Genomic DNA, 144,179 nt, shown 5'->3' with positions numbered 1-144,179 from the left:
CTGACTTCTAGTATCAGCCGCACGCAGTTGACATCAACAAGTGTATGGGCCTGAAGATGACGTTGTTACAACGTTGAAACTAGTTGTCAGAAGTAAGTGGACCACTGACTTCTAGTATCAGCCGCACGCAGTTGACATCAACAAGTGTATGGGCCTGAAGATGACGTTGTTACAACGTTGAAACTAGTTGTCAGAAGTAAGTGGACCACTGACTTCTAGTATCAGCCGCACGCAGTTGACATCAACAAGTGTATGAGCCTGAAGATGACGTTGTTACAACGTTGAAACTAGTTGTCAGAAGTAAGTGGACCACTGACTTCTAGTATCAGCCGCACGCGGTTGACGTCAACAAGTGTATGGGCCTGAAGATGACGTTGCTACAACGTTGAAACTAGTTGTCAGAAGTAAGTGGACCACTGACTTCTAGTATCAGCTGCACGCAGTTGACATCAACAAGTGTATGGGCCTGAAGATGACGTTGTTACAACGTTGAAACTAGTTGTCAGAAGTAAGTGGACCACTGACTTCTAGTATCAGCCGCACGCAGTTGACATCAACAAGTGTATGGGCCTGAAGATGACGTTGTTACAACGTTGAAACTAGTTGTCAGAAGTCAGTGGTCCACTGACTTCTAGTATCAGCCGCACGCGGTTGACGTCAACAAGTGTATGGGCCTGAAGATGACGTTGTTACAACGTTAAAACTAGTTGTCAGAAGTAAGTGGACCACTGACTTCTAGTATCAGCCGCACGCAGTTGACATCAACAAGTGTATGGGCCTGAAGATGACGTTGTTACAACGTTGAAACTAGTTGTCAGAAGTAAGTGGACCACTGACTTCTAGTATCAGCCGCACGCAGTTGACATCAACAAGTGTATGGGCCTGAAGATGACGTTGTTACAACGTTAAAACTAGTTGTCAGAAGTAAGTGGACCACTGACTTCTAGTATCAGCCGCACGCAGTTGACATCAACAAGTGTATGGGCCTGAAGATGACGTTGTTACAACGTTAAAACTAGTTGTCAGAAGTAAGTGGACCACTGACTTCTAGTATCAGCCGCACGCAGTTGACATCAACAAGTGTATGGGCCTGAAGATCACTTTGTTACAACGTTGAAACTAGTTGCCAAAATAAAATCGACACCTCGTAAACACCGCTGAACAAAGAGCTGCTACTCGGGACTCAACATCGTTGGCTCGCTGGTGCCCACAAGAAATACGTGTCCCACAACGAACTTGTGTTGTCACACTAGTCGGCTTGTCTGCCACACATTTCGAGAGTGCTCGGCTCCTTGCAGGAAACAACATGTAATTGAAAAGGTACCATCTAAAGGTCTTTACTTTATCATGTGCAGTGGAGAACTTGCATGCCTTTAAACATTCATTCAAGAATTACTAACTCATTTGAAATATAGATCTGATGTAATTAAATATTCCTTGGGACATGTGAGTCTCAACATTATCTACGATAATGATGGAAACTGAAGGAATGAACTGAAATCTGTGGCACAGTCAGGACTTGAACTCGGGTCTGCTGGCTTACTGGGCTTACGGGTCACACAGCTGCACAGACTACCCTAGTCCAGAGCCCTCCCTAACAGAAACGTCAATTCATAGTCCATGCAGCTGCGTTATTATACCACTGTGGCTATGTTATTGCTAGAACGCCTGCCTAGTAACCAAGGAGATCTGGGTTTAGTTCCCAGCCGTGACATAAAATTTACTTCATTTCTTCAGCTTCCATCACTAACATCTGAAGTAGTTACTCCCTCCCCGCGGGGAACGGCTGCTGGCCCTCGTGAGATCTGTAGTGTCATGTTCTGTGACGTAGCAACCAAGACCCTGGCCTTTCCGCTGGCCTCGCAGCTCTCGTTACGCCGTCATCGAGCGTTCTGCCCGCTCTCCTTCACCTTGCATTCAGGCCAAAGACTAAAGAAGTGCCACCTCGCCTTAGAAAGGCCGATGAAAATGGGAATACTATCCAAAAACATGCCGGTGGTCTCAGAGGAAGGCCACACCACAAGAAGATGATTACGTAGACTCAGTAGCGGAAAGGAATACGCAGCTCACACTTACGCTGATCATTGTAGACAATGCAAACTCTACCGGTACACGTGTCCCTGCCAGATCCATTTCGCGGCGATTAAATCAGGCTGGTTTGTATGCTCGTTAGCCTGTTAAATGCATCCTACTTCAACCATTCTATCATCGAGAAAGAATTCGTTGGTGCAAGGAGCATGGTGGTTGAGGTCAATAACAGTGATCCAGGGTGATGTCCTCTGACGAATGCCGTTTCACTGTGGCAAGTGACTCTGCCCACTAGTTATTGTGGAGGGAGAGAAGGGAAAACACGTTGATGAGCATCATCGATGTGGCTTAGACGATATGGTATTTGCAGCCATTAGCATAATCGCTCAAAATCTACACACGTCGTTCCGTTACAGCATAGAAGTGTTTCAGCCAGACTATTCTTGATCATGTCCGTATGTTTAGGTGTGCAACAGGTCCTGAGTTCCTGATTATGGACATGTATACCTGCCCTCACAAGACCGCTGAGATATCTGACACATTGGAAAGTGAAGATATTGAACGTTATGTATGGAATAACGTGAGTACTGCCCAGAACTAAGCCCTACAGACTGTGCCTACGATGTTCTGGCAGACGTGTATCTCAACGAACATTCCCTCCCCATAGCGTGTAAGAACTGAAAACTGCTTTGAAAGAGTAGTGGGAGAATATTCCTCAAGGATTACTCAATAATTTGGTAGCCAGCACGAATGAGCATTAGTGCTCAAGGACGGTATATTCCTTACTGAGAGCCGCATATCAAGTTTTATGTTGGGAGTCTGACCCGTGTCAAACATGAACGTTATTTGTGCCTGTTATCTCGCTTACCCAAGTCAAAAAATCTGTGCCATTTTTCGTTATAAATGTAGCACTCCTCATCTGTTATATGTATACATTGTTCCATGTCGTCCATCCTTGCCTGTGATTATCCATGTTTAATAATGTATCTGTTGCTTAAGCCGTCGGCACACGGACCATGCTGCCAAGCGTTAACGTTGAGCGTGCCAAGTTCAACGTGCTGCAGAACGCTCAGGAACGATGCCACTTGTGCATACGGTACGTGGGCCCCAACGTGGTATATACGATCGCAACGCACTCCAGCGGCAGTTGAGGGATGTTTCTAGTTCATAAATCACACTGTTTACTCAACGGGCGTGCGTAAAATTCCCACGGTAGCTCTATTAAAAGGCACATTTCCTCCATCGTCCACGAAAAGGAAAGTACCATGTCCAATCAATAAGGACACAGGCTTATAAAAGTTCCATTACAAACAGTGTGTTACAAATTTGGAATACTTCTCTGCATTAGATAAACATTGTTTCATCATTCCCACATTTTAGTAAAACCCCAAGGTCAGTCTTACTTAATCACTGTTCCTAACCAGTAGCAGAATCTTTGCAACATGTGAATTACGAAGCAAAATATCTTTTTACAAGTTGCGCAAGCTGTCCTGTAGATTAAGCCAATCGAACAAAGTCACCCCTCAAAAAAACGTGAACTTATATTTATATAACATCAAATATTATAGCATATACTTATATTAAACTAATAATAAAGTATCAGAACCTAATAAAAAAGCGAATGTTAGGAAAAAAATTTGGAAGTGTTAGGACGCGAACCACCGGCCCAACAAAAACTGATTGTGAGACAGAGACTCTACTCATTACGCTATACAAAAATCACATTTGCACTGCCTATCCACACTGTGTTGCCTCGAGCTGAAAACGTTAATCGTAGATAATTATGTTACTAATTGAAATTTAATTATAACAAATTGTACCAAGAACAATGCGTTTTGGGTGGATCTTCAATGTGTCGCTGCCTATAAATAGCCTACTCTCAAAATACGCAAGTTACAATAATTCTTTTGACACGAATATGATGTTTCTCATTATTTTATTGGAACGAATCACACGACTAACAACGGGTTTTCCAGTGATTCCCAATTTGGTGGTGCTCAGAAACGGCATATATACGTATAGGCTTGAAATGAACGCCAATATGGCGCCTCACAACTCTGTACGGAAGGGAGACGGCGTGCGTGTGACGTAGGTGGCGTTGTGCCATCTCATTGGTCAACGCTCAGACGCACGCTGAGAATATCTGACATGCCAGATATTGCTCTGCACGTCCGGAAAGACTCCCGAACGTGCTGTTCCACGCTATGACGTCAGAAACTCGGCACGCTCAACGCTCAACGTTCGGATGCACGGTCCGTGTGCCGACGGCTTTAGCAATTTTCAAGCAATGTATGTGGGACTGGCAGTGGATTCTACGACCAAACACCGGTTTCGTAATTACACGTTTTAAATTCAGCTCATTTTGCTGTAAGCTATCCTTTAACAAAATGCCACAATTCATGTATTAATTTATTTATTACTAGTTCTTCTCATCAAATGCGAAAATCTTCAGATTTCCATAGCCCTGGTGGAGACATGTTAAATGTCTAAAACTTCTATCGGCACCATTATCAACACACATTGACTGAGAATGAATTTGCACTCTGCTGTAGACTCTATGCTAACCGATCAAACCTGTATTTGCCTTCAGTGGGCAGCCGCTCTACCTACTGAGCTAGCCAAGCACGTCTCACGATATGCATCACAGTTCCACTTCAGCCAGTGCCTCATCTCGTGAGTCTTGATTGGATACCTCATTCAATACCGAAGTTGTCTGCGAAAGGCAAATGTCCCAGGTTCGAGTCCCACACTAGCACAAAGTTTCAGTTTACTCGGAAGTTTGAAATTGTATAGATTTATTTTGTGATACTGAGTATCTCTCCGCACAAGACACAGACTCACAGTGAAACTGGGCAGCTGTAGTATTGACAACTCGTCCTCTTGATGAAAGTGGCATAATTTTTGCTTCAGTGGCTAGACAGCCGAGCGGACTAATCATTGTTGCGTGTAATTGCTGCAGTAGCTTCGTCTGTCTGGAGTCTGTGTTCTATGACTGTTGAGACCAAGAATGGGTGGCCCAATTTGAGGTGTCATTTATCATTCCCATAAACTATTATCATTTAATGACAATTCGATCATGAGGCAACTTACAGTTACCAAGATTCTTGCAAAATATATACAAGCAATTAATACTTTTAAATTACATTCACAATATTAAAGGACATTTGCATTATACATAAAATTACCTATAGTACTCAAAATGCCACCTATGCAGCACAGTGATGGGCCGACTACAAACAGTTAATTAATTAATTAAACAAGCCTGCAGTTGACTCTGTCCCCGCAACTAGATCACAACTGTGGGCTAATGCCACAGCAAGACGTGAATATAAGTTCGACAAACATTCAATAAACAACATTAAAATGCACACATCTCCACTAATTGTTCTGAACTCATGTAGATAAGGTACGACAAGCTGCCCAAAGGCTATCCACATGTAAAACGGAACCAACAGAAGTACTGCACTGATTTGACACAAGCCTGTTCCACATAAATAACGTTAAGTCTTTAAATAAACTACCAGGTCCATAAAACATAATAAATAATAAGGACAATTAAACCCTTAATTTTTAAAGAAATCAAGAAACACAGTCTCAGTTTGCCCAAAGACTTTCATCACACACCCACAAGGGCCATACAATAATAGATATACTGAGTCAGTTACTTCCTAATCCGGCGACATCCACGCCGTGGTATCGTACCAAAAGAATAACAACAAATTACTAAAATTGAGTCTGCAACGGGAGATCCGCAGAACTGAGTGCGACTTGCCAAGATTTAGACCTCGTGCGATGACGAGAAGGCCGCCAAATCAGAAGGAAAAGGCGTCCCTGTCCGGGACCAGCAGAACAGCAACGCGTCAACTATTGCCAACACAAGGCTGTCAACATATACCAAACAAGAAGCAGCAATACTAGTTTGATAAAAATTAACATACACAGTAGTACTTAAAAGGAGAATTGAAAATTCAACTATTAAAACTTCGGTATGGAAGCGACCTGCTCATAACATTGCAAATTAACTTTCCCAGCAGTAACAAGAAGCAATGTACAAGTTTATCTAAAAGAACAATTAGATAATGGTTCAAACAAGATTAAAAAAATAGACACCGTAATTGGGATACCTATCAAATGGCAGATGGCCGGTTAAAATATATACCTACAACCCGAATGGGTCCTCAACCAGGAGTAAGAGCCGGCCAGTGCGGCCACGCGGTTAAAGGCGCTTCAGTCTGGAACCGCGCGACCGCTACGGTCGCAGGTTCGAATCCTGCCTCGGGCATGGATGTGTGTGATGTCCTTAGGTTAGTTAGGTTTAAGTAGTTCTAAGTTCTAGGGGACTGATGACCTCAGATGTTAAGTCCCATAGTGCTCAGAGCCATTTGAACCATTTTTGAACCGGAGTAAGAGAGTGTACAAATGCAAGCACGCACACACGACTCACACGACTTAGGCTGAGTGCACACAACTTTAGTTACAGACCAAAAACAATAACTCGCCCCAGGAAGGGCCATGAAGTCTACAACAAACAGAAATTACTATCAATCCTCAACAATAACATATCATGATTTTAGTACAAGATTAACATTCCAAAATATTAACTTGTAGTATACAGAAACCTCCAGATTCAGACACACAGCGCCAAAGGGGTAACCGACAGGCATAAATAAACTGAATTCCTGGCCAGCTGACACCGGGTAGAATTCACAGTCTTTATGTGCATTAGTTACTCAACAGTCTTCATAGATAATGTCAAACAAATGCCAAGGAGGGCAATAGCTTCAGCACCCCAGGTCGGCAATACATAATACGGTCCTGCTGCTCAGGGCTGCTAACAAGTTGCTCAATACATCTCGGCGTATTTAGCACACCAGAAATGACTGAGACACGTCGTAACCATGTTTCAAGCAATGAGAGCTGCTCTTTGTCCACTAACCTCACCGGTAGCAACGATCAGCGCTGCAGGAAAAGACCGGCACCCATAGTCCAACGGTCAACGGTTTCAACTCGTTGCAATCGTCAGGGCGTCGAGTAGCCAGCCCACACGTCCAGCTCCGTATCCGACCCATCACTCACCACCACACAGTTTCAGAGGGAACACGTAGCACAGCAAAGATGATACGACTAGGGTCAAAGTCAATGGAACGATCGCACAAGCGGTGCCAGTAGGATCACGTGCTTACCCTCACAGAAGACGTCTAGACTGAACTGTAATGGCAGATACGTCTTCTTGGGTGCAACTTCATTGACTGGAATACATCTATCTTTAGTGATGAGTCCTGCCTTGAACTGAGCTCCACTGACCAAGATGTGTCCAGAAATGCCCCGGATAATGGTGGGACACCAACTTGACCCTCATCGACCTTATGGCCTGACAACCAGGAGTTTTGATCTGGGGAGCCATTTCACATCACAACAACATCCCTTTCGTTGTCATCCGCGGCACCCTTACGTCACACTAGTACAGTCAGCTTTGTGGCCGTTGATGGAAATCTTTCCTTGGCTTGCGTTTCAGCAAAATAATGGCTGCCGCACAGGGCAAGAGTTTCTACTGCTTGTCTTCGTCCATAGCAAATCGCACCTTGGCCAGCAAGTTCGCTGGTTTTCTCCCCAATTGAGAGCGTTTGGAGCATTATGGGCAGAGCCCTCCAAACAGGGTTTGATGATCTAAAGCGCGAATTGGACAGAATTTGGCACAAAATTCCTCAGGAGGACATCCAACAACTGTACCAGTGGGAAGCCGAATAACTGTTTGTACAAGAACCAGAGGAGAACCAACGCGAAATTGGCTTGCTCAATTTGTGAAGATCTTTCGCTTAAAAATATCATGCAGTTTTTCTGAAACTATGATCACTTGTTTATCTGTACCCATACATCGCATCTACTCATTTTCCTACCACCCGTATAATTCCTTCATGGTCGATCGATTCTTTTCTTTTATGTGCTAAATGTGCCTTCATGGCATAGGACATAGAATCTCGGAAAATAATCTTCTTCAGCTGCCCATGATGCTTGTAAGGTATCACCGGAAAGGACGCCATAGAATGAGAAAGTGTCACGACAGGTTGGTCTCGTCCTTGATGAAGTCGATGTGATTTCCCACTATTTTGGCAACTCCATGACGCTTCAGAATTAAAGCCGGACAGCGTTGACATCTTTACACGATATTTCGGCTGACAGCCAGTGAATCATATTCAGCCTGAAGTTGGATGAATGCTTACCATAATTCGAAGGCACCGTATACTATCTCAAACGCCTCGAACCTCTTCTTTCCAATTTGCCCAAAGTCCATGATTCGCTTCCGTACGAGGCCGTGCTCTAATCGTATATTCTCAGTAACGTCCTCCCCTAATGAATACCTCTGTTTGATACAAGGAGGCTTCTTTTGGATGGGAACGTTGCCTTTGACTGTGTTGCTCTGTTTTTTATGTCCTTGCATCGCCCATCATGGGTAATTTTGCTTTCAAGGTGGCAGCACTCCAATTCACCTACGCCGTGGTTACAAATTTTGATATTACGTTTATCTCTAGTCTCATTTCTGCTCCTCCTCATTACTTGCCATGCAATGCATTTAAACTGCTTCATATTGATTAATTATTGGCACAGAAAATTATCCAGTGTTAGTCACGGTTTGTGAGTCTCGTCTTTCATTTTCAATTAAGAAATGATTGGCTGAATTCAGAAAGCGATACCTCTCTTGAAAGTGATCCACGTGCATGACCTAACAAAACTACAACCACAACCTATATCATCGGCAAAGTGCACAACATGGTACTGGATGACGTGCGAAACAGCTGACGGCGTTGAGAGGTCGGAAAAAGGATGTACATGAAGAACTTTTGTAAACCAATTTTCTGCATAGGGGTTGCCACATTTGTCGAATGATGACGAAAAGTTAACTTCTCAACACATTTACAATAAACAGGCGAAGTCGGCGTCATTACGTTGATAATATTATACGGAAGAAACAAAGTCGTGGGATAACGATATGCACATATATACGAGGGTGAGTAAAATGAAAACCTTAAATTTGTAATAACAACTCGAAATTTCTCGCCGTTATCCTATAAGTTGGTAAGCGTGCTACAAACAGCATGCAGAATGGCATGTAGGTGGCATCATAGTGCAGATGCACACATACCGTCGCATTATCAATATAAAGATGGCCGCCCCACTTGAAACTTGCACCAGGGAAAAACAGCGTTCTTTTATTCGGTTGTTGCGTAGTGAAGGAGTGAAACATATTGAATTTCATCGACGGATGTACGTTCAGTACGGTGACGCATGTTTGTCACAGCAGCAAGTCTACGAATGGAGTAGGAAGTTCACAAATGGTGTGACTTCAGTGGAAGATGCTCCTCGTCCAGGTCAGGCACAACGAGTTGTGATTCCACAGAACATTGCAGCAGTTGAAGCCATAGTGAAGGAAAACCGCCGAGGACAATGAATGACATTGCAGCATGTTTGCAGATTAGTGTGTGTGTGAAATCTTATGGGACTTAACTGCTAAGGTCATCAGTCCCTAAGCTTACACACTACTTAACCTAAATTATGACGATTAGTCATGGATCAGCACACCACATGGTGCATGATGTGCTCCAGTTTCACGGCAGCTGACTCCTGAAATGAGAGAATGACGTGTTGATGCGTGTGAACAACTTCTTAGGCGCATTGAACGAGAAGGTGATGGCTTCCGTGCAAGACTCGTTTCTGGGGACGAAACCTGGGTTCAGTTCCACCAACCGGAAACGAAGAGAGCGAGCAAGGAATGGCGCCATTCCTCAACACCAAAACCGAAGAAGTTTCGAACAGAACCATCAGCAGGGAAGGTTCTGCTGACTCTCTTTTGGAACGAAAAAGGCAACATTTTGGAGCATTACATGCCTAGAGGGACCACTGTCACCAGTGCATCATACACAGATCTCCTAAAAAATCATCTGCGGCCTGCAATCAAATCAAAGCGACGTGCATTGCTGTCAGCAGGTGTCGATTTGCAACGTGACAATGCAAGGCTCCACACTGCGCCTACAACAGTTGCAACAATCACAGACCTGCATTTTGAGTATTTTCCACATCCACCATAATCACCAGACCTTGCCTGAAGTGATTTCCATATGTTTGGACCACTCAAAGACACGTGGGAGTAAAGAAGTTCCGTTCTGATGAAGAGGTTCGCCACGCGGTACATGAGTGGTTGCGCGGACTACCAAAAATTTTTTTTCTAAAGGAATTTATGCACTTCATAAGCGCTGGACGACTTGCATTTAGCGTGGGGGAGATTATGTTAAAAAGTGATACAACTTTGTACCACTTCAGCACAATAAATAATATTTTAAAAAATATTTAATGTTTTCATTTGACTCACCCCCGTAGATGGCGGTAGTCTCGCTTCCACAAGGTATAAAAGGGCAGTGCATCAGAGGAGCTGTCATTTGTACTCAGCTAATTCATATGAAAAGGTTTTCGACGTGATTGTGGCCTCACGGCGGGAATTAAGAGACTTTGAACTCGGAATGGAAGTTGAAGCTAGAAACATAGGACATTCCATTTCGGAAATCGTTAGGGAATTGAGTATACCGCTATCCAAAGTGCCAAGAGTGTGCCAAGAATACCAAATTTCAGCCATTATCTCTCACCACCGTCAACGCAGTGGCCTTCACTTAACTACCTGTAGTAGCGGCGTTTACTTAGAGACGTCAGTGCTAACAGACCAGCAACACTGCATGAAATAACCGCAGGAATTGTTATGGGTGACCATGAACTGTGTCAGCGGCACAGAGTTGTTTACGACTGGTAGGAAGAACGTTCTGGCTACCCCCATCGCCCGTCGTGAATCCCATCGAACATATACGTGACACAGTCGAGAGGTCAGTATGTGCAAAAAAGGCTGTCCCGTCAACACTTTCGCAATTATGGATGGCTGAAGAGGTGTCATGGATCGATATTTCTGCATGGGACTTCAAACGACTCGTTGAGTCCATGTTATGTCGAGTTGCTGCACTACGACGGTCGAAAGGAGGTCCGACACGTTAGTAGGAGGTGCAACATGATTTTTGTCACCAGTTATATCAATAATTTTGCTACAACGTCTGTGTAAAATTTAGAACTGCATTTTCTGTTTTGTCATACGCCTTAGCTTCAATGTACTAAGAAGCATCTTCAGTGGAAATATGAGTTGATGTGGGATCACTTACGTGCTTTGTGACGGTTTTACTCCGTCAGCGAGGCTAGCAGATTTGAACGCCCTTCCCACATCGCGATCGCGGCCAGCGCGGGTCGCTAAAGAAGTGTCCATATCGGTTACACCTGTCGGGAGGGGGGGGGGGGGGGCGCTCTCGTGTGCCCCCAGTTCCTGCGGGGTGATCAGCAAGTGAACACGGCAGAGACCATTTTGTCTGTATGGGCACGTCTTGCTGGATGTGCGAACCTGACGCGAAATGGGAATCGTTAACCGATACTCCAACCAGGGTATGATTTCGGGACCGGTTCCCTTGGATGTATGAAATGTTTGGCCTGCTGGAAAGTTGTACAGTGGCAAGTTGCACTGGGTGATGCTGGTGTTTAATCACATGATGAAAATGTGTACAATATAAACTTTGCCCATCTACAGGGTTGGGTTGATTTGGGGGAAGAGACCAAACTGCGAGGTCATCGGTCTCATCGGATTAGGGAAGGAAGTCGGCCGCGCCCTTTCAAAGGAACCATCTCGGCATTTGCCTGAAGCGATTTAGGGAAATCACGGAAAACGTAAATCAGGATGACCGGACGCGGGATTGAACTGGCGTCCTCCCGAGTGCGAGTCCAGTGTGCTAACCACTGTGCCCCGTCGCCTATCTATCGGCAGTTGTCGTTCAGAGACTAGCGTTATCTTGCTTTAGTTCTAGAACAATCAGCAGTGGCACTTGCTCCTAACATTAATTTATATCTGTGTTGCTTAAACTGAAGTTCTGTCACATTTAACATGGTGGCCGACTGAAATAATTGGTGGAAGTCTTAACTTGATATTTAAACTGTATGAGAGTGTTAGGTACTGTTACTGTTTTTCACGCAACTTCCTAAGTAATGGCATTTTTTACTGTTTAAATCATTATACTTTCGTAGGTCATTACGTACGGTCATTATAAAAGTGCTAAAGGTGCTATTTCTATTGTCTTAAATGATTGTGCTTTTTGGGGGTCATTGTATATGCTCATTGCGAAACTATGATTCTATAGCTCACTTGGTGATTGGGTATTGACTTTGATGCTTGGGTTTTCGAGTTATTCAATAAAAATTGGTTACTTGCGGAATGTTGTTACGCACACCTTTACAACCTGGCACCACGTCTCCCTCTACATAAATGTTATGTTGAATTAGCCCGATGCGAGCCTTTTAGCACAGGACACCAACTCGAAGAACAGTTTTTTACCGCGTAAGTATATTAATAGGAAAAATATAAATTTCATTTATTGAGTTCCGTTTAGGCATAATTTAAAAATCAGTACTATAAAATTACTAGTACCAAAGATTGATTCATTTTGTGATCAATATGCTGTTTCTAATTTTTATTTTTTAATTTCAGAGTTCATCGGAATTAAGGATTCAGTTCATGATCTAGCTGATTCCTTAGGTTTTTTCAGTTAGTATTCTGGGATTAAGGCAGATGTACCACATCTGAGCAAATCAGAGCGGCTGTCACTGATGGCGGAAGTACAGCATTGTTAAAAACGTTTTTAATAGTGACCTGGAGTTGGCTCAAACCATATTTAAAGATGCTGTGTTGTTATAGTCTCCAGTCAGGAGACTTCCGTGGCACAGCACGCTACACTAGCAACCCATGAAGCCTCCTCGCCTCTGATTAACTACTGTCAACTAAATAAACTTTATCCTGAGTACTAGAGTCATGTCTTGGTCTACCTCTACAATTTTTATCCCTCATGCAACCTTCCATTAATAAACTGAAGATTCATTGATGCTTCAGGACCTATCAACCGATAATTCTTCTTTGACTGTGCCATAAATTTCTTTCTTCTCCATTTCGATTCAGTAGCTCCTCATTGGTTGTTGAATCTACTCATATATTCTTCTGCATTCTTCCGTAGCACTATATTTCAAAAACTTTAATGTGTCATGTTATCTTTCCCATTTAACTACCATACAAGATTACAGTTTAGGCAAATACTTTCAGAAAAGACACCAAAGCACCTTAGGATATATTGGATGTTAACAAATTCTTCTTTTTCCTTAATGCTTTTCTTGCTATTGCCAGTCTGCGCCCTGTCATCTCCTCTACTTAGGACACCATCAGATACCTTTCCGTCCAAAAAGCAAATTTCATATCCTACTTTCAGAGCCTCGTTTGCTAATCTAATTTCTTAGCATCTCCTGATTTAATTTCACTACATTACATTATCTTTTTTTCACTTTTCTTGATGTTAACTTTATAATCTCCTTTCAAAAAACTATACTTTTCCTTCAACTACCCTTACAAGTTCGTTACCATCTTTTAAAGAATTACAACGTCTGAGGCAAAGTTCAGAGTTTTTTATGTTTTACGAAATCGTGGCTTGGCACTTATACGTCTTTCTTTTAATAATATACACGCAGTGTAACTGCAAGTGACTACGTTAATGTGTACACTATAGTTGGGGTAACAATGTGAGTTTATTGCACATGACGCCCAACTACTGAGCAGGCAGCATGCTCAGGGGTTACCATCGATGGCTGGTGTGCTGCGGATCACCATTTCAAACCCGACAACCAACGATTACTTGTTATTTAGTAACCATCATTTCGCGAAGTTTCTTGAAATATATTATGTTCTTAATGTTTGTAGATACATTCTACGGAATATGAGGCCTTTTTTTCTTTTTTCGGTTTTTCTTTTATTCATCAGTCTCCTGACTGCTTTAATGAGGTTCTTCACGAATTCCTCGCCTGCTACTTCTCATTACCTTCGTCTTTATTCGATTTACGCTCAATCCGTATTCTGTACTCTTTAGACTGCTCATTTCAGTCAACAGAGAACCTGCAAGTCTTCTGTTTCATTGAGGATAGCTGTGTCATCAGCGAATCTTATCAGTGTTGTACTTTCACTCTAAATTTTAATCCCACTCATGAGCCATTCTTTTATTTCCCTCATTGCTTCTTCGACGTACAGATTTAAGGGTAGGAGCGAAAGACTGCACCTCTACATTACATATGCATACCGCATGCGAAATATTTTGCGATTAGGGTTAGTTGGAAAGAACTAATAAATTACAACGTCATGTATGAAGTCGCTGTTTTTCACGCGTCTCATTGTTAATGACGTAATTTCTTCTGAACTCTGATAGGTGGGTGGTTCTTACCTCAACAGCGATTGTTGCCTAACAGTAAGGTATATGCGTATCAAGTTTGGTGGTCGAAATCGGCCCAGTGGTTTATGAAGAAATCTGGAAAATACACACATATACATATACATACATTCATTTTTATAATACGAGGGTTGAATGAAAAGCAAAGCATTCAGCTTCGTTAATTGGGGTTGGATGGGAATATTTTAATGAATCAAACGCAGAAATAATCCTTAGAATGTGATCTTTAATTACCAATATTCACTTTTTCACGTAATCACCAGCCAACTGGATACATTTCTGCAACAATGAACTAGTTTTCTGAAGCCGTTACGGAAGAAGTCGACACTCTGTTTGCGCTACAACACTCTCACAGTTCTCTCAACGTCTTCATCAGAAGCATAAAGATGTCTCCACAGATCGTCTTTTATCATCGGCAACAGAGGGAAGTCAGACGGTGCTAAATCTGGACCATATGGAGGATGCCGTACGGTGGCGAGATTCAGTCTCTGAATTTCTGCTGTGGCGGCACGTGAAGTGTGTGGTTTTGCTTTGTGATGCTGCAGGAAAACATTTCCCTTTTCCCTTCGGACCCCTGTTAGCCGTCGTTTCAGAGTTCGCAGCGTTGTGATGTAACGCTCTGAATTTACTGTTATTCCACAATCAAAGAAATCAACATGGATAACACCATCTGCGTCCCGGAACACTGTGGCCATGATTTTTCCAGATGAGGGCTGCGTCTTGAATTTCTTTTTCTGGGGCGAGACTTTGTGTTGATATTCCATAGACTGACGTTTCATCTCCTGGTCATAATGGTGTACCCACGTTTCGTCTCCTATCAGAATTGAATGGAGAAAGACGTCACCTTGATTCTCTTAACGCGAGAGGAGTTCCTGTCAAATTTCAAGTCTGAGCGCTTTCATTTCAGGAGTCAGCATCCAGGATACCCAGCGTGCACAGATCTCCCGATTTCCAAGCAAAGCAATAATGTGACCGACACGTTCTTGTGAAATGCCGATTGTGCTTGCAATTTCTCTCTGAGTGATACGACGATCGTCCTGAGTTAGTCTGTCAACATCTTGATTGTGAAATTCGCTGGTTGCTGTCACAGAACGTCCAAATCTTTGTTTGTCCTGCCGGTCAGATGTTCCCCGCCTAGACATCTTTAAACTTACTCGCTCAACGACGCACAGTACTCACATCATCACAATCACCATAAACTGCTTTCATTCTCTGATGAATCTCCTTTGGGGTGACAACTTCTGCTGTCAAGAATTCAATGACTGCACGTCGCATTGACCGACCACCTGCGCAGGGTTCCATACTTTACACTGTAACAACACAACAGTTCAGTGCTAAGGCTTTCCGCCACTGGAGCTGAAGAGAAGAGGCTACGAAACAAGCCAGTACCTGCCGCATACCAATGCTGCCAACTGTTGAAGAGTTACGAAGGTGGAGGCACTACTTTTCAGTCAACTCTCGTATGTATGGATTACGCATCAGCTGAAGCCTCATTATTTCAAATCGAACAAAATTTTGTGCATGCACAACTACCCTTGCATTGCATCAATTGAGAATTTGGAAGCCATAGAAAAGGAACTTCTTCGGTCATGTGGAGAGCATTGCAGAAATGTATTGCTTGGTAAGCTCATCAGTTTTGTAGACATAGACGGAAAAGTGCACTCAGGATATGAAATAATGACTTGCTACACTGGAGTGAAGCTAAGTATAACATTTATCGTGAAACTGAATGCATTTCACCTGTATTGGCCAAAACATGAAAGGTTGCCAGAAAAGAAGAAAAATCATCAGAGTATGATTATTAGCTATAAACTCTGTATAGACGTACAGTACAAGCCTGTTTCGTCAGCCCATTAAAAAGTCATGCGTATTGAGCAACCTCTGATTTCACGCTCACAGATTGCGAACTAGAGATAAAAAGCGACCCTGTCATGTACCATCTGTAAGCAAACAGACTCCCATAACTGCCGTATACAGAGGACCTCAAAGGCGCAGTTCCAGCAAGCAGAATACTCGAGCAAGCAAGAGAATTCCAGAGCTAGAGTTACTCTGGGCCGAGAAGCCTCGCACGACCGGTAGCCTGTAGCAGATAGCATGTGAGTGAAACTAGGATACTGATTGCAAAGCTAGCTTTTACGTGCTACTGGATTAGGATTATTGGTTTCCATCGTACATTTGTCTACTTGTACCTATGTCAGTATGTCATTTTCATTGTGACAAGTAAGTAGGGAATCGAGATGTGATGATACAGAAGAACGGTGAAAATTTGGTGGGCTGATAAGGTAAGTAAGTAATGAGGAGGTTCTCAGGAGAACCGGCGAGGAAAGTTATGGTAGGACGTCTGTTAAGACATCACGGAATAATTTCCGTAGTACTAGTCGGAAATGCAGAGGATTAAACTTGTGGAGGAAGACAGAGATTGGAATATATCCAGAAAATAATTGAGGACGTAGGTTCCAAGTATGATGTAGAGTTTGGCACAGGAGAGGGATTCGTGGTGGGCCGCATCAGTCTAGACAGAAGATTGATGACTAATAACAAAAAAGTATCAGAATCTTAAAAATGTTATAGGCTAGAGAGCCTTTTATTTTAATAACTTTTTGAAGCATCTGATAAGCTTCATGTACGTTTTACACTTACTGAGGGTATAAATCAAAGTCTTCTGGCTGTTCACTGGAAACACGTGAAGAACCAATAAAAGGGAGACCAGTAAGGCAACGCAGAGTCTCATTTCCGTATCATCACCATATCTACCTCCTTACCCTAACATCCGAGTCATTCTCTACTGCCTCAAAACACCCGATTAATCTCGACTTGACCCCGTTACCGTTTCACTCCTTTACACAGCCGCTCGTGTACCATCAAGTGAATGACCATAAGTCCCATGTCATCTCTGATCTGAGGGTGCGCTTCTAAGCATGTTGCAGCCCACGTCCTGTTACGACTCACCGGTTTTCCCTGAGCTTTCTTTTGAACTGAGCCATCATCAGAACTTTCCTACGATGTCTGACGTTAAAGACATTTACTTCAATCAATTGCTCACCGCAGGCGATAAACGCAGATCAGTCCGTATCTAGCCTTATATAGTTGAGTTTCAACGAGAATTACGGTTACTATCGTACTGTGTCTAAACTACTGGCCGTATTTCCAGTGGGAGCAGTTGTGGTATTCTTGTGCAAATGTTTTTGTCCGTTCCCTCCATTCCCTATTTCATCCCCTGCCGTCTGATATATTTGATGTGTAGTTCATAACTATGCTTTGAGGATAAATACAATTTTTTTTTACTTTTTTCTTCTTAGCAGATACAGACCTATTTCCTTGTTATTTAAAAACAGCGTTTGCTTCGGAAAATTCAATGTGATAGTTTGTTTACATGTTCAGTTTTCTTACAACTGATACGAGCTATAGTTTTTATCTTACAGTTATTAAACAGCATTATATACTATTTTTAGCAGTGCCAAAACGTCATTGCACTGGTCTCCGTATCGCTGTTTCTTAGGTGTAACACAGTGACACCTATGGTAAAGTCTTGGACATTCGTAATGTTTATGTAGATTATGATTAAACCTTAACTGATTGCCAGGAACTCAAAACACAAAAATTTATGGTCATACTCGTTCGGACTGGATGAATCTCTTTCAGCTACATCTACATCTACTTTGACTACTCTGATATTCACAATAAAGTGACTGGCAGAGGGTTCAATGAACCACCTTCAAACTGTCTCTCTACCGTTCAACTCTCGAAAGGCGCACAGGAAAAACGAGATCTTAAATTTTTCTGTGCGAGCCCTGACTTCTCTTATTTTATCGTGATGATCATTTCTCCCTATGTAGGTGGGTGCCAAAAGAATGTTTTCACAATCGGAGGAGGAAACTGGTGATTGAAATTTCATGAGAAGATCCAGTCGCAACGAAAAAGACCTTTGTTTTAATGATAGCCACTTCAATTCACATATCATGTCTGTGGCACTATCTCCCTTATTTCGTGATAATGCAAAACGAGCCGCCCTTCTTTGTACTTTTTCGATGCCATCAGTCCACCTGATGCGGATCCCACATCGCACAGCAATACTGTAGAATAGGGCGGACAAGCGTGGTGTAAGCAGTCTGTTTAGTAGACCTGTTGCACGTTCTAAGTGTTCTGCCAATGAATCGCAGTCTTTAGTTTGCTCTACCCATAACATCATCTATGTGATCGTTCCAATTTAGGTTATTTGTAATTGTAATCCCTAAGTATTTAAATGAATTTGCAACCTTCAGATTTGTGTGACTTATTGCATAATCGAAATTTAGTGGATTTCTTTTAATACTCATGTGAATCACAATTTTCTTTATTCAGGGTCAATTGCCACTTTTCGCACCAAACAGATATCCTATCTAAATCATTTTCAATTCGTTTTCGTCCTCGGATGACTTTACAAGACGGTGAATAACAGCATCATCTGCAAACAATCTAAGAGGGCTACTGAGATTTTCTCCTAAGTCGTTAATATAGCTTAGGAACAATACAGGGCCATAACACTTCCTTGGGGAACGCCGGATATTACTTCTGTTTTACTCGATGACTTTCCGTCTATTACTACTTACTGTGACCTTTCTGACAGGAAATCACGAATCCAGTCGCACAACTGAGACGATATTCCATAGGCACTCAGTTTGATTAGAAGACACTTGTGAGGAACCGTGTCGAAAGCCTACTGGAAATCTAGAAATATGGAATCTATTTGACATCCTCTGTCGATAGCACTCACTACTTCATGAGTAGTTGTGTTTCGGAAGAGCGATATTTTCTGAATCCGTGCTGACTATGAGTCAATATATCGTTTTCCTCGAGGTACTTCATAATCTTCGAATACAGTATATGTTCCAAAACCCTACTGCAAATCGACGTTAGAGATATGGGCCTGTAATTCAACGGATTACTCCTACTTTGCTTTTTGGATATTGATGTGACTTGAGCAATTTTCCATTCTTTACGTACGGATCTTTCTGTGAGCGAGGGGTTGTATATAATTGCTCAATATGGAGCTATTGTATCGGCATACTCTGAGAGGAACCTGACTGTTATACAATCTGGACGACAAGCCTTGTCTTTATTAAGTGATTTAAGCTGCTTTGCGACACAGGGGATATCTACTTCTATGTTTCTCATCGTGGCAGTTGTTCTTGATTGGAATTCAGGAATATTTACTTCGTCTTTTTTGGTGAAGGTGCTTCGGAAAACCGTGTTTAATAACTCTGTTTTAGTAGCACTGTCGTCAGTGACTTCACCGTTGTTATCTCGCAGTGAAGGTATTGATTGCGTCTTGACACTGTGTGCTTTATGTATGACCAGAATCTCTTTGGGTTTTCTGCCAGATTCGGAACTTCGGTAATAATTCACAAGTCTGGGGGATTTTGCGTTGTTTTAAATCTGGCATGCTTTTTTCGCTGCTTCTGCAACAGCGATCTGACCCGTTTTGTGTACCATGGAGGATCAGTACCATCGCTTATTAATTTATGTGGTATATGTCTCAATTTTGCTGTCGATACTATCTCTTTGAAATCATTCCACAACTTTTATACTAGTACATGACCAGATCGGAAGGAGTGAAGACTGTCTTAAAACGGCGGTAAGAGGATTTTTATCAGCTTTTTTAAGTAGATATACTTTTAGTTTCTTTTTGAAGGTTGTAGGCTAGCCCATTTACTGCATGTGTACCCATTATATTTTTGTTACTGACGATAACCACGGCTCTGTACAAGGATTATGCACGAGGAGTTCGCACTGGAACCTAGGCTACGTAATTACGTGTTATTCTTCATGTTTTGCGTTTAGTGTAACTATCACTAGTTACAAACTACACCATTAAGTTTCTCACAAAATATTGTCCACCAATATTAGTTTCATGGAGAATCACTTCCTTAAAGCCTCTAATGATTAAATATAAAGGGATTTCATGAAGAACAAGTCAGTTTTCTTAGCGTGAAAATGTGTAATCAGAGCAGGTGTCTTTCAGTGAGCGTAGAAAGTGTGACTTTTATATTATTTTGTAAGCATTTTGTTTGTTCAATATCTACTATTTAAAATGTGTACGAGATGTAAGTTTCACACTTAGGAGACTATTTTAGTTATATTTGGCATGTGGTTTCAATTTTACTAAGCTAATTTCACATTTAACTTTACGTTATATATTCGACATTACCATGATATTTTCTTCAACACAGTATTTGGCGACAGAGCTGAGTACCGGGGTTTGGGGTTATTTTGCTTTAGTTGATATTAGAAAGATTTCTGTCACTCGAGTGCATTGTTCAGTTGTACTGTCATTTTACTGTCAATGTTACTGTTTGTGCTCCTTGGTGAACATAGGAACGTCCACTGTATCAGTAACATTGTACTACAAATTTCTTGTTACCTACTAGGAACTTACTTGCTTTGAAGGATTTCATCAACTGTTACTTAAAAACATTAAATTCTACGTTCTAAAGCTGCCACTTACGTTTGCTTGTTATAAAAAGCTCAGAGGTTTCCTAGTAATTATATTTTTGGTGTAGTGAAACTCTATTAAGACCTATTGTACAAGAGTAGGAAATAACTAGGTTCATGCTGCTCGTCACGTGAACGATGAGAACTTGTACGTTTCCCTCTCACTTTAAATCTCCATTGCAACTCCACCCGGCCACTGTACAGAGCAGTGGAACGACAAAACTAGTAAAGGTAGCATTCCACGCAAATATAGTACTTCATTTGCCAAGTTAGCCCTAGCTGTAATCCAACTCTAGTCTACGCCCCACCATACGTAGGCCTTACGAAAATGCGGGGAATGGCGGAGGGGGGCAGAGAGGGACGGGAGGGGAAGGGAGGACTACAAATTGCTGAGCAAGTCTAAATTTTATATAGTGCCATCTACAAGTAACTTTTATAACTAGGTTAAGAAGTTGCACCGTAGAGGTTGCCTATTCTCACGATATGCTTGCAAAGAACTTCTTTCAGACATGCTAGAAGTATGCACACCATACGGAACTGAGGGGATGAAGCATGTGGTGGTTACCGGAAGTTGCAGAAGAACTTTTGTCCGGACTGCATGCTCTCCACAATGCCAGCACACTACTGAATACTAGATGCTGAATGTCAAAGAGGCAACTAGTAGGTAGACCCATTTCCGAAACTTCCTAGAAAAGCAGAGTTCTAAGAAGAAAAGGTAAGGTACGTAATAATTGCACTCACTCGTCAAGCTCATTTTAGAAAATCAGAGTTTGACAAGAACCGCAGAAAGACGCTAAATTATGAAGAAGTAAATTTGTGTTATTTAGGACTCAGTGCAAATATTTGCAAATGGTTCAAGTGGCTCTGAGCACTATGGGACTTAACATCTGAGGTCATCAGTCCCCTAGAACTTAGAACTACTTAAACCTAACTAACATAAGGACATCACACACATCCATGCCAGAGGCAGGATTCGAACCTGCGACCGTAGGAGCCGAAATCTTTGCAGCTCAAACAAAAGAATAACAAGTGTCTGCTATTTTACGAAGGACCATATATCATCATTCGCATTCCACAACCAGGTTAATATGTGCTCATAAATCTAGAACCAATAAAATTCAAGATTTGTACCCACATAAATCTTTGAAAAAGTTTCAACTTACACAAAACCAGTAAATGAACATTATGGACGGTAAGTACGAGAATATTCGTCACACTGATGGCCCAATGAACTAAAACGTGTGAAACACCACGTATCCTGACTTTATTTGGAATGAGCATTATATTTACAACACGTGTATGTATTAGTGATAAGGATCTAAACTAGGTGGAATTGTATTTATTCGTTCACATATGAACACACGTATTAATTTGAGTCCGCAGCTCGTGGTCGTGCGGTAGCGTTCTCGCTTACCGCGCCCAGGTTCCCGGGTTCGATTCCCGGCGGGATCAGGGATTTTCTCTGTCTCGTGATGACTGGGTGTTGTGTGATGTCCTTATGTTAGGTAGGTTTAAGTAGTTCTAAGTTCTAGGGGACTGATGACCATAGATGTTATGTCCCATAGTGCTCAGAGCCATTCGAACCATTTTTTTATTAATCTGATTTTCTATGTTTATTGTGATAAGTATTTTCAAACGTCGTTTTCTCTGAGTGCAAAGGTGTATCTGATATACACATCGCTGAATACCGCAACGCAATATGAAATTTACGTCGTGGAGAGATTAAAATATGGGCATAAACTTACAAAACAGTTTGAAGAGTAAAATGCCAAAGAAATGTCTCGAAGTAATAAGCGGAAATATTTATACAGATACACTGCACTGCGTGCCATGCATCAGCTAAACACAACACGATGAGACACATATATGGAACGTGTTATCCTGTTCATGAAGGAAAGTCAGTAGTACACTCACACAAAAGACTACTAAGCGACAAGAATGGTAGTGCACTGCTGACACGAAACTTATAACTAGAAGCTTTTTGCCATCTGTTTCTTTTATGCTTGAATCGTTTCTAATATTCGGTACTTCTTTATTTTGCACTCACGTACCTTAAGTGTAGACGTCCTGTAGTGACTTTCCTCTGACTTGTCTTTTCTGTGTATGTAAGTAAATGAAAAATTAACTTCATGATATATGAATTCTACACACAGATTGTATAAGCATATTTTATATAAGGCTAACTGAAACGTGTAAAAATATGTGACAGGTAAAATAATTATTTGGACAGACTCTGTAAATCTAAAAGCCTATCGTAAATAAGCCTATCTATTCTAGAGAAACCAAACTAATGATGTGTATGTAATAAAAGGTGAACAATCGTGTTGTGTAGTCCCAGTCCCTGGCGGGATGCCACTGCACTGGAGATTAGGACAACGAAGCAGCACATCTGCTGGATACGAAGGTGTGGGGAAACTGGGGAAGCTGTTTCCTTCAACACGTGTGTGCCACCGATGGAGTGTTGGTGGATTACACTGCTCAGGATCTCAAAACTCGTCTCCAACGTCAACGCTTCCTGAGAGAACTTCGCGTCACATAAGCACGATTTGCTGCGTCCAATGTGCGTCTGAACTAAGGCGCGGGCGCATCTTCAGTAAAATGTGATTTTGGCCATAAGGTTGTGCGATGCACATTATCGAACATTCAACGTACACACTAAAACATGTATACGTAAACAAAACATGAACATGATAATCTTCATGTGAAGTTATCAACTTTTTATCTTTGTAGGTTTGCAATGTATAATGATGGAAAGAAAGGATGGAAACGAACTTTTAGCTTTGCCTGACTTGGGCAGTATTCAAGTCTATACAGTTACCTAAAACCTAGTGAAAAGGAATAATTTCTGTTATATACAGTGTGAACGATCTGAGCTCATGTTACTATTTGTCAGTATCAAAGAAATTTAAACTTTATCTATTGCATATTTATTTGTGAATGTATTTAATCTATGCAAGCAGTAGTGAATGTTTTTCAAGAGCCTGATAGCATGGCAGAAATGTTTCATTAATCCAGAGCCTCAGCGTTGTTGCGTGAACGTGAGCGGACACTGGCGTGAAGCAATAAGAGAGTGAAGTGTATATCGACCGCGGAGCGTACTGAGGAAGATCGCACTGGCTGGCTTTTCGCCGCCCGGTAACGACGTGCAACCCACATAAAACGTCACTCCTCCAATCTACCTGCGACATATTTTAGGTCACGTACACGAAGTAACATTTGTCTGATCTCTACTCTCACCCAGAAACAATAGTGTTGCTCACATGCCATGGTGACATGTACTTAGGAAAAACCAGTGCCAGGAAATTGATAACTAATCAATCATCCATTTATTAGTCCGTTCTCGTGAAACATTTAAAAATGCATATACTAATTTTCTCTTTCCTCTGTGCTGAATGACTGCTCACAGTAAAGCAACAAATTTCTTCGTATTCATTCAGGGGACATTGTAACACCACTTTCTAAAAACTATTCTTTGTGTGTAAAATTTTGTGTGATGATTCAGGAGCAAAGAGACCATAAGTTAACGTTTGCATAATCTGTACAAATAACCGAGGACACGGCCTTTATTTTCTTTGAGGGTAGCTAGGAGATGCCTGGCTGTTCGCTTTTGTCTTTTTCTATCTTGATACACTCCTGGAAATGGAAAAAAGAACACATTGACACCGGTGTGTCAGACCCACCATACTTGCTCCGGACACTGCGAGAGGGCTGTACAAGCAATGATCACACGCACGGCACAGCGGACACACCAGGAACCGCGGTGTTGGCCGTCGAATGGCGCTAGCTGCGCAGCATTTGTGCACCGCCGCCGTCAGTGTCAGCCAGTTTGCCGTGGCATACGGAGCTCCATCGCAGTCTTTAACACTGGTAGCATGCCGCGACAGCGTGGACGTGAACCGTATGTGCAGTTGACGGACTTTAAGCGAGGGCGTATAGTGGGCATGCGGGAGGCCGGGTGGACGTACCACCGAATTGCTCAACACGTGGGGCGTGAGGTCTCCACAGTACATCGATGTTGTCGCCAGTGGTCGGCGGAAGGTGCACGTGCCCGTCGACCTGGGACCGGACCGCAGCGACGCACGGATGCACGCCAAGACCGTAGGATCCTACGCAGTGCCGTAGGGGACCGCACCGCCACTTCCCAGCAAATTAGGGACACTGTTGATCCTGGGGTATCGGCGAGGACCATTCGCAACCGTCTCCATGAAGCTGGGCTACGGTCCCGCACACCGTTAGGCCGTCTTCCGCTCACGCCCCAACATCGTGCAGCCCGCCTCCAGTGGTGTCGCGACAGGCGTGAATGGAGGGACGAATGGAGACGTGTCGTCTTCAGCGATGAGAGTCGCTTCTGCCTTGGTGCCAATGATGGTCGTATGCGTGTTTGGCGCCGTGCAGGTGAGCGCCACAATCAGGACTGCATACGACCGAGGCACACAGGGCCAACACCCGGCATCATGGTGTGGGGAGCAATCTCCTACACTGGCCGTACACCACTGGTGATCGTCGAGGGGACACTGAATAGTGCACGGTACATCCAAACCGTCATCGAACCCATCGTTCTACCATTCCTAGACCGGCAAGGGAACTTGCTGTTCCAACAGGACAATGCACGTCCGCATGTATCCCGTTCCACCCAACGTGCTCTAGAAGGTGTAAGTCAACTACCCTGGCCAGCAAGATCTCCGGATCTGTCCCCCATTGAGCATGTTTGGGACTGGATGAAGCGTCGTCTCACGCGGTCTGCACGTCCAGCACGAACGCTGGTCCAACTGAGGCGCCAGGTGGAAATGGCATGGCAAGCCGTTCCACAGGACTACATCCAGCATCTCTACGATCGTCTCCATGGGAGAATAGCAGCCTGCATTGCTGCGAAAGGTGGATATACACTGTACTAGTGCCGACATTGTGCATGCTCTGTTGCCTGTGTCTATGTGCCTGTGGTTCTGTCAGTGTGATCATGTGATGTATCTGACCCCAGGAATGTGTCAATAAAGTTTCCCCTTCCTGGGACAATGAATTCACGGTGTTCTTATTTCAATTTCCAGGAGTGTATTATCTTCACTTTGTGGGATGGACACCATATTTCGACCTGGCACCGATTTTGGGTATCACTTTTTAGTTTATTGTAAAACTTAAAACCTACAATCATTCGAAGAACAATTCATAGACGTTAGACTACTTACATTGCACAGAGCGATTACCAGACTGTGAGAAGAAATTTACATTTCAAAAGTTCGATCGGTCCACGTCTTTAGCTGCTCTTGTCCCAAAACCAATACAGTACAGTTATTAAACAGCTTGAGCACTTATTTAGTGAGCGGAGGTGGAAGCCAACTCACATAGAGGAGAAGTGAGTGGCGGGGGAGAGGAAAAGGAGGGGAGGGTGGGAGGAAAGGGCATTGCGCTGGTCACTTGTTTTACGTCATAGAGCTTCGTCACAAAAGTGAACAAACTAATCCAGAGTCACCAATACAACTCACATCTACTAGATACAAGCTGTACCATTATTCAAGCGTTCTAACAAACTTAAAAAGTGACAGCTTCGAAACCGTTTATTTTCTTTTGGTACATAATCACAAACTCTTCCACAACTAAAAACTTATATACGCAACAGTGCCTTGTACACTCAGAGTGGAACGTAATACTTAAAAAGAATACAAATACTTTGAATACACTTCCATGAACGTTTTCGTTCATTACACTTATTTTTTTCAGATAGTAGAACCTGATTCACAATCGCTGAATATCGCATTTAGTGTTATGTGAACCGAAATGTTTCGTAGTTTCTTCAATAAACATTAATACATAATGCCCATTTGAACCAACGTTAGAGTTCTTCCTTGACAGGACTCGATCGTTTCGTCTCCCGGAGAGGCAGCGACCTCCAGAAATCTATCCGCTCCTGGAAGAGACCTTTCTTCGCTTCCAGCTGTTCTCCTATATCCAGGTACTCCAACCCATCATCTGAAGTTACCCGGGGCCAGTGCACAGGGTCGCTGTCCGGCGTGGGATTTCTGAAAAGTTTGAAAGAGCTTCATTGGTAAATAATGTTTTATAGTAGAGGGTGGTTCGAAGGTGTATCATATAAGTATAGTGAAATGTACAGGAACAGTTTCAGGAAACTACAGTAATGTCAAAACTATAATAAGTCAATAAAATATTGAAAAATGACTTTTTTTGTTTTCACTGTAGTACTATACGGATTCATCGTTACACAATCCAGTTACTGAGGTCGGATTCTTGATGTTTTTATCTCCAGTTCACTAAGTCCTACTTCCAAGTGCTGTGAGACAACATCGAAACATAATAACGATTTAAAGAGTGTGAAGATTTTCTCTACAAACTACACGGATTCTATCAGGTTATTTAACCAGATAAAAGAATCGTATTTAAGCAACGTATCATCAGACAAGAGGTCTTACTGCTGAAAGAAGTGCTCCTTTATCGATTATGACCCTGTTGCTCCCTTTCCGATGGAGAATCGGGCGAACGCTTCACATTACTTTGGAATACAGCATATTAATAGATAATATGGTGGCCAGTAGTGAGGTCTCCGAACATGGCGTCCTTCAATACTTGAGTACACTGCCTTCACTGCTTGCCTAGATCTTAGCATGGAGCTACCTAACGAATTTCTTTTAATGCAGCATAACGTGTAATTCGTGTTGATTATAATTGTCGTGGTTATCCACATGCACCGTTACTTTTATTTGCCTATCTCGTTGATCACAGAGTCCCCACTCACACGGCATAGAAATTGTTTCTAAATTTTTAAATGAGCGCACTGCCATTTGATGATGTCATTAACATATATTGCACGAAATCAATTTCAATTTTTTGCAATAAATTAAGAAAAATATTCGCTCCCCACGAAATTCCAGACGTAAAATCAGTAAATAGTAATGAAAGCGCGTGATGTTTAGTAAACACACGTTTACTTTGGTATATAAAAGATGAACGTATGTCCTTGAGTCGAAATTATTTCTGCTCAGAGTCATAATTGTGTCTTGAGGCACGGAAAAGAATTGTTCCACCAGCCTGCCCCCTGTCCAAACACATTCCCCTCCACCACATTTATAAAGGCACGCACCTGATCAATCAGATGTAACCCACACAATCTGTTAACCATCACGTTGTAAAAATATGACTCACTTCACTCGAAGAAGATTATCATGATACTTATTGAAAAGACTCTTCAGGGCGACACCACTGTTCAGTTAGTATCAGAGAAAAATCATCAGAATAATAATAATTTAGGAAATGTGAAAAACAAAACGAAGTGTCATATTTCAAGAATTATCTTTGCCACACATGAAATGGATCGAAGCTTACATTACAGAAAGTGTTGATCAAGAACACAAGTGTTTTCTTTACCCGCTCATTAGTAATTGCTTGTATAGCAAAAAATTCTCTACCCCCTCCCCCACACCCCCTCTCCTCTCCCAAAGGGCCACAGACCATGCCACTGTGGGATAAATAACTTGCAAACGTAAACGATACTGATAGTGGACAGACCACTTATAGTCTCTAAAAGGTATCAGCAGCCGTTACTTCCTGGCGCATTAAAACTGTGTGCAAGTTTCGCAGGAGAGCTTCTGTGAAGTCTGGAAGGTAGGCGACGAGGTACTGGTGGAAGTGAATCTGTCAGGAGTGGTCGTGAGTCGTGCTTGGGTAGCTCAGATGGTAGAGCAAAGGTCCCGAGTTCGAGTCTTGGTCCGGCACACAGTTTTAATCTTCCATGAAGTTTCACATCAGCGCACACTCAGTTGCAGAGTGAAAGCTTCATTCTGGAGAAATAAAGAAGCTTTAGAAATGAGGGATTACAGAAGATAGTTGAATAGTAATGGGTAGAGAGAATAATTAATAAAGAGTCACTGTATGGAGCTGAGGGAAAAGAAATTAACGGTACAACTTGAGTACAAGAAGGTTAGGTCGTTAGGACAGTTTCTGTGGCATAAAGGGATCGTTAATTTGATATCCGAGGTTAGTTTGGGGAGTACAAATGGTACGGAGGGAGAACAGTGACTGCTGTTGCCAGATAATCACTAATATTCAGTGCAAACTTTTTAATAGTGGAAATTATGTTTACATTCATGTGATGTCAACTACTAAAGCTATTGCTTGAGTTACTACTTGTAGTAAATGTATTCTCAACTTTGGCTTTCTCCTGCAGGTCGAATCTCATTTTAACCCATAAACTCCATGCAATATAGTTCTGTACCTGTTGGTCATCTATAGGATGTGGCTGACAAAGTTTAGGATGCAAGCTTGCAGGTTCATTATTTTATTGTGTCAACATGTAAGGATAGCTTACGAGAACACCAGCGGATTTATTGACCACTATTGGTGTGGCACTTCACAACCTAATTTGTTGACTTGACTCGTTGAGATATCTGAGGCATCGGTTGTGTATCGTCGATTTCAATCCCATACATTTAACACACAACTAATTCTTAAACACATTTGCGTAAATAAACAAGTTCTCGAAAGTATGTATAAATACGAAAAAGTATTAGAAAAATTCTGAAGGATTTATGAGGTAAGCGGAACAAGATAGTAGTAGTCTAAACGAAACAAAGGTATGTACATCAAAATTCACATTATCAGAGGGATGGACTCAGATGAATCGCGAATTTCAAATGATAAACAATTTAAATAATTTTTAATTAGGTATTAGCGCGTGTAAAACGTCGAACACGAAAACATGTGCCAGAAAAGTTTAATTAGAATGCAGTACATTACAGAGGATACTACTACGGTCTTTTTGCGAACACGCAATAAAATATTAAAATAGCATTAAATTAGTTATTAAGTAAGTTTATGCCTATATCCAGTCTTACAGCTCAAGACAGATTTACGTGAAAAGTAAACACATATCAAGAAATAAATTACAGTTACTCATCCACAAGGAAAAATTAGGTAAGGATCTGAGAAACTCATACTGTCTTCATATTACGTTCAATTGTGCGGGGTCTATACTACTCGTACATTTGGGTGTAATTTTTATAAACTCGTTTACAGTTCTTCATACACATGCCTGATTTGAAAAGTTGTTTGTTGTAATCTTTACCGATGTCTTGTTGAGTTAAGATGTACACTTAGCAGTAATATATACAATAAATACAGTCTGTGAGTTTTTTAACTGCAGAATGACAGCTACACAAGGCCAGTGGACATTTTTCATAGTTAGTCTACTGTATAAGCAAATGCAGGCATGACCTGCGCTGGAGATGTTCAGCTCATTAGTCACTACAAAACTTTTTTGAAACATTTCTTAAAACTCTGGAGACTTGCAAAATACCTATAAGAGTTCAAGAAAATATGTTTCCCTCAATAGGTTCGTGGTTGCTAGATATGAACAGCAGTGTGATGTTCAAAACTGTGTAAGTTCTTGAAGGAGTCGCAGTTCAATAAGTCGTTACACTCATCGCATTTGAACATATATGAAATAAACAATTTGTTAGGAAATCTTAGCCAGTTTGGGTTGAAGAATTTTTTCCATCACGCATTTATGACCCACCAGTGAAGCTATTTCCAGGAAATAGCAGAATAATACTTTGTGAGTGCCACTGGTGTGTGACCGCCTTACTAGGAACGACCGCAGCCAACGAGGTTCAAACTCGGACACACATTTTAATAAGTCTTATTACATTCGGTGCTACATTCTTTTATTGGATTTCATGGCCGAAGGCTGCCTTAGGCAAAGGTCATACGTCGGTATGGCATTCTGACAGCACATTGATTCACGAAAGTTAACAGCAAACGTTCAAAGTCCAAACACGCAGTTTCCCACTGTCAGTCGCGAGGTAAACCGAAGTTTGTTGTTCTGAATAACCACTGTAAGAAATATGGAGCATGTACATTACATTATGTATAGTCGCTCTGACAGCCAATTTCAAGATGAAACACACTCTGTTGGAACGATATATCCTTTTGATAAATTTTATTTATTGCGTCTGATACGTACTCACCCGGTTTTAGCGAAGTTTGTCCAGAGCTTTGTCATGGCTTTAACGACTTCATAATCTTTCTCGGGCATGTCACCAGATGTTGGATAGTAAGGGTTGTTCGAAAATAAGTAAAATAAATCGTCCGCATGGGCCACACCTGAAACATAGAAGGTCACTCTGTCACAGAATATTTATACTTCAATTTTTAAATCTGGAATTGCATTCAGACGTGCCTGCTAGTCTTTGAAGTGTTTACGATAACACGGATGAAAATGCTGCACGTTAAATAACAGTAGAGTGGAATCGATTATAATCCTATGGGAAATGCTTTTTGTGAGTGGTGTCACACCTTGTTCAACTCTGTACAGACCATCAGCTTCCCATCTAGTCATTCTTAAATGTGAAGAACTGCTGAAAAATTCGTTATATTTCGTTATTAATTTGATACTTTGGTGAAGCCATTACCTTTATTTGTACTTAGATATGAATTTGACAATTTGGTGTATCCATCACCTTTATTACTGTGTTGCTTCACTTAACAGAATTCACGTGCTGTTCTGCCACTGACTATAATGTAATGCTAACACTTTTGATTTACTCTTTAAATACTTCCGTGTTGTATAAAACTGCTGCCTAACGTTTTGTCTCCGACTGCGGGAGAAGTCTTCAGAGGTAAAACAGCTACTGCTTCTACATAGGCTTCACGGACTCTCGCATTTATAGAGCACACTTAGAGAAGCACCATAACTCACATAATGCCGACTGCATAACTAACTGTACACTCGTTTATAAAGAATCAATTGTTGGTGCAAAGTCAACATACATATTTCATCTAACTTCAAAACTTCTTATTGTCTGTTAAAGTTATTATGGTATTCACGTATCTCTGTTGTACCCGTGTTATAGCGGTAGCGTTCTTGATAAGTAATCAAAACGTCCTGGGTCCCTAGTTTCAAATCCACCACTGATTAGATTTTGATTAATAATCAGCATTGGAGGCCGAAGGCTTCTGGCACAAGAAGTCACACCGTCCTGCCAAAGGTCTTGTGAAATAAGGCGGAGGAGCAGACAGAGGTACAGGTCACTAGCTTGTCCTTGGGGTGAGAAACTGCCCCTAAAGGCAGAAGAATCAGCAATGATCAACGGCATAAGGATGTAGAAGGCAATAGAAGCCAAAAATGGCTCTGAGCATTATGGGACTTAACATCTGAGGTCATCAGTCCCCTAGAACTTAGAACTACTTAAGCCTAACTAACCTAAGGACATCACACACATCCATGCCCGAGGCAGGATTTGAACCTGCCACCGTAGCGGTCGCGCGGTTCCAGACTGAAGCGCCTAGAACCGCTCGACCACACCGGCCGGCGCAATGGAAACCACTGTGTTAAAGATACATAATGTTTATGCACACGACATGTGGTCTGCAATTGAAAAAGTGCCATGATGATGTTTCCATTGGCAGAGGATTTCGGAATAGCCTCCCCTTCGAATCTTCGGGAGGGGACTGCCAATGGGGAGGTGACCATGAGAAAAAGCATGACCAACCAACGAAAGGATAACGTTCTACGAGTCAGGTCATCGAACATCAGAAACTCGATCGTGCTAGGGAAGTTAGAAAATCTGAAAAAGGAAATGCAAAGGCTCAATCTAGATATAGTAGTGGTCAGTGAAATGGAATGGAAAGAAGACAAGTAGGAAATGCAAAGGCTCAATCTAGACATAGTAGTGGTCAGTGAAATGGAATGGAAAGAAGACAAGGATTTCTGGTCAGATGAGTATAGGGTAATACCAACAGCAACAGAAAATGGTATAACGGGAAAAGGATTCGTGACGAAATGAAAGGCAGGGCTGAGGGTGTGTTACTGTTAACAGTTCATTGAGAGGCTTCTTATCAGAATCGACAGCAAACCAGTATGGACAACGATAGTTCAGGCACACATGCTGATATCGCAAGTTGAAGATGAAGCGATGGAGAAAGTATTTGAGGATACTGAAAGCGTAATACAGTACGTAAAGGGAGATAAAAATCTAATAATCATTGGGGAATGAAATGCAATTGTAGGGGAAAGAGCATAAAAAATGGTTATAGGAGAATATGGGCTTGGGACAAGATATGAGAGAGGGGAGAGGCTAACTGAGTTCTGTAATAATTTTCAGCTAGTAGTAGAAGATACTGAGTTCAAGAAACAACAAGAGAAGGAGGTATAATTAGAAAAGACCGGATGATACGGAAGATTTCGGTTATATTATAACAGAGTCAGACAGAGATTCGGACATCAGATACTGGATTCCAAGATGTACACAAGACAGATGTAGACTCCACAATGTAATGGTGATGAGGAGTAGGCTGTAGTTTAAGAGACACAAAAAATGTTGAAATGTGTGTGACATCGTGTGGGACTTAACTGCTAAGGTCATCAGTCCCTAAGCTTACACACTACTTAACCTAAATTATCCTAAGGACAAGCACGCACATCCATGCCCGAGGGAGGACTCGAACCTCCGCAGGCACCAGCCGCACAGTCCATGAATGCAGCGCCTTAGACCGGTTTAAGAGATTAGTCGGGAAGAATCAATATGCAAAGAAGCGGGATAGGGAAGTGCCAAGCAAAGACGGGATACGCTGAAAGTTCTCTCAGGATAGATACAACAATAAAAAATTGCTCAGCAGGCAGTACAGTTCAAGAGTCATGGATATCTCGAAAAAGGTAATCACAGAAACTGGAAAGAAAAACCTATGTACAAAGAAGGTAACTGCGAAGAAACCGTGGGTAACGTAACAAATACTTCAGCTAATCGATGAGAGAAGAAGTACAAAAATATTCACGGAAATTCAGAAATTCAAAAATACACTCCTGGAAATTGAAATAAGAACACCGTGAATTCATTGTCCCAGGAAGGGGAAACTTTATTGACACATTCCTGGGGTCAGATACATCACATGATCACACTGACAGAACCACAGGCACATAGACACAGGCAACAGAGCATGCACAATGTCGGCACTAGTACAGTGTATATCCACCTTTCGCAGCAATGCAGGCTGCTATTCTCCCATGGAGACGATCGTAGAGATGCTGGATGTAGTCCTGTGGAACGGCTTGCCATGCCATTTCCACCTGGCGCCTCAGTTGGACCAGCGTTCGTGCTGGACGTGCAGACCGCGTGAGACGACGCTTCATCCAGTCCCAAACATGCTCAATGGGGGACAGATCCGGAGATCTTGCTGGCCAGGGTAGTTGACTTACACCTTCTAGAGCACGTTGGGTGGCACGGGATACATGCGGACGTGCATTGTCCTGTTGGAACAGCAAGTTCCCTTGCCGGTCTAGGAATGGTAGAACGATGGGTTCGATGACGGTTTGGATGTACCGTGCACTATTCAGTGTCCCCTCGACGATCACCAGTGATGTACGGCCAGTGTAGGAGATCGCTCCCCACACCATGATGCCGGGTGTTGGCCCTGTGTGCCTCGGTCGTATGCAGTCCTGATTGTGGCGCTCACCTGCACGGCGCCAAACACGCATACGACCATCATTGGCACCAAGGCAGAAGCGACTCTCATCGCTGAAGACGACACGTCTCCATTCGTCCCTCCATTCATGCCTGTCGCGACACCACTGGAGGCGGGCTGCACGATGTTGGGGCGTGAGCGGAAGACGGCCTAACGGTGTGCGGGACCGTAGCCCAGCTTCATGGAGACGGTTGCGAATGGTCCTCGCCGATACCCCAGGAGCAACAGTGTCCCTAATTTGCTGGGAAGTGGCGGTGCGGTCCCCTACGGCACTGCGTAGGATCCTACGGTCTTGGCGCATCCGTGCGTCGCTGCGGTCCGGTCCCAGGTCGACGGGCACGTGCACCTTCCGCCGACCACTGGCGACAACATCGATGTACTGTGGAGACCTCACGCCCCACGTGTTGAGCAATTCGGCGGTACGTCCACCCGGCCTCCCGCATGCCCACTATACGCCCTCGCTCAAAGTCCGTCAACTGCACATACGGTTCACGTCCACGCTGTCGCGGCATGCTACCAGTGTTAAAGACTGCGATGGAGCTCCGTATGCCACGGCAAACTGGCTGACACTGACGGCGGCGGTGCACAAATGCTGCGCAGCTAGCGCCATTCGACGGCCAACACCGCGGTTCCTGGTGTGTCCGCTGTGCCGTGCGTGTGATCATTGCTTGTACAGCCCTCTCGCAGTGTCCGGAGCAAGTATGGTGGGTCTGACACACCGGTGTCAATGTGTTCTTTTTTCCATTTCCAGGAGTGTACAAGTCATTGAAGAACGAAGTAAGAGGAAGTGCGGGGAAGCTGATATGAAATGGCTGCATGTAAAATGTGAAGAATTAGAAAAATAAATAATTGTCAGAAGGACTAATTCCTCAAACATAAAAAAAAAAAACAAAAAAAAACTTTTGTGAAATTAAAAGCAATCGTAACAACATTAAGAGTGCAACGACAATTCCACTGTTAAATGCAGAGGAGGGAGCGGATAGGTGGAAAGAGTACACAGAAGGCCTCTATGGAGGGGAAGATTTCCCTGGTGTGATGGAGAAGAAACAGGAATCGATTTAGAAGAGAAGGGGGATACAGCTTTAGAATCAGAATTCTATTTAACGTCAATTAAAACAGAAGGGATAGATACCATTCCATAAGGATTTCTGAAATCATTGCGAGAAGTGGCAACAAAACGACTATTACGTTAGTGTAGAATGTATGAATCTGAAGACATAGCATTTGACTTTCGGAAAAATATCATCCAGAGAATTCCGAAGACTGCAAGGGATGACAAGTGCCACAATTATAGCACAATCAGCCTAACAGCTCATAAACCCACGTTGCTCACAAGAATAATGTACAGAAGAATGGAAAAGAAAATTAAGGATGTGTTAAATGACGATCAGTTTGGATTTAGAAATGGCAAGGGCACCAGAGAGGCAATTCTGACGTTGCGCCAGATATGGACGTAAGACTAAAGAAAAATCAAGACACGTTCATAGGATTTGTTGATCTGGAAAAAGCGTTCGATAATGTAAAATGGTGCAAGATGTTCGGAATAGTGAGAAAAATAGGGTTAAGCTTTTGGGAGAGACGGATAAAATACAATATGTACAAGTGCTAAGAGGGAATAATAAGAGTGGACGACCAAGAACCAAGTGCTCGGATTTAAAAGAGTGCAAGACAGGGATGTAGCCCTTCGTCCTTACTGTTCAATCAGTATATCGAAGAAGCAATGATGGAAATAAAAGAAAGGTTCAGGAGTAGGCTTAAAATTCAAGGTGAAAAGATATCAATGATACGATTCGCTGATGACATTGCTATACTGAGTGGAAGTGAAAAAGATTTACAAGGTTTGCTGAGTTGTATGAAGATTCTAATGAGTGCAGAATATCGACTGAAAGAAAATCGAAGGTAAGCGAATATAATGAGAAGTGGCAGAAATGAGAAAAATTTAACATCAGGATTGATGTCACGAAATAGTTGAAGTTAAGGAACTCTTCTACCTAGGCAGTAAAATATCTAATGGCAGACGCAGCAAGAGGAATCAAAAGCAGAGTAGCACTGGTAAAAAGGACATTCCTGGCCAAGGTAAGTCTATTAGTATCTAACATAACCCATAATTTGAGGAAGAAGTTTCTGAAAATTTGCGGTGGTTTCCGTCTCGAAAAACATGTTCTCCTACGGCCGATCTTTCGATATGTCCCAAGCCAGCCGCGATGGCCGAGCGGTTCTAGGCGCTTCAGTCAGGAACCACCCGACTGCTACGGTCGCAGGTTCGAATCCTGCCTCGGGCATGGATGTGTGTGATGTCCTTAGGTTAGTTAGGTTTAAGTAGTTCTAAGTTTTAGGGGACTGATGACCACAGCTGTTAAGTCCCATAGTGCTCACAGCCATTTGAATCCTTTTTCGATATATCTTAAGCAGCTGTTCTTTTTATGTTTGCCTTTGGTGGTATTGACACTTCTTTTCGTACTTTCAGTATACACTTGTCGGCAACTACACGGAATTCTATATACCCCGTGTGTTGCTAGGGGATACTGTGCATCTTTTGCTGTTCTTAAGTATTCATTAATCTTCTTGGTCGGCCTAAAAATCGTTTAGACCCCATAGTCGGCCAAAAATTTACCGATGCTATCATTAATGTTATTAATGAATGGTAGAAAGACTTTTCTAGGTGCGGTCGTTATTGCTGAGAGCTTCCGGCTTCTCTTCTTTGATAGAGTGCCCGATCACTCTCCTTACTAGCGTATTCATTTTTCTTGAAGGCTGGTAATAAGTAATTCATTCATCTTGCAAATAAAATGGTTTGCAGATTTTGTTGCCTCTGTTCACCATGTTTTAATGACGCCTCTTTTTCCTCTAGATGATGGTTTGATTCCCTGTGGAAGCGTCGATCAGTGTGTGTGTCCTTTCTGTATACCTTGTGGCCCAAAGTCCCGTCCACCCGTTTGTTACAGATACATCCAGAGAAAGCTGGAAAAAGCTGAACTAAGCCAATAGCCAGCCGTCGATTTGTTCGGGTAACGCAATGTCTAAATAAAACCACTATGTCAGTCGGAAAAATATCTGCTATGCTTGAGATAGCTTCGTTTAGAGGAACCATAGTAAACAGGGACACTACATCAAAGCTGACAAGAATATCACTAGGGCTCACGTTAATCTCCATTGGTTTGAAATAAAATGCACAGAGTTTTTAATGAAACCGTCACTTCTACAAACATACTGCTGCGATAAGGAGACATGAGGCCACTTCAGGAGTGAGAGATCCTACGGCACTCACAGTCGGTCTCAGATGAACATTTGGCTTATGCGCGTTTGGTAGGCCATATATTTCGGATGGATAAGTTTCTGTTCTGCAGAACTGTTTTTCATCGTCCGAGGAGAAAGAAGAGATGATAACCATGAAATAAAATTCAGTGAGAAAAAGGTTTTAGCAAGGACATCGCATTATTATGCACACATGTAATATAGAGAAGTCATAGAGATTCATAAACACCATGATAATTTTAACAGAAAAGAAGATGGTTTTGAAGTTAGATAAAATATGGGTGTCGACTTCGCGCCAACAGAATGACAATTGATTATTTTTGGTTGATAATGACGATACCATCCCGAGATAGTCATACAATGGGCATTACGTGACTTACGGTGGTGCCCTATATGCTTTCTATAAATGCGAGAGCCTCTCGAGCAGTAACCGCTTTACCTCGGAAGATGCCTCCCGCAGTTGTAGGCGAAACATTAGGACGCAGTTTTATACGTTGATCACGGCCTCTCAGCTCATCAGAATTAATGAGAAAGACGCCAGCTGTGAAAGCCTACATTATATGATTAATATTTTTTTTTAATTTCTGACTCAATTGCGCGCACACACTCGCTACGTTTACTCCCTACGACATTCGTTACTTGCCCAACCTCAGTTAATAACTTCGATCATTATCACTATTCCTGGCGATACATCAGTTAAACGTCAACAAGAAACTGAGACACCTTACACAGTAATTCTGAAAAGTTAAGAATAATTATGAAAAGGGTAAAAGTGAATCACTTTAAACTAGCCAGAACTTGTAATTTGCCACCGGTATGAGAATAGGTGTACTACCAACCTCGAATAAATGCGTAGGTAATAAACTCTACAAAGAACAGTAAATTGGACTCACAGTGTCTCAAGTTAGGCTTAACATCGGCACAATGTTTAACAATAATGAACTTTGGCGTGTTCTAATGGTTAGTTTCTTGTTTCTGCTATTCGTATAGATTTCCATAACAGTTTCTTCTGATGGCGCCTATGTAAAAGTCAGTGTTTTGGATGGTACTAACGGCGCAAACATAGAAACTATTTCACGATTTTCAATTTAATAAAGCTATGAAGAAGAATTACGTTTATAAAGATGCCTGATGCTGAAAATTTCACTGCCACTGTCATAAATTTTAGGATTCACCTTTAGCTTTCCTCTGTAAAGCCAGCACTTATGGACTGACGATGGTTGGTACGCAGTCTTAGTGTAGAGTTAATTAATAACAGAAATAATGAATTATGCGCCTGAATGCAGCATGAATAGGACTGAACCGACAGATATTTGTGAAACTCTCCCACTTTTCACAAAGTCAGAAGTTTTCTCTTGAATTGTAATTTTTTTACCTGGTTTCTGCCTCGAAAAACATGTTCTGCTACGGTATGACTAATGGTCTGAAACAAAATAATTGCTTTTAATATATACTGAGTCGTGGCTCTCAATGCGAGAGGATGCTTTTTTCCGGAGAGAAGATCTTTGGGAGAACTTCGAGAGTTGGTGTACACAAACTAGCTGCGACTGGTCGGGGTTGCTACGCGAACTGCGAGATGCGTGCGGACGGAGGTCGCGGGAGGGAGTTTTGAGGAGTGCTGTGAGTCCACACAGAATGCAAGGACCTGCCCACAGCCGGTTGGTTGGCTGCTACTGCCTTTGTCGCCTACGATTGTGTTTCGCTGAGGTGATCGGCGGATCTGTGAAGTGGTGTCCTTGTGCCTATCGATACAATCGTATACGGTGCCTGATGAGACTAATACCGGCGACTGAAAACTATGAACCTTGCTGCGCTTCAGACGAACCTGAGTGTAACGAATGTTTGCAACCTGGCGGATTGAAATCATGAGTTGGTTCTGAATGTTTCTCATGAATCGAGCTTTATGTTTGGAACTGTGTACGCTTGTTAAAAGTGTCACAAGTGTATTCGCTCAAGCATACGTTTGCATGTGATTTTGTGGTATAGCTTGCTCAGCTGAATTACATGGGCTAGTCAATCAGTATTCACAACTGAAAACGCTACCTTGCCGTGCCGTTCTTGCTGTAATAACATATACTGACCCTTATTAGTGCAGACTGGCACTAACTTCGTACATTCAGATTTCATTCTTATCATATAACGGAGTTAAACCTTGTTTCAATGCTGATAGGCGAAGCGCCCATTTAAGCAATACAAGCTGTAGGTGTGGCCAACTGGTGCTCCCAAGTAATGTTACAGACTTAATCTGTTTAGTGCACAACTCCTCAGATCCCATAATTGGTCACCTTTCCCTCCGTCTTATTGGGCAAGCAATTCAATTTGTTTATGGCGGTCCAAATGGTGTGCACCTATCAGTTGATGGAGGAAGGAAACCCTCAATGCAATAACCATATTTGCTATATTGTTATGGCGAAGGAGAAAGCGTTGGAGCTTTGGTCTTGTAGACGATAGTTGTGTTAAGATTATTCTGTTAAGGCACCTGTCTTAATCTGCTTGACACTTGGCAAATGAACTGTATTTAAGTGTCTGGCTGGCAATATTTTCTTGTATTCTGTGCGAGTGCACGAAGTTCATTTAAACACCTTTTAATCTCTGTAAATTACTACCGGGCAGTTGTAGAATTTTGGGTTTGCGATTTTAGCTAGTTGTGTGTCTTGACAAGTGATTACTTCTGAAATGAAGTGGCTAACGGTCTTATTTGTGTTGATATTCTTGATGTTATAAAATTAATGTCATTTTCTTAGCGTCAGTATTTGTTCTTCTTAAGTTCTGGCACGAATCCAGGAAGTTGGTAGTATTTCAAGATGTTAATTGCCATAATAATTTCTAGGTACCTAAATCGAACATTTTATTTATAATACCATTGTTCTGAACATTTGTTTGAGATTTATTAAAACCATTTATTATACATGTGTTTAAGAAAAATTTACCTTCTGTAAGGAGATCATTATTTTTATCCTTGTTTAAGAGATCATTATTTTAAATATATCTGAGATTGTTCAAGCTGAGTGAGATCGGAGGAAAAACTTTTATTTTCTCTTTCTTATGATTGCACTATCACAAATACATGCAATTAGTTACGGTTGCTAGATCAAATTTAGCTCTCCAATTGTCAAATAAATTTTCTGTTAAAAAGTTTTAACTGTGAATAGTTTTGCTGTTGTCTTACCCTTGGGTTAGCCTTCCACACTACAGCCTTTGTACTGGCCTTTACCTCGCCTCTGGTAAAATCAGAGTCAATGGTAGCAGAACGTGGTTATGCTCTGGGCAGGGGGGCAGTTTTGACATCATTCACAGTTGTCTTATGATGCCAGTGTTAAGTATTTGCGTTTTTATGTTAAATGCTTGCGATTCTGTCTAGTCATTAAGTTGCAGGAAGGTTCAGGCGCTGGAATTGGTCTCATGCAATTGTTGGATGTGTTGACTTGGATTATTATTATTATTATTTCTTTACTTTCTCATATGTTAAGTCTGGTTAAAAATGGAAAGTGACGCGGACCTTGATCAAGCGTCACTTCCTTTTAACTGTACGGTATATGTTATACTGCATTTAGGAACTTTCGGGTAATTGAACATGTATCAATAATTACGGATTTCTGTAGTTGTATATATAAGTTTGGATGTAGCTGTATTGCATTGATGTACTGGTGGATATTGTGTGGTATGACTCCTGTGGTTGATAGTATAATTGGTATAATGTCAACTTTATCCTGATGCCACATGTCCTTGACTTCCTCAGCCAGTTGGATGTATTTTTCAATTTTTTCTCCTGGTTTCTTTTGTATATTTGTTGTATTGGGTATGGATATTTCGATTAGTTGTGTTAATTTCTTCTTTTTATTGGTGAGTATGATGTCAGGTTTGTTATGTGGTGTTGTTTTTTCTGTTATAATGATTCTGTTCCAGTATAATTTGTATTCATCATTCTCCAGTACATTATGTGGTGCATACTTGTATGTGGGAACGTGTTGTGTTATAAGTTTATGTTGTAAGGCAAGCTGTTGATGTATTATTTTTGCTACATTGTCATGTCTTCTGGGGTATTCTGTATTTGCTAGTATTGTACATCCACTTGTGATGTGATCTACCGTTTCTATTTGTTCTTTGCAAAGTCTGCATTTATCTGTTGTGGTATTGGGATCTTTAATAATATGCTTGCTGTAATATCTGGTGTTTATTGTTTGATCCTGTATTGCAATCATGAATCCTTCCATCTCACTGTATATATTGCCTTTTCTTAGCCATGTGTTGGATGCGTCTTGATCGATGTGTGGCTGTGTTAGATGATACGGGTGCTTGCCATGTAGTGTTTTCTTTTTCCAATTTACTTTCTTTGTATCTGTTGATGTTATGTGATCTAAAGGGTTGTAGAAGTGGTTATGAAATTGCAGTGGTGTAGCCGATGTATTTATATGAGTGACTGCTTCGTGTATTTTGCTAGTTTCTGCTCGTTCTAGAAAGAATTTTCTTAAATTGTCTACCTGTCCATAATGTAGGTTTTTTATGTCGATGAATCCCCTTCCTCCTTCCTTTATGCTTAATGTGAATCTTTCTGTTGCTGAATGTATGTGATGTATTCTATATTTGTGGCATTGTGAACGTGTAAGTGTATTGAGTGCTTCTAGGTCTGTGTTACTCCATTTCACTACTCCAAATGAGTAGGTCAATATTGGTATAACATAAGTATTTATAGCTTTTGTCACGTCTCTTGCTGTCAATTCTGTTTTCAGTATTTTTGTTAGTCTTTGTCTTTATTTTTCTTTTAGTTCTTCTTTAATATTTGTATTATCTATTCCTATTTTTTGTCTGTATCCTAGATATTTATGGGCATCTGTTTTTTCCATCGCTTCTATGGAGTCACTGTGGTTATTCAATATGTAATCTTCTTGTTTCGTGTGGTTTCCCTTGACTATGCTATTTTTCTTACATTTGTCTGTTCCAAAAGCCATATTTATATCATTGCTTAATACTTCTGTTATCTTTAGTAATTGGTTGAGTTGTTGCTGCCAGTAGTTTTAGATCATCCATGTATAGCAAATGTGTGATTTTGTGTGGGTATGTTCCAGTAATATTATATCCATAATTTGTATTATTTAGCATGTTGGATGTGGGTTCAGAGCAAGACAGAACCAGAAAGGACTTAATGAGTCTCCTTGGTATATTCCACACTTAATCTGTGTTGGCTGTGATGTGATATTATTAGAGTTTGTTTGGATATTAAGTGTGGTTTTCCAGTTTTTCATAACTATGTTTAGGAACTATATCAATTTAGGATCTACTTTGTATATTTCCAATATCTGTAGTAACACATCAAAAGCTTTTTGGTAATCAATGTATGCGTAGTGTAGTGACCTTTGTTTAGTTTTAACTTGATATGTCACCTCTGTATCTATTATCAGTTGCTCTTTACATCCTCGTGCTCCTTTGCAGCAGCCTTTTTGTTCTTCATTTATAATTTTGTTCTGTGTTGTATGTGTCATTAATTTCTGTGTAATGACTGAAGTTAATATTTTGTAGATTGTTGGTAGGCATGTTATGGGGCGATATTTAGCTGGGTTTGCTGTGTCTGCTTGATCTTTAGGTTTCTGATAGGTTATTCCATGTATAAGTGTATCAGGGAATGTGTATGGGTCTGCAATGTAACTGTTAAATAATTTAGTTAGATGTGAATGTGTTGAGGTGAACTTCTTTAGCCAGAAATTTGCTATTTTATCATTTCCAGGGGCTTTCCAATTGTGCGTAGAATTAATTGCTCAGGTGACTTCATGTTGCAAAATTATCACTTCAGGCATTTGTGGTATCACCTTGTATGAGTCTGTTTCTGCTTGTATCCACCGTGCATGCCTGTTATGTTTTACTGGGTTTGACCATATGTTGCTCCAGAAGTGTTCCATGTCTGTTATGTTTGGTGGATTGTCTATTTTAATGTGTGTGTTATCTATTGTCTGGTAAAATTTCTTTTGGTTTGTGTTGAATGTTTGGTTTTGTTTCCTTCTATATTCACTTTTTTTGTATCTTCTAAGTCGTTTGGCCAATGCTTGTAATTTCTGCTTCTTTTCATCTAATTGCTCTATTGCTTCTTGTTGTGAGATTTTACCTAACCTTTTTCGTTTTTTGTCTGATATTTCATTTCTTATAAATTGTGTTAGCTGTCCGATGTCTTTTCTCAGTTTTTCTATTCTGATCTGTAGCCTGTGTTGCCATGCTGGTTTTGTGGGTTTCTTCTGTGTGTTGGTTGGCTCTGATCTCTGCCTAGTGTGTATATTTAGTGTAGTGAGTGCTCCTACATAAACCAGTAGTTGTAACTCTTCCATACTTGTATTTTCATTTATTTTGTTGTGTATGATTGTGTTGAAAGTTGTTATTATTGTTTCGACTTGTGGGTTATTTGGTGGTCTATGCAAGAATGGTCTAATGTCTGTATTTGTGTCTTTGTATCCTATATATGTAAGCTGAAATTTTTCTTCTACATCTGACATCTGTGTCACTTCGTGTTCTATTTGTGCTTGTTCTGGTGGCTGTCTTAAGATGTCGTTTTCCTCTGATTGTTTAATTGATGCGTGTTGTTCTTTGTTTGTTTGCTCTGGGATGTTTGAGTCCATTACTGTATTTTCTTCTTCTTCTGATTGCATATTATTTTGTTCTAGTATTTGTTGTACTTGTTGTTTGATGTTTTCTAATTCTGGCTGGGGTATCCTGTTATTTTTGATTATTACACGGATCTGATCAGCTAGTCGTTGTTCTGTTAAAAATTTTAATTCTGGGTATCTGGTAATAAATGTTGTGTATACTTGTGATCTGTATCCAGTTGTGTTGGTTCCTAGGTTTGTTGCTTGGTAATAACAGAACATGAGGTGTCGATTAACTTCATCTGACCATCTCATCCTCTGTCTTTGTTTTCCTTCTAGGGTCGTTGCAGGAAGCATATCATGCAAAACACCTCTATTTGGATTTAAATCATTCTCCAGTTGGCTAGCAGTGTCGTTACCATTGTGGGCGGGCATAGGGTTCAAGCGTCGTCCCCGACCATGACGGCGCTTGTCCGAGGCTTCTTTAGTTCTGTCCTGAACCAAGTAATCACACTAAAAGGGAGGTTAGCCCTATTAGTGGTTTGTTCTTTTCGTCGCCTTTTACGAGTGGCAGAACATACCGGAGGCCTATTCTTTTCCCGGACTTCCACGGGGATTATTATTATTATTATTATTATTATTATTTTAGAAAATGAGTAGTTAATTTATGAACTGCAAATACGAGCGTAGGCGACCGGTACGGTTGGCCGGCCGTGGTGGCCAAGCGGTTAAAGGCGCTACAGTCTGGAACCGCGCGACCGCTACGGTCGCAGGTTCGAATCCTGCCTGGGGCATGGATGTGTGTGATGTCATTAGGTTAGTTAGGTTTAAGTAGTTCTAAGTTCTAGGGGACTGATGACCTTAGAAGTTAAGTCCCATAGTGCTCAGAGCCACATGAACCATTTGAACCATTTGCCCGGTACGGTTGTGGAGCTTACCGCGCGATCACGGAATATTTTGGACAGACCGTTGCAGACGGAGCGAATTGACGAGATAAGTCCTGCCTTGTCTTATTGTTCTGGGGCTCTTTCGAATGTGAGTGATACGATTGATATTTTGCAAGGTAGTCGTCCGTCGTGATAGGTGAACAGTATCCAAGCACAGATTAGTCATTTGCTAAACTGGCTCCATTATTTGAAACAATTACAGATTAGTTAGGAGGATGGCGTTGTTTTAGAAAAGCTCTTGTATCAGGTCACGGAGTTACAATTAGATCTCAATGTTCTGCAGTGGCGGTTGAACAACGTGACCACACTTGCCTACTAGGTTCTGCTAGTTCTTCCTTTAGACACAGTGGAGGTGAATATGTATCCGAACCTTTTACCGAACTGCCTAATCCTATTATTCGCCTACTACAGTGTTTGAAGGTGGTACATATTGAAGATTTAACGTGAAGCGTGGAAGTGTTGTGGCTGATAGTTCGGTTAGAAAAACAGGCCGAAGCACAGTCTTGTGATTTTGCGATTACTATATCCTCGGGCCAGGGAGCGGTTAGCATCTTATGTTGCTGAAGTCTTACGTAGACAGGAAACCCTGCAAGAAATAAGGAAGGACACCATTAGGAACAAAGTTTCTCCTCGGATTAAAAATTAGTTGGTTAATAGATATTTTCTTCGTGTTCAGGGAGAGAATGACGAGTAAACTCTCCAGGAATATGTTGATGCAATACGGACTGCTATTAGTGTCATATAGAGAGGTCACGTCTAATATCATGTGAGAAGTCAGCCACGTTTATCGAGTAGGCTAGATGGTTCTGAGCATCGGTTGTGTGTGTGTTTGCCGACTATCGACGGGAAGGCGTAACGGGTGTTTGCATTCAGTCCGACGTGCCCGCCTCCAGAAATGATAGGAGTGTTAAAATCAAAAGCTGTGTCTGTTGCGGGGATCCTGGTAATTTTGTGAACCGACGACCAGTGGCATGAAAGTAATGTCCAAACACCTGCACCAGATGGAAGTAGGCGTTTCGACGGTTAAATCGCCTATTAAAGCTTGTTACCGCAGCAGGGTATCCGTTAATGCCGTTTTGCCTTTTGTCTCCTCCGAACTCAACCGTGAACCGGTATGTGCTTTAATCGATTCCGGGAGCGGTCTTTCATTCATCAATAATGATTGGTACCTCCAGAATCATAATATTTGCAAACCTGCCGCTGTGCAATCGTTTCGGCAAGAGTGTGGTACTACCAATGGGCAAATGTTGGCTCTGGTTGGTCATTTCAAGGTGAGTATTTCCACACAGGGTTTTCCTTCACCTTTCCGCTTTGTGGGCACTAGACAATTATGTGAGAAAATTATTTTCGGGTGTGACTGCATTCAGCATACTGGTCTAATTTCGAATTATTTCAATAGACAGTTTTCCTTTATGTTTTGCCGTCAACGGCAATTTAAATTGTCAGTGATTCTCGCTAACAGGGGTTATAGCGACCATGAGCCGAGATTGTAAATTTCAGGTGGACCATCTTGTGGAATCTCAGACTCAGGTCTTGTTACGGGTTCCTGGTAAATTCCCTGATTTATCAACCGATAGACTGGGCGTCACAGATAGAATCAAATATTGGATTCGTCTTACCGATGACATTCCGGTGCGTGATTCGCCTTATCGACTGTCACCACTTAAAATGAAGATCTTGCGGCAGTTATTGATCAGATGTTCCCATTTGGTGTGATTAGCAGTTCTACTACTTCCTTTTTGGCCATCTTTTTGGTTCCCAAGCGCCAGGGATCAGTGTATCGACCGGTTATCAATACTCGGGGATTAAATAAAAAGGTTGTTCTTGAGTCAGTCCCCTTACCTGACTTGCATCGCTGTTTTACATGGTCTTCTGGTGCTCGCTGCTTCCTGTGTGGGACGTTAATCAAGTCTACCATCAAATCCCGTTGAACGAGCTTTTGAAACAGATTACAGCATTTTGAACATATTGGAATTTATTTGAATTGATCCGCATTCCATTCGGCCTTTCTAGACCTTTGGTAATGTCTTTGGGGATTTAAAGTTAAATCTATCATTATGTAGATGACGTGTTCGTCTATAGTACAACCTTCGAACAGCACTTACATCATCTTGAGGTGGTTCTCCGCCACTTTCGCGATTCCGGGCTTACCGTTAAGCCGTCAAAGATCAATTTAGCTAAAGAGCAAATTTCCTTCCTTTGATTTCCGTTCCACACCACAGCCATTGTGCTGACCTTTACCTTGCCCCTGGTAAAACCCACTACAAAGACATTAGTGACTAGAGGTAAATTTTGAAAGTGTGTTAATTCTTAGAACACCAGTTTCGGCATACCTACAGGAATTGTTCCTTTACTTCTTCCATTCATGAACTTTTCATTAATTCTCTCTCGTGAAAACCATAAATTCTTTATTCTTTAGAGAAGTGAGAAGTGAAAATAATTTCAATATGGTTTGCACAATGTTACGTTTTAAGAAGCATTTACGGCGAAATATAACTGATATGCCCATTTAGGAACAAATTTGAAACATAGTGTTACACACTACAATGAACTTAAAAGGAAGAAAATGAGACCTCTACCTCGATTCACTTTACACACTTCACTTTAGAATTTTTTTATGGAACTCTTACCTAGGTCCAGATCTACACCTCCAAAGGCTTTTGTCATCCGATATTTTCCCCTGTATGAAAGAAGATAGTAGTACACGGGCGCTGTGTCCTTGTACTTCCTGACAGCCTCATCCGCGTTCCAGATAAATAATCCGTCAGTGTACAACTACAAAGAGAAAAGAAGAAACTCCTTTTATGACAGATCATTTCACGAAATACAGAAATACAGCAGTAAAAGGAAACAAAATGACATTGTACAGAGCAATTATGGTCACTTTTATTCACATATGCATTAATATATCAATTAGATGACAACTGAGTAGAATTACACAATAAAAATGATAGGATATTTAGTCTTATAGCGACATAACTTATTGTAATATTGCATGTGTCCGATAGGATACAGATGCTTCATAAAATATAATTTAGAAAGAGATTAGTGACTTAAAAAATCAAAAATCAATAAACTGAAGTAGATTGCTATGGCATCTCAGTAGGAAACCAACTGCTTTCTTTCCTACCGACAACATGAAATAGATGTTTCTTCGGATGGTATCCATTAATTCTAGATTCTTCATGAGAAAGAGATTAATCCACGAAGTTAACAGTTAAAAAGCTGAAAATATGAATGAAACGCTGCTTATAACAGAGGTGCCTGACTACAATACATTTAATGTACTTTAAATATCTCAGCATAAGTAAAATGAATCATTGGTCCGTATTTTTGCTTCGTGGTTAGTGCTGGTGTTTTGATACTACATGGCTCGTTACTTTCTAAATTTATTTCACAATCTCACACACGGGGTAGTGTAAGCATTTAATTCAGCCGTAGTCAGCTGTCGCGATGCAGTGGGCGTTTCCACGGCCCATTGCAGGATTACAAATACGACTATACCTTCAGTCGCGCCTTCCGTTGACAGTAATGTAGCAGAAAAAACAAAAGCAAAGAAATGGAAATGGCTTGCGCCTAGGGCCTCCCGTTGGATAGACAGGTCGCCTGATGAAAGTCTTTTGAGTTGACGCAACTTCGGCGACTTGTGCGTCGATGGGGATGAGATGATGAAGACAACACAACACCCAGCCCACGAGCGGAGAAAGTCTGCGACCCAGCCGGGAATCGAACCCGGGACCCTTGGCATGACAGTCAGTCACAATGTCCCCCTCACCACCACCGAGCTACCGAGCCTGTGGAGCATAGAAAAGTGGGAGACACAGGAACGAAACGAAATGGAAGGCGTTGTTGTTGTTTATTTTTTTGCATTTTGTTTTTGTAATATTCACTGTTATTATGAAATTATGTGGAACATACACCACTCAGATATCGGGGCGGACAGTAAAAGTAAAGATCCGCCTTCCCGCTCTGATGTTCCACTCGGGGCAGGCCGTCCACCCTGTCACACTCTGCCAACGGCGGCAGGTGGATGGTGGTGTGGGGGAGCGTGGCGTCACCACACCCGCTCTCCCGGCCGTTGTCGGTTTTGTTGACCTCGGAGTCTCGACTTTTCATCCAAGTAGCTCCTCTACTGGCCTCACATAGGTAAGTGCACCTCGTACCATTCCTTCCACCAAGGAAACCTCCGTGACAATACTGGAAACCGAATCCCGGGTTTCGCAAATGGCAGGCAGACACGCTGACCACTAAGCTATAGAGGAGGTCTCATTTAGTGAGTACCATGACGTACACCTAATTCATAGTCAGAATAAGAATTCCTTAATCTTAAATTTTAATTTATTCGGAGCACGAACAGTGTTTTCAGTTTGAGAATACTTACTTCACTGAGTTTGCTGGCAGAAAGTTCACCGTTTGAGAAGTAGAATTCCTTAATCTTCTTAGTGACGAAATCTGCCTGTGGCTCTCCGTCATACGATAAAGACAGGGGAATCAGCCTCTCTCCGTCCTGTTTTAAATCTTCCAGTATCTGTTCATTTGCTATGGAAGCTGAAATGTAAACAGTAGGTGATGTCAGGTATTCAGTGAATAATATGTTTGCCAGTATTTGTACGTAATCATAAGGCTACGTTATTTCGCTAGTGACATATGAAATGTTTTCTCTTTCTACTATGTACACTACTGATTTTCAGATTTACTTCTTTGATGTACTGTAATTACGACCTCTCGATTTAGAGACAGGTATTTACAAGGGAATGGCCCAATCCAGCGTCGAATCACACCCTGAAATATTTTATGCAGAAAATAAACAAGGAAAGAAATGCGCTATAAAAAGTTTTGCTGGTAAGACGCGCGGCAAGCATTTTTTAAAAATGGTTGAAGTTATTTGTTTTTGTAGCTCGAAGAGCCCCTTATGACGGTGGTTTGTACAGCCCTCCTAGTTAGTTCGCAGGCGGCTATGACAGGAGAGCGTAGCGCAGCGTAGTTGTAATATCCAGAGTGACACAGGCGAATTTGAAGCAACGACACCATACAAAAAAGTTATGTATCAATTATGTGTTGAATATGAGGCAGTTACAATCGACAGCTAAACTGTTACATATGTGACTCTCATAAAGGTGGCTATCAGATCAATAAATTGAAGTGACATTTGAATGCTGGAAACAAATATTCTTCTTACATCAGGCACACCTGACGAAAGAAAAATTAATTTTTTCAGGCAGGTCCACGTAATTACGAGTTTTATTTAGGTAGAATAGCGGTGGAATATGAAATGGCCCTGGCTGTGGTCCTACTTCATGCACTCCACACCGAACATGCAACGTACTTAAAGCGATTCGTAAAATATGAAATGTTAAAAATTTATCTAACGGCAAGAGCCCACACACGGCTGGCGTCAGAGATAAAAGTCTTCAGTCACACGAATCCGTATTTTCTGATACTACCTGTCCTAAAAACATAACTCTCCAAATAACACTTCAACTATATAGGTAATTTGGATTACATTATTTTAGATGTAACATTACTAATATATTAGTTTAGTCTTAATGTAGCTGTCATTAGTGAATACTATGGAAATTAGTCACTCTTGTTTCCAATTCCATGTCGATCTTTGTCATCACCAGAAGTAAACAGTAAGATGTCAGCAAGCTAAGGCTCCACTAGAAGTAAACAGTGAACCGTCGTCAGCAAACTGCAAACTCGGATTGAAACGTCCGAGCAGACTGAAACCATGAGCTGGACATGCATTTGAATGCAGATATTGACAATCGAGGGTACTGATCTTACCACAGAAGCTATCCTGGCTTGATTAACTCAGTTGGTAAGATCCAAGCATCAGCTGCATAATGAAATCCAGGCCGCGACTTAAATCAGCTGCCATCGGGGTAAAACTGAGTGAAATACGCTGTTAACAAGGGAATGGCCCAATCCGGCATATAGAAATATGCCCTGAAATTTTTGTATACAGGAAGAATACATCGAAAGAAAGACCGTATCAAAATTTTAGCGACTAAGAAGTACTGGAAGTGTTTTAAAAAAAGTGTCGAAAATTGGATGGAGACGTGTACACCCTTATCGTAACTGTAGCGGACGGTGCATGTGCAAAATGGCAGATGCGTATCCTTGGTTGACAGTGCATTGCTAAACGTACAAAACGACCCGGTGAAATCATAATTTGTAAAGCAAATTTCATTTTTCGTTGATAGTTTCTCTGAAACAGTTGTCCGCAGATACTCTTCACTCAAACTCGCAAGTCATTTCATATCCATTGCCTTTGAGGCAGCATGAGTGTTAACACTGGTGAAAAAACTTAATTAATATTCACTGTGTTTAATGCTTAACGTTAAGCAGTGACAAAACCCAGTTTTGCTTCGTAAAAGCAGACCGTGAACTGCTTAAATGGAAGAAAGACTTATACGAATTATTAGATACATGCCAAAATAAAATTCGCCAAAATGTGAAAGAAAAAATAACTGAAAGGTTTACTGCACAGCGTGGCAATAAATTATCCTGATTAATAACAAACGGATGCACCTAAGCTTGAATAAGTAACATCGACAACAGTTCTTCGGAAGAGTTTTCTTGAGAGATGGACCATGCAGAAGTGCTCTTGAGACGCTACACACCTTTACTGATGGAGTTCTTAGAGACTGTACCCTCATAATCGAAACTGATATGACCATTGCTGAAAAGTCAGTTTGGAACTGGTTAAGCAAATTCAAGAAATCATACGGTGTAGGAAGCTGCAAAACAACAAAGTTTACTTCTACTAAAAGTGTAGAGGAGACGACATTAATTTGAAGCTGATGTGAAGATATAGCTTGCTGTTATCACCACATCTGCTGTGTCTAACGCAGATCAGTCATGTTTCATTAAAGAACCGTGAACAGATCACAGTTCATCATTTCGAGGGGAGCCAGACTCTGTTGTGCAGTCAATTAACGCTGTGAAACATCGATGTACAACAATTTTAGCGATGAAGGGATTACTGTTTCCACAGCTTTGTGTCTGCCTTAGCAGATATCAAGGCATAGTATGGCCAAAAATTAAACAGGAACTGTTTTCTGACAAAAATCTTATAATTGACCTATAAGGGGAGAGGAAGGAAACTTGGGGCACACTGGCGGTGGGGTGGAAAGTGTAGGAATCAATGTTATGGATGGTGTCATAGGAAGGATGTTGAGAAACGAAGGAGGCGATCAGATGGACGTAGTTAATAGGAAGGGCGAAGGTTTGGAGCTTGAAGAGGAGACTGGAATGCCATACACGGTCGTAGGCACGCTCAGGGTCGAGAGAGAGGAAGATAGCAGAGCAACAGGACTTTAGTTGTTCGGAGAGGAGGTGAGTGAGGTGAAGGAGAAGATCATTGGCAGAGTAGGATGGTCCAAAGCCACACAGGGTACAGGGAAGGAGGCGGTGCTGGTGGAGGTGTCAGGTGAGGATGGATTCCAGGACCTTGCTGAAGACTGAGGTAAGGCTTATGGGGCAGTAGGACACGACAGCAGAAGGTGATTTGTCAGGTTAGAGGAACATCAGGATCCAGGAGGCTTTCCACAGGTCGGGATAGAAGCAAGTGGATAAGACCACATTGTACAGTCCGGCCAGGGTGGAGACAAAGGAGGCAGGAGCTCCACGGAGGTGATGGTAGGTAACATGGTCATGTCCGGGAGTGGTGTTGTGTTTCGTGCTTAGTGTAGCTATGATACCTTGAGTGGTGATTGGGGTGATGACTTCAGTGTGTGGAATGTTGTCCAAGAAGCCAGGAGCGAGTGTCACGTCGATCATGGACATCAGGAACTGGGGATCATCAGGGATGGTAAAGATATGGGATAGGTAGGAAGCAAAATGGTTGGCCTTACTAAGGGTATCAGGAAAAGGGTGGTCATCATGAAGCAGAGGGTATTAGGGGGAGGTTTAGACCTGGTAAGGCAGCAGAAGGCTGACCAGTACTTGGACGAGTTAATAGGCAGGGTAGCATTAAGGCAGGTGCATGTCTGTCACCAATCCCGGTGTTTCTTGGCCATGAGCAAGTTTCGTATGTGTCATTGGAGTTCCCGGTGCATTGCAGTGTGTCCCAGTCCAGTGCGTAAAGGAATGCATGGTATGGATGGTGGGATTAATGAAGGAGGAGGACAGCCTGTGGGGTTAAGGTGGGGCGGTGCAGGGGGATGGCGACGGTAGGGATGTGTGCTTCCACTGCCTCAGACAAGGTCTGCTAGAGAAAGGAGGCAGCATGGGTAACAACATCGGTGGGGTGGTAGACTAGGGGGTGGCTATCCATCTGGTAGAGAGGATATCCCAGTAGGCATTCCAGTTGGAGCAGGAATAGTCATGGACATATTTTGGAGGAGGGTCGATGTGAGGGTCTGGGCGGGGACGACGACCATCTGATATGGTGAGGAGGACAGGGAGATGGTCATGGTCAATAGGGTTGAGGACATCCACCGTGATGTGGCCAAGGAGGTTGGGGGAGGCCAGGACAACATTGGGAGTGGTATTGGATTCGGGGCAGGTGTGTTGGGAAGGAGATCACCTTGGAGGAACCAATGTGACCACTGTATCTGGGTGGCAGAATGACTATGGATGTCGAGGTCAGCAGAAATCAAGTAGGAGGAGAAGGTACAGTTGATGTTGGAAAGGAAGGGGTTGAGGGGCAGACATAGATGGTGGCGCAGGTAATGGTAAGGCCGGGGAAGAAGAGACTTAGGATCAGGTGTTCTGTGGGGTCAGGAAGGAGGGGTTGGAGCTGAACAGGGATCTGGCAGTGGTGGCCATTGGCTACCCCACCACTCCCTATTGGTGGGGATTATCAGAGTGGTGAAGGAGATAGGGCAATGTGTGTATGGTATCTTGGGGCTAGAGAAAGGTTTTGTTCAGAAGGAAGGCATCCATGCAGTGGGTCGTGAGGGTATGCACGAGGAGGTTCTCGTTAATGGGAAGGGAGTGGATGTTGTTGAACAACATACGGTGCTGTTGCGCCACGGTGGGGTTTAAACGAGGGTGTCAAGATGGGAGAAGGTAAAGTGGGCTAGGTTATGGGAGTAGGTGGCGAAGGTGATGAGGTGATAGATGGAATGGGCAGCTAGCGAGATCTGTCGGAGGGTATGGAGGCATTGAAAGGGGTGGATATTTTGAAGGACTATGGATACGAATCTGATGATGTCCTCGGCTTTGTGGATGGGGCGAAGTGTGTTACCAAGAGGAGTGGGATCATTAATGGGGTGGACAGGGACAGTGAGTTTGGGAGAGACTGGAGGGGCTGGGCCTTACATTTTTGGGAGTAGGTGGGGTGAGGAATGCTACAGGTGTTGCAGGTTGGGGGGGGGGGGGGGTGGATTCGAGGTTAGGGCACTGCTTGAGGAAATGTACCTGTTTACAGTGAGGGCATACGAGGGCCTTGTGACACTCAGATGTGTGGTGCGCATTGTAGTGGAGGAACCTCTGGCAGTGAATGGACTGGGGAGGGGAACGAGAATGGTCGACGTTGTAGCGGAGGTTGAACGACAGGGCGCCTTCTTTGAGGAGATGGTCATTGGGGGGGGGTGGACTCAGAGAAGACCCACATGAGGAAGGTGGGGCTGGCAGAATTATGGATGCGATGGGCTGCATGGATGTCAAGGTGGGGACGGGTGTTAAGCTCTGCCAAGACCTCCTCCTCTGTGACCACCAGGCTAAGCCGAGTGATCAAGGCAGTGAGGGTTGGCAGGTGACGGAGTTAGGATTGTCGGGAGGATGAGAAGGATGGAGCAGGGGTGAGGGAGGCATTAGGGCCAAAGTGGATGCGACGTATTTTGTCCAGGGTATCAGTATGAATGGTGTGGCTGGGAGAGGAGATAAGGACAGAGTTCCTATGAGGGGTGAGGAAGGACATAAGGGCACCAGGATAGTACTTCCAGAGAAGCATGGTGAGGTTATGGGCTTCCAGGAGGGACGGGTCAGGATTGGAGAGGACGTAGCCCGACTGCTGTGGATATTAAAATTCCATAACTGAAAATATGTACAGTTGCTGAGCACAGCCTCACAGACAAAGACAAAATACTGTTAGATGAAACAAAAGTTTTGTCCCAGGCTCCTATATACTGGAGTCTTTAACTAAAGGGACTTTCGGAACCTCAAACGTGACAGAAGATATAATAGTAACGGTACATGGAAGCGAGCTCACGATGGAGAGAAGAGGCAGAGACATTCGCCGCAGTGTTTACGCTACAACGGGAGTGGTGGCGCTGGAGCGCGGATTTTGACACATCTGAGACAGCATTACGTCATTACCGACAGGTAAGAAGCCGTCTGTGGGCTATATAAACCACCACAACCGCAGTTCTGACATTCATTTGCTCCTAATGAAGACGATGGAGATACTCGTTGAAATTCGAGGTTTTATCTTGAGCTGACGTGGTAGGAAGTCCGAAAATGCTGAATTCAGGATAACTGTCTATGTTACAAAGTCAGAATTGCGATATAGTGATTTGAGGAGAGTGATACTGTGTCCATGTTCATGTATTGACCATCACCTTCACCTGGTCTCAGTGTGACAGATCTCGTCAGAGGCGCTGTCGGCACGAGTCCGTGTCCGCAAACCACCGATCCTCCATTTATTGGAATTGCTTGATCTGTACGAAGATACCCCGTACCACTTGCCTTTGAAAGCTAGCAAAGGCTTTTCAAACTCACTAAAGGCAGTACTGCTGCTTCATTTTAACACGCTATTAAGCACTTGGTTATAATGTATAGTCCGATTTAAAGTAGTTGTCACTTGACAGGCAACGGGCTACAGGTGTCCCGCCACCAATAAACCAATGGCAGCCGGGGCTGTGGGCTGCCACTGCATTGCCACTTCGCTCTGCTGATAAGAGCAGACTAAGGCATTGTGCCTGCCAGCCAGTCCTCAGCGAGCCGTTGTAGATGTGGTGATGAGAGATTTGAGTGACTTGTAGCTTCGCGTGTTAACGATGTCTGATGAAAGCAGTCGCAAGAGAGGCAGGCCGAGGCTGCACACTTCTCGCAAACCTCCAAAAAGTGGCGGAAATGGCGTCGCTATACGCAGTCAGGCGCGTGAATGCGTGTGTTCCTTAAGGGAGTATTTTGAGAGAGACAGGGATGCAGTAGGGCCTCTCGCTCTTTTGGATAAGGTGGTGGGACGAAATGCAGCTGCTCTGCAAGTTAGCGAACGATCAGTAATAAGAACCTGCAAGGAGAAATTCACGAAAGAAGGCTGAATGAATCATCTAAATTGGAGACACATGAGAAAAAGAGTCGACTAGAGAAGAGGGTCACAAAACTTGACTCTTTTCAGGAAGATGCCATTCGTCGTCAAATATACGATTTTATTCGAGGAAGGAGTATCCAACATTCAAAAAGCTACATGCTACTCTCACAACGGCTGACCTATTTCAGGGTAGTAAACAGTCTTTGTTACGAGTCGTGAAAATGTTAGGATTCCGCTATAAATCCATCTCTGGCAGAAAGTTACTAATGGAACGCAAAGATATTGCAGCCTGGCGATGCCGCTTGATGAAACGTGGGTGAATGCAGGACACAGTTTAAAAAAAGGCTGGACGGACGGTACCATCAGCGGTAGTATGGCAGCTCCGATCGGCAGTGGAAAAAGGATAATTGTAGCACATGCCGGAAATTCAAAAGGTTTCATTCCAAATTGTCTGCTGCTATTCAGTTCAAATAAGACCTCCGACTACCACGAAGAGATGAACCCAAATACTTTTGCGAAATGATTTGAAGACTGTGTGCTCCAGAACAAAAAACTCTATCATTGTTATGGATAACGCTCCTTATCAATCAGTAATACAGGATAAAGCACCCACAAAGGCAACCAGGAAAAACGACAATGTTAGCTGGTTACAGAAACATAAGGTACAGTTCAACAGAAATTTGACAAGGGCAGAATTATTAGAACTTGTATCGCAACACAAGCCAAAGAACCCGATTTACATTGTGGATGAAGCAGCAAAAAAATACTGGCATAAAGTGCTTAGATTGCCTCCTTACCATTGCCATTTCAACGTAATAGAGTTGATTTGGGCTCAGGTTAAACGGCATATTGCTGCAGAAAATATGAAATTCAGATTAACCGAAGTGGAACGTCTTTTGAAAGAGGCAGTTGAAATTGTGTCATCGGAAGACTGGCAGAAGGTAGTGCATCACGTGAAAGGAGTGATACAGGACGCAGGTATCTTACAACAATGTGTCGAAGACTTGATTATATCTGTCAATACGAGCAGCGACACGGATGGTTCCACTGACTCTGACTCTGAATTAAGCGGTGTTTTCGCATTGTCTAATTAGTGTGTAGTGTACTTACTGCCATTAAATATTGTGTTTGTGAATTTATTTCAATTAATTCTTATTCTTGTTGTGAGACTAAGAAATACTGTTTGGCCAGCTCTCGTCATCTCCTTACGGTAAGTTAGACTGAATTTTAATTCTATTTCATTTTGTGTATACACCAAGATGTTATTCAATGTGTGTAATAGTTTTCGAGATTTGCAATCTAAAGAAGAAAACTTTTCCGGACGCGAAAATTTCTCACACTTCAATAGTTAATGTAACAACGGCCCTAATTAAAATTAAGAAAAGATATTTGATATGCTGATAGATACCACTGAGACCAATACTGTACGTAAATTTCAAAATATTTACATAATATTTATAGGAGATAGAGATTTTAAACGTCATACTTGTTTCGAGTTCAGTACTGATAGGGTTGCTTAAAAACGCTGTTTTCAGAAATTTATATACAGGAAACGTAATGCACTACAAAAACTTTTAAGGATTCTTTGCCGAGTGCATTATTTTGGTAATGAATGGAAAAAAAATATTTTGCTTTGATACCAATAGTGTTTCAGTAATGACGTGATAAGTTAGAAGCGTTTTGCGAAATCTAGAATTTAAATGGTTTCAAACAAATTGTCCTAATTAAAATTAAGAATAGATATTTGACAGATTGAGAGACACTGTAGAGATATACATCTTTTGTGGGTTTGAAATTTTTTACTTACTTTTTGTGGAAGATACAGGCTTTAAAACGATTTTCTATCGCCGGGGGTAGCGATGCGCTGAGGCGGCTGCCTCCAGTCAGTGCTTGACGTGACAAGGCCGCAACTTCGCAGCGCAAACGTCAAGTGACAACTACTTTAAATCAGACTATAGTGGCACACTGATGAATAACGAAAAGCAATACATTGTCGCATCTCACTACAAAGTAGAGTACTCAATCCGAGGATTTTCTTACAAATAATACAATGTTGCACTGACGCTATACATTTGTTAACATAGGCTAGTTTTCGTGATACAGGGAATGATACGTTAAAGCATCTTCATATTTTCTGTTGCTAATTTTTCGGCCACTGACACTATGAAAGAAGAAAAATTATGTCATGGTTCGAACTGAGCAAGTAATACAGGATTTCCTTCAGTCCTCATTACTACTATTTCTTCGTATCGGTAATTCGTAGAGTCTTCTAGTCGGTTTAAGTTGAAAGGTCCCTGTTGGATTCCTTTCATGTTTAATTTCTTAAATCTATTTTCATTTACGGCATAAATTCCTCTTCTAAATTTACTGTGGCGTTTCTGACTATCTGGGAGGAGACTGAATAGTGGAACGTGTTACTTTTACACATAAACAAGAACGATCTGTCACACTACTACACTTTAAAACACAGTTTATATGTAATTCATGTCACACAGTCTCATACGGAACCTACATCCGCTTTCTTTTATACAATGTGTATGATAAGATACTGTCATCCCCCTTCCCTTCTGTGTGAGAGGATGAATGAGCAAATGTATTTGTAGTTGCATGCTTGAGGGTAGCAGACAAGCCTGTCTGCTAGAGAACAGTAGGACCAACGTCGGAACAGGTAGCTACGCTTTCTAAAAGCAAAGAGGTTTCTATCCTTAGTATGGTCCCGTCCGTCCGTTGTCATGTTGGTATAGGAAGCTGCCCCTCTGGTCACTTCCGTTTGTATTTGGGAAGCACGCTCGGTAGGAGCGCAGGTCAGTCGGCCCGTGGCGAGCGTCTGAAGTGGTAAGATCTCCGGCTAAGCGCGTGTCTGCTAAGTCCGTAGGACAATGGATTTCTTAAGTTCAGCCTAACTGAAAATTTAATCACCTTTATTTCAGGTTTAGCTCTAAAATATCTAATGTTATCTTAAATTGCAGCGCAGTGTAATTCTCGTGTGAAGTTCAGATTATTTTCTGGTAATTGCTTTGTCACTACTTTGTGAGTAAAGTGGAACCACGTGTTGATCAGTAACTCTAACTAAGATCAATCTTAAATGCGAATGTTTGTGTGATTATAACGTCTCGTCTTGACAATATTTTTCAATATAGCAACTTTTCTTTATATTCAACCCACGTGGGGTGTACTTTGCGAGACCAGTACCACGTGCTTATATAACTGTTTGACCCGTCAGGTTAACAGTAAGACGTTAGTAACCAGTTCGAGGTTTTTCTTTTGTAAATTGCTTTTCGATCTTATTTATTTTAATTATCAAAATTATTGTGGAGTTGCACTCTTAGTGTAAACCAAGTTGACCACGTGAAGCAAGTGGTGTAATCATCAAAGTAGCCCTCAGCTATTCTTTTCGCGAAGATTTCACAGAGTTAATATGAATTTAGTATACCAGTGGGTGGTAATTACATGACGGACAGGATTGTGCTACGAACGTATCTTCTTTGGTTGAAAATTTGAATCTGTTGGTAGTGGTTAACTTTCTCCTGCATACGTTTCAACGTTCTTTGTGTGTTGTTTTATGAATGCAGTGTTGTATGCAGTCTCCCGATCTTGCCGCCATATTTGAAGTGTTCCGTAAGATTGCAAACTCACATTTTCACAGTCCTAAATAAGGCACCAGTTCAGTTATAACTCACGTTTAATATGCTGACATTTCAATTATCAATGTTAAAATAAATTTCCAAATATAAACTGATTTATTTCCTTTTATTTAAATTCACTTATATATATATATATATATATATATATATATATATATATATATATATATATATATATATATATATATCACCGATTGTCGTATGACTATTAAAAGATTATAATTAATGTTAGTCTGGTGGGGAATTTGGTAAGCTAGACTGGATACCTGGTGAAACAGTTGCGCAGTAATGCAAGGTTAACTTCCCCAGACAGCTCACAGCTTTTAACCCGCTTTTATTATCTTGAGTAGCAGCACCGCTTTCATAACAAAAAAAAAAAAAAGCAACAAACTTACAAAGTAAAATAGTTTTTATGACATCAGCATCGAAGAGGGTGCTTCTATACTCATATCCACGAAATTACTAGTGTCCCATGCCATAAATGTTTCAGAATCATTGCCGAATCAACGTGTAAATATGAAACCTTACCCGCTGCAAAAAGGTACCCCTCGTCATGGGTGGCACCTGTCATCCACGGAACCGCTGTGTGAGGCTTCAGATCAAGTGGATGTTTGGGCAGAAATGAGTCTTCTCCTTCACCTTCCACAGCTGGTCGGAAAGGTATAAGCGGACTGAAGAACCACTCCTGCAACACAGAAACTATCGTTATTTAGGTTCTCGGATCTATGAGAGAAATTCGGATGCAATAATAAATTACCTGTTTCGTGAAGATATAAGTACGAAATACAACTCTTTTAAAATCATTTGGTCGGTGTTGAAAGTTAAGTACAGCCTTTCTTATAGATTTTGTACTAATCGAACTCATCATCAAACATTAAATATTTATCTCCTGACTTGAACCTTTCCGTTCCCTTGCGTCTACTAATAGTTAGTACAACGTAGACCAAGAGTAATTTCTTCACAGCGCATGGCTTAAATTGTGCAAGCAATTTCTTCGATGTCAGCAAGACAACTGTCTGCAAAATTTACAAATGCCTCAAAAAGTGTATTTCCTCAATAAAACAAACCTACAAGAAAGATAACCTAATTTTTAGACCAAATGTTCTACAGTGTGTTCCACGATCAACAGAAATGGAGAAATGGGTTCGTTTATTATGAAGTTGCCAACATCAAAGGAAGTTAAGTAAACAGATTTTGATGTTGCTGAGCAACAGTCATTACGACCCAGGTTTCTGCCTTTTATACCATCTTCAAGTGAATGAGGTTTCGTCATTAACATATATTGCATGACATCCAGCTCAGAATTGGCCATAAACTCAGTCACTTGAAATTAGTATAAAAGGCCGAAACCTGGGTCGTAATTAAAAAAAAACAACAATTCATTCAAATGGCGGAGGGTTCATTTTTTAAAAAAAAGTAAGTTCAGGGTCGATAACGACGACATCCTTAAAGACGAAGCACAAGCTCACAGTGGGGAGGGTAACGACAGAAACTGGCTGTTACCTTTCTAAGCAATCACCCCATCTTTAGCCTTATGCTATTTGGGGGATTCACTAAATACCTCACGCTGGCATTGCGGAATAATATTCCAGTACCTCAGCTTGCTCTGTGTTAACGTCGAGATTAGACCATGAATTAGTGGAGGAATGTCCTCTTGGAGGAATTCTGCTTTCTTGCAGAGGGTACGAGCCGCATTTATAGGATCCTTGTGTTAAGAGACCACTGTAGTGGATATTAGGGTAGTGCTGTGGAATAGTGGTATGCAGAAAATTTGGAATGCACATAGGGATATGAATTTGCTTTCAGAGACTGCCCCAGACGATCACTTCGCTCTTTTCCAGCTTGAGTTCAAGCATACCGTCTTGCTACCAAACAAGTATGGCTGCTGTGAATGACTATGCTCACATCAGTTTCACAATCATACGGTCGACAACATGGTTCGTAAAATTTTTTGAGGGTGTATCACTAGTTTTACAAATTCTTTAATTAATATTTTGTATGTTCTTATACGCTAAATATCTTGGGTTGTATTTTGTCCAACAACGCTCCTGATATACCGTTTTGGGAGTGCGTTAACTTTGTGATCAGTATACAATGACGGAAAAAAATCGCAGCACCAAGAAGGAGCTGTACAACATAAACAAACGTTGGTAGGCGTGTTTCTACATATGAAAGATGAAGTTTATTCTAATTTCGCGTCAGTCACATAACGAGGATGCAAACCAGGTTTGAAAAACATGTAAAATTCTGCCAACCGGTTGCATAGATTTCCTATATACCTTGACCAGGTTTCGTCACCTCTAAGGGTGACTTCATCAGAAGGTAAGGTAATTACCTAAAATGAATATGTCATATTAAATATCTTATCAAATAAAAGTTTACATTTATGTAAACGAGTGTAAAACAAATAGTACTTACATGAAGAACATATCGTCAAAGATGTACAGTGATTTAAGAGCTGAGTTGGTCAAGTCATGTATTAAAATACTATAAGACATAATGTTCTTCAAAAAGTCAAAAATTAAAACATAAGTAACACCGGTGTGATGTGAGGACACTGACTGTGTGGCAACTAGTCACGCTGCCAAGTAAACGTAATGTAGGGCACGCTACAAGTAAATCATACGTATAACGAATATAGCTTTTAACAAAAATTAATTTTACACATTATTGAGTAACATTTATAAATGAGCTTCAAACGGGATAAAATAGTACAAAGTTCGCTACGTTTTACGTAGCACAGGTACAACCAGAGTTAATTACGACTGGAATTACATACGTAATGAGATCTCCGGCGGTACACCGCAAGATTACCGCCCTTCGATTGTGCCATTCCAGCACTAATCGAAGTGCTAGGTGTTCCAGGTGCCAGCCAGCCAGCCAGCCAGCCAGCCCAGCTGAGCAGAACCGCAGCGGTCCAGCAGCAGCAGCAGCAGCAGCAGCAGCGGTCCCGGTCCCGGTCCCGGCCTGCAGCAGCGGTCCCGCCAGCAGCAGCCAGCCAGTCCTCCTGCAGCAGCAGCAGCAACAGCAGCGGTCCAGCCAACAGCAGCGGCAGCAGCAGCAGCCCCGGCCCCGGCCCCGTCCGCGGCAGCAGCAGGTGCGGCGTTGTTGCCCCCCCGCCGTCGCCGTCGCCGTCGCCGTCGCCGTCGCCGTCCGACCCTGGTCTTCGGCCGTCTTCGGCCGTCTTCGTCTTCCTCCGTCTTTGTCTTCGTCTGTCCCCAGTTTGTGTCCTTTCCTTTTCGTTCTGTGTGTTATTGTTTCTCCCTGTCGTCATGTCCGCCCCCACCACCACCGCCACCACTACCACCACCGCCATAGTTTATACTTCCCCTTCCGCCGCCTCCACCACTATAACATGGTGTGCCCAGTCCCACCCCCCTCCTTCCATCCCACCTCTTCTCACTCTCCCTTCGCCCTCGCTCTTTGTCCCCCCCTCTCCAGCTTCTTCATCTCGCTCCTCTCGATCTGATCCTTTCGCCCCACTCCCCCAGCCTGTCACTGCAGCTCCGGCTAGGGTGGTGGCCCGTCGGGCCACTGTCCATGCCCAGCTCTACCCTTCGCCTTCGCCATCACCGCCGCCACCGTCATCGTCGCCGTCGCCTTCTTCGTCACCGTCATCGTCACCATCTCCGGCGCCGACTGCTGCGTCCACGCCGGGACCTGTCCCTTCCCACCACCTCCCTATAGCTCCCGCCCCTCATATCACCACCCGCCCTTCTGCCGCCGTTAAACGCCCTAGTGGCACCACCACCTCCTCCGCTCCCAAAAAGGCCCCGCCCCGTCGTCCTTCCCCCCCCCCCCAAGGTGCCATGGATGTCTCCTCACCTGGCCCTGCTCCCTCCGCCTCTTCCTCCTCCTCCTCCTCCCCCTCCTCTTTCTACAAATACCTCCTCTCCAGTCCCGATCCTTCCCTTCTTGAGGCCCGGAATCTCTCCCTCCTCCTCCGCCAACACTTCCCTGGTGCACCCATCTCTCTCCTCACTCCCAGACGGGATTCCATTCTCATCTCCTCCCCCAGCCCCACCCTCCATACTGACATCCTCTTCCGCCTCCCCATCACCCGTTTTGGCCCCAATGCCTCCCTCACCCCTGCTCCTTCCCCATCTCCTACCCGCCAACCCCAACCCCCGCGTCGCCCACCGACCCTCACCGCCGTGATCACTCGGCTCAGTCAGTCGATCACGGAGGAGGAGGTGTTGGCGGAGCTCAAGGCGCATCCCACACTGGAGGTGCGGGCGGTCCGCCGCATTTTGAACTCGGCCGGCCCCACCCGGCTTATGCGGGTTTCCTCCGAGGACGCCCCCTCCATTGACCGTCTCCTGAAGGACGGTGCCCTCCTCTTCAACCAGCGCTACAAGGTCGACCCCTCCCGTTCCCCTCCTTAATCCCTGCGCTGCCAGAGGTGTCTGCGCTATAACGCGCACCCCACAGCTAGGTGCCGCGAGGCCCCCACCTGCCCGCATTGTAGGCAAGCGCACTTCCTCTGGCAGTGCCCTAACCTCCAATCCCCTCCTTCCTGCAATACCTGCAATCTCCCCCATCCCACCTACTCCCAAAAGTGTAAAGCCCGACCCCCTCCAACCACTCCTGAACTCACCGTCCCTGTCCGTCCTCTGGACGCCCCCACCCCTCCTGAAAATTCCCTTCGCCCCCCCCCCCACCGCTGAGGACATCATCAGGTTCCTCACCATCATCCTCCAGAATGTCCATCCCTTTCAGCTCCCCCGCACACTCCAACAGGTATCCCTCGCCGCCCGTTCCATTTTCCAACTCAAAATGTACGCCACCTACTCCAGGCCCATTTCACCTTCTCCCACCTTGACACCCTAGTCTAAATCCCTGTCATGGCGCGACAGCAACGTATCCTTTTCAACAATATCCGCTCCCTTCCTGCCAACAATAACCTCTTCCTGCACACCCTTGCCACCCACCGCATGGATGCCTTCCTCCTTAATGAAACCTTCCTCCAACCCCACCACACCATCCACACTTCGCCCTATGTCCTCCACCGCTCCGATAATCCCCTCCCAATTGCGCGTGGCGGAGTTGCCATTGGTCACCACCGCCAGATTCCCGTTTGGCTCCAACCTCTCCTTCTCGACCCCACCGAACACCTGATCCTTAGTCTCTTCTTCCCCGGCCTTACCGTTACCTGCGCCACCATTTATGTCCTCCCCAACGCCCCTATTCCCTTCGACTTCCTCTCCCACATCGTCTGTACCTTCTCCTCCTACGTGATCGCCGCCGACCTCAACATCCATAGTCGTTCCGCTGCCCAGTTATGGCAGTGGCAACGGTTCCTCTCCTCCCTTCAAGGCGACGTCATCCCCATCCCCCAGCACACCCGTCCCGAATCCAACTCCATGCCTGATGTTATCCTCTCCTCCCCCAACCTCCTTGGCCGCATAACGGTGGATGTCCTGGAGCCTATTGGTAGCGACCATCTCCCTGTCCTCCTCACCATTTCAGACGGTCGTCGCCCCCACCACGACCCTCGTAATGACCCTCCCCCTAAGTATGTCCACCCAGGTCGATAGCCACCCTTTCACCTACCACCACCCCGACGATGTCACACATGCCGCTTCCTTTCTCCAGCAGACCTTGTCTGAGGCCATGGAGGCCCACGTCCCTACTGTCGCCATCCACCCCCACCGTCCTACCTTACCCCCGCAGGCCGTCCTCCTCCTCTGTGAATCCCGCCGTCTCTACCGTGCCTTCCTCCGCACGCGTGACCTGGACACACTATGATGCCACCGGCAACTACAGCGACACATTCGAAATTTGCTCGCGGCTAAGAAACGCCGGGACTGGCGACAGACATACACCCGTTTAAATGCTACCCTCCCTATCAACTCGTCCAAATTCTGGTCAGCCTTCCGTCGCCTTACCGGAACTAAACCCTCCCCCTACTATCCTCTTCTCCATGATGATCACACCTTCCCTGACGCCCTTAGTAAGGCCAATCACTTTGCCTCCTACCTCTCCGATGTATTTTCCATCCCCGATGATCCCCAGTTCGATTACTCCCTCTTCCCGGATATCCGCGATCGAACTGACACCTCTGTCCCTCCCCTCGCTCCTGCTTTCCAGTACTTGGACAACATTGCACACACGGAACTCAATGCTCCTATCACTACACAGGATCTCCTTGCTACACTCCGCACAAAACGCAACACCGCTCCTGGTCACAATCCTGTCACCTACCGTCACCTTCGTGAAGCTCCTGTCTCTTTCCTCTCCACCGTGGCCAGGCTCTACAATTTATTCCTGTCCACCGGTTACTACCCCGACCTGTGGAAAACCTCCCGTATCCTCATGTTCCTTAAACCTGGCAAACCACTGTCCGCCGTCTCCTCCTACTGTCCCATCAGTCTTACCTTGGTCTTCAGCAAGGTCCTGGAATCTATCCTCAACCGCCGCATCCACCAGCATCTCCGCCAGCACCGCCTCCTTCCCGTTACCCAGTGTGGCTTTCGGCCGTCCTTCTCTTCCGACGACCTTCTCCTTCACCTCACTCATCTCCTTTCCGACCAGCTTAACTCCCGTCGCTCCGCCATCTTCCTCTCCCTGGACCTCGAACGTGCTTATGACCGCGTCTGGCATTCTGGTCTCCTCTTCAAGCTCCAAACCTTCGCCCTTCCCATTAACTGCGTCCGTCTGATCGGCTCCTTTCTCTCCCGCCGTCCTTCCTATGTCACCATCCATAACACAGATTCCTACACCTTTGTCCCCTCCGCCGGTGTGCCCCAAGGCTCTGTCCTCTCCCCCCTTCTGTACCTTTTGTACACAGCGGACATGCCGCCGCCGTCGCCCCCCGTCCACCTTCTCCAGTTTGCCGATGACATTGCCTTCCTTGCCCTTGCCCCCACCCTGCAGCGCTCCCAACACCTTCTCCAATCCCATCTTGACCGGTTCACCGCTTGGTGCAACCAGTGGTTGCTCAAGGTCAATCCCTCCAAAACCCAGGCGATCATTGTAGGCAAAACCACCCCTTCCTTCCGCCTCCTTGATTTCTATCTCACCATCTATGGCCGTCCTATCGCCCTCACCCCCACCCTTAAGTACCTTGGCGTCACTCTCGACCGTCGCCTCTCCTGGACTCCCCACCTCCGGACAATCCAAGCCAAGGCACGCTCCCGCCTCAGTCTCCTCAAGCTCCTCTCCGGCCGTACGTGGGGTCTGGAACCCTCCACCATCCTCCACACCTATAAATCGCTCATCCGTCCTATCCTTTGTTATGCCAATCCGGCTTGGATCTCCGACCCCCCCTACCTTTTACAAATCCCTCCAAATCCTTGAACGTCATGCTCTCCGCCTCGCCTATCGCATCCGTCTCCCCTTCCCCACGCAGATCCTGTACGATCTCATCCCCTTCCCCCACCTCCTCCTTTTCCTTGAAAGGATACGGATCCTGTACACCTCTCGTAAACTCGATCCTCCTCACCCACTCGTCTCCCCAATCCTCTCCCACCCCCGCCCGCTGCCGCGCCTGTATTCCCACGTCCCGCCCGGTCTCCATCTCTCCACCCTCCTTACCCTCTCCCAAGGTAGCTTCCGCCAGCTCCCCCTCCCTGATGATGTCCTCCTCCCCTCCATCTACCCCTCCTATCAACTTTGACCCTGCCCCATGCTCCACTTCCTGTGTCCTTTCCTTTAGGCACCCTCCTTCCCTTCTCTTCTCTTCCCTTCTCTTTCCTTTTCCCCCGTCCCCTCCTTCCACCCCTCTTCCCCCGGCCTTCCCCTCCCCCTTCCTCCCTCCCCCCTATCTCCCCTGCCCGTGGCATCTCTGCTCTCCCCTCTCGCTCTCCCACTCCCCTTCCTCCTCCTCCTCTCTTGGCAGGCCCCCGGACTCGGACTCGCACACGCATAGTGAACATTCGCGCACCGGAGATCATCGACGAGACGTGTGTGTGCTTCGTTTTGTGTTTCGCGTTCTTTCGCAGTTACAACTCCACTGTTCACATGTGCCGTCGCCGTCCTCCGTGTTCTGTGCGCCGTGTCAACAAGTGTTAGTGTTTTTATCGTCCAGCGTGAACGGCTTCATGTTTATTGTTTTTTGTCTCTACTTCTTTTACCCGCCATTTTCATTGTATTGTCTATGTCGCCTCTTTGTCATATGATTGTACCACTTAAGGCTGAAGAGCGGCGTACTATGCTGCTGACAGCCCGCCTGTATGAGGTGCTAAAAATTACAAAAAAAAAAAAAAAAAAAACCCTAATGAAGAACGTCAGTTCATTATATAACACAAAAATTTGAAAAGAAAGCTTGGATAACTAGGGCACAGAGGTTATCTGGTGTGTTAGTAATGGGCGTAAATTAACTTAACAGAGGTAAAATAGTGTTTCCGAAAAGGAGGAGAGAACCTGGATTAGTTTAATATATGACTTGAGTAACTCAGCTCTTAAATCACTGTACATCTTCGACGATATGTTCTTCATGTAAGTACTATTTGTTTTACACTCGTTTATATTCATGTAAACTTTTATTAGATAAGATATTTAATGTGACATATTCATTTTAGGTAATTACCTCACCTTCTGATGAAGTCACCTGAGGTGACGAAACCTGGTCAAGGTATATAGAAAATCTATGCAACCGGTTGGCAGATTTTTACGTATTTTTCAAATTTCTGTATACGGTTGCTGCAAACGTCAGCCATGTTCGAAGTTGTACGCATCTTACCCGCCCAAAAACCAGGTTTTCTTGAAATACACGCTGTAATGGTCGTGAGCGTTAGTTTCCTTTGAGATTTAAGGTGACAAAGACACCACTGTTAATACCTCACTGGATTCGTACGAGATCGTGTACTGAGGACTACGAGAAACTGAATGTTCCTTCTGCGATACTGCAGAAAGACTTGGCAGGAATGTAGCCACATTACATGACTGCTGGCAGCGGTTGTCAAGAGAATATACAGTCGCAAGAAGATCGGGCTCTGTAGGGCCCTCTGGCTTTATTGAGAGGGAAGATCATCGTGCTCGGGGTATGGCTGTGGCACATCGTACTGCATCTGTAGCAGCAGTTCGAGCAGTCGGCACTACATTGAGATAACGAACTGTTACTAATCGGCTACTTCAAGGCCGCGGTGGCCGTGCGGTTCTAGGCGCTCCAGTCCGGAGCCGCGCTGCTGCTACGGTCGCAGATTCGAATCCTGCCTCGGGCATGGGTGTGTGTGATGTCCTTAGGTTAGTTAGGTTTAAGTAGTTCTAAGTCTAGGGGACAGATGACCACAGCAGTTGAGTCCCATAGTGCTCAGAGCCATTTGAACCATTTTCAGGCCTGCAACCAACATGTATATGTGCTACCCACACTGGGATGCTAGTTCACATGACAGCAGGAGCACTCTCGTGGTTGTCCAAGGAACGCTGAATGTTCATTTGTACGTCAGTCATGTGATTCGACTTGTGTTGCAGCCATTCACGAACAGAATTCCAGAGAGTGTTTTCCAACAGGATAATGCTCACCCACATACCACTGTTGTCACCTAACATACTCTACTGAGTGTCGATACGTTGTCATGTTGTCTCCAATCGATCACATATGAGACATCATCTGATGACATGTCCAGCGTCATATATAAGCAGCATTAGCTGTTCCTGTGTTGACCGACCAATTGCAATAGGCACGGAACTCCATTCCACAAACCCCAGGCAGCTGGACAACCCAATTCATGCACGACTGCATGCTTTCATTCAACATTCTGATGGTTACACAGGTAATTACTGTACGCCCCCGGTAGCTGAGTGGCCAGCTAAGGGCGCGGGTTCGATTCCCAGTTGGGTCGGAGATTTTCTCCGCTCAGGGACTGGGTGTTGCGTTGTCCTGATCATCATCATTTCATCCCCATGGACGCAAAAGTCGCCGAAGTGGCGTCAAATCGAAAAACTTACACCCGGCGAACGGTTTACCCGACGGGAGAACCTGGTCACACGACATATCTCACACTTACATTAACCTGAGATCTTGCAATGTTAATCACTTAAATATGTTATCTAGACATATGTATTTCCAAAATCTCATTACTCTGCAGTAATTATTTTTGACTTACGATTTTTTCCGTCTGCATATAATGACTCCTTCAATAATAGTATACACCACACAATCACATTAAGGAGACCACCGCCTATGTTCGACGTGGACGTGCAGTAACCACGCATACGCAGCATGTGGCAGCACTAGCAATGGAGAGTATACAAACGTGTCGGTGCGGACGCGGCAAACAGTGCAGTCGTTGTCATAATGCTGAAACTGAGTGATTTATATGACTTAGAAAAGGGCATGATCACTGGAATTTTTGTCCAAGGGTTCTAGCATGGCATAATAGCGCTATCCAATATCGACGGCGATGAAACTGTGGCGCAGCACTGGCAATAGGTGACTGGCGTTAAAGGCGGCTGTGTTGATGTGTAAGGGTGAATAGACACACAACTGTTGAGCAACTGACCGCCTAGATGTACCAAGAGGCTACCAGCTGTGTCTCCTTAACAACGGTTTAGCGATCGTTGGTGCACATGTGCCTCCACAGCAGGTGCATGCTTAATGCACCCATGCTCAAGGCTCTTAGTCGTGGATGAAGGCTGGATTGCACGCCAGTACCGCTACTTGACGTCCACAGAGTGGCGACAGATGGCCACTTCACATAAACCACGTTGTATGCTGCATCGGACACATGGCAGTTATGATGACGTGAAACGTCTGAAAGCAAACACCGTGCAACAATCGTCGGAAGGGTCGAGGCCGGAGGAGGGGGCTTTATGGTCTCTCGAATGTTCTCGTGGCATTCCATGGCTGATATCGTCGTTCTGGAAGGTACAAGGCATCAACACAGGTATGCATCTAGTCTTGGAGTCCATGTTCACTGCCGGCCGCAGTGGGCGTGCGGTTCTAGGCGCTCCAGTCCGGAGCCGCGCTGCTACTACGGTCGCAGGTTCGAATCCTGCCTCTGGCATGGGTGTGTGTGATGTCCTTAGGTTAGTTAGGTTTAAGTAGTACTAAGTTCTAGGGGACTGATGACCACAGCAGTTGAGTCCCATAGTGCTCAGAGCCATTTGAACCATTTTTTCCATGTTCACTCCTAAATGCAGTTTGTTTTCCCTCGGCACGGTAGCAGTTGCCATCACGACAATGCAAAGTGTCACACTGCTCACAGTGTACGTGCGTGCTTCGAAGAGCATCAGGATGAGTTTACCGTACTCCCCTGGGCACCAAACTTCTGGATTTCAACCCAGTCGAGAACCCGTGGGACCCCCTCGGTCGCGATCTATGTGCCATGGATGCTCAGTTGAGAAACCTAGCGCAGCTGGTCAAGGAACTGGAGTCGGCATGGATCCATCCCTGTTGTACCTCCCAGAGCTTCACTGCCTCTCTTTCTGCAGATTTCGCAAAGGTCTGCACCACAAAAGGTACTTATTCGGGCTTCAGACAGGTGGTCACATTAATGTGATTGGACCTTGTAGTATTAAATGTTTATTAATTGGAAGCAAAGAATGACTCAGGTGTTGATTAACCGATTTCAGTGTCATAAAACATGAGGCGTATAATTCCACCAAAAGACTGACACGTATCTTTGTTAACGTGTTCGGTATTCTGTATTAATGTAAATTCGTTCAAGTAAATTTTACTGTAATTTATCATGTTGCAAAATGGTATGTAAGTGCGTTCCGATCTAACGAGGGTATCCGAATCCTTTTACATAGATAGAAGCAGCTACTTGCTGTGTTATATCGGGAAACGCAATTCAAGCTCTAATTCCGTAATGAGGGAGCAGAAAATTTAGTAGGTTATACATGTAGCTGCCAAAGACATTCGACAGAGCTTTGTATGGGGTGATTGAAGTGCACTTTGGCAGTCGATCCTAATCTAATGCTCTGGAGTTGTGGGTAATACTCCTAGGTGGTGGCTGACGTGCTGCAGTTCGTCTCCTTAGTGCACACGGTAGTGCATTCCGATTTGGAGATTCCGCTGGCTCATCCATATGGCGGAGATCTGTGCCTGTGAGTAATCCATCGTAGAAACTTAATGAGATGTGTATTAACATTTGTAAAGTGGTCTGCAACATTGCACCCCTGAAAATACGCACATGTGGGTTTGGTACCTCACCCTTGTAGTTACGTGTGTGAATAGTAAGAGCATAAATCGTTATTTGTAAAGTGAAGCTACTTTCTGCTGTGAAGAGTTCGTTTAACCATTTGTTTGGCGTTCAGTTTCAAAGCTGCAGATTCCATAAAAAACAGAGAGTCTTTAAATTGGTAGGTGTTTTTGCATATAACGTAATTATGCTGACCACCTGTAACACATTTCGTTGAGTAATTGCAACTTACGTTGTGCGTTAAGACCTTTTACACCTACTGATGTGATTTTGACCAACTTCTTACTGATCTAATGGGAAAACTTCCAGTGCATAAGAACAGTAGACAACGTGCACATACTTACGAAATATCTGCATTACGTTCGTACCCGAAACTAGAATTAGTTCGTTTATTTTCTACGCGGATAGTCCAACATTAATCTCGGTTATATCTGCCCACCTTCCCTCATTTTTCTCTTTTCCGGACTGTGCTTCACTTCTGATATCAGCACAGTAGTGACAGCGTCCTTGCACAAATATAAGTATTCTCCTTGATCCTGCGTTGAAATTTTAAGACTAAGGACAAAGCAAACAGTTAAAGTGAAACAATGCAAGCAGCTCTTTCTTATTAGTACCTGTAGTTTCGGAAATAGTGCATAAATACGCACATAGTTGTGTTGAGCTCCTCCATTGAAGTAAAATGCCTGTTTTTATCTTTTCGCAATGTAGGACACAGTAATTAATTCTCCTAATGGTCAACTGCTTCCAGAGTAGCGCTATAACAATGTGTTGGATGCCATTGCACTTAAGAACTAAATCGGAAATGTGGCTCTGAGGAGACATTTGGAAACTATAAGCATGGGCAGTAAGAGCACTAACGTTAAACTGGGGTGTCGTGTTGACGATCTTGTAGTCGTCCACGCTCCTCAGGCAGTCGACGAGAGCCGCGCTGGGCTCCGTGGGGCATCCCACCAAGGCTGCCACCTTCTGCGCCTTCTGCAGACCTCCAGGCCGTGGTACTCCCCAAGGCGTCACGGAAACGCCGCTTTGCGAGATCGCCCGATGGAAAAGACCTGATTGAAAAAACAGCCCACTATAAAATACACTCGTCATTACAGCAGCTTCCGGCAGTAAAGGCAGACAGACTTTCTTAGACATACCTCTCATCCATTTGTTCACTGTGAGTACATCCCAATATTCCGCAATGATCGAAATATTGTTCGATGCATTTGAATGAAATCAAAGGATCGATTTTGTTTATGGTCAACATACACGACTACGAAGTACTGAGACGCTGAAAGTGACATTTTTGTTTTGAATTCGAATGGTGGTATTCCAGAGTCTTTGAGAATAGGGATGTGAAATCTCCTTTTGGTGTTTGTAGTAACCGTTCTAAAATTGTGAAATGGTTTGCATGTCGGCCATTTCTGGATCCAATGAGCTATGTTTTACAGAGCAATGAATATGAAGCAACACAATACCATGTTTCTTAGCCATGTCAGTTATTAAATTTACCAACGGGTACATGGAAAATGCTCTGAAGAGTTAGTTCAATCACTGAAATAACAATAGAATGTTCCCAATGTCATTTAAAAACATGTATAACATACGAAGTACTGAACTTGTTTGACGAACGGGCAACATGTAAAAATACTCGTACAGCAGAAGGGAATACAGAAGTCTCAAAGGTCAGATCAACAGAAATTGCATTATCATGAAGGAATGACTAGAGGAGAAATATAAAGATGTAGGAGCACGCATGACTATGGAAAGATAGATGTAGCTTTAGGAAAATCAAACAGACCTTTGGAGAAAAGAGTCGCAGTCGTTTGAATAATAAAAAACTAATGTGGTAGACGCGTGCTACGCAAAGAAGGGAAGGCTGAAATGTAGACGGAATATATAGGGGACGAACTTGCGAGTATTTCAGAAAGAGAGTAAATGGAGATGGCAGATATCATATGAGAAGAATTTGGTGGGGGTACTGGTGGTATGCTTAGGGCGCTCAAAAGCGAATTCATCAGCGCCCGTACTCAACTAACAAAAGAAAGTGTGGTTATGATTTGCTAGAAGCATGCAACAAAATGCAAAGTAGAAAATGTAATCCGCAGCCTTCCTAGGAATCTCTCATTCACACTGTCACACAAAACAGCAAAAAACATTGCGTGAAGGGTGATAAAAGGAAATGAGCCTACACAAATAATTGGGAAATGACAGACGAAGCAACACTCTAGAAAAACCCTGAAACCTTCTGCATGAGACGCTATTGAGAAACCCAGACATCACAGAGAATGTTATAAGACGAACCACATTCGATTCACCATCAGCTAAAACAGAGGACAAGTCAACCAGTATGTGGGTTCCAGCCTTCGCGGCTTGGTACTAAACGTGTTCAATTATATGTAGCGTACAGAAACTTCCACCCCACCAGCACTGTATACCGGTGGCTCTTCTGCCGAAGGAGGAATCCACGCGTCAGAGGACAGTGTCTTATCTAGAGGCGCGTTAAAAACACTTGTTCCCGCCGGAGTGGCCGGAAGGAGGAACGCCACGTTCGTTCCGTTGGTTTCACGGGCTTCACCTTGTTGTTCTCCAACTCCAACCACTCCTCCTCCCACAAAAGCATGATGTTTGTCCCAGTGGCGAGGTAACTGCATGGACAGTGGCGCGCACATTCTGAAATTGTAACTTCCAAACAAGTATCCTTAGCTGCTGCGTCTATCACTTCATTGCCCTGAATGTCCACGTGCCCCAATACCCAGCAGTGTGACACATTCTTTCCCTTCCTCTGTAAGTAGAAAAGGGTGTCGGCTGGATACATGTGATAGATATCCTGAAGGACACTTAGGGAGTCGATGCAGTTGAGGAATTTGGTAGCATTAAGACACCACATCTTCTTCAGAACCGTCAAGGTAGCATATAATTCAAAGCCATACACTGTGAATGTACCAGGGAAATGAATCTTGATGAGACAGTCTGGAAATAACACAGCACAGCCAATGGAATTAACCTGTTTAGACCCATCAGTGTAAATGACCACACAGTTACAGTGCTCGGCTACAATTCTGTAAAATTATAAATAATGTAGCAACCAGTCGCGGAAAAGTAATTTATTTATCTTGTTGCAAATGGATTTCGACTGATATCAGTCATCATCGGTGCATTTTTCTAACCGATACATGCCATAAGTAGAAATACTGTCCTTGGCAGATTTCTATGACTTCATGACAGAAATCTGCCAAGGACACTACTTCTACTTATGGCATGTATCGGTTAGAAAAATGCACCGATGATGACTGATATCAGTCGGTATCGATTTGCAACAAGATAAATAAATTATGTTTCCGCGACTGGTTACTACATTCTTTATAATTTTATATTCCACGGTCGCTGCACAGAAAGGGAACCTTACGGAGCCCAACATTCAAAAATTCAGTAAAACATCGATTTAAAAACAGAGGTCACAGTAAAAATCTTCTTTCACACTGAGAGATCTACAATAATCTTGGGCCTTCATATTAACCTGGGCGGCGAAAGACTCCAGCCTCGATGCAGCACAGGAATATCTTCTACACCAAGAGCCACTAATCCTGACGTACACAAATACCGAATGGTTTCCTTGTTCGTGGCCTGTTTTTAAACAGTCACTCCATTAGAGGGCGGGCAATAGTATAGAACCCTGGTGACTGTGGCATGGAGAACAGGCAGCAAATATGATGCATCGTGACCCGCCACCGGATGACAAATGCTGGTTCACCAACCTCAACGCAAAAGCCAGGAATTAGACTCGTCCTACACGCTCCTGCTGCCAGTCGGATCCCCCCACGATAAACAGCATCAATTATCTTAAAATAAACTGTGCAACCAAAGTCAAGGCGGGACCGCACAAACAACTTGTAAAACTGAAGCAGACATATTCGATCTGTTCCCCATGACTTTTGGCTGGGGTATTTTAAAATAGTCAGTGCGTTTAAACCTTGGACCTTAATAGCCTTCATATGTGGTAACCACGTTAGATGTTCATCGAAAAGGAGACGAAAAACTTTACTGAATTTTTAAAATGAAGAACAGTGTCTGTCATTGTAAGATGAGTCAGGTTAAAAGGGTGACAAGAATGATAAAAATTAACGCACATTCCTCTGAGGAAAATTTAAAACCTATACTATCCGTCCAATCCTCCCTTCGCCGTGTCACAAGTGGCAGCTGACGAATGGACATCGCGAGGTTGAAGGAGGAGCAGAAGATGGCAAAGTCGTCCACTAGCATAGGACATCGACAAGAGACTTTACTGTGGACGTGATACCATTGATGGCAATAGCGAACAGAATTATACTTAAAACAGATCCTTGATAGAACTCATTTTCTTACTGGAATTACTTGGAAAGAGCATCATTGACCCTATATCGAAAAAATCGTCTGGAAGGAAGGAACAAATGAAAACTGGTAATCGTCCTCCGAAGCCCCAGTATCGAAGCTGTCCCAGGATATGACGCCTCCAGGTAGTGTCACAAGCCCCCTCCAGATAGATGAAGACATCTATGAGGCACTGTCTGCGCAGGAAAGATGAGGTTGTCAAGGGTTGAACGATTCCTCCGATACACACACTGGGAGCGACTAAGTAGGTCCCACAATTCTAAATTGTATAAAAAAGGGACAAGAGTAATTCCTTTGAGTCCTGGTGAAGGTACAGTAAAATGCTGTATGGGATATAATCCTTGTCCAGGATAGTCTCCTTGACCCAAGACAGAGCACACTCAAAGCTCCCATAAGGAAAAGGGTTAACTGTAGTCCTCGTTACTTGTAGAGTTAAAATACTCCCCCCCCCCCTCCCCCTATGCCGATACTCGATGGTGGCGAAACGCTAGATCTCAGTTTGCAGGTAGTGATCAAACCAAACTAATCTGCCATGCCATTCGCTATATCCCCACGTGTTGATTGTAGACACCCCTACCGCAGTACAGCAGTCATAAGTCCGACGCATTTGCCATATATCCTCCATATAGCTTTTTATATCGTCGAAGACCTTGTGGAATGATCGATTGAGTCAAGAAATGCTTACCAAGATCTCTACATGTCCTCTATACTGTGGTGTCACCGCCAGACACCACACTTGCTAGGTGGTAGCCTTTAAATCTGCCGCGGTCCGTTAGTATTCGTCGGACCCGCGTGTCGCCACTATCGGTGATTGCAGACCGAGCGCCGCCACACGGCAGGTCTAGAGATTCTTCCTAGCACTCGCCCCAATTGTACAGCCGACTTTGCTAGCGATGGTTCACTGACAAATTACGCTCTCATTTGCCGAGACGATAGTTAGCATAGCCTTCAGCTACGTCATTTGCTACGACCTAGCAAGGCGCCATTACCAGCCACTATTGATGCTGTAAAACATGTACCGTCAAGAGCGATTTTCACCAATTATGGATTAAAGTTAAGTATTCCAGAAGCTACTTACGTTTTTGGCTAGTCTCAATTCCTTGTCCTGTTCCAGACCTCACGCCAGCCTGCGTGAGCTTAAACGCGTGCCTTTCGGCTTCCTTATAGTGGATTGACTGTCTTGCCAATCCACAACATATACGATTTTTCGTCGTGCTAAAGGTCGCGAGGTTCGTAGCAGATGATTGACATTTAAACTGGCGCAAGGTCAGCCATTCCCCCTGATGGGAGCGACACTCATTTTACTCTGGGTCATATCGCCTCCGAAGTCGTCCTGAAGACTTGAAGAGTGACACATCAGTGTCATGGTGGACAAGATTAATAATGTGATCCACCCAGTCCTGGACACTATCTCGAGGTTCAAAAACGGCAAAAAGCTAATTGACTATACAGTGTCCTGTTCGCTCTGTGAAGCATCCACCATAGTGGTTTCTTTTCAGGGACAGCTCTTTCCGAGAAGTGGATCCAGACAGGGAAGTGGTCACTGGAATGCAAGTCATTCACCACTTCTCAGCGAGTAGCATCGACAAGGGCTGGAGAATAGAAAGCAAGGTCTATGGCTGAGAATGATCCCATGAAAGTCCTAAAGTGTATACTACTAACAGCGATAAGAAGGCATAGCTCCTCTAATACAATAAGGATTTAGACATCCCGAACCTTGGGACATCTTGATGGAGTTCCCCATAGCACAATGTGTGCATTAAAATCTCCTTAAGTAGGAAGGACGGAGGGAGTTGTGGAATCATATCGTAAAGACATGCTCTCTTCAAACATTCTTCGGAAAGCAGATACACACTACAGATGGAAACAGCGGATGGAATAGGCACTGTGACAGCAGTTATCTGAATATCTGTACCGAGGGAGACAGAAGTGGACTGGTAAATGTCGCTCACAAAGATAGCCACCTTTAGCCCTGTCTCCCCTGAGGTCATCTTTATGATGAGGGCTGTATTCCATGAGCGTAGGGATATCACTAAGTTTAAAATGCGTTTCCTGTAAATACAGACAGAGGGGTGTCTCCTGGACTCAAGGGTTTATGGAAGCATAGTTCTATGTACATGGCCAAGTCATCATCTTCTGAGTGTTCCTGGATCTGACGAGCCACATACTCTGATTCTTCTTTCTTGACCATATGCTTAATTTTAGTCTCCTCCTGGACGACATCGAGGTAGGCTGTGTCAACCTGGTGTACCACACTCGTGCAGCCAAAGTAGCATCAACAACAGAAGCAGAAGCAGTGATCACCATTGGAGTTCGAGTGGAGATAGCAACAGCAGGATTGCAAGTTGTGGTCACCATTGAGTTTGTGTGGAGACAGCAACAGTTCCATCTGAACTGTCGCTGCTGCAGAAGCACTTGCAAGAGCATTTCTTGGTACCAAGGTCCATAGTGTCCGTCTTGGTTGAAACACCTGCAGTCGTAGGTTTCTTCATGAGTACTCCAGCAAATGAAGTGAAAAAGTTTGGGGCTTGAAGGGATTTGTACATCTTCTTCGTTTCAGTGTAAGATATGCGCTTAGTCACCTTTAACTCTTAAGTTTTCTTTTCTTCCTAGTACAAGATACACTCTCTGATCCAAGCTGGATGTGAACGTGAACAATTCACTCAAAGATCATGGGAGATATACATAATTCCAACACACTTACCACTTGTAGCTCATCCATTACATTCAAGAGTCGTGCGTCCGAATTTCTGGCAGTTGAACCACTCCTAGGGTTGGGGAAGTATGGTCTGACTTTCAGTCTTAAAAAGCGGGCTTTAACATAATCCCGCAAAGGCGGCGAATCAAATGTCATCGTACATGCGTCTGGTTTTTCCACTTTTACATTCATACGGTGTTACATCTTCAATGACCCCTTCGTCAGCCCATTCCTCCCGTAGCTCTGAAGTGCCCAGATACATGAAGTCACTGCATGTGACCACTCATTGACTGTGTTTAAGGGTATGGTGCTGCTCAACTGCAAGAGGATACTAACACAAAAATTTGGACTTCATAAGGTGGTTAACTTCCTGTGATAGTGATGTTTCGAATAACAATGAGCCATTACGCAACCATTTAATAGATTTGAACGTTCCAACGAATTATCAAGTCCTTTTGGATACAGAAAAGTGATATCTTCTCAAATGTACCATGTTCTCTCCTTATCACAAAGAACTCATCTGACACCCTGGGCGTTCCCTCTTACGACATTATGCTTGAACTTTAGAGGAAAACTTCTTAGGAGGACTGTCCTCCCACGCTTGCTTTGAGAGGCGTGAGTTAGTAGTACCCAACGGACCACCGGAACCGTCAGGAGTAAGTGTATGAGAAGTCGTGGATGCCATAGGGATCCCATGTGCACGAGCAGCTAGGGAAGCAAATAGTTCACGTAGACAGAGCCCCACTTGCCTGAGTAGGTCTTACACAACTGATGAGCGACAGGTTCGCCAGAGGTTGCCTGCTAACGACTGTTCCACCTCAACAGCATGTATCTCATCAGAGTGCAGCATACTTCGAGATTGAGGATTTTTTGTAGAAGTTTTTAACATTCTCACGACCCGGGTGGTCAAGCCAAGATCCCCATTCCCCACGACACTTAACGTGGCACTCCCACACCACACGATGGTCGCTGAAGCATGTCCAGAACTTCCAGTGATAGAGGACTAGTGGCGCTTACCAATCACTATCTCAGGAACCCATGGGGTCGCCAATCCGATACCCAGCAAGCAAATTCTGAGACCCTGGGTAGGGGGTGGGGGCTGGGGGAAGAAGAATTTGACAGAGACCTGAAGTATCTAAGTCAAAGCAAAATCACCTACAAAATTACTGAGTTAATTGGAAGAGCCAACCATGACGAAACTATTCTATTAGGGCTGTGGTTATACTTAAAGTGCAGCTACCACGGAAGTCCATCGCAGCCTGTAAATATCATATGGTGGCGGAACTTGATAGATATGCCAACGCGTTCATGCAGAACAGATTTATGTTGGGAAATAAATTCGTTCCAATTGCGCCACCTGATCTGAATCCATGTGACTTTTGACTTTGGGGATCTATAAGAACTCGTTTGCCAGAGACACGTTTGGTGCCTACCTGATCTGGAGGCCAGTGTACAGGAACACGTTGCACAGATTCCACTGGAACAGTTTCGAGGAACTCTTGATCAGTCGTTTTACGGATGCAGCATTTCGTCTACTAGATCTGAGATCTGAAGGGCAGTATACTGGAACACGCTGCACAGATTCCACTGGAACAGTTGTGATCAACTCTTGATCAAGTAGTAGTACGGATGCGGCTTCTCGTCGAGTCTCTGGTGCTCATACTGAACAAATTGTGTAAGTTGCATTTAATAATAAAAAATTATGCCTTTCTCCCTTGTTTGACTTTTTCCCCCCATGTTCTGTTCCTAATCCATAAATATAGAAACATTTCTATACGTCTTTCTTGAAACCACAGAGCCAGATTTGCACCTTGTGGCCAAAATTATAACTAATTTTTCTTCCGGCGAGAATCGGTTCCACATTAAAGTACCTACCAAGTTTCGCTGCCATACGATAATTTCAAATGGTTTAAATGGCTCTGAACACTATGGGACTTAACATCTGAGGTCATCAACTCCTAGAAATTAGAATTATGTATACCTAACTTACCTAAGGACATCACACACATCTATGCCCGTGGAAGGATTCGAACCTGCGACCGTAGCGGTCGCGCAGTTCCAGACCGCTAGAACCGCTCGGCCACACCGGCCGGAACGATAATTTCAGCCCATACTGTTTCTCTGTGAGTAGCTGCACCTTAATTGTAATCACTCGGTACACGGGAAAGGCAAATAACCGCCAGACATTAAAAAAAAATTCAGAACTGCTATTCCAAAAAGGCAAGTGCTGGCAGGTGTGAATATTACCGATCCATCATTTTACCAACTCATGACTGCTGTATACTGACATGAATTATTTCTGCAATAATGGAGATACAGGTAGAAGCCGATCTGTAGGAAGATCATTTTGGGTTCTAGAGAATGGTAGGAACACGAAAGGCAGCGACAACTTTAAGAATTATCTTAGCAACGTAAACCCACATTTGTAGCTTTAGGGAAATCGTGAAACCAGACCAGGTCCAAATTAGCTCACTCTTCAAGGGCGACTATCTGTAAAGCACGCTAACTGAGTGGTAGTTTTAGACGTCCAGAAGCAATCGAGCTCACACAAGTTCGATTGGGACAATTTCCGATGAACAGGCAGGTCACTGCATTCTGGCGATAGCAGCACTAGGGAGAAACCTGTTTACGACAACAGAAAGATAAATACGTGAGTTATTGTCCGTCGAGATGACCATGTTGAAGAGGCTATTCCGGCAGCCAATGAGTCAACAGGGTGCAACCAATTGCTGAGCGTGGTGCAAGTTGGAACCAATGATGTCTGTCGTCTGCGCACTGAGGTCATACCTGGATCATTCCAGCTACTGGCAGAGAAGGTAGAGAAGTCCAGCTTTGCGCAAGGAGTTTCGAAGATGCTCTCAATCTGCAGCATTGTACCCAGAACTGATCGTGACCCCTTGGCTCTGATTAGATTCTAAGGACAGAACCAGAGACTTCGTAGGTTCTGTCACAAGATAGGGTGCGACTTCCTAGAGTTGCACTATAGTGTTGAGAACTGTAGGGACCCCCTAAATGGGTCAGATTTCCTACTCAGGTGGCTGACTGTGAGTGGGATGCACACGAGGGTCTTTCATAGATCAGGTGACTCTCTGTCCAGTCCAGATAACGATATCTGTAGGAAACTCAGAAGTATCACAGTAAGATCGAAAAAAAAATGCCTTCTGCAGATGAGATTATTAAAATCCTAAATACACTCAACAGAATGCCAGGGTTTGAAGCGCGGTGAAGTGCACATAATACTAGGTACACAAAACTGGCCGAAACTCTAAATTTACAGCAGTGAGATTTTTGGGGAAAATTTAAGTGTATATCAAAAGGATAGGTTAATGGGAAATGGAGGTGGTGCATTTGTCGCAGTAGACACGAAACTCAAATCCACCGAGGTAGAAATTTAAGTTGCATGCGGGATTGTTGGGCAGGACTCAATATCATAGGTTGGCATAAAATGGTAACTGAATCCTCCAGTGGCCCAGCAAACTCATTTCCTGACATAATCGAAATCTTTAGGGAGAACATCAGTTCGCTTATACGTAAGTTCCCCAATCACACTGAAATCGTCGATGGAGAAATTAATTATCCAACAATTGACAGAGAAAATGACAGTTTTGTAAGTGGTTGGCGTGGCGAGACATCCTGTGAAACTTCACTGAATGCCTTCTCTGAAAACCTCCTAGAACAGATAGTTAATTACCCCACGTATATTGGATCAAATGGCAACAAAGAGACCTGAACTATTTGTGGATGTCCATATCGAGATTGGTATCAGTGACGATGACGCTGTTGTGGCAACAGTGATTGCCAGAGTACAAAGGACAACTAAAGAAAACACAAGTTCAGTGAACTAGATGAAAAATCAATAGCGTCATATCTCAGTGATGAACTTGAAACTTTCAGCGCTGTGTAGGAGCATGTATGTAGAGGAAGTATTTTGTTCAAAATTGAAAGAATAGTTGACCATGCACTGGACAGATATTTACCCAATAAACAGCTGATAATAGGAGGGACCCTCCACGGTGTACAGTCATTATGAAGAAACAGTGACTACTGGCAGTAGGTGCAAAACAAAGCATAGCACTATAAATAGAGATGCTGAATGAAAGCCGTTTCGTAATGAGAGTAATGTGTGAAGTCTTCAGTACCTACCGTAGCATAGCATTGTCAAATGATCTTTCACAAAATCCAAAGAAATTCTGGTCGAACGTAAAGGCTGTTAGTGGCACCAAAGTTAGTGTCCAGTCCCTAGCGAATGAGACAGATAATGAAATTAAAGGTAACAAAGCAAAACTGAAATGCTTAATGCCTTTTTCAAATGTTGCTTTACAAAGGAAAACTCAGGAGGATTGTCCCAATTTAATCCTTGTGTCACTGAAAAGGTGAGTGGAATAGTGTCATTCGTGTTGACAAATAGCTGGAATTGTTGAAACTGAACAAAGCTCGAGGGCTCAGTGGAATCCCTATCAGTTTCTTTGCTTAATTTGCGACTTATTTATCCCGTCTTCTAATCATAATCTGTCGTACATCTATCGAACAAGAAGCGGTGTTCAGTTCTTGGAAGAAAAAGTGCTTGTAATACTCGTCTGCAAGAATGGTGGTAGTAGTTATTCACGAAACTAGCGTCCAGTACCTTTGACATCGATTTGTTGCAGAATCTTATAACATATTCTGAGCTCAAACATAATGAAGTATCTCGAACAGGATGACTTCCTCCCTGCCTTTCAGCATGGATTCCGAAAACATCAATCATGTGAAACCCAACTCTCTTTTCTCACATGACATACTGAAAGCTTTGGATCAAGGCAGTCTGATAGATGAAGTGTTTCTTGATTTCCGAAATGCATTTGACTCAGGACAGTACCTGCACTTATTGCCAAATGTTCGATCATATTGGGTATCAAGTGAGGACTTTTTGGTAGGGAGGATGCAGCATGTTATCTTGGATGGAGACTCATCGTTGATGTAGAAATTGCTTCGCGTGTGCCTCAGGGAAGTGTGTTAGGTCCCTTGCTATTCTGTTGTATATTAATATATATAATTAATGATCTTGTGGACAATATTGATAGTAACCTCAGAATTTTTGCAAATGATGTACTTATTTATAATCAAGTACTGTTTGAAAGAAGCTGGGTATATATTCAGTTGGATCTTGATACGATTTCAAAGTGGTGCAAAGGTTGACAAAATGCTTTAAAGGTCCAGAAATGTAAAACTGTGCACTTCACAAAATAGAATACTATGACTCTAATATGAATGAGTCACTATTGAAATTGGTCATCTCATACAAATACCTGAGTGTAACACTCTGTAGGGATATGAAGTGGAATGATCACGTAGTTCAGTCGTGGATAAAGCAGGTGGTAGACCTCTGTTTGTTTGTGGAATACTAGGGACGTGCCGTCAGTCTACAAAGGAGATCGCTTACAGATCAATAGCGACTCGTGTGATCCATTCTAGAACATGTCTAACGTGTGTGGGACACATATAAAATAAGATACATACAACATATTGAACGTATACATACAAGGGTAACACGATTGTTCAAATGTTTGTTTGACCCATGGGAGCATGTCACAGAAATCATGACGAAACTGAACTGGCAGACACTTGAAGATAGACGTGCACTAGCCTGAGGAAGTCTACTAACGACGTTTCAAGAACCAGCTTTAAATGATGACTCCTATAATATACTACAACCTCCTGTGTCTTGCTCACATAGGGTTCGTGAGGACAAGATTAGAATAATTACTGCATGCACAGATGATTCTTCCCGCTCTCCATACGTCAATGGAATGGGAAGAAACCCTAACAAATGGTACAGTGGGACTTACCTTCTGCCATGCACTTCACGGTGGTTTGTAGAGTACGGACGTAGATGTAGACATCGTCATCCAAATTTTGGCGCTTTGATCCCACTACTAATTGCAGAATCTTGTCCCTGTAAAGTAGATATGTCAGATTGTCCTCACCAACCACGAGAGGAGATACGGTGGCCCATGTAACGCCACTGCAGTGCACCACTCCAACCCTACCTTGTTCCACATATAGCACATAGCGTTGATGGCGTTCGATATTACTGGGTTGTCTCCAAACACGTTGTCTGCAATTGTCAGGGCACAAACGGTTCCGAGTTTCATTCTTAAACAACATGCAACGCCAATCCGGGAACGACCACTCTTTATGTCCATTTATAACGGAGTCCATGGTGATGTTGTCCACGATGCGGCGCTCGCTGCGGTTGTGGGGCATGGTGTTTCGCCTCGTGCAATCATCTGGTAACATTTTGATACGATACATGGCCTCTTATAACCCCTTCGAATAGCGAATTCCGTTCTGGAGCACTCAGCCCACAGTTTCTTAGACACAAAAGTCATAGATATCGTTCACTGTGTGCACCTATCAAAGGTGGAAGGCCACTGCGTTGCAAGACCTGAACACTACCTATCAACTGGTAGGGATTTCATGCCCGCAACGCATCACTCAGACTCCGGTACACACGTCGAGCAACTTCGCTGTTCGACAAGTCTCCTGCGTGCAATGAAATCTTACGGACCGAATCATTGTGAGATTGTCGTTCGTGGCAAGACACAGATGTACTTAATAAATCGCTACTGATGCTTTACTTTCAACTGAAATGGTGCAACCGTTCCATTCTACTCGTAGATAGTGCCCATGGCAACTGTGTTTGTAATCACAAGCAACGTTAGGAGTGACCATTCGATTGGTGCAAGTAAGTCCACAAGAGCAACTCACCTGCATAACATTGTTAAAGTGTGTACATGGAGCGAAAGGTCATCTGCAGCTGGTGCAGACACTACACTACAGTTACAAGTATTGAAGGACGGGAGACGGAAACAGCCGTTCAGAAAGGGATGAGGCTGGATTTTAAGGTATTCAATATGTATTCAATTTGTACCTTCAACAAGCACAAAATAAATGCAAGGAGAAATTTGGCAAAGTAATTCAAATTCACGAAAAATAAATAAATACTTAGAGATTCGATTTTATTTTGCTGCAGACTGCAAATGCTTTGCAAGACCGGTTTGACAGAACAGATAACTTCAAAAAAGGCTGTAAGAGAGTAACTTATAAGTAAAACACACATATTTTGTGTAGCTGGCTTTGTACAGAATAAAGGAACTTTTAAAACTGCATTATCAATTAAACACCTGTATCAGTATTTCTTATTTAAAAAAAATAGAAGATACTGAATGATTATAGTCTTTGTCATAAGTGGCAATTTTGTTGAAATTCTAAGTCTGTTTCATTTGTATTTATTGCATAGGTATATCTCATAATGTTTTTATTGATGTTACATGGTAACCTTAGAATACAGTTGGTCATAATAATTCAAAGCCTAGTGTATGTACTCAGTAGTTGGATTATGTGCAGTGTTGGTGTCTTTGATACATTGGCAGTCGGTTTAATCAATAGACATCATATTTTTGTAATGCTTTAAGGTCTTCATTGAAAGGTATTTGGCCTATTCAGTTCAGTATGTGGCAACAAGCACACACAAGCGTCGCTATGGCTGACTGACAATATGTGTAACGCACAGACACTCAGTACTAGTTATGGAACAGCCTAAACTTAGAACTACTACCCAAATTGTATAAATGCTTAGCTGAGATCCCTTATATCAATATTCGATGTGATATGTGTAGTATATTCATGTAATAGCTATTTACTGTAATGGTACACAATTATTATCTGGCCAAAGGACCGTCTGATGTTAAGCCAAAAACTATAATCGTTAACAAAAAATACAGGTACAACTCTGTATTTCATAATTCAATTCTTAACCTTCCTTAAAACTGTACATGCTTAAGGGCGAACTAAAAGCAAAATATCGTCAAGAGACCATCTTCTGTAGACATGCATACACTGCACAGCCAGTTGTATGTAAGAATATAGAGAATTGTTTACAGACATGATCACTGATGTTGTAGGTGGGTTTATTGACAATGAGCAGGAAGTGATCAAAGATAGCCATGATAAGAAAATTCATAAACTAGTAGATGATTGAAGAAACAGATATCGAATCTTGTTCCTTGCTTACTGATTTTCGAAGGAAAAGGTGTATATTCTTGAACCTGAGTGCTCCTAAACCTAGAATTCAGTCAAAAATACATAAAATTGGGGTTTATATTAGGCATTTGTTAATCACATTAACTCAAAGTTATTTATTTATTTGTTTACTCATTTAAGTAAAAACTGATTCCGAATGCAACATGTAAATATTCATGTACAAACAGCCATCCATATGCTAAAAAATTCAGCACAACTTGTCTAATTTACCCAAGATATTGTAATTCCAGGTGAGGCGAAATATCTATTATTAGATGAGTCTTATTTATACATAAACGTACCAGTTGAGGAAACAATTAACTTTATTAAAACAAGATGAATAACCATCTGATTGTGGAAATGTGTGATGGGACTTCATATAGTTTTATTTCAAAATTATTTCACATTCAGTGGGACCTTCTATAAACATCCCAATAATTTGGCAATGAGCAACTACCCGTAAGAGGAGACTAACAACCATTTTCATGGATGATAATAAGAACCAATTTTTCACTGAGCAGCTGGCAATCAGTAGTAACATCATCCATTGCAAGAGGTATGTCGATGAAACGTTTACACTATTCAGTGGAAGCATAGCATACACCAAAATTTACACAACAGATTTACAGACCCACACCATTCCATCAGTTTCGCAATTGAAGCAGAAGAGAATAACTCTGCCAGTTTTCTTGATACAGAGATACCTAGACTTAAAAGGAAGCTTACCTACAACTATTTAGAAAACCTGCTACCACAGATTCAGTTATGCATGAGTCTTCTTGTCATTGTGTGAGGTAAAAACAAGCATTTATATATGCCATGATTCATAGTACGATTAAGTTACCCATGTCTAAGGAAAACATAGACAGAAAACACAACAATGTACAGCCATGGCTATTATGAATATCTGCTATGGATAAATTATATGAGAAGGAAGGTAGGCTAAAATAAGAGATCAGTCAACAAGAACTCACAAATAGGGAAAACCCTAAATCTATAACCTTGTCATAGATTAGAAAATCTCGGATATAATAGAACAGATCTTCAGAAAAAGTATGGTGAAAGTTGCTTTTGAAGCAAGGAATGAAGTAAGGTCAATGGTGAGGCATAATATAGATAAGGAAGCTCTATATGATCAGTGGGGTGTGTATAATATAATGTGTGAGCAATGTGACCAAATATACAAAGGGCAAATCGAAAGGAGACTTTGGACAAGATCCAGGGAACGCTCTGGTCGCAGTCATAAATCTTCTTTGAATGACCACCTTAAAACTCAAGAATGTACAATAGAAGACAGAGGAATGCATATCCCTTACCACAGACAACAAGATTGGACAGAAGTTACCCCACAACAACAGCACACGAAACTCACTTCATCACAGTGGTGTGTACAAAATTGAATGTTTGGACTGTGACTGCTTCTACATAGACCAAACAGAGAGATCATTTGAGATTAGATTCAAAGAACACATGGCAGCACAAAAAAAAAAGAAAAAGAAAAAAAAGAACCACACACATCAGCAATAGCCACCCACCTGCATGAAACAAAACACCACATTAACAACACAAGTATCAGCATCCTACGTATCCAAACAAAACACAGAAAACTAGACATCCTTAAAACACTACAAATATACAAATACCAAACAAAACAACCTGAGTCCATCTTAAATGACAAAAATGATAATATTTACGTCATGTCTGTTTTCAGCAACTGCCTACATCATTCAAATTGCAATGCACACACACACTCTCTCTCTCTCTCTCTCTCTCTCTCTCTCTCTCTCTCTCTCTCTCTCTCACACACACACACACACACACACACACCACAAAGTGTACAAGAGATTGATCTCATTTATAGATCTATCATCACACCAACAGTTTATACTCCTTGTGAGCTTGATCATCATCAACTACTGGCATAAACTGTAAACCCATTCCAATATTTTAGAGCATTAACCAATGTAATACCCCAACCTTTAGGCAGTTATTACATGTAACAGATATACTCGTAAGTCCCTTTACCTCATAAAGTTTGCTCTCATACAATCACTCTTTCCATCCTCTCTCTCCCTCTCACTTTCAGTTTCTCTTCCTCTCCCTCTGCCTCCAGTCTTTCATATCTATCTATGAATTCCAACCAAAATTGTTATTTGTGTATAATTTTACCACTATAGTCAATATGAATATTGTACTTAAAATTTGTAACATTTCACCTGATTGTGTAAACGAGAATGAAGTTTAAGCTATTTTAACTGGTCAAAATCGGATTTATATACCACCTGAAGTATTTATTCCAAGGCATGTATTCGGCACCTCAAAACAAACACCTCCAAATCCTTTAAAATTTATTCTGTAACAATCTTGTTACGATGTACATTCTTGTACTTTGTGATAATGTTTTCTCTTCTGCTATAAGGTCCTTGCACCCAATAGTTTCCAGACGCCTTATTTGTTTACAAAATATGACAGTGTACATGTGATGTGTTACGACAGTGAAAGGAACTTGTGACTACTGAAAGTACTTTATTTTACTTATTTTATATTTACCGTTAGATACACGTTTAATTTTTTTCGAAAGAAACCCAAAACCATGTTCAGAAATAGTGTATTGTTTCTCCACCAGGCAGTGCCACAAGTTCCTCCAAAAAATCGTAACACAACACACACACAAATGTCACACTAACAAATGTAAATCCACCTGATTATGGAGGTTCAAATCTTTGAAACGCGTCGCTGAGATAAATGAACAGTGACTGGCAACAGTAAACTTGTTGTTTCATTTAATGTCAATAGCAGTCACGGTAAAACCTAGCCTAAAATGTTCGCATTTAAATTTATTGTCATCATTTTTTATTTGTAGAAATGTTTTTTAATTGCATTAGAAAGAATACATTGCTTCGTCAATGTATAAGAAGCACTATGCTTCAAGTTATGTATAAAGGTATTACTTAAATAAATAGGCAAATAAATGGGTAAAGATTGAATAGTAATGCTATTTTCCTTATGTATCAGTTAAATATCATTAGATATACTCTGAACTTATACTGTCATATTGTATTTTGCGAAATAAGTGGCAGTACATCCTTCTATAACTTGCATCACTTCATTATGAGGCACATTTTTGCTTGGAGTCAGTTAATGCAACAGGTAGAAATGAAAATTATTTATAAAAGCGCCACATAACCAAGCGTCATTTCTTCATAGATTAAGAGTTTCGCTACATTTTATATGATTTTAATATATAAGAATGTAAATTTAATTCAGTAGCATTATTTACTGCTTAACAACTGGATTTTATGTAGATGCACAATTTATATTAATACTTTTGCGTTTTCGTTAGTATCTCGAAATCAAGTTTTGGCGCTTGGTCAGTTGATGAAAAACACCATCTATATATCGTTCAGTAAGTGAAGTAACGAAGTAACACATCTTTTCACACAATTTCGGTTGAAAAAATGTAGAATTTGTTGTGGGCATCGTAGAGTGATCCTGCTTCACCCTCTGCAGTTTCACCCTCTGATAAGTGGCGGCACTATATGTAGCTTTCAAAGTGGTGCCTGAAACTGAGGTGCGTTCCAAGAACACAGTTGTCACTTAGTTTCTTTAGGCGGAAAATTAGAGCATCGCAGATATTCAAAGGCGTAAACCTGTCCGATCTCCTGTATGCTGGCAGGCCAAAGACAGCTGTGATTCCTACACTGCTCGAAGTGCGGACACTCCCATTCGAGGTGATCGATGGGTCATAATCAAATACCTCGCTCAATAACTGGACTCCTCTGTTGGTAGCACTGACATACTCAATCACCAGTTTGGATACTCAAAGGAGTATGCCAACTGGGTTCCTCGCCACTTAACAGAAGACCATAACAAGCAACAAGGAACCATTACTTCGAACCGGAAACAAAACAGAAATCCATGATTTTGGCGCCACACCACCTCTCCTCGTAAGAAAAATTTTCAAGCCGCATCTTCGGCTGATAAAGTAATGGCGATGGTCTTCTGCGACTCTGAAGGGGCTATTTCGTTTGAAGTCGTCCCTCATAGAGCAACGATCAACTCTGAAGTGACTTGTGCTACCCCCAGGAAACTGAAGAAACAGCTTCAGCGTCTTCGTCGTCACAAAAATGCAAACTAACTAATCTTTCTCCGTGACAACACAATGTCTCGCACAGGTCTGCCACACGAGACGAGCTCACAAAACTTCATTGGACTGTTCTTCCTCTTCCACCAGCCTGGATCATTCACCTCTTTGGCCCAATAAAGGACGCACTCCATGGGAAGTAGTATGTGGATGATGAGAAGCTTCTGATGCAGCAAGATGTTGGCTCTGACTTCGAACACTATCATGGCCATGCGGGCTTACAAACCTACCCAATAATGTGACAGAAGGTCGTCACATTGAATGGAGATCATGCTGAATACAGGACGTTTATTATTTAGAAACATCTCATAACGTTCTTCTTGCTGTGCTAAAATGACAATTAGCCTATTACTAAATTAATAATAATGTGAAGCCTAGTGTATACATTCAGTAGTTGAATTATTTGCAGTGTTGGTATCTGTGATGCACTGACAGTCGCTATAATAAGTAACCATTATACCTTTGCAATGTATTAAGTTCTTCACTGAATGGTATTCGGCCTATTCAATTCCGTACATGGTAACAAGCACACAAAAGCGTCTCTGAGGCTGACTTAAAATGCACGTTTCGCACAGAAAGCCTGCATTAGTTATGGAACAGTCTACAACTTACAACAGCTAAATGTATACCTGTGCAAATGCATAGCTGACCTGTTTTTGTCAGTACTCTTTTGAATCAATATATGACGTGGTACATGCAACACCTATTCACGCAAATGCTATGTTCTGTAATAGCAAACATGCAAGTAGGCTGTTTAGGTTCTTATATTGGTAACGCCACCGCCACGTAGCGCTCTGCATGAAAATCAGTGCCTGTGCTGTGTGCAGTCTGTGGCTGGTTTGCATTGTTGTTTGCTATTGCAGTGTTGGGCAGCGGGATGTGAACAGCGCGTAGCGTTGCGCAGTTGGAGGTGAGCCGCCGGCAGTGGTGGATGTGGGGAGAGAGATGGTGGAATTTTGAGAGCGGACGATCTGGACGTGTGTCCATCACAAAGAGTAAATTTGTAATATTGGATATCATGGACTGATATATATTATGACTTTTGAACACTGTTAAGGTAAATACATTGTTTGTTCTCTATCAAAATCTTTCTTTTGCTAACTATGCCTATCAGTAGTTTAGTGTCTTCAGTAGTTTGAATCTTTTATTTAGCTGGCAGTAGTGGCGCTCGCTGTATTGCAGTAGTTCGAGTAACGAAGATTTTTGTGAGGTAAGTGATTTGTGAAACGTATAGCTTAACTTAGTTAGGGCCATTCTCTTGTAGGGATTTTTGAAAGTCAGACTGCGTTGCGCTAAAAAATATTGTGTGTCAGTTTAAGCACAGTCATGTATAATTTTTCTAAGGGGACGTCTCAAACACTCCTTTTAGGTGTAGGGAACCCGATAGTGGTCTGATGCTACATCTAAATTGATTGTCATTAACAAAAAATAATGACACAGTTGTGTATTTCATAACGTGGTTTTTAAAAGTAAAAGAATTATGAGAGAGTTTAGTCGAATTAAATCATGTGATGCCAAGAACATCAAATTAGGAAAAGGGAAACTAAGAGTAGTAGATGAGGTTTACAATTTTAGAAACAAAATAATGAATTATGGCACAATCATAGAGGTTCTAAATGGTGAATGATTATAGCAGCAAAGGAATAAATTTCTTATCATGTAATAATAAAGTTTTAGGTGTAGGTATTTTTGTTCTATAAGTGTAAAAATTTCTGGAAAGTAACATTGTAACGGAGTGACATTACTTCCAATTGACCTACCACACACGATTTGAGTCTCCATGTTTGTTCATGTTTAATTTGCTCTGGTGATGACGTTACTGTTCTTGCTACTAGTTTCATCCTTGGAGACTCACCTTTGGAGAGCGGGGACAGCATGTGGTAGTGCACGCTGGCGCCACCCGCACTCTCCCCAAAGATGGTAACGCTGCTGGGATCGCCGCCAAACGCCTCGATGTTCTCTCTGACCCACCTGAGAGCCGCCACCTGGTCCTTGAGGCCAAAATTTCCTGGCGATGCAGCGTCTTCGGTACTCAGGAAACCTTTAAAATAAAACGAGCATTTTGCAGCTAGCGTTAGCACAACACTAATTACGATAATTAATTTACATAAGAAAAATTATGCATTCTATTGAAGACACTGTTAAGTGCAGTCCACTGCTTCCTAGTAAACACAGTTGTGTTGGATCTACCATAGTAGAACACATGAATCCATTTCCCAATAAGTTATATGTATAATGTATGATATCTTCAAATATTGCAGTTGATTGTCTTAAAATTTAATTTAGACACTATCGATAACTCTAATTATTAATGGTTCAAACAATAAAAATCAACTTGTGATTAATATTTACTTCCCCTGTTACCGTTGTTTGGTCTCAAATGCAACTGTGGAAAATCTCCAGGCGTCGAGCTAGTCCACATTTCAAGTCAATGATTTGATTTATATATCTTAGTCATCGATTTCTTTTCATACTTTTAAATTTTTATGCTTTGGTCTGCAGAGAGCGTTTTAGTTATGTTTTTGTTCCGACTGAATCGCCATCTGGCTCGTCTCAGTGGGAGATCGTAGTTATAAAGATAAATGCAGTTTTCCCATACAGTAGTTACCAGAGAGAGCCCTGTTTTTATCTACTATGTATTGAGACATGTAACAGAAATAGTAATCTTTGGAAATGGTGCAATAATTTAGTATGGTCCTCTCTGTAATGTATGAAACCAACGGAAAAGTATGTGATGCCATCTCTGAAACACAAAATTTAGTTGACACCAGTTGCAAATAAATCTGGGAAATAATTCATGAATAGTGTCGCACATTAAGACACGCCATCTTTCCTAAAACTACATCACACCATTCTGAATTAGCTGCCAGTTTTCTTTTCCATTCTTCAGTCAGATAATCTCGTGAGTGTGGAGTGCTATCATCTGCAAAACGTGTACGTTTAACATACAGTCTATGTATCTGCCAGACAGAAACAATTTTTAGGAGTGAGGTATAATAGAATTAGGTTTGTAAAATGACATCTAAACTCGTTCTTGAAGTGCAAGGGAGCTGGTTTTTGGCAAACTAGAAAAATTTTATTTGTTTTTGATGCATGGAAGGGGTTAGAGTTTATTGTGTTGTCTCAATCACTAAACTGGTTGAGTACGGGAGTAGGACATTAGCGGTTGCAGGTTTCAAACACCTCTCCAGTATTCCCTTGGCATGACGTAACACAAGCAGGGAAAATCAAAATCAGGATGGCCAGACAAGGACTGAAACGCCACTGCCACCTGAGATGAGACCTGTTCTTAAACCTCAGTGTCAACTGGTGCATTATATTCAGTTTAGCTGCCACTCCACCACGGAATACTGTGTGACTTACGTGAGTTTTGTTTGAGTGAAGTTGGTGGACTGACGAATTATCCGAGCCGATACACGACCTTCAATCCGAGTGGATCCAGGATCAGAAATTATGAGATCAGGATCTCTTCTATCATCGTCACCTGAACTCTCAAAGTCTTAACACGATGCCTTTCACCACATTTTTATCATTGCCCATAGGTATCATCTGACACTTTGACTGCAGCGTCTCCTCGAGTCACGAAAAAAATGAGTATAGGCTTACAGCTCCTCGATCAAAATAACTATCACGTAAGACGAGCTCAACATGATTGATTGTGGGGGATGATAAGATTCAAAGTCGTTCACGTCCTTTCAGAGTATCAGTTTCCCGACGAATGAAACCGAGATAAAAATTACTTTACTTAACCATGGATTATTATGTTCCTTTGTTATGCAATTGACGTCTGTTCTCCTAAGCAAGACTATATATAAATCTTCCGCAGTTTGCTTTTACTTACCCAAAGGACCAAGGCGATAGTTAATTGTGACAAGAACGACATCGTGGTTCATTAGGAAGTCTGGCCCATAAGCAGTTCCACCACCATCAACCCAGCCACCTCCGTGAATCCAGAACATGACTGGAAGCAGCTCTGTATTTTTCAGCTGAAAGAATAATGATAATGCATATGCAACATCTATATACCTCATTAGCACCATACGTAGAACTAATTCTTCGGAAAAAGTATTAATAATGGAATGGAAACAGTGCTAAATTTTCCTAAATATGGTCTACTTACTTCGATGAATGAAGAAACTATTTCGAAGAATAGTATCTATTACGAAAAGATTAAAACCAGTAACTGATTGAAAAAAAAAAAAAAAAACGCAGCATAACTTTTATTGTGTGTGTGCATCTCTGAAAGTAGTCGAATTGTCACGTAAACAAATGAGAGTATCGTTCGTATTCAAGATTTTTTGAAAAACTTTCCTTCGTTATACACTGTATGCAACTTTAAATTTACACTAATTTCTGTATCTAAAGGAAGTGTCCCGATTGACTGACTGACTGACTCACGCCGCGCGGGATTAGCCGAGTGGTCTGAGGCGCTGCAGTCATGGACTCCCAGCGGAGGTTCGAGTCCTCCCTCGGGCATGGGTGTGTGTGTTTGTCCTTAGGATAATTTAGGTTAAGTAGTGTGTAAGCTTAGGGGCTGATAACCTCAGCAGTTAAGTCCCATTAGATTTCACACACATTTGATTTTTGACTGACTCACCATGGCCCAGCCAAAACCGCTAAGGATATAAACTTGAAATTAACACAGGGTGTTGATCTTCTACTGTAGGCGTCATTTACGAAGGAATTTTTCGAAATTCGACCCTAAGGAGGTGAAATATGGGATGAAATGTTTTTTGATATAATGTCGCTGTTAAGAGAAGTTTTAAGCCGGACCTACGAAAGTTGGTGTTTGGTTACTCGGTATTAAGTAAAGAAATATGTGTTTCAGTGTTTCTGGAAATTCTTCCCCTGTGGGGGTGGAATATTGGATGAAAGTTTCTTTAAAAATATATCATTATTAAAGAACTACTGAAGTATTTCTAAAGCCAGATTATGAAATCTGGTATTTGACTTCTCAGTTACAAATAAAAAAAAAACGTGTTTCAGTATTTTTGGAAATTCAGCCCCTATGAGCATGAAGTGTTTTTTAAATATTTCATTGTGAACGGAGTTTCAAAGGTAAATGTATGAAAATTTTCGTTTGGCTTCTCGGTTAGAAATAAAAAAGAGGTGTGTCACTGTTTTTCGAAATTACGAAATTCAACCCCTTAGGGCGACAAGTAGGTGTGAAAATCATTAAGAAAATATTAAGTTGTATTGAAAAAAAATTGAAAACTAAATCTATGAAAACTGGTATTTCATTTCTCGGTTAGATATAAAGAAATGTGTGTTAAGGTATGTAAGTTCCTGTGGAAATATCATCACAAGAAGGCAAAATGCGTGATTAACAAAAACCTTTGATTGCAGCTACCAGTACAAATTCGGAAAAGACCCTGATTCTATGGGCTCAATTAGCATGAAAGTTTAGAAGGGTTTGCAGTTTGTGAACAACATAAAAATTTGATTAAAGAAAGACAAAAAATCTGTGCAGACCATATAGACTACGCAAACGATGCAGTGGGCACTGAGAAAGTTCTTTACAAAATTTCTTACCTTACATCTCAGAAAGTGTACAGAATTTAAATGACTGCCATTAGATCTCTAAACGCATTGCTCTGACGTGGAACAATAAGGAGATGCATAATACGGAAGAACGCATATTCGACTTTAACGTTCGGACTGTGACGAAGTACAGATATCGAGATCAACTAGATATACTCGTCTATGAAGTCATTTGTTGTCATCAGTTTCCGTATTTTCATTATTGGTAGCAACACTCGTACCACGTGACAACTAAGATAGGGTTTAACTTTCCGTCGACAAACAAGTCATTAACTGCGGAGCTCAGTTTCCGAGGAAGCTAGTTATTCTGCCAATAAATAATTGTCGTTTCGACAAAAAAAAGTAGTGTCACTCACAGCTGATTATCCGTTGTTTTACACCACGCAATCACAGTCTATCGTATTTTACGGACTGTAAGACGCAGTTTTTAATTCACAAAATTAGCTCCAAAATTCAGGTACGTCTTATACTTGAAATTAATATAAAAATGACCTGTGTTTGATTTAGAATTCCCGCCAGTCTTAAAAATGTCCCTTTATTCGATGCTGCGGGAAACCTGTTTCTTTCTGGTAACATTGGATTCAATTGGCAGCAGCAGTGCACCGATGTAACGAACGTGAGCTGCGGGGTTTCGAAAGCTTGCTAACACTGTCTCCATCCTCCCCGGCATTACAGACCCAGAACCCTGATTTAACTTATCAGTAACAGTTCAATGTTTTTGTTAGTATCTAGTTTCGCAACGGAAAAAATAATAGGTATTCTTATGGTGTGGGCTATAAATTGAAAGTAATGGCATATGTAGACGAAAATGTAAACAGAGCAATTGAGCGGCATTTCGGCCCTGCACCAATAGAAAAAACCATTAGCTATTGGTGGGCTAGTAAAGAAGGATTGGAAAATATGAAGAAGACTGAATGTGCAAATAGAGGACTGAATGCAAAATGGCCAAAACATGAAAATGACGTGTTGAATTGGATTCAAAGACGCTGTCAATATGGCACTGAAATTAATACAGAAATGATTCAAATACACGCTCGTCAGCCAGCGCTACTGTGGAACTTAACAGACGTTAAGAGTGGAATTGGTTGGTGCTATAGGCTTATGAAGCGTAATGGACTTAGTACATGAACCAAAACCTAAATATCTCAGAAAATGCCACAAGAGTATGAAGAGAAAATATTATCTTTCCATCGCCATATTATTAAAATATTATCTTTCAATTGCCTTATTATGCAACATCGAAAGAAAACCAGTGTGACGCTAAGCCAATAGTGAATATGAACGGAACTCTTTTGACATTTAATGTGCTCAGTAATAGAGGTGTTGACATGAAAAGTAATAATTAACTATAAAAACAAGTGGACATGAAAAATGCACTACACTGGTGTTCTTCCATGTTGTTCTGCCGGTGCTAAACTTAATACAGTGACAATTCTCAAGCGCAAGATAATGCCAGAACTTCTGATATACCGCCGGGTGTCGTTGTTCACGTACATGACAAGAGTTCAATGGACGAGGCTGGTATGAAATTATTGTTTAACAGTGTGTGGGAGAGAAGGAAAGGTGCTTTGTTGAAGAAGAGTTCTTTTCTTGTGCCCCATCACTTTAATATCCATTTGAAAATTTCTGAAAGAGAAATTGAGACAGGGAACTACAAAGTTTGCTGTTATTACGAGAGAACTTACTTCACAATTGTAAACTCTTGAAGTCTCGATAAATAAACCATTTAAAGTGTATATTAGATAGCAATGGAAAAAGCGGTTGATGGATGAAACCCATGGTGAATTCACGTCGAAGGGAGCTATAAAACGACCTACAATGGAGCAAATGTGTCAGTGAATAAAACAGTCGTGGTATAGAGTGAGAGGAGACATTATTTTTAAAATCGTCCAAGAAGTGGGGCTTAGCTAATGCTCTAAGCGGAGATGGTGCCCACAGACTCACGTTGTACGTTGCTTTGAAGCCGGTACCGCTATGTTAGATGCCCCAAAATATTAACAGACTACTGTTTACGATTGCGTTTCTGTTTTAATTTTTGTCGTGTACTAGTAACAATTGTTTTAAATAGATAGCACTACAGTAGTTTCGTGAGTAACACAGTGTCCGGACAGCATGTTCATACGTTTTTATGGTCTTCACTTAATATTTGATCCAGCAAATTTCGTATCGTTATTGGTACTTTTTTGTCGTGCGTTTTCAATAATAAAAGAGAGAAGTTTTTTACGTGAAAAATCTACTTCCGCAATCCAGTAATGTCCTCAGTACAGCCTGACGAAACTGATGTTCAGTCTATGTTCTCTTTCCGAAACCGCCGAGAATTTTGCCATGTTTCACCCGTTTCCAATCTCTCCTTCTCACAGCGTTCACCAACAGAGGCATTCTATTTAAAATGATAGGAAAGCTGAAGCCAATGACCGAAATTAAACAACTACAGTAAAAATTTTTGGATGTGAGGGCCGGCCGGAGTTGCCGAGCGGTTCTAGGCGCTACAGTCTGGAACCGCTCGACCTCTACGGTCGCAGGTTCGAATCCTGCCTCTGGCATGGATGTGTGTGATGTCCTTAGGTTAGTTAGGTTTAAGTAGTTCTAAGGTCTAGGGGACTGATGATCTCAGCTGTTAAGTCCCATAGTGCTCAGAGCCATTTGAACCATTTTCTTTTTTATGGGAGGTCCACCACTACAGTAAAAGTAAACAGGGCAAACTAAATTATTGTATATAAAAGAAAATATCGTTTGAACGAGTACACTTGCGAACGAAATATAATTCCTTTACACTTTGGACTATAACCGGAATGGTTAGTCGACCAGTAACTGAAGCAAGGTGGCATTCTTTTATCAAAGTATCTTTCACCAGAAGCTAATGTTCGGGGATGTTAACAGGGCAAACATAGGCTTCAATCCTTGCTGTGGATGTCGTTACCGTTTACAGATGGAGCGACACTATTGCTCCATGCGGCTAGAAAACAATCACATCAATCGTGAGTATAAGGTTTGTTTTTCATCCCTTCTCTATATGATTTACGAAACATTTATTGAATTTTTTGCGTCGAGGGGATTTTGTAATATCATAAGACATGGATTATTGTCAAGTGAGCGCAAACAGGGCTAAAATTCATGAATCCATTGGCAAGCTACAACGTACTCGTAAAGAAATGCATGTAATGATGGATAACACTGTAGCCTATCACGTTGATACTAAAAGCATTTCAACGCAAAGATGCACACATAAGAAGCAGAGTGGCATGTTCCTTCACGTCCAAAAGGAATCGATGTCACATTTCTCCTTCTGTTCTCTTTTTTAATCATCAGCGAGTGTTATCATAAGTACGTCCTTCATCTTTATATTATTCTATCTGGCGACAATTATTGAACTGTGTGAAATAAAATCGTCATAACTTCTGAACGGTTTGCGTTAGGACGTTCAAACTGCACTGTTGGCCGCGGGGCATGACGGCAGTTAGTATGCATATGTACGGTTTGGCGTTCAGGAGGTCGTCAACATCATCGATGCTTCGACACTTCACCGGGTCATCTTACCTAACATTAACTAACATGGCCTACCTACATTGTTACTGTGAACGGCTAAAATCCGGCGGAAACTACAGAAGTTACGTAAGAATGAACAGTCTCACAGTGGTGACACTGAATAAAAAGTTCTCGGGTCTGCAGCCGTGTCAAACGATAGAAATTAAATGAGCTTTCGGCTAAGCAATTCTTGGCCGTTGTCAAGTGGGCTGTTCGTACGAGCTGACTTACACTAGCTGCCGGCTGTAACGTCAATGGTGCACGTGGCATCGCCTTGCGTGGGCACACGTGAACTAGGCGTTCTCTGTGACCGCTTCGACCGTACTGAGCTACAGGCCACCGTCTCTATTAAGGATGTTAGTAGTAGTTTTTACACTGACGGAAAAAATTGCATCACCCAAAAATAATCTAGAGGCATGAAATTTCGAGAATACATTTGTCTAGGTAACGTATTTAAGTTATTAACGTTGCGAGATCACAGGTTAATGTAAGCGCGAGACAACAAATTACAAATGTGCAATGCTGTGTGCTGGGATAGTAATAACCGGCGTAACCTCCAGGATGTTGAATTCAAACGTGCAAACGTGCATGTATTGTGTTGCACTAGCGCCGGATGTCAGTTCGTGTGACGGAGTTCCATGCGTGTTTCAGTTGGTCAGTCAGTAAACTGACGGTTGATGCTGTTTGTGGATGACGTTGGATTTGCCGACCGATGATGTCCCATATGTGCTCGATTGTAGACTGATCTGGTGATTGAGCAGGCGGAGGGGACATGGTGACAATCCGTAGAGCATGTTGGGTTACAACAGCAGTATCATTCTTGCATGGTGCACCAATATTTGTAATACAGTGAGCATCGGTGCTGGGTGATGTGGCTGATGGCGTGCAAATGCAGACTACTGTGAGTAGGTTATCTATAGACGATGTGGCCGAGGTATCCATTTCGTCGGTGGCGGACAAGGACAACGAGAAAGGGCAGTGCATTGTTTTTGACGAAACTTTCGTCGTTTGGTCCCTTGGACGTAGGAAATTTGACGGATTCTTGGAACATCTCAACACTATTAACAGTAACCTCCAGTTCACCATGGAGGTAGAAAGAGACAATTCATTACGCTTCCTCGACGATCTCGTCTGCCGCAATCGAAATGGATGCCTTGGCCACAGCGTGTATAGAAAAATGTTCAGATGTGTGTAAATTCCTAGGGGACCAAACTGCTGTGGTCATCAGTGCCTAGACTCACACACTAGTTAAACTAAATTATACTAAGAACAACACACACACCCACGCCCGAAGGAATTCCCGTGCAAGAATTATGTCAGACGCTAATAACCCGCACCTGGAACTGAGCCAACTTCGTAGGGTCTTCAGGAACAACTGCTACAACGTCCATCTAATCTGAAGTTATTTCAAGAAATAACAAAAAAAGGCTATCGGCGGGGGCAGGAAAATAAACTTGCGTTCCTGTCGGGCAGGATAAGTCGGTTGCCGAAAAAACACAACATCAAATCGATCTTCAGGCCTCCGGCAAATAATGAGATCTGTTAAAGGTTCAGCAGGCCTCACAGCAGCTGGGGTCTGCAGGATACGTGGCTAGCGTGGCTAGTCTTACGTTGCAAAAAGTACGCAATGCAGAACAACGCAGGAAGGAGCAAGAACGGTTTTACCGCCTACGCTGCCCTGAGAAGCCTGGCTTAGATGAACATGGACAATACTGACCGGATGAAATTTGATGAACTCTCTGGCGTGGTTCGCACTAACGGCTTCTGGAACTGTAATTGAGTCGGCGTGAGTGAGGTCGAGAAGTTTTTAAGCCCAGATTATTCAATGTCATCGCTGTCACACACAGTCCTCGTCGTCACAGTGGCTGGCGGTAAGAGAGAGGGTGAGAGGTGCAGTTTATAGTTGCACCAGCCTCAGTGGCAGACACACGGGTAAAAAGGTGGCTTGTGTACGTCACACCGACCTCATTGTCGATGTCACGTTTCTGATTTGTCGGAAGGTTTATGAGATATAGCTATTTACAGTATTCTTTGATCTATTTTTAGATTTTCTATTTCTCAAGATTTCTTATGGAGAAAATGGATGTCGGCTACAGAATTATTAGAAGATGTTTTAGAAAACTGTTCAACTGTTAGTTCCTGTCACAGAGAGAGCGAAGAAGAGATTGACAACGTTTCTCAGAAAAATGGAAAAAGTAATTCGGAGCACAAGGGTATTTTCGATAGTTCGGAAGAGCCAAAATCTGCGTCGGCGGCTTCTAGTCGGTCCCCTGAGATATGTCGAGGTTTTCCTACATCCAAAGATAGTACAAAATGGATGAAGAATTCTTTCTGAGAATATTATTACTAATTCTCCATGCGTAAAACTTGCTGCGAAACTTGCCAATACAATGATTGAATGTTAGAGTCTCTTTATAACAAATAGTATGCTGAATACTGTACATACATAAACAGATAATCAAACAAGGAAAAAAAGGGGAAAAGTCTAGAAAATAAAGAGCAGTAGCACATGAAAGATGCAACGTTGGAGGATTTGAAGGCATTTATGGGACTTATATATATATATATATATATATATATATATATATATACAGCTGGCATAAACCGCTCAAATAGACAAAACTTCAACGATTTGTGGCGTGTGGTATAGGAGTTGCATTCTTTCGGATTACAATGTCACTGCAGAGGTTTGTCTTTCTCCACCAAAAGTGTTTGAGTTTCTATGTTAAGAACACCTGGGACCAAATTTAAATGGTAATGAAAGAAAACCAGAAAGGATTACTTGTTATAATACAATTAAAGGCGGTGTCGATGTTACAGCTGAAGTCACTTATGATGTTTCCCCCAACAGAAAACGTTAGAATATGACGATTTTTTTTGGAATACTCATCAAGGCTTGCAGTAAATGGCATCATAAACTATAGGGAAAACAACATAGGTGACAAAACACGCATGAAGCACCGAGATTTCATTCGTAACTTATGCTTGAGTCTGATAAATGAGAGTCTTCGCATTAGACAACAAAACGTGGATCTTCAAAGGGAAGGATAGCTGATCAACAGGGAGAACGTTATTTTTATAGTTAGAAGATAATATAGTTATGTTAATTACAGGTTTTTTATGTACTCATCTTCTTTAATAGGCCCTATTATTAATATCCCAATAAAGAAAAAAATCTTAATACACAATATCAGCATCAATAACTCGTCGTCAGTTTCCGGTATCTTCTAGCTACCTCATAGCTGGTGTAACAATTTCTCACCTCATTCACGCCGGGTTAAAGAAGCCACTGAAATGAAAAACACCGACAACGGTGTTAATGGAGACGTTGGCCTGCACGTCAGCACAGTCTGAGATCCAGAAATCGCGCAGTTTAGGCGGGCACAGCGCGTACACCCAAATATGACGACACCGCGAGCACCAGTGACGTCACAGTCGCCTGGGCGTACCAGCAGCCCACTGGCAGTCATATCGTTTGATCATGGCCAAGGAGTGCTTGCACGGAAACTCCTGTAACTTCAATCACTTGATGTAGCCGCAAACCCGAGAATTTTTATTCTAGAGCAGTTAACTTCCATGAGCGTGTACCTACTGTATGAGTTAATACCTATGTCAAACTTTCGCGTAAAATATACAACAGGACAAACAGTCCCCCTGACGGATCACCAGGTGGGGATTAAGACAACATTAGGTCTAATAACGAACAAGAATAGAGCAATGAAAGTGAGCTTCTATGACTGTTATAATAAATCCAAATACAAAGATGGTGAAGCGATTTAAGGAACCTATGATAAGATACTAGAATATAGTGATGTGTTGAGGGAGTTGAAAATGTACTTCTAATAGGCAACTGAAAATCGATAGTAGGAAAGGAAACAGAAGGAAAAAAGTTAATGGGAGGCTAAAGTGGGAAAAAGGAATGAAAGGGGAAGCCCCTATGTTACAGATTTTCACAGAGCATACATACTGATTAAAGATTTTTGGGTAAGGTTGTATTCATGGAAGAGACTTGGAGACATCATAAGATTCGAAATAGATTATATAACAGTAGGACAGGCTTATAAACCAAATTTGAAGCTGCAAAACATCCGCAGGGGAAGATGTGGACTCTGATCAGAATATGTTGGTTATGAACAGAAAATTGAATGCTGAAGGCAGTGGGTGGTCAAAGAGACAAAAAGTCATTTCTCAGCAGAAATTCTTGAAAAACACCAAATTAATCGACAAAAATAGAAAATATAAATATGCAGAAAATAATACACATACTTCAGTAGTAACACACAACAAACAACGCAGTAGAAGTTTGGTAAAGTAATGGGCGATCTCATGGTACTCTACGGAAGTTATGTGAGGGTCATTTACAAATGACAAGAAATTAACATCCAAGGTGTTTAAATTATTTTTTAGGGCGACGAAGGCTGTACCAGAGTAGAAAGACTAAGAAACAGTAACATTAGGAAGGAACCAAACATATTTAAAGTAAGAAACAAAATTTAAGACAACAGAAGAAAATGGAGTGAACCATGGCAGTTTACCTTGAAAAAGGTCATATATCAGAATCTGGTAGACCAGGGAAGTCTGGCAAGAGAAAGAAAGCGATAGATACAAAAAGAGACAATGGTCCAACACTTGAAACGCTCAAGAAGAAGAATGAGAAAGGGAAGAAGACACAGGGGCGCCTAAAGTATGAGACTCACAGGAAGTGCAGAGGCAGAATGCAGAGCTGTGGAGGTACACATCACTATGGGAAAGATAGATATTACAAACAGAGCAGTTAAAGAAACCTTTGAAGTAAAGAGAAGCAGATGTAAACTGTTCAGTCACATTAATGTGATCACCTGTAAAAATCCTGAATAACCGCCTTCTGCAGCGCGGACCGCTGCGAGACGAGCGAAGAGAATCATTGGCGTTGTGTGAGGCACCCACAAGGATGTGGAGCCGTGCTGACTCCAATGCCGTGGCTTGCCGCGCTAGGTTTCCCAGTTGATGATCCGTGGCATAAACCAGCCGGTCGAGGTGGTCCCACAGATTCTCCAAAGGATTTCAATCCGGTGATCACGGTAAACTCATCCTGGTAGTGTTCAAACAATGCGCACACAGTGTGAGCTGTGTCACACGTTGCATTGTTCTGCTGGTAAATGCTAATGTGCCAAGGAAGAACAAGCTGCATGTAGGAGTGAACGTGGCCTCCTGGGAGAGCTGCATTACTGTTTTGAGTCATTGTGTCTTCCAGAATGACGAGATCACCCAGGATCTGCCACGAAAACACTGACCAAACTGTTCCCGTCCACAAAGGTGTTTCCTTCCAGACGTTTCACGCCATAAACGAATAAAACGAGATTCACGTGAAAAGCTCACATGCCATCACTCAGTTACGGTATTGGAGTGAAAATTCCAGCTCTCGTTGCCGATGAGTAGCAGTCAGCATCGATGCATGAACCAGGTGCCTACTACAGAGGCCGATAAGCAGCAATTTTCCCTGAATGATCGGTGAGGACATGTTGTTCGTAGCCACTATGTTCGTCCTGGCAGTCAGCTGCTCAAAAGTTGCGGCTCTATTCGCCTGTTCACATCTCCACACACTCTGTCCACCCCTGTAATCTGTGGGCAGTGGTGCACTACAGTTTCCTCGGCGCCGGCTTTAGACAGCGCCATTTTGCTGCGCACTTTAATCACGCCGGCGCAAGAACACTTCACACACTTAGCCGTTTCAGAAATGTTTCCACCCTTGACCCAAAAGCCGATGATCACAACATTTTGTATATCAGACAAATTGCTCCATTTTCACTTTGTGACAATGGCTGAAATATTTCCTGTGTTCCCCCGACACGCTATATAAGCCCTCCACTGCTAATTCTGCTACTGGCTATCAGTGACTGGTTATTGCAGCTTGTCGTTTACATGTGGCGGGCATATCAATGTGAATGGACCGTGTATGAGTATCAGGAGCTCCGATAGCAAGCTTGTATTAAGAAAAGAATGGAAGTACAGGAAATGTATTCACATTTGCAAATATGAACCACCATCATCTACCGGGTGATCAAAAAGTCAGTATAAATTTGAAAACTTAATAAACCACGGAATAATGTAGATAGAGAGGTAAAACCTGACACAGATGCTTGGAATGACATGGGGTTTTATTTGGATGGCGCCCCACCCTATATTGCTAGACGTCTAAAAGATCTGTTGCGCGCGTTGTTCAGTGATGATCGTGTGCTCAGCCGCCACTTTCGTCATGCTTGGCCTCCCAGGTCCCCAGACCTCAGTCCGTGTGATTATTGACTTTGGGGTTACCTGAAGTCGCAAGTGTATCGTGATCGACCGACAACTCTAGGGATGCTGAAAGACAACATTCGACGCCAATGCCTCACCATAACTCCGGACATGCTTTAAAGTGCTGTTCACAACATTATTCCTCGACTACAGCTATTGTTGAGGAATGATGGTGGACAATTGAGGATTTCCTGTAAAGAACATCATCTTTGCTTTGTCTTACTTTGTTATTCTAATTATTGCTATTCTGATCAGATGAAGCGCCAACTGTCGGACATTTTTTGATTCTAAAAGTTTTCAAATTTATATTGACTTTTTGATCACCCGGTATTTTTCGAATGACGACAATGAAAGTATGTGCCAGGCCGGCACTCGAAAGTGGGTATTCTGCTTTACGCGAGTGGTCGCCTTAACCGCTTCGGCTATCCGTGCATGATTCACAGCCAGACCCAATGTTCATATGTCGTTGTCCATGTGTCAGAGCCTGCATCAGTACGTTACGTATATTCCTTCCGGCAAGAACATATTTATTAAAAGTCAACGGCCTTGCCGAATTAATAAGAAATAGCTATTTCGTAAAGAATGGGAAGTTGAAAGTGGAAGGAGTACATGAATATTTATAAATCTTATACGCAAAAACCTACTTGAAGACAATATTGTGGAAAGATGAGAGATGATAGGAGTAATGAAGATGTGTTGCTGTGAGAATAATGTGAGAGCAATGGAAGACCGAAGAAGAGACGACACACCTGTAATAGACAATATCCTTCATAATTATTATGATTTTTGGGAGCAGATATTATGATAAAACCATTCCACACCAAATATAAGTCGTTTGATACAAGCGAAATACCCTCCAGTGTCAAGAAGAATGTAATAATTCCAATTCAAAAACAGGATGGCAATGATAGTTGCAAATATTAACGAACGATTAGTTTAATATGTCGTGGCTGGAAGGTAATAATACGAATTATACGCAAAAGAATCAAGAAATTAGTAGACGTCGGCCTCGGGGAAGATCACTTTTGGTTCAGAAGAAATGTATGAACATGTGAGGTTATACTTATAGAATACTGATTGTAGAAATGCTATTTAAAGCATTTGTAGATTTAGAGGACGCTTCCGGAAGTGTTGACTGGAATGCACTTGCAATTCCGAAGGTAGTAGTGACAGAATACAGAGATGAGAAAGGTTATCTACAACTTGTACAGAAACCGGCCTGTAGTTATAAGAATCGTAGGACTTCAAAGACAAGCAGTTACTGCCAAGGGTGTGAGACAAAGTTTCAGTCTATTCCCTGTGTTATTAAATCCGTAAGTGAGGCGAACAGTAAAAGTGGACAGTGGAGGGATGCAGTAGCCTTGCTCGGTCGGTTAGTACTTTTAGTTTGTTGTGGGTTTTCTGTCGGATGAGGTACTTTAATGTTAGGACTCTTGAAAATTGTGAGGTGGAACTCAAGGGACAGAATCTCAGTGTGATACACTCCTGGAAATGAAAAAAAGAACACATTGACACCGGTGTGTCAGACCCACCATACTTGCTCCGGACACTGCGAGAGGGCTGTACAAGCAATGATCACACGCACGGCACAGCGTACACACCAGGAACCGCGGTGTTGGCCGTCGAATGGCGCTAGCTGCGCAGCATTTGTGAACCGCCGCCGTCAGTGTCAGCCAGTTTGACGTGGCATACGGAGCTCCATCGCAGTCTTTAACACTGGTAGCATGCCGCGACAGCGTGGACGTGAACCGTATGTGCAGTTGACGGACTTTGAGCGAGGGCGTATAGTGGGCATGCGGGAGGCCGGGTGGACGTACCGCCGAATTGCTCAACACGTGGGGCATGAGGTCTCCACAGTACATCGATGTTGTCGCCAGTGGTCGGCGGAAGGTGCACGTGCCCGTCGACCTGGGACCGGACCGCAGCGACGCACGGATGCACGCCAAGACCGTAGGATCCTACGCAGTGCCGTAGGGGACCACACCGCCACTTCCCAGCAAATTAGGGACACTGTTGCTCCTGGGGTATCGGCGAGGACCATTCGCAACCGTCTCCATGAAGCTGGGCTACGGTCCCGCACACCGTTACGCCGTCTTCCGCTCACGCCCCAACATCGTGCAGCCCGCCTCCAGTGGTGTCGCGACAGGCGTGAATGGAGGGACGAATGGAGACGTGTCGTCTTCAGCGATGAGAGTCGCTTCTGCCTTGGTGCCAATGATGGTCGTATGCGTGTTTGGCGCCGTGCAGGTGAGCGCCACAATCGGGACTGCATACGACCGAGGCACACAGGGCCAACACCCGGCATCATGGTGTGGGGAGCGATCTGCTACACTGGCCGTACACCACTGGTGATCGTCGAGGGGACACTGAATAGTGCACGGTACATCCAAACCGTCATCGAACCCATCGTTCTACCATTCCTAGACCGGCAAGGGAACTTGCTGTTCCAACAGGACAATGCACGTCCGCATGTATCCCGTGCCACCCAACGTGCTCTAGAAGGTTTAAGTCAACTACCCTGGTCAGCGAGATCTCAGGATCTGTCCCCCATTGAGCATGTTTGGGACTGGATGAAGCGTCGTCTCACGCGGTCTGCACGTCCAGCACGAACGCTTGTCCAACTGAGGGGCCAGGTGGAAATGGCATGGCAATCCGTTCCACAGGACTACATCCAGCATCTCTACGATCGTCTCCATGGGAGAATAGCAGCCTGCATTGCTGCGAAAGGTGGATATACACTGTACTAGTGCCGACATTGTGCATGCTCTGTTGCCTGTGTATGTGCCTGTTGTTCTGTCAGTGTGATCATGTGATGTATCTGACCCCAGGAATGTGTCAATAAAGTTTACCCTTCCTGGGACAATGAATTCACGGTGTTCTTATTTCAATTTCCAGGAGTATAGATGCGGCTTGAAGACAGCAGGATTTTATGACGTTATTCTACCACAAAACTGCGAGAACATGGAGGAGGTATCCTGGGATGTATCTCGGGTTCGAGAAAAATAAGATCTCTGAGGAGTACCACAGCTGAAGGCAAAATGTCTAGTCTAGGATTTTATTCTATAGGGTTCCATGATTATAGGAAGGAACTGGTGCGGAGACCGCTGGCCATCATTTTTTACCCTCGTGTTGGTTTATTTAGTACACTGCAGTGAAAACTGCAATCACTACATTGAATATGTTCAAATGTGTGGGAATTGCTAAGGGACAAAATGCTGAGGTCATCGGTCCCTAGATTTAAACACTACTGAAACTAACTTACGCTAAGGACAACACACACACCAATGCGCGAGGAGGACTCGAAGCTCCTGCGGGAGTGGCCGCGCAATTCGTGACATGGTGCCTCTAACCGCGCGGCCACACTGCGCGGCTACATTGAGTATAACAACTCCTCAGAGGAGGGATTTACTGCCCAACTACACTCAGATGCTTCTCCAGTTCCTCGACAACGGAAACCGATGTAACGGTATATGGGCCACCATTCCAGCTGGCAGTAGATGGATCGAGACACAAACTTACGGTGTGAAGGAAACTATACCGGCCATTAATACCATCTGGAGAAGATGTCACTTATTCCGAGCTGTATCGTATTTTGTCATCCAACACCTGCTTGTAGCTGCTACGATTCTCGTTCATAAGTTGGATCCATGCACGTATCGCTGCCGCAGTTAGAAAGTCACAGTAAAATAAGTCTATTTTCAGGATATCGGTTTCTGTGTCCCATCGAACCAACTCTCATGCTGATATAGCATGCTATAAGTGGCGTTTGTTTATGTCGTTCCAGCTTATACGACAACTATCCACCGAAGATGCTTGACGAAACGCTGTCCATTTATGGTCGCGGAAGGGGGAACGCTGCTATACCTGCAGTCTCTTTGCAGTCGTAATCACTCTTAGCTGGTACACTGTTTAATAAACGCTCTAAGATTGATTTGCCGCGACATTCTTTCTACGCGTTATAGATTTAATAAACTTTAATGCTGCGGTATCCTGCAAAGACATAGAGCACAAAACGAAGGGAAACTTACCTGTGGGGTGAAGACGTTAAGATATAGACAGTCCTCAGCGCCAGAGAGAGGCGGTCCCGGTACTATCAATGCGTACTGCGTGCACACTGGCCCAGGAGTCGTAGCATCGCGTATGTGTGTCCACGTATCTGGAGGCTGAGGACTCTGCAACAAAGATTGAAGAACATCGTATTACCCAGGTCACTGGTGAAAAACGTTTCTAATTAACGTAACATATTACTGTGATTTGTATTGGTGCGTAGGTTCGTAGTGTTTTTGATTTGCATGTTGGTATACTGGTCGTTCTGGGTTTATTTAACGGCTGTCATTTTTCATTTGTAGATCACTGTTGCTAACTGAGTCTACACATAATCATTTTGAGATAGTGAGTCGAACTGTGGACACTAGAAAATTGAGTGCGAAGTGGAGAAATCGGAACATTTCTGCTTTTTGAGTTCAGTAAAGAGCTGACAGCAGTGGAGACAGCCAGCAACATTTACGCCATGTATGGGGTTAGTGCCACTGGACAGAGCGCGGCAGTATAATGGACTTCGCGTCTTAAGAATCGCTTTCACATTGGTGAATCTTCATGTTAAGGAAGGCCTTCAGGGTTTAATGATGATCGTTTCTTTAAACACATTAACCACCAATGATGTACGTTAGCATACTTTAGAAATGGCAAATGTCGTGAACTGTGTTCCTTCCACCATCGTGCAACACTTGCATGCATTGAGGAAGGTTCAGAATTCGGTTGTATGGGTACCGCATGCTCTGAACCAAAATAATAAAGATCGGCGGGTGGCCATATAAGCATCTCCGCTTGCTCGTCACCAGTTGGGACGTGTGCAATATCCACCATTCCTATCCTGTATCGTTACTGGTGACGAGAAATGGTATCTTTATACTAACATAATAGAAAGAAAGGAATAGTTGAGCCCAAACGAAGCAGCAACTCCCTATACAAAGACCTGCGCACATCCAAAACAAAGATAATGTTCGGCATGTGGTGCAACAGCAGCGGTGTGGTGTACTACGAATTGCTTCCCAGAGGTGTAACCGTCGTTGCTGACATTTGTTTCCAACAACAGAGATGTTTTGCAGACAAAATCGAAGAACAGAGACCAGAAAGACTGCCTGAAGTGATAGTACTCCACGTTAAGTCCCGCCCACTTTCTGCCAGACTGACACAAGGCATTACGCTTGAATTATTTCGCACCCACCTCATTCACCTGATATTGTGAATTTAGATTTTCATCTTTTTCGTTCTCTGTCGAACAGCCTTCAAGAAATTTCCTTTCCGGATGAAGATGAGCTACGAACATGTGCATGGGTGCTTAATTAAAAAGAAATAAATGCAATAATGCAATAACTTTAGCAGCTGTGTGTCCGGTTACGAAATCTCGTAACCGGTTGGCCCTGAGTAATATTAGGACGCAGTCTGACTGCATAAAATAAAAATAAAGAATGACAAGAAATTTCCATTAACACAATTAATTAATCAAGTCCCCTGCAACTATAAAAGCTACGAAACAACAAAGCACAAGCGTAACTGTTTTGTGTGTGGTAGTGTGACTCAACGTGCATGTATCTGGCACGGTTCTTCCTCAATACGACAACATATTTTAAACACCATTTACAGTGAACTAATTGAAAAACCAGAAATACTATAATTGCACATAGAAGCCAGAATTACAGGTCTAATACATGAACACGAGCCAGATGCTTTGTTGACTGAACCTGTGACCAAGAGGCATTGTCATTAAAGAAATGTGAAATATTTTTTTTACCTCAGTATATATTGACGAAAAATACACTGTGATCATTGCAACATCTTCCATCAATACATTACACCAAACGAACATCATCTACTCTCGCGCCCAACATAACAACAACTGCACTCAACATCCTCTGAACTAGTACTGCTTTCGACATCCTCTCAACAAGTACTGCCCTCGGCAACCTCTGAACTACTACTGCACCAGTGGAGGCGGCGGAATAATAATCTTTGGCGCAATCTCTGGCGCTGTGACTCACTGTAGCAACCTTTCACATGGCTCTTGGCTCTTCACCTCAAAACCACGTAGTTTCTGCAGTCATTGGATCGAAAAGCTACTCCAGCATTGTCAAACTGTTTTACATAGAGAAGGAGATTATATTACTGATGACTAAAGTCTCTGTAACTTGTATGTGCTGTGTGAAATAACGCTACGAACATAAGCACCAACCCAATACTACGCTTAATCCTAATAAGATAAGAAGAAAACCCAATTATTCAGTACCGCTAACAGATAACATTCATAATTTAACAAACAGCCTTTTAACGATTTTAATGATACATGTTTCACTTAGAATGACTCAGGGATAGACGGCCATGACATTTTCAAATGCAAGTTTCACAACATAATACATACAAAAAGTCTGAAACTTTCCATAAGTTGTCTTTTCATTTCATAAAAAACAAAAGTCGACTTCGTTTACAAAGATATAGCTACCTAAAAGTTATTAAAAAATATATAATACGTGGCCATCTTATCCGAGAATCAGGTTTAGATGGCCAGACATATAAGGGATTGATGGGTATCGGACAAAACACTTTAAAATCAAATATAAAATTATAAAAACTTTTAACACATTAAAATCTTGTATTGAATAGCTTGATGTAAAAAATACATGTTGTAAAGATATTAATTGCACTTAAATTTTAACTTAACAGGAACCTCATTTGTAAAGAGCATTTTACAATTCTTGAATTTTGTAACATTTTTATTAACTCGTTGGAACGCAATAGTTTTGTGTAGGAAATAATGAGAAATCGTCTCAATTATGCAATTAATTGAAGCTAGAACTAAGCGTAATTTACGAAAAGCAGTGTTTACTTTAGAGACTTAGATTTATTTTTTTAAAGCTACATTACCACATGGATTGTACTCATCAACTTATGATATGCAGGATTCAGGTTACCAACGCTTACACCTGAAGCACTGAATCCCGTTACAGGTTTTGTCTGTTTTTTGCGTAGTCATCCCCACGTCCAACGCACTTGTTTTATTCTTCATGGAATTCGTCACTTGACTCTTCCTTGTGGTGTACTTCATCAGTCTGAAGTACCTTTAACCTTCCTGATCCGAGCCTTTTGAATAGTTTTTATTTCCAATAGCCCTGGTTTTTTACGTCTTTTTGCGTCAAGTTTCAATTTTAGCTCTGTAGTATTTTCCTTTGACGTCAGGGTAGTAGCTTTAATTTTTCTAGGCCTACATGTGTGTTTGAGGTTCTGGTCTAGCTGACGAAGATGAAATATTGTTCGGAATTTTTTTAGGAGTGGCTTGGTTAGTTTCATTTGAAATCACAGGTCAACCAGGCAGATCGTCTCGTCCTGTAGAATATCCTGGTACATGTGACGTTGCTTTTCTTTCGGGGGATTTTTAGCCACGTTAGTCTGCTGAAATAGACTCGATGTAGCTAGTAGTGGATTGCGGCTTGTGTAACAGAGCTTTTTTCATGGGTTTCTGCCTAGATGATTTGATGATACCTGCTGTAGCAGAGGAGTGTGGCAAGTATGACGATGTGCCTTCACGGAATGTTTCGCCAGATAGGTTGATGTTTTCATTTCCTGTAAGTCTCTCTGGATCACTTCTAAAAGCGTGATCTGAAACTGCAGCGTGATTAAACCGGTATAATCCTGTTGCTTTGAATCCAGAGGTAGCGTTCCCTGGTGTTGCAGTTTTTCCCCAACAGTCTTTTAGGTGTTCGCACAAATCGAATCTTCCTAGCTTCCGATGTGGGTAATTCCTCTGCCATTTTTCAAAGGCACTGTGACCATACAGCCTTAAAGATTTGAAGACAGATCAGACCAGCGGTTGCAGTTAATGGGTAGCATGACTGGAGAGGCATGTTAAAATGATATTATTCCTCTCGGCAAATTTCAATATCTGTACCGAGCTAGAATGTATGTACAGCCGGCCGGGGTGGTCGAGCGGTCCAAGGCGCTTCAGTCTGGAACCGCGCAACCGCTACTGTCGCAGGTTCGAATCCTGCCTTGGGCATGGATGTGTGTGATGTCCTTAGTTTAGATAGGTTTACGTAGTTCTAAGCTCTAGGGGACTGATGACCTCAGAAGTTAAGTCCCATAGAGCTCAGAGCCATTTGAACCATTTGTGATGTATGGCCATTCAAAATTAGCGTAACTGTTCCATGAAGTTAGCGAGGCCCAAAGTGATCCCTTAGCGATTCAAAAAGGATCAGAACATTATCGCAGGCAGATTTCTTTGACACGACAGCTTTACTTCCCGCTGGTACGTTGTCCTCCCACTCCTTTCTCTTTTTGTTAACTCCCTTCAAGACAACAGAAGGAGGAAGGAAAATACCTTCAACATTTCAGCGTTCAGTTACTGTAATCGTGTCTACTTTTCCAGACGAAGTAATCACAGGGTTTTTAACCCCTTTTCAGCTACAACAGCACCTGGTCTCTATTTAACGAAAGGCCTGTCTCATTTACGTTAAATATAGTTCCCGGGTAACTGAGCAAACCATTTTCTTCCATCGGGGTTGAAAACAAATTGAAATATTCCTTCACTTCATCACGATTTATTCCGTGGACTCTGGCCGAAGATATGTCTTCAGATTTTCGTATTCTTAGGTCTGGAAGTCGAGATAAGAACTGTTGTAGCCAATCTTAACTTGGTTTTCCTTTTCGTTACTAAATTTATACTTTTGGCCAAGCTGCAAAACAAAATCATAAGCTAGATTACGTACACAGTGCCTCGTTAAGGGAAAACCGTGGGTCTGCATTTTATTTTCTGTGGTGGACAAGTCGTAACTCTTTAGCTGGACGTAAACAAGAACTAGGAACCACTGCAATTTTGTAATCACAGCTCGTCTTTAATTTTCTCTCAAGAGTTTTTCTGCGAATATTAAACTACATGGAAGCTTTTCTCAGAGAATAACCAGTGTTGTGTGCTTAATTAATAGCATTTTTATAGTCTCCTTCTTTCCGTGACATCTGTAAAAAAAAACGATGCCATCAAAATTTAATTTATAACACGATTATGGGATGGTCATCCATCCCGATGTTGGTATGGCCATAGCGCGTCATCAAACATGGTGAAGGTAAACCCAAACAAAATCTACGTACCGGTGTGCAGTTTGACATAAACAATCCTGAAACTAAAGTTATGTTTCACTTGAAAGGTTATGGCATATTGAACAATTTCATGGTATACTGAAAACTAAAATAATGGAAATTACTTACTTTTACTTGAAATAAAGAGTCATCCGGTGCAGCAACAGCCACTCACGTTAGCAACTAACTACCAGCTGACCGGCAGCCTGTACAGCGGATCGTGGAAGCACTAAGGGCGTTGACCGTCTCTCCCGTATGGCCGTCTATCCCGGGTTTACTCCACTATTTCAATTAATAATATGAAGTAAACGGGATAATAGGTCACGTTGTCTTTGAGGCTTTGAGAGAAAAAAGTTTTATGAAAGAACTTTGTGGATTCAAAAATATTCTGGTACTACCTCTCGACATCAGGTTGGGCCTAATTAAAGCTAGTGAAACAGTCCGTGAAGGCTTTAACAAAAGATGGACAATGTTTCAAGTATATCTGCGAGAATTTTCCTCGTGTGTCATAAAAGAATTGGAAAGAATGCATGTCTGTTAAATTTGGCAGTAGAAAAATGGTTATTTTATTCCAACTCGGAACAAAAAATAAAAATCGGAGTGAAATGGGATTTGTAACAAAGTTCTTAAGCAGTAGTGAAAGAGAAACCACGTCATATTTCTATTTTAGCCATCATGCCGTAAAGTTTCATCTGATTGATGAGCCTCAACTTTTACTTCTAGAACTGTCACCTTGGTTTCTTCCCTGGTAATTTGAGTAATGTCGGTAAAGAATAAGATGAGCTCTTTCATAAAGACATCAAAGTGATGGTATCAGGGTCGCAGGAAACTCAGTTAGTTCCTTACCAAGACGTACATCATGAAATTCATCGTAGAAAAATCTTTAAACACGAGAGAGAAACTAAAGGTAAGCAAACGGATAGATAGCCCCTATGGAACACAGAGATGTTTCATATTTACAGTAAAACCTTTGTTCAAATTGAATAATTATTTTTCGTTCGAGTTACATGTGTTTTGGTTATTGATTGGATTGGCACAAAACTATACATGACAGAAACCAACTGAGATCAAAGATTTGTCCAGTAACTAAAAAAAAATAAGACTAAGTTATTACCTAACAAAATATTTGCAAGAATAGCTTTCAGCTTGCATGTGAGGTTGATACAAACCGACATTTCATAAAAAAAAAACGAAACAGTAAACAAATTACAGCTGGAATTGCATAGCTGAACATTCTCTAGCATGAATGTACATTGACATAGGAAATATTCTCTATGATTTCAGTATTCTCCGTTTAGATGTACGTCACGAAATGAACGCTACCTGCAGGTTGACAATATTATAAATGCCAAGGCTTCCACAGTCGATGTCAGTTTAAACAAAATCCTTTTTGTGCATTAGAACGCGTCTTTTGGAAACTATATACACTATTGAAACTGGAGTTCCGACAGTCTTTTCATTGGTCTTCTTCAGGGTGCCATGAAAAGGATTTATTTTCAAAATGACCTCGCCTAAGATTTTTTTGAGACTGAAACAGTGTAGTTACTTCTAGTCTTTCTTGTGAAAATAATTGGAATGACGAACCTAAGCTGCAATGGTTCTCCAGAGTATGACAGAAAATTAGGTGGCACTGTATTTTAAAGTATCGTGCTCGTCTTTGGTATGATCATTCCGGTTGGATTATCCTTGTTTAACAGTGTCATGTTTACACCAAGCACTTTACACAAATGTCGAGATGGGTGACCGTTCACATTTACTTCCTACTTGTTAAACTGATTTCCTGCCCTGATGTAATTGTTATTGAACTATATGGGACTCTAATTTCCCACCCACGTTCCTTTTTATAGCGTTTCATTGAGTGTCACTTGGTAAAGGTGAAAGCTTCTTTGAGATACCAGAATAGTGAAGAATAGTGCTTATGGAAACTCGGATGCCTTACTGAGAGTGAAACTGTTGCAGAAATGTTCTCGCATAGCACACGGTCGTAGCATTGTGACAGATATTTCATAGAATACATCATTAATGTTTCCAATAACTGACAAGCAAAGAGACAAGTATTTTACTATGGCGGTGATAGTCGTACATAACTAATCAGTCAACCATGCTCTTCGTATCAGGGCCGATTTGCTTCTTTATCAGACAACGATATATTTTTTTCAAAGAGTACGTTTTTGAACTGTTTGTGATGTCTATAGTTGAGGTTCATGCTAAATGTGTTGGGTAACATTACTAATTGTGACCACACAGACTACGTTTGGGAACCATGAGAGTGCAGACTAATTATTTATTTTAATCTTATCTGACCAGTTTTATTCGCTGTACGTGTAATTTAACATAACGCAATGCGTTTCGAGTACATTCTACTTATCTTCACGCGTTTATGTACACAGATAGTCTTAACTTGATAATAAGTTATCTTAAACTATATTTAAACAGATCTTCTTGTTTACTGTGCATTGGTGGAGAGGTTATTGGGGAATTTGGTGTTTGGTGAGGGGGCAGGGGCATTGTTCGACCCGAAATTGATGTCCAGTGATGTCTTCTCTTTGTGTGGCCTGTGTCTCGTTAATAACGATTGACACCACAGCCTGTGTGGGATGCAGGCAGTTCTGCACCAGTTATTATGCTGAAAGATTGTGTTGTACACTTTTTCATGTGGCACTCGTTCACTTACGATTTTGGCGTCGCAAGGCCTGGGTTTTCATCCTTGGTACACTGGTGGAGCTGCTGTACAGCATTTCACATTGTACTATTCATTTTGTCACTATTTTTCGACGCAATTCATTGCACAATTTTTTTACACTTATATATAAGCACTTTACACTTAGTATGACATAATGGCCTTGGAACCTGAATGTATTTACGAAAAACCTACTGGTATAGACACCACTACACCATACTCTTTTACACAACCTGCCTCCAATAAGAAAGCTACATGTAGATCAATGTTTTTCAGGGCCTAGGAATTTCCGCTTCAACATACAGAACTCCAACCAGAAACAGAAACCATAAAATGTGTTGCAATAAAGAATGAGTGTGATCCTTCGCTCATTAATGTAGTATCACAACAGATAAAAAAGAAACAAACTACACTCACAACTCAGAACATCCCAGAAATTAAATATGTAAAAATGCCGTGCCTTGGTATAATGCCTGACAAATTAGCAAGGCTTCTCCAAAAACACAGATGTAGAATCAACTTCAGCACTAACATTAACCAACGTATGAAGCTTTTTCACAATATGAGATCGTCAGATACAGATTTTGATGCATTTTCAAAATTACCTGCAGCCAAGTACAATTTTTATACAGGCCAAACAAAAAGAAAATGAGGACTCGTCTTGAAGAACATATAGACTGGTGCAAACTGTATAAAGGTAACGAATCAGATTAACAACACAAATTTAAAAAAAAAATACAAGCCATCTTCTGAATATGGAAGATAACCTTAAAATTTTTCACAAAATCGGGAAAAGTAAAAAAAAAATGACACTTGGGAGAAATTAAAATTTTCATTCATAAGACAAAATATAGAAATAATATTCTTAGTCAGGTAACCTATTTCAGAAACTCACAACTCTTCAGTCAGCTGTCTTAAGTTAGTTTTATGCGATAGGTATAAGATATGCCAATGTACACAAACCGTTGCTAGACTTTGAGTATTGTCACTGAACTGCAAAATTAGATAATTGATACTCATCCACGCTACAAGGTCGCCATATTGTATTAAGTGTACAGTGTTTACATGTATATGGCAAAAATTGTGCAGTGAGTTAGTCGAAAAACAGTGACAAAATAAACAGCACAAAGTGTAACATTACACAACAGCTCTGCCTTTGTACCAAGGATGGAATACGAAGTTCTGGGACGCCAGAAACGTAAACGAACAACTGTCACACGTAAACGTATATCACGAAGTTTTCGTAACATAATCAATTATGTAAAGCTATCTGCATCCCACACATGTAACATCAGTCTTAATAAAAAACCAGACATAGCTCCACGCGGACGGAAGACACCACTGAACACTGGTCTACCACTGCTACTGTCACCCTATCACCAAATACCCCAATAGTCTCTCCAGCAACGAACAGTTTAACCTAGTTTAAGACAATTTATTTTTAAGTAACAGTTATATTTATGCATAAATGGCTGAGGATAGGCAGAACACGCTCGTAACGTGTTGCGTTATGGTAAGTTAAATGTAAAACAAATAAAACAGACTAGTAGCAGAAAACACAAATAAAAATGTTATGATACGTGTCACTTGCGGAGAAAATGATTCGTTTTTTGTTCATAATGGATAGGTGAAACTCTATGAACCTTACTGAAATCAGTGGTGTAGTAGTTACGTTAGTCGTTCGTATAAAACTCCCGTCCTCTAAAAGGGGGAAATATGTTTAACACATTTAGTACCAAACAACGTTCAAATGTAATGGTGTGTACGCGACTATCCAAGTTTATAATCAGTTGACTGTGCTTTTACGCGTAACCTTTTCACTAGATATATAGAAATATACATTTAGACGAAACTTGGAGAACTTCTGGCTCCCTATCTGATCCTTAGCCTGATTTATAAAGCAAGACACGCAAGTAAAGATCTTCCTCACTGCATACTTTTGTCATGCTTGAGTTAGATTTACATAAAATAACACGATTCCAATGAAAATTAGCTTGGCATATGATTTTCCTGCAAATTGTTTTGTGATTTTTGACTTCAGGTCATGTATGACCTAATCCTTCAGGAAGAAACTGTCTTTTTGTTTGGGAAGTAATTAACATAATGCACAGTACAATTATTGGTAATATAAACGAGAGTTCTTTATTTAATAACTCCTCTATGACAGAGTGACTATAAGATATGTAAGAAAGGAGAATCAAATACTAGCTCATTACCACACCTAGAGTAGGCCACGACAACAGCAAACGCGACAGCTGTGCAAAGCTCAAACTTAATTCTCCGTCCTGGCCAGCGTAGGCAAGGAACCAGGCGGTACCATCTAGAGGGCGCCTTCTGCGACTAATGCGAGGCTCCACCACCGTTGTTGTTGTTTCCCATGAGATGGCTGGCACTTTTTCTATGTTGTTTCAATAACTGGCTTTCAGGACGTACCCATGCAGCCATTTTAATCGTGGAACGTCAATTACGATGATGCGATGCAGCACAACAGCCAGTCCCTTAACAAAGAAAATCCCCGATTGTACAGGGGCAATTGAACTCGGGCCCTTTTCGTTAGTAATGCGTCGCGGTGAGCGCGCAGCTACCAAGGCGGACGAAAGCTGACCGACGACATCTACATTTACATCTGCAAATCACTGCGAACTGCATTATACCAATGTTACGGTTTATTCCTGTCCCGTTTATCTAAAATAGTTTTGTGCGCGCTTTAAATAGTGTATTCTTATCTACACCGTGCCGACGGCAGCGATACGTCGGCAGCCATGGTAAATATCTAGATTTCTCACATAATACTTACTTACTTTGTAAGTAAGCTTTCGTGTAATATACGCCACCTATTTTCAATAGTCTGATATTTCAATATTTGATTCAGGCTCTGCCCTGAGTCAAAGAAGACTGTGATTATTCGTACTGCAGATCCTCTCATACGTACCTTCTTCCACATCAGTCCTATTTGGTATGGGTCCCACACACTTAAATAATGTTTTAGCATTGAATGCACGAGTCTTTTGTAAGCTATGTCAATTGTAGACTGATTGTATTTTCTCCATATCGTATCAATAAACAGAAGTCTGCCACATGCATTACCTGTGTCATATCCCCACAAATCGCTACATTAAGATATTTGGATGAACTGACTGAAACCAATAGTGACTTGGCTGTAGTCATACGAACACACTTTTGGGACTAGCCAGGGAAAAAGGTTATTCCAAACAGTCCAAGTCCTCAGGTGCTCACGATGGCTGTGTGGGGTAAAAAATAACTCCTGACGACTCCATAATTGTGACACCTTCAATATTCACTACTTACCTCCTCTTTTCTATTCGGTGAGGGCTCTGTTCATAATCGACGGGCTTTTCGGATTTTTTCCCTTGACTTACCTTGGGTTTGATTGCCTGTTGATTAATGTAGACACTGGTCTGTCTCTTTACAAACTTGTTTTTCAGGGATATGTGCAGTCAATCTGTGTCAGCTAATTAACACAATAATGGTAATTTCTTCTGTAAAATAAGTGGCATTTGTATAGGAAGTGGCTGAAAATGAAAAAGAACAGTAACATAACATATACGTTTTGGGAGGTTTTGCCTCTGAAATTGAATTAAAATTTTTTATCGGTGGTTCTGTCAGGTTAATCCGATGGTACTACACGAGTTTGAGCAACGAGACGTAGTTCGGGTGACATTAGATAGTAACATACTTCGTAATATATTAAAGACGCGCTGTATTTCCGAATAAGCAGACTAATACGAAAATTCGATAACACACTTAATTAGACTTTTGCTCTGAAAATCTACTAATTATAAATGTGCAGAAGAGGTGAACGTTTCCAGAACGGCGTCTAATAACCGTTACGTTGACTCCCATTTATATTTCTTACTTGTCTTAAAATTGTCAATGAGTATTCACTGATATTTACAGCAGAATTCACAAGTCTGCTCCTGCGTTTTATCCTGAATAGGCCTACGTGATGTAGAAGACGTACCAATAGATATCGTGTAAAATGGTTAGGACTGGCATCTGGATGGTTTTGTAGGCCGATTCTCTTTATAGAGGGTGTTTCACAATTCATATTTACACACTTTAGAGGATGTAAAGGGGGCTTAGTAGATCAAGTCTTAGATGGGAAGCCATGTATGGAAACATCATTCAAAGGCGCTGCAGAGCGTCAGATTTATAGGCGCCGGCGCCTGTGAAGTATGTGTCTGCAGGGTGATTCCGTGATGATGTTACAAGTTTCAAGAAGGATGGAGAAGGGTAACTGTACCAATTTGACGTAACAGTCGCTTCACCAGAAACGAACGCATTGAAAGATATAAGCGAAAACTGTTCTGATACCTCCGACAATGGAACATATGTACCTGTACTGTTGTTGCTGAGACTGTAGGGTAGGCAACTTCAGAGGTGGCAGTACGCACCAAAACAAAGGAAAACGTCCAGTATAGACGGGCTCTAAAATGCATACCTCAAGCGTTAGGAGAGCTTGTTCATTAGAAGAGATAGCGAAGATGAACAAGTGCTCATAGCTCCTTTGGTATACATTTTACAGCCCATGTTTACTAGGAAGTGTTTCTTCTCTTGGTCATCTGAATGTTGCATACTCTACATTCTTAGCAGCAACAGTGCCGGGAAGTCTGTTCCACTGAGAGGTATTGGAATGTCTTTCGCTTGTAACTTGACATTCGTTCCTTTCCGAACCAGGGAAACTTACCTCAGATTGACACATTTATCCATCTTCCTTGAAGGTTTGTAACATCATCACGGAATCACCCCGTACGTACAACATTTACATGCGGCGGCACCTATAACTTTGACGCTATGTAGCGTCGTTGAACGACGTTTCTGGACAAGGTCCTATGCAACCTATAGAAATGTGAAACACCCTGTATAAACGCCTTCAGAGAGTACTGATTATGAACTTGATTCTTTCACAAACGAAAGGAACGAGTAATTATTGACGCTGTTGTTATTTTTGTTTTTCTGGTTTGGTGCATTTCTCCAATCTAGTCTATCCTGTGCAACCCTGTTCATCTCTGTATAACTACCGCAAGCTATATCCATTTGAGCCCGCTTTTTGTATGCTTAAGCGTCAGTTTGCCTTATCAATTTTCATCTCCACGCTCCTTTCCACTATCATAGGGTGTGTCCTATCAACTGACGCTTTCTATCACTCAAGTTGTGCCAGAAGTTTCTTTTATCCTCAGTTAGATTCGTGATTAGTTATTCAATCTGTCTATATACTCTTCAGCATTCTTCTGTACCACTATATATATGGGATTATTTTTACAACTTCCGCTTCTAAACAACAACCGTAACCAAAATAGTTATTTTGACGAGTATGACCGCAAAATTCCTTAAAAACGGCACATAGCCACGCATTTCCGCAGTCTGTCCAATAAGCAGAACGTTATGTTTCGTCTGAATAATAGACCACCAGTTACATTTGATATCTTCTGTAGGTAAAGTTTATTTCGCTTTCTATTAATTTAGCGGATACGACGGCGTTATCAGATGCGTTATTTCTTTTGTTCCCTTGAAATTTCTGGAACTTAAATACGTTCTTTTTTCTTTTCAAATTTTTTGCAATATTTGAAATAATAGATTCATGTTTCAGTGTCACTTACCTAAGTAAACAATCTAGATCGATCACCCTACTAGAAGGCAATAGGCCACATTTAGGATATCTAACTCACAGATTTTCTCGCACACCCGTGGCGTATCTCGTTTAACCTGACTGCCAGTTGAAGTCCGTTTGCATCCCAGAATTAGCTAAATTTCTCATAAACTAACACGAACGTTTAACGCAACCACGTGGCGCGAGTAGTGCTAAATATAGCCTCTCTGACGTCTTGCAGATTCACTGCCATGGGTGAAGGTCAGCCAGTATCGCGCATTACGCAAGTGTTACCACGCAGCTGTGTGAGAAGACAAACAGACAGTGTATTAGCCAAGGACAAACACTGCTCTCCAACGCGCTGATAAAATAGTGTTCATGGAAGAGTGCTGAATCTGGCCATTTAACTTCACTCCATCAAACGACTTTTGTTTATGTGTTTATATTCGTTCCTGTGTGTGTGTGTGTGTGTGTGTGTGTGTGTGTGAGCGCGAAGTTGTGCGATGCATTACATCCATCCACACAGGATGCCACACATCTCGAGCTGCGACCGTATATTCTTTTGATTATTACTTGCTCGTCGCTGTCTACAACGCGCTTTATCTACTGGTTCATCACACGTATAATTAAAGTAGGAGTGTAATCTGTCCGAGGCAAAATTTCCCGGTGGAACCAACACGTTTTCTGGAGACCAGTCATATCCGTCAAACACACTCAGATGCCAAGTGGCGACTTCTAGCGTCGATGGATTACACTGTCTTTGGCTTACAAGTTTCCCCTACTCTCTACTGTCTGATGTGGATAGCAATGTTCTTTCTGGTTAAAAAGAAATGAGTGCGCTGCTAGGTCCAATTATACAGTACTTCCTTTGTTTGTAATCTTCTGGAATTTTGTTGGTGCACCGCTTTTCACATATAATACTTCGAGTTTTGAACTCATTTGGAATATTCTCCAATGGTGTTGCAATTTTCTCAATCGTTAGTGAGCATTATGTACTCCGGCCGACTTGTCGATACAGTATGATGTCTGAGAACATCACTTAAATTATTGAACGTGCCTCTGGAAACAAATGCGGCCTAGTGAGAGTTGACATAATGGTTTGTATACCTTCTTTGAAGGACGTTCATGTGATGTGGGGGTCAAACTACAGGGGAAATGGTCTGTTCAGTACTTGAGTAAAAACGCAATGTGGTGCGTAAACTCTGCAACCACATTAATGTAACCACCTGTCAAAAGCCTGAATAACCAATTTTTGCAGCATGAGACGAGCAGGAAGAGAGTCAAGGAGGGTCTGGAGAGTACCGATATAGATGTGAAGCTATTACGACTCCATTGCCGTGGTCAGCTGGGATAGGTTTCTAGGATGGGGTTCCATGGCGCCAGCAGCCCGATAGAGGTGGACCCACCGAGCATTGGGGCTAATTAGGGGAGTTTGGTGGCCAGGGGAGTACGGCAAACTCAACCTGGTGCACTTCAAACAAGGCTCGTACACTGCGAGCTGTGTGACGCGTTACATTGTCCTGCTGGAAAATACCATCGTGCAGAGGAGAAACAAAGTGAATGTAGGGGTGGACTTGGGTGCAAGTCATACATGCCAACGGCATCAGTCATCTGAGAAAGTCACATGTCACCATCCTGTGTACGTTCAGTTCCGGTACTAGTGCGCAGATTCCAGTCTGTCACCCATGAACTGCAGTCAATATGTGTGCATGAACAAGGGTCCTGCTGCAGAGGCCCATACGCAACAACGTCCGCTGAACGGTAGCTGAGGAGGAACTGTTGGTAGCTCTAGTTTCAAAAATGGCTCTGAGCACTATGGGACTTAACATCTGAGGTCATCAGTCCCCTGGAACTTAGAACTACTTAAACCTAACTAACCTAAGGACATCACACCCATCCATGCCCGAGGCAGGATTCGAACCTGCGGCCGTAGCAGTCTCGCGGATCCAGACTGTAGCGCCTAGAACCGCTCGGCCACTCCGGCCGGCGCCCTAGTTTCATCTGGGCGGTCTGTTGCTCAACAGTTACACGCCTGTACACATCTCCGCGGCCGTCGTTCACATATGCCTCTATGGCACGTGCTGCATTACGTTTCTTTCGGCGTCCGTTTTGGATAGTGTCATTTTGCCATGCAAGGTGTACTTCAACCAACGCAGCACGCGAACAATTTACACACTCATTCGTTTCTGAATTGTTTCTATCCTCGCTCCGAAAGACAATGATCAAACCCTTTTGCAAGTAACGTAAATATCTCAGTTTCTGCATTACGATAACATTTGTATTGACTGCTGCGTCCCTCCGACATGCACTATATGCCCTCCACTGCTAATGCTTCCACCTGCCGTCAGAGATCGTTATTGCACGTTGACGTCGAACATAGGCGGTGATCATATTTAAAGTTGTTGGTTCGAGTATGTGGGCAGATGGCGGATACGAGGCGAGCGGTATATAATTTGGTGCACCGAAAGTGAAATTTAATACAGGTATGTGATCGCGAGAGTCTACGTTTTATCGTCTGGAATTGGTCGAATGATTATAGATAGACCGCTATTGATCATTACTCATGAAGCTGTTTTTATAGCTGGGAGTATAACGTGATTTGTCAGTCCGCCTGGAATACTCCCAGAGGACGCTATGTTTCCAGATGATGAAAGCGACAGCTAGGGATGCAGTTTTCATCGTGTGTCACAAGACTAGTCCTTCTACATGAATGAAGACAGAAATTTTGTATGAATTTTTGGTTACGCTTAGGACTACAAAGTTTTTATTATCAACAAATCTATCCGATTTTACAAGTATATATCTTTAACATTAATGCACATACGACCTTCGGATACTTTTCCACAATAACGTTTAGAATCAAAATTTTTATATACGTTTCACAAACGCTTCGTGTGCCTTCCACTTGGCACATGACAAAGGTCCAGATGGTAATTTTGTGATCGTGACTGGAGTTGCTGCACTGATTGCTGCCGCTGTACGACGTCGCATTTTAGCTCCCTTTTTGGAAGTGGAAAACATAGACGGAGTGTATAGCAAACCTTCAGAGCGCCAAAAATCGCTGTCCATGACTTCAGATGACACTGAAGGCCAAAGGGGCACTGCGCCGTCTTCGAGACGAAAAATCACACCTCACAGTTATAGCTGAATTTCACCAATTGAAACGGAGCACGCAGAACGTCTCCTGCTTCTGTGGTGCCGCTATCTCAGCTGGGCTCAAGCTAGTACAATAACTATTGGGCGAGCGAGCTTACTCCACAAACGAGACCCCCACTGGCGACCACGTGTATCAGCCAACTTACAACGGGGCCAAGACTAAACTTTTAGTTCAAATATGTAGGTCACAATTCATTCAAATTTTCAATTTACATTCATGTAGAAGATGTAGTCTCGTTAAATGAGATGTATATTCTTCAGATACCTGTATCATTGTTGTTGCGTTATTTACAGGGTAGCGGAAACAGGCGTCAGAAAATCTTTGTCTACAGTGGTTTCATTATGTGTCGTAAATGATTCTCCTTGTAATGTAACTCTGAAATTCTATATCTCGCTCATCCATATCGCGATTCAAATTTCAGAGTGGAAGCACTAACACAGGAACAGTGCTTGCTGACCGTAACGACATTTAACGCAAATTCTGAACGTATTGTTGTGGTGAGGCGCACATTGGTCCAAGAACACCACAGCACCATCCGCAATGACAACTCCTCGGCGGGGCTACGGGAAAAAAGTGAAGTCAAATTGTGATGACAAAATTTAAGCATCCTCTGATACAGTTTTTGTGTAATATTTTCCCCGTTTTTCAACAAGTTGAGGAGTTGCTTTGAAAAGACGAGATGCCTACGGGTTTCCAGGACGACCGACCTCAGTAGTAACCTTGAAGGATGTGGAACGAGCGAGAACCCTTTTCAGCGAGGAGCCCACTACGTCAACAAGACATGCAGCACAACTCAGGATGTCACGACTGTTTCTCTAGAGGATAGTGATCGGTGCCAACCGTTGAAAGGCGGTAACGTGAAGTGGCCATATTCCTTTTGGAAATGGGATGATTCAGATTCTTTGAAAATGAAACAGTCGATACAAATCAGATTTGGTTTAGTGACGCGGAAAATTTCCATCTCCATGGGTACGTCACCAAAAAGAACGTGCATAATTGGTCTATTGAGAATCCACAAGCTCAAGCTGCTGCGCTACTTTATCAACGAAAAGTCACTGTTAGGTGCGCAATGAATGCACAGTGCAGTATTGAGCCCATTCTTATTGAATGACCTGTCACATCAGTGAAATACAGACAGGTACTGGAACTTGAATTTACATCTGCTGCACGATGCGTCTGAATGTTCAGAAACTACTCGTTCATGCAACATGGGGCCCCTCTACGCCGTACAGCGAGGAACCTCGATTTCTGTCAGGAGACGTTCGAAGATCAGATGATTGTCCTGGACACCTTAACATTCACTGGTCATGGTGTGGAACGACCCCTTTATAGTCCCGGTCTGATGTTGTTGTTGTTGTGGTCTTCAGTCCTGAGACTGGTTTGATGCAGCTCTCCATGCTACCCTATCCAGTGCAAGCTTCTTCATCTCCCAGTATCTACTGCAACCTACATCCTTCTGAATCTGCTTAGTGTATTCATCTCTTGGTCTCCCTCTACGATTTTTACCCTCCACACTGCCCTCCAATGCTAAATTTGTGATCCCTTGATGCCTCAAAACATGTCCTACCAACCGATCCCTTCTTCTAGTCAAGTTGTGCCACAAACTTCTCTTCTCCCCAATCCTATTCAATACCTCCTCATTAGTTACTTGATCTACCCACCTTATCTTCAGCATTCTTCTGTAGCACCACATTTCGAAAGCTTCTATTCTCTTCTTGTCCAAACTAGTTATCGTCCATGTTTCACTTCCATACATGGCTACACTCCATACAAATACTTTCAGAAACGACCCGGTCTGATATCGTATGATTAATTCTATTTGGATTATCTGAAGGACAGAGTGTTCGAAGATGCACCTGCAACACTGCCGGATGTTGGTACCTCAATTTCCAGAGAGATTCATGCAGTCTCAAACAATGTCTTTGCGGAATTCAATTTAGGGGTCTACACATTCATTGCTGCAGAAGGAAATAACTCTAAAAACCTTTCTGTATTAAATTTCATGTTATCTTCTATAGTATGAATATGATAATGAGAATCTATAATCCCATGTTACGCTGTGGTAGAATTAAACTTCCTAATATATGGCCGGCCGCTGTGACCGAGCGATTCTATGCGCTTCAGTCTGGAACCGCGCTGCTGCTGCGGTCGCAGGTTCGAATCCTGCCTCGGGCATGGATGTGTGTGATGTCCTTAGGTTAGCTAGGTTTAAGTAGTTCTAAGTCTAGGGGACTGATGACCTCAGATGTTAAGATCCATAGCGCTTAGAGCCTTTTGAAACATTTGTCCTTACATATATTTTGTGCCACCATTTACATTAGAAGGTAACTGTAATTCGAGGGTCGTGTTTAGGGTTCCGTACGTCAGGCGGTAAAAATGGAACCCTTATAGGACCACTATGTGGTCCGTTTGTCTCTCTATCTATCAGTCCGACTGCTGAGACCCCTTTTTCTCAAGAGCGGTACATATATCAAGCTGCAATTTATGTCACATACTAAGTACTACGATCCTATGACGGTGTAAAACATTTAAGCTTGAAAATCAGTGCAGTCAGAAAAATACTGCTATTTACGTCACGTATTATGATACTCATTCATGCAAACATATAGGCAGCTTCTCGTTCAACTAGAAGCAGGAAATTTGGCAAGCAGTAAGTTTTCACAGTAGAAGTAAGAGAGAACAATGTCCGAAAATTCTTAATTTGTAAGTATATCATACAAAAACAATTTTGTTTGTTTGTGATTTGTTATGCGATTGCCTGTCCGTTTATTAAGGCCCCTTATTCTCAGGAGTTGCAATACCAAATGGGAAATTACGAAAGAAAAATTGAAAACAGAGGTTAAAACATAGACGAAAGTCTTGGAATTCCCGGTAATGACATTTTGCCAGTATAGGCAATGGCGAACATCGTCGACATTCTCGATTCCTGGGATGGATAAACTATCTGTATACGTAATGAAGTATTTACGTAACCACCAGAGAGTGTTTCGTACTTATTGGCTCTTGCCCATTTTCTTACGTAATAGCCGATTACGGATAGCGTTCACGCATGGTGCCAGGAAACGCCTATTCAAGGACAGCTATTCTTGGCCGGTCCCCCACTATACCGCAAGTAAGTTTCAATTCTGGGTCTCTGTAGGTTGTTCAGTTGTGCTGCATTGTTCGCCGTCATGTCAGTTAATAATCTCACCGAATGTTAGATGCATTCCGTCATTCCGTTTTCAAACATTAAGAAGATCCATCTCCTGGAATGTATAGTGGTGGAGACGGTTCGAGGAAGGCAGGAAGAATGTTCAGGCTGACGATCGGTCTGCAAGGTCGCCTGTCATCGGTGAAAAGTTGTCACAAAAATTTATGAGAATATTCGTGAGAACAAATATTTTCGTCAAGTTTCAAGATAAGTAACATAATCGATTGCTACTGACAAACTTCAGTACAAAAAATGTGTTCCAGATGGGTCCCAAGAATGTTCATGGGCGAACATCGGACAAGGCTTTTGCCAAATTCTTTGTCCTTTTTAGAACGCTAACTATGGTGATTAGTTCTTCAGTGACATTGTGACTGGTGATGAAACATGGATTGCTTATTGCACTCCAGAGAAAAACGATAATCTAGTGAGTAAAATCATTCAGATTCTTTAAGAAAAGTAAGAAGATTCAAAGAACGGCCATAAAGATGGAACATCAAGGCACGCAGTTTTCTGCGACCGTAAAGACGGTCTTCTGATAGAGGTCCTGCCAAGAGGTGTGACAATAAATGCTGCGAGGTATTGCCAAAAGGTTCTAAAGCTTCGGCGTGCCTTCAAAGACCGCAACTGGATAATTTCGGTAGGAATTACGGAGCCGCCACCCCCCCTCCTCCCCCGCCCCCTACAGTGCTCATCTAGCATCCTCACACTTTCATCTTTTTCCATAACTTTCACGATGAAACAGGATTTGCGAATGTTTACATGCTAGAAGCAACTGTAAATGACAGATTAAATGGACTGACGCTGGAGTTCTGTGAAGATGGTATCCAAAAGCTGGTGCCAAAGCTCGTACCACAGCTGAGCAATTCTTTAAATTTAATGGTGACTAAGTCGAAAATAAAATAATCTTCATCATTTCATTTCCTGAAAAGTTATGTTCATAAGTAAAATACTTCTTGTTGCTCATTTAAAAAAAAAGTACCTTCATAATTCTGCTCTTACTACTTCAGCAGACGAAATATGTTACATGCAAAGATGTTCTTATTCTATCGGCACTCCTGAAGCTTGAAACTTTTTGGCCATAGGTTTTCTGGTTTTCTTCTGTGATGTTTGTAAGGGAACGAGAGGCGAACTTCCCATGTGGGAAACGCAGATAAATGCCTTGTATGAACAGGGAGTCACACTTTTGATGAGCCAGATAGAGAGATCAGTTCAGACGCGTTGGACGGACCGCGCTGCGAGGGATGGAGTTGGTAACGAAAATGTTCCTCATTCATTACATATATTGCGAATGGTCTTCTGTTTACCCTTCCTTCAATAGGAAGTTGTAAATGCTGCATTTTGTTTTTATAAGAATGCGCAGACACTAAAGACTTATGTTAGTCGTTTCACGGCAAGGACTTGGGGTTACTTAGCAAAAGTAATACGTGTTTCGTGGGCCCAGTATCTTGCTTAGCTGTCTTTATTCTTGGTGTTAATTATTGCATAAATGTAAAGCTATAAGTTGTCTTTATTATGATTGTAAGATTGTGATTAAGTGGTGTATATGAATCGTAACTTGTTTACTGGCTGTCCAGTAATTATTTTCTGGTTTTATCGAAAACGGATATCCTTGTTTTCTTGTTGTTGCTTTACAACACCTTGTACTACCGCTCTCTGTACTTTCTCAGTGAATTTGGTAGCTACAGCAGAAGTATAACTTCGTGTGATTTGCATATCTGTAGTTTGTGATGACGTATTATGTGGCTTTATCATCGGATACATGATTTTGTAAATATCTGTAATTCGAACTCCCACTGACTTTGATAATATTGCTTATAAAATGGTTGCCCAGGCAAATATTCTTCTGCAGTTTTCTTTGCAAGGCTCCTGAACATCGTAATTACACGCGTTTGCTAAAGTTAACGCAACGTGTCCGCAATCATAAGTACACATTTATTTTCTTTCAACACGCAGCACAAGTTCGTAGCTGTACGAGGCCAGCAGTTGGGAGACAGGTGTTCAGAAGAACCTAAAAAATTAAAAAAATGCACGTAATCAAAGCCCATCTCAAAATGTGTATGTTTCATGGAGTGATTATCTATTAGTAAATTCATATAAAGGGTACAGTTTAATTTTAATCAATAAACACTCTCAATGGATTGAGGTAACGTACAGTCAGAATAGGTGCTAACTAATGTTGTCAAATACAACTTGCAGAACAACGTGGCGTAGGGAGTACTCGTTTAAAGTGTCAGTGGAGCAACGACCTGAAATTCGAGAAACGTGACTTAAATTTTCATTGATTAGATAAGTATTTCATTACAAAACATTACGAACAACATTCGTACACCGATACAACTGTACATAAAAATATTTTACAGAAAGTAAAATTATTTTTGCTGACATGACTCATAAGCTCGAACATAAGAAATCTTAAAGACAAAAATAATCTCTCATTAACAAGTTAGATATGAATAAACAAACACACGATAAAGAATGATATGCTTTGCATTTTCTGTAGACGATTTAGAAGGTAATGTGGGAACATTATTATAGATATTTAATATATCTAAATAGCATGTAGCTTAAGTAAAACTGTTTATATACTATGTTTACGAGCAGATGCATCTTCTAATTATTAGTTACCAGTCATATATCTATGGACTGTATGAACGTAGAACGTCGACGGGTGTAGTATTCACATCTAAAAGCCACCTGCCACCCGCGTTCTTTCCCCAGTACAGACATAAGCACGAAACGATCAAGTGAGAGGCTGCGAAGAACGATCAGTCATAGAATGGAAATACAGTAGTAATGAACGCGTCAAGAGAAGTCCATGGGGCACAGTAGGGGAGACCGTGCCGTGACGATACCAGTACCAGAATGGAAGCCACGCTGCAGAGTAATTTCCAAACGTACACTTCGGTCTTGCACTGAGACGTCCCCTTTGTTAACCGTCTGTAACCACGTGGTGCAGCACATTCTTTCTAGGTACCACTACCGACGCGTAGAGAACCTACTTCGGAACTTCCGTGTAGTCTTGCATTTTTGATGTAAATACTGTTTACATTTAGAATTGTTAGCAGCGCCGTAAAGTTGATACATTCGGCGTGCCGCATAAGCGTCACGCCGGGCAGTTCTTAACACTGCTTAAATTTGGGACATTCCGAGAAAATTTGAACAACTGGCAGCACTATTTCTAATTTAGATGTATTCTCAAATGTTTTTTATTCCAGTCTTTGATCACAGCGTCAATTCATTGGACGATGACCGGTTTCAGTCCGTAATGACCATTCTCAGATCTTTTCTACACCATGTCTTAAAGTGATAAGCCATAATGGCATCGGCAAAACATATAAATATAATCAGCACAACGTCGTCACATGGATCTAAAATAAGGTGTAGAATAGGCCACATCGTCCACACAGTCATTATTGCTAATGGCTGAGTAGCCAGTTGCAATAATGACTGTGTGGACGATGTGGCCTATTCTACACCTTATTTTAGATATATGTGACGATGCTGTGCTGATTATATGTTTTCACGATGCCTTTATGGCCTTATCACATTAGGACATGGTGTAGAAAAGATCTGAGAATGGTCATTACGGACTGAAGCCGGTCATCATCAAAATAATTGATATTGTGATCAAAGACTGGAATGAAAAACATTTGACAGTATTGGATCACTGTTCGTATACTCGACTATGTCGCAGCTGGTGAAACTAGATGTATTGTCTTATATTAATGAATCAAGATAATGAAAAAGTAGCTGAGGAAAAGAAACGAGCATAACAAATATGTTTACAAGTGAAAACACTGTCTCCGAAACAAGAATCTAAAGAGATAAGGAATAAAGAAAAAACTTTGGCAGGAGAAAGATGATGAATAGTGGAGTAATTCTGTAAGCACAAGACTGTCTATAGCTTACAAAATGATAAAGCATTTAAGTAAAACTGAAAGAGAGAAAGAAACCTAAAATAATACCAGATGGTAAAAGGATCGTACAATATAAACACCGAATATGAGAGGAGGAGCTCTCTGGAACGGGTAAAACATACGACGACGATCTCGTAAAGATACAAGAACCAAATGAGGCCATGAATAAAGAAAAAATCAGGACGTGGCAAAATAAACTCAGAGTTATTTTGAAGCTTCGACTTATTCATGAAGTGGAAAAGACGCCAGATTCAAAAACCATGAGATTTTGTAGATGTCTGTCTTTATAAAAGGGAAACGAATGCAATAATTGCCATTATAGAGCATTAGCGAATACAGCGTGTAAGATCTATGCCAAGATAAAAAAATAACGTCTACAAATTAAGGCCGAAAATATATTATCGAAGAACCAAATGGTTTCATAAAGGCGAGAACCGTATTGATAACGTTTTTACACTTTAAACAAATTATATATAAACAAAGCGAGCTCAATAGCGAAAAAGATCGCATTTACATTCCTAGAGAAAGCCTTCGGGAATGTAGATATAAAAATCTTACGGAACATATTAGACAAGAAATAATAACCTCAACGGATTATAAGAACAAAATAATCAAGCTACATCAGAACACATACCTATAAATCAAAGGCTCCACACTTACAAATGTACATTTATGACCTGGTTCATCCATAGAAACAAGAAACTGGATTATGCCTGAGATTATAGTTTGACATATTTTAATAGATCCTTTTGCAGATGACCTTACAGTAGTACAGGATAGCGAAATTTCACTAAAAAGATCCATCAACACTCTCAATAGAATTTCTAAAGAATATTATATGAAAATATCCATTCAGAAAAACAAAAATGATGTCTCACAAATGAAGAAAACCACTGTGGACTAAGTTCATAAAAGGAAACAAAACAAGAAAACAAGTTCGTCACTCAAATTGTGTGTGAAGTATTTTACTCTATCATAATGAACTTCACGTTCACAACAGACAGTGTAAATATCAAATGATATGCAGAACGATCAATAGAACAATACGAATAAAGTTGGGGAAGACACAAAAAACCAAGTTTTATGAGGTAATGACCACCCTGGATTTCCTATTTGGAATTAAAATTTGACAAACTACTAAAACGCGAGAATGTAGACTGCAAGAGGAAGAAACGATCTTTCTAAGAGGAGTGAAAGGCTCTACAAGATTAAAACGACTCACCGAAGAAAGGCATAAGAGCAGACATGGGGTGTCTGTTATAAATGATATGAAGTCTAATAGACAAAGTTCACTAGGGCATCTGCAGAGAATGGTAGATTCGAGACCACAAAAAGTTCTTAAATTTTAATACTTCGTGTGTAAGATTCGTGGGAAGGCTAAGAAAGGGATGGCTGGATATGAGCGTGTGCTAGAAAGTGGATCCTCCGAATTTTTTATGTGAAAAGTCATAGAGCCTTTTAAGTAAAACAAACCTTAAAAACCGTTTACATCTTTATTCTTCGTGTCTACACATTTGTTTCTCAACATAGTCACCCTGGCGACGAACACAGGAGAGACCAATTTGTTATATCGACACTGTCGATGATTGACGCTGTTAACTGAACCATCACGTCACCTCTGCTTGTACCGCTTCGTCACTATCAAAGTGAAGTCCTCGAAGGTGTTCTTTAAGTTTTGGAAAAGGATGATAATAGGATGGAGCAAAGTTAGGACTGTAGGGAGGAGGATGACAGTGAAACCAAAGCGTCGGACTGTTGACGATGTCGCAGCGTTCATGTGTGGTCTGGAACTGTCTTGCTGAAGGAGGAGGTGCTCCATGTCTGGACGAACTCTTATAGAAATCGAAACTTGGTTACAGAACACTATTTCTCACGCGCCTACATGATTACATCCCGCCGTGTTAAATTCAAGAATTCGGGGCACTGTAGCAGCAGAGGGCTGCAACTAAGTAGACATGAAGCATAACGATGTACGAGTAGAATGTTTACACTGTTTGTTCTACTTATAAAACGTTAAGAATTTTCACATAAGACTTTTGGAGGTACTAATTTTCAGCGCGTCCTCGAATTCAGAAGACGGAACAGGCCTATGACCTAACTCGCGACGGGAGAAAGAGAAGCTCAAGAAACAGAACTACCAACCTTCCGCAACACGTAGTACGATAGTCTTCTGCATCTATGTCTATAGGAGGAAATTGACCTCACGGTGTGTGGCGGAGAGTACTTTATGCTCCACCCTCACAGATCACGGAACGTGGAGGTAGGATCCGCAAAGTAAGTTCCGTCTGCCTCGACTCACCCTGAAGCGCAGCGGCCCGACGGGCGGCTTGGCGTAGGGTATGCGGTAGAAGGCGTGGAAGGGCCGGCCCTCGCTGGACACGCGGCTGGTGCCCCTCAGCGCGCCCTGCCTGGTGCGCACCACCTCGCCGGCTGTCGCTGAACTGCCCAGGGGCGCCACTACCACCGCCAACAGGAGCAGCAGCGCTGCATAGGGCGCGCTCCAAGCTCGGGCCATGGCTGCTGTGAGCCGGCGGCCGCAGCGGCGCGCTCCTCATATTAACGGGCGCCGTATCGCAAGGTCACGGCCATTTGCAACATTCTGCACGTTATCGCGCACTCGACTCGCGCCTCACCAGAGATGCAAACTGCAACTGACTAGCGTTACGCAACGCACAGGATTCTGCACGTGGCTGCGCATCTGAATTGCGTTGCTAACGCTTCTCGTAAAACGTACACCAAACTTGCATTGTGGATCTGAATGAATCTGGTGGTGAATAGTTATGACGACGCTAAGCTCATTAGCACCCAAACTATTAAAATACACTTAACAAATTTGTGTTTGCTGATGTGAAAGTTGAAATTTAAAATTGCTAATTCTATTCGCCTAAGTACACGCCATTGCTGTATATTTCACAATCGAGTGCCTGGCAGAGGACTCATGGAATCACCTTCAAGCTATTTCTCTACCATTCCACCCTTCGCGTGGCAAAAACGAACACTTAAATCTTTCCGAGCGAGCTCTCATTTCCGTTATAAGAGTAGCTGCCAGTCTTTGAGCTTTCAATTCCTCTGTTCATTCTATTTGATACGGATCTCTTACTGCACAGCAATGCTCCGGAAGAGGATGGAAACTACAGTGAAGCTGTATCCATAATAGACAATGCATTTTCTAAGTGTCCTGAGATGAATCGCAGTTTTTCGTTCGCTTCCCCAGTAACATTATCTGTGTGATCGATCCAATTTAAATTATTCGTAATAGTAATACTAGGATTCATAGCCTCTGGATTTTTGTCATGGTTCGTATTACCAAAAAGTAACGGTTTCATTTTACTACTCGTGTGGATTACTTAACACTTTTCATTATTTAGAACAATTGCCACTTTTCGCACAATACATATATCCTGTCTAAATCATTTTGCAATCGGTTTTGATCATCTGACGATTTTATAAGACGGTAAACGATAATAAGCAAATAGTCTAAAACGGCTGCTCACAATGTCTCTTAGATCGTTTAGGTGGATTAGGAACACCAAGAGCCTGTAACATTTCCTTGGGGAACTCCAGATATTACTTCTGTTTTACTACGAACTGTGATATTTCTCACAGGAAATCGTGAATTGAGTCGCACAACTCAGACGATACTCTGTGGGCACGCAATTTGATTAGAAGTCGCTTGCGATGGACGTTGTCAAAACCCTTCTAGATGTTGTGCAAATTACTGTGTTAACATGAAAAGTTTTCAGTTTCACAGAGAGCACTATGACCTGCATTTAAAATGTCTAATACAGAAACCGGTATTTGTTGGTGTAACCTATCGTTACTATTTTCATATCGACATTATGTGTGTCAATTGTCTGAATCCTTTGAGATGTTCAAAACGATATTCATCGCACAATACACAGATTATCGTGTATGTCACTGCTGTCAACTATTAAACGGTATTATTTATCCATTCCATTGGGTGCAGCTGCAATATAATGTAAACACGGAAGTATCTAACCAGACGACGGGCGCCGTTCATCGATATCACAGGACTAAATTCAGGACAGAGGAAATCAGAAAGCATTAGGTTCAAGGCCCATCTGCCACTTCCATGTTTACATCATATGAAAGCTGTTTCCATTGCGACCAATGAGTATCACTATAAGAATTGCCAGCAATAACACACAAGAGAACTTCTGAATTGTGAGATAAATATCGATTTGAAGATCACAAAGACTTTATAATGAACAAGCATGTCACTGATGTAGACATACACAATAAATGCCACTGACAATGCGTTCTACAACCAAATAATTGACACAATATGTAAATCTATTCCCATATGTTCAGAGCAACTTTTTGCAGGTGAGCGCTTTCTGGCCGTGTCAAAACTGGATGACATCATAGAACACCTTGCGGATCCTGTTCTTACAAACAATGTTCCTAAAAGAAGCAGTTCGATTTCTCTTATGGAGCTTCTTTAGATGCGCCCTGTAGCTTTTTTCCTGTGTTTTACCTTTGCTATCTTCGGATTTTCAGAGTGTACATTCCAATCAACATTGTCAAAAGCTTCTACTCTTTTCTTGACTGAACTGCTTATTATCCACGTTTCACTTCCATAAAAGGCAGCACTACAAACAAATACCTTCACAAAATACTTTATCATACTGAAATATACAGTGTATTCAATGTTAACAAATTTCTCTTCTTCAGAAACACTTTTGTTGTCATTGACAATCTACTTTTTATTTCATCTCCACTTCAGCCATCGTCAGTTATTATTATTTTACTGCCCATATCAAATCTCACCAACTACATTTTGTACCTCATTTTCTAATTTAATTCCCTCAGCATCGCCTGATGTAATACGACTACATTCCTTTGCCAGTGGTTTACTTTTCAATGTTAATCTCATATCCTCTTACAGGACTCTGTCTGTTCCATTTCACTGTACTTCCTACTGCTTTGCAGCCGAGTAAGGTCTTTCCGTGCTCTGTAAAATTCTTCTTGCGGTATCAGATCTCCCATATCACCTTCATATACGTCCTCTTTCCTTCCTGTAATGTTTATTTCACATTCCCATTCATTTCCCTTTTCTAGCCTCTCTATTTACTCTATTCCACCTTTCAATTTTCCCTTCTTTTCTTAGTATTGATTTTCCATCTCAGTTGCTTCCCTTTCTTTCAAAGGCGTATCTAATTTTCCTGTAACCTATATCTATCTTTCCTTTAGTTGTATGTGCTTCTATATCCTTACATTTGACCCCTAGGTCTTCATCTTTTGCCTGCTTCACTTGATGCATTTTTATATTTTCTCCGTCCATTAATCAAATTCATTATCTCCTGTGATTTGCCAGCATTTCTAATAGACTTTGTAATATTACCTATTCGATCGTCTGTTCCATCTCTTATAGCTACCCATTCGTCTTCTACTGTATTCCTGTCGATGTTTTAGTCAATCGTTGCCTAATGCTCCGGTGTCAGGGGCTCGGAATTCATTTTCTGGGTGCGGGCTTGGCGACCCAGGGGTTCCTGAGCCAGGGACTGGTTAGCGCCGCCAGTCCCCCCTGCACCGTAAGAGCTAGGCATGCTCCAGCGACCACCATGTGGCCGACGGTGGAACATTGTGTGTCTCAGGGAATGTCGATCTTGGCTTGACCGCCCAGATCACAAAGACGGAATAAAGCTCTATATATAAAAAAAAAAACCCTCAATCTCAATGTGTGCTGCGCACTGATGAAATGCATGGCCGTTGAGGTGGAACAGTCGTTAGCGGGCAACCTCTGGGGAACCTGCCGCACCTCAATTGTATAAGGCTTAGTCAGGCACGCTGGGCTTTGTCTGAGCGACCCTTATTACCCTACCTTCTCGTGGGATCGAAATGGATCCTCCGAAATCTTCCTTTCCTCCTCCCAGTAGAACGGGTGGGCCACTGGAAGGTACTAAAACCTTAACTAATGAGAGGGCTCGGGTAACCAGCCCTCCAGACACTAGAATAAGGCAGCACGCAGCAGTAAAGAGTAAAAGAGCACAGGATGGTAATCAGAATGTGGTTTTAGTAATAGAAAGGAAATAAAGTAGTTTCGAGAAGTTCTCGCCTTTTTACATCCAGAAGAGCTCAGAAGAAATTTCTGGGACTTTAAAATCTATAAAGCGGTTGCATAATGGGACGCTGTTGGCTGAAACATTCAGTTCCCAACAAGCTGTTAACCTAGAGGGTGCTAAGTGCTTGGACGAATGTGCCATCGATACAGAGCTCAACGGCACTCTCTACTTCAGCATAGGTGTTGTATCATGTAGGGACCTCGTTGATCTACCACTCGAACAACTGGAGAGCGAGTAAGCTCCGAAGGGAATTGTTGATGTTCAGAACGTTATGAAAAGGGTAGATGGAAATCCGATGAAATCTGATTCCTTCATTCTTACCTTCAACACCCTCAAACTCGCAGAACATATCAAGGCAGGCTTTCTACACCTAAAGAACGGCCTTATGTCCCAAGCCCAATGCGCTGTTTCATATGCCAGCGTTTTGGGCATACAACATTGGGATGTAAAGGAGAGGCGACATGTGGAAACTGTAGTAGGGCCGCTCATGATGGAGTTCGTTGCTCGTCTCCAGCTAAATGTATCAACTGCTCAGGACAATACCCAGTTTGGGGTATGGACTGCAGAATCTTTCTAGAGGAACGCAAAGTAGGAAATAAAAGCAACTAGGCGTATCCCCTACGGTGAGGTCAAAAAGATTTACAAGCCGATGCAGCCACCCACGTTTGCTATGTCTTTTGCGTCCATTCTTCAGAAGACTACTCAGAAATTTGATGCCTCTACGTAAACGAAGGTGGCGAGTGTTGGCACAAACACCTGTAAATGTCAGTGCAATTGCAAGGCAGCAAGAGTTCCAACACCTGTAGCCCCCCACCCCCACAGCAGACAAAGGTACAGTGGCCAACTTGAGCGAGCCCCAGGCACCGCCTGAGCCTGTTCACGATCCATTAACACTCCTCCTTGGGCTCAATTAAAGCCCACGAAACCGCGAAAAGCTACTGTAAAGCGGCAATAGCAGATGAAGTCAAATGGTAAACCATCCGACCATGTAGATCTGATTCTACATGATGCTTCATCTGACTCTTCCCCAGAGCTGATGGAGGTTGAGTGATGTGGGGCGATCATCTCGACCCACGATTGCCCCTCCACCTGCTCCAGTGTCCCAGCAACGGCGGAGAGACAGGATGAAGGTGCTACCCCCGTGATACATGGTTCCCATACTTCAGTGGAATTTTCAGGGGTTCAGGATGCATGTGGAGGAACTTCGACTACTATCTCAGGGTAGACCACTGTGTCTATGTCTCCAGGAAAGTAGGAGAATTCTTGCTGCTACACACTCGAAACTTAATGGGACAGTCTTTGCGCCGCCAAAATCTGAAGATTCACATCAAGTACCTCTGCGGGGAGGAGATGGTTTTATCAGTTCGACTTCGACGATTGGATAAGCTCCGTCACTTGAGAGCAAGATTACTGAGCTATTTAAGTTTTTTACTAAGGTGCCGTGACCAGAGCATAATTCCGAAGTTTGCCAGATTGGTGCACTTTATAAAATCGACGTCTATGAATAAGATTTTAACAAAAGCTGATTCCGCTATTGTGAAGGAGAGGATCCACTTTACTCGCCGAAAATTAGACCTGGCTTCTGAAGAACTTTATCGCTTGCACCTGAAGACGTCTGTGGTGATACCCTATGATTCTTGGAATTGAATTGATGATACAACTTGGGCCAAATCAGACTGGATTCGTGAGGTGGTCACATCCAGACAGACTGCAAAATTTAGTCTACTGAAGGCGACATCGCATCGAGAAAATGTTATTCGACGCACTGTCATTAAAATGACAGGTAGAGATCTGGACGATGCTACGATGATGGTTTTGAGTAAGGGACTGAATTTAGCACACAGGCCACAGGTTCTGCCAACACCTTCGTTTATCAGCGCCATTGAAGAAGCGGCTCGACCACTTCCCTCGGATTCAGCAGAGGAAATAAGACGTGAAACATGTCGTGCAATTATGAAGGCTCGCCCACAAAGGAGCAATTTATCTGTGGCAGAGAGGACTGCACTATGTAAGCTTCGCCAGGATACTCAGACGGTGGTACTCCCAGCGGATAAAGGTAATGCCACTGTTTTATTGTTTCGGGACGAATACCATGATAAAATGTACAATTTCTTGAGTGACAGCATGTACCGGAAGATCAGCAGGGATTCCACTAATCGAATGGCGAAGAAAACTTCTTTGCTTCTGAATGATTCTCCCTTCCCACCAAAAGTTGTTCGGAGATTGAAACGAAGTAGTACGGTGCCTCCTAGATTTTATGGACTACCAAAAGCCCACAAGAAAGATGAGTAACATAGGCTCTCCGACCTATGACATTGCCAAACACCTACCATCGTTGTTGAGACCTCTTGTGGGAAAATGTGCTCACCACATACGAAAATCTGCTGATTTCATTAGTAAACTGAAATCAATGAAAATGAACCCTTCTGATATATTGGTTAGCTTCGATGTGGTGTCTTTATTCACAAAGGTACCCCTTTCAGAACCTCTAAAACGTATTGAAAGAAGTTTTGACAAAGACATTTAAGCTTTATTGAAACATGGTCTGACCTCTAGATACTTCTTATTTAACAACGAATTTTTTGAACAGACGGAAGGAGTTGCCATGGGTAGTCCTTATCCCCTCTGGTGGCCAATTTATTTATGGAAGACTTCGAGGAGAAGGAGCTTGAATCTTCTGACTTGAAACCCCCTGTATTCTGGAGGTATGTTGATGATATCTTTGAGATATCAAAGAAAAGATAGAAAAGCAACTGGAATCACTCAACAGAGGAAAGTCCACTGGACCTGACGGGATACCAATTCGATTCTACACAGAGTACGCGAAAGAACTTGCCCCCCTTCTAACAGCCGTGTACCGCAAGTCTCTAGAGGAACAGAAGGTTCCAAATGATTGGAAAAGAGCACAGGTAGTCCCAGTCTTCAAGAAGGGTCGTCGAGCAGATGCGCAAAACTATAGACCTATCTCTCTGACGTCGATCTGTTGTAGAATTTTAGAACATGTCTTTTGCTCGAGTATCATGTCGTTTTTGGAAACTCAGAATCTACTATGTAGGAATCAACATGGATTCCGGAAACAGCGATCGTGTGAAACCCAACTCGCTTTATTTGTTCATGAGACCCAGAAAATATTAGATACAGGCTCCCAGGTAGATGCCATTTTCCTTGACTTCCGGAAGGCGTTCGATACAGTTCCGCACTGTCGCCTGATAAACAAAGTAAGAGCCTACGGAATATCAGACCAGCTGTGTGGCTGGATTGAAGAGTTTTTAGCAAACAGAACACAGCATGTTGTTCTCAATGGAGAGACATCTACAGACGTTAAAGTAACCTCTGGCGTGCCACAGGGGAGTGTTATGGGACCATTGCTTTTCACAATATATATAAATGACCTAGTAGATAGTGTCGGAAGTTCCATGCGGCTTTTCGCGGATGATGCTGTAGTATACAGAGAAGTTGCAGCATTAGAAAATTGTAGCGAAATGCAGGAAGATCTGCAGCGGATAGGCACTTGGTGCAGGGAGTGGCAACTGACCCTTAACATAGACAAATGTAATGTATTGCGAATACATAGAAAGAAGGATCCTTTATTGTATGATTATATGATAGCGGAACAAACACTGGTAGCAGTTACTTCTGTAAAATATCTGGGAGTATGCGTGCGGAACGATTTGAAGTGGAATGATCATATAAAATTAATTGTTGGTAAGGCGGGTACCAGGTTGAGATTCATTGGGAGAGTCCTTAGAAAATGTAGTCCATCAACACAGGAGGTGGCTTACAAAACACTCGTTCGACCTATACTTGAG

The 144,179-nt window shown here is 42.3% G+C and overlaps 1 protein-coding gene across 1 annotated transcript; it reads right to left on the bottom strand.

Annotated features, from left to right (window-relative positions):
- Window positions 1-26,368: 26,368 nt before the first annotated feature.
- On the bottom strand, window positions 26,369-136,823 carry LOC126174796 (juvenile hormone esterase-like). The gene is made up of 10 exons (XM_049921167.1): window positions 136,584-136,823; window positions 110,632-110,775; window positions 95,106-95,250; window positions 93,120-93,305; window positions 72,867-73,060; window positions 60,448-60,604; window positions 49,451-49,617; window positions 47,700-47,844; window positions 30,806-30,941; window positions 26,369-26,848 (listed from the first exon to the last, which is right to left on the bottom strand). The coding sequence occupies exons 1-10, from the start codon at window positions 136,797-136,799 to the stop codon at window positions 26,662-26,664; spliced, it is 1,677 nt and encodes a 558-aa protein (XP_049777124.1). The 5' UTR covers window positions 136,800-136,823; the 3' UTR covers window positions 26,369-26,661.
- Between the last annotated feature and the right edge of the window lie 7,356 nt (window positions 136,824-144,179).

This window comes from Schistocerca cancellata, chromosome 3 (assembly GCF_023864275.1).
Source record: "Schistocerca cancellata isolate TAMUIC-IGC-003103 chromosome 3, iqSchCanc2.1, whole genome shotgun sequence".
Taxonomy (NCBI): domain Eukaryota; kingdom Metazoa; phylum Arthropoda; class Insecta; order Orthoptera; family Acrididae; genus Schistocerca; species Schistocerca cancellata.
This window is presented reverse-complemented; position numbering and strand designations above follow the sequence as displayed.

Excerpts from the sequence above, each read along its gene's own strand:
- LOC126174796 (XM_049921167.1), bottom strand. The coding sequence starts at position 136,799 with ATGGCCCGAGCTTGGAGCGCGCCCTATGCAGCGCTGCTGCTCCTGTTG. Across the intron at positions 60,605-72,866 it reads ACACGACACCCCAGTTTAAC|GAGTGGTTCTTCAGTCCGCT; the intron begins GTTAGTGCTCTT and ends TCTGTGTTGCAG. Across the intron at positions 26,849-30,805 it reads ACAAACTTCGCTAAAACCGG|AAATCCCACGCCGGACAGCG; the intron begins GTGAGTACGTAT and ends CAAACTTTTCAG.